The 144,179-nt window shown below is 42.1% G+C and overlaps 1 protein-coding gene across 2 annotated transcripts; it reads right to left on the bottom strand.

Annotated features, from left to right (window-relative positions):
• Positions 1-34,460: 34,460 nt before the first annotated feature.
• Tox3 (TOX high mobility group box family member 3) lies at positions 34,461-134,604 on the bottom strand. Of its 2 annotated transcripts, none has more exons than XM_021170666.2 (7): positions 134,103-134,604; positions 62,200-62,262; positions 57,810-58,064; positions 45,624-45,893; positions 42,364-42,591; positions 40,745-40,825; positions 34,461-37,025 (listed from the first exon to the last, which is right to left on the bottom strand). In XM_021170666.2, the coding sequence occupies exons 1-7, from the start codon at positions 134,187-134,189 to the stop codon at positions 36,282-36,284; spliced, it is 1,728 nt and encodes a 575-aa protein (XP_021026325.1). In that variant the 5' UTR covers positions 134,190-134,604; the 3' UTR covers positions 34,461-36,281. The 2 variants fall into 2 exon arrangements, with proteins under 2 accessions (XP_021026325.1, XP_021026326.2); XM_021170667.3 differs by having other exon boundaries at positions 57,810-58,061.
• Between the last annotated feature and the right edge of the window lie 9,575 nt (positions 134,605-144,179).

Here is a 144,179-nt window from a genome sequence, read left to right as displayed (position 1 = left end):
CCGGTGTTGGCACCTAATGAGGCAAGATTGCATGAAGTTGGTTGAGTCCACAGAGGCAGAACCCTAGAGAGAAAGGGTCAGTTATGTGATGTTTTCCGGAATAAGCAACTGAATGATGGGCAAGTCATCATTACCCAAGTCTTCATATTTAGTTATCTTAGTTACTTTCCTACTGATGTGAAGAGGCACCAGGACTCAGACGACTTATAGAAAAAAAACAATTGACTCTTTTGCGTAGTGGCTTCATGACAATCTTGGCCAAGAGTTTGGCAGCAGGCATGTAGGTACGGCACTAGAGTGGCAGCTGAAAGCTTAGATCCAATCGAGAGAGAGAGAGGGAGAGGGAGAGAGAGAGAGAGAGAGAGAGAGAGAGAGAGAGAGAGAGAGAGAGAGAGAGAGAGCTTAGCTGGGAATGATTTGGGCTTTGGATATATCAAAGCCCATCCCAGGGACACACCTCCTGTAACAAAGCAATGCCTTCTAATCCTTCCTAAACAGTTCCACCAACTGGGGACCAAGCATTCAAATATATGAGCCCATGGGGCCACTCTCATTCAAATCACCACCTAAGCTAAACATGGAGAGGTTTTGTTCTTGTCACTGTTGCTCAAATAATGAAGCATTTGCATTATATAAGGTATTCTAAGAAACCTAGAAATGATTTAAAGTATATGAGAATATGACCATAGGTCCTACACAAATAGTATACCATGTTACAGAAGATATTTGAGCATCTATGGATGTCAGGGTATCTATTGGGGAACCAAAGCCTCCAAGTACAGAGACTAACTATTCTCTGATTGGCCAGGTTTGGGTCATATGACCTTTCCTAGAGCTTGAGTAGAGTTAGTACCTCCAGATGCGTGTGGATTAAATTAGCGAGCAAACAAGGTGAGCAAAACAGTGTCCTTACCGGAAAGGGGTGTGCAAAGGCAGAACACAACAGATGGTTCTGTATGCAACAGCAGCTAGGTTTAACGTTTTCCAGGCTCTCATCAGGGCTGTGTTGGGAACAGAGAGATCTGAGAGCAGGAGCCAGACCATTGCATACCTGTGGGATTCAGCAGGCACACACAGGTACCAGGCAAACACAGGACAGCCTTGCTGTCCTCCAGCCAAGATCGCCCAGCCTGATAGAAGGATGATAAATCTGACGGCCTCTTAGTAATCCCCCAGCCCAATCGGAAGCCATCTGTATCCCTCATTCCATGAGAAAGCCCAAATTAAAGCAGCTTTTCATTCTCTCTTCCTTTTGCCTTTCTGCCCAGCACCCCTTGAGCCAATTTAGAAAGAAAAGCCAGGACCAATGAGCAATCTAGCTGAAGAGAAAGCTACCCTAAGTTCTCAGAGCTTAGATTCTTTTGGACAGCACTCAGTAGCTTCTCTACCCTAGTGGTGTAAGCCTTGTGGGCATTTGAACCACAAAGGGGACTGTTCCCATGGACAGAAATTCAAAACTAATATTAAGCACCGAGGACGATGGGAAGATGCACCTGAATGGGGGCTAACACACAGAATAAATAATAAGGATTTTTCCCTTTCCAATCCAATGCTTCTAATACATCCGACTCCACTTCCTTCCCTCTGTCAAACAACTCCACTTGCACTTGGAAGGTCCTCGCTGAAACAGTTTTAATAAATTATTTCTCTTCTGCACAGAGACTTCTCGACAGAGCCTTGTTTGGTTCATCTGTTATAACACATCACAGCCTCCCGTAATTACTCTTTTATTTAATTCCACACATTCTGATTAGCTGTGTCTGTTCCAGGAAAGCACTGGTAAGTGCCCTTCATTCAGAAAGAGTTCTTCAGCACAGCGCAGAGTGAAATTAAAGTAATTATTAAGTCATAGAGACTAAACGCAATTCCATGATAGGCCGAAGGGCTGGCATACAGCTAACATGCCCCAGACAGAGACTACTCAAAGCTGCTTCCGGAGTAATTCCTAGTGTCTGCCTTGGTAACGACGCACACACGACAGGAAAACCACTCTGAGGTGCAGAAGGCCTTTCCCAAACACATTCTTTTGGTGTGGAGATGAAAGGATGCATGGGATAAGATGTCTGAATGAGCCTGTCTTTCTTAGCAGTTCTCTTTAGCTCTCATGAATATTCTGTATGTGAGAAGCTTTTAGTAGAGCAGAGACAATTAGATTCAAGCTTTTCACCATTGTATCTCTTGCACCAGAGTGAGCGACAGGGCACAGGGCAATAGACTGAAATTAGATTGCAGCAGAACATGTGTACTGACCTTTCCCAGAGCACGTCTATTTACTTTCTAATGTAGTTCAGCTCGTAGAAACCGATGTACTCAGAGCAGGAGGTAAGGTTAAGAAGTATGTGCATCTTAATTCATCTGGACTGCAGCTCAGCTCTGATCTTCTGTTCACTGTATGTAAACTACAACGTGTATTGTCAGCCACGAAGCAAGAAGGCAGCGTCCTCTGGAATCAAGTTACACGTGCACACACTTCTGGGCTGTTCAGTGGGCTTGATCTTAGTGTGGGTTTGGCAGCTGTACCAGTATTATTACCTGGGATCCTGTAAGAAATGCAGATGTTGAAGTTCTTTGCCAAACTATGCTTCAACAAGCTCTTTTGGGACATGATCACATTTGGTGTGTGTGTGTGTGTGTGTGTGTGTGTGTCCTTGGATGCTTTTGGTATTGAGAAAGAATTGGCAGCCACTGATGTAGTTGGATAGCTCTTCGCTTCCTAAGATGTGAATGCAGCATGTACCACCAGTGTCATATGAATGTGAAGTGGTAGTTGGGTCACTTCGCACAGTCTTCAGAATGTGAGATTAAATGACACCACAATGTCATGCTAAATAATATTGACTCTATTAGCAAGAAAGGGACTCCTTCCCGACCTCGCTATTCAAGTAGAAAGAGGTTAGTGCTACCAGTTTCTCTAACATCTTTCTAGCACTTATGAATCTTCCTTTTCAAAAAGACGGCGCAAGCACTACCAGGTTGACAATCTGTAGTGCTCAATAGTATCAAGGGAGAATGGAGATTCATGTAATTAAACTTGCATTTGGGTTATGCTTATAGGGTGCTTTTATTTATGCCGAGCAGTACCAGTTTTCATTATATGATGGTGATATAAATTTTTCTTTTAATTAATTTTTTTCTCAGAGAAGAGTAAGCCAATTTAAAAAGAAATATTTAATAAATCACTCAAATAACAGATTACCGACGGCTCTGGGGAACTTAGTCAAGGCCAGGACTCGGTCAGTGTGCGTCAAGCCTTATTTCCAGCCCTCGCTCAGCTTTTCCTCTCCATGCCTTGACCTTCAGAAAGATGACCTACAGCCCGAGACATTTGCCATCAGTAAAGAAAAATTCCATTATGGTTACTACACAATTTACTAACACAGACGAGCGAGTCATGCATTTTGGAACAATTTCTCATCACAACATTTGAAATGAGAAAGGGTTCTGAATTACTCAGATAATTAAAATGTCAAAAATAGCCCATTCTTCAAAATTCAGGGTAATTGAATTTGGGTTGGTTTTTGAAAAGAGAACTTAGGTTTTTCTAACTTTTAGAAGAAAAGCAATCAGATTTTCCAATAAAACCTTTGGAACAAAACTAGAAAGAAGAAGAAAAATATCACACCATGCATAGTTCTGTCCTTCAAAAGAACTGTCTGGACTGTCAGGATTTCAGTCTACAGCTTTCCAAAGTTATTCTTCACCTGGCTATAACATGCATAACACATACACATGCATGCATGTACATACATGCATACATGCATGCATGTACATACATGCATACATGCATGTATATTCATACATGCATGCATATGCACATTGCATAGAATGACACACACACACACACACACACACACACACACATATATATATATATATATATATATATATATATATATACACACACACACACATACACACAACTGAACACACAAATACACAAACACACATGCACACACATTTGCACCTGCTTGCATCTGTGCCTTAGCTCCTAGAATATTTTTTATTTTGTTTTTCAGTTAAGATTTTTAGTGTGCAGATAACAGAAGAATAAATGAATTATTATAAAATAAGAGTTCGTATGTCTGTATTTTCAATACAGAGAGTATACCTTTCAATACCCAGATAATTAAAAGGTCAAAAATAGCCCATTCTTGAAAATTCAGGATGATTGAGTTTGGGTTGGTTTTGGAAAAGAGAATGGTAAGTTTTCTAACTTTTAAAATAACAAGGGTTAGTTTTGGCTTTAAACAACAGACAATTCAAATCTAATGAAAGTACTTTTAATTTTATATAACAGAAAGTTCAAACTAGAGCAGACCTCATAATCCACAAGGTGACAGGGCATATCAGTTTCTTAGATCTTCCTGATGTGAGTTTCTACCTCAGACTGTCAGTTAAAAAATTCAACAACTCTAGGTAGCAATGGCAGTTTTCCATAGAACAGTTCCCTTATGCAACCCTTTCTTGGAAAAGATGAATTTGGAAACATTTTCTCACTGATTTCTTCTTTCCTTGCATGACCTGCATTCAGTAGATTCTTCCTCTGATCCATCACAGGTCAGGGGGACAGGGCTGATCCTGTCCTGACTAAGGTCCTCAGAGGAAGGTGTGCCAGCCAACCCACTGACTTTCCCTCCGAAGTAGATTTGCAAGTATATTTGCAAGGCAGCTCGTGGGATGGCCCTGTTAACATATCTTTTGCATATGCATAAAATGAAACCAGCGATAGGGCCACAAGCCTCTTCCGGTCAGAAAAGCACCAGGGCAGCTGGGGCGCAGGGTCGGCTGACACTCGCCAGCTACCCACAACACCCACCACAGGATCTTAAGACTTCTGGTGAGTGGAGCACAGCTTCTGCTCCAATCCAATTGCGCGAGGGACCTGAGACTGCATTAGTTAGGGAAGCAGAAAACGGCCTGAGTAGGGCCACAGGCCTCATCCGGCCGGATCAGCGCCGGGCTAGCTGGAGCGCAGGGTTGCCTGACACCCGCCAGCTACCCACGACCCCCGCCGCAGGATTTTGGGACTGCTGGTGAGTGGAACACAGCTTCTGCTCCAGTCCAATCACGCGGGACCTGAGACTGCTCTGGTTGGGGAGAGAGAAACCCGGCCTACATAGGGCCACAAGCCTCTTCTGGTCAGAAAAGCACCAGGGCAGCTGGGGCGCAGGGTCGCCTGACACTTGCCAGCTACCCACAACACCCGCCACAGGATCTTAAGACTTCTGGAGAGTGGAACACAGCTTCTGCTCCAATCCAATTGCACGCGGGACCAGAGACTGCATTAGTTAGGGAAGCAGAAAACCGGCCTGAGTAGGACCACAGGCCTCTTCCGGCTGGACCAGCACCGGGGTACCGTCAGCTACCCACAACCCCCGCCTCAGGATTTAGAGACTGCTGGTGAGTGGAACACAGCTTCTGCTCCAATCTTTAAACAGTGACAACGATAACAACTAACCCCAGAGATTACCAGATGGCGAAAGGTAAACGTAATAATCTTACTAACAGAAACCAAGACCACTCACCATCATCAGAACCCAGCACCCCCACTTCGCCCAGTCCAGGGCACCCCAACACACCGGAAAAGCTAGACACGGATCTAAAAGCATATCTCCTGATGATGGTAGAGGACTTCAAGAAGGACTTTAATAACTCATCTCAGAGAAAAGGATAGACACTACCTCAGAATGAAAGGCTGGAAAACAATTTTCCAAGCAAATGGCATGAAGAAACAAGCTGGAGTAGCCATTCTAATATCTGATAAGATTGACTTCCAACCCAAAGTCATTAAAAAAGACAGGGAGGGACACTTCATACTCATCAAAGGTAAAATCCACCAAGAGGAACTATCAATCCTGAATATCTATGCTCCAAATACAAAGGCAGCCACATTCATTAAAGAAACTTTAGTAAATCTCAAAGCACACATTGCACCTCATACAATAATAGTGGGAGACTTCAACACACCACTTTCACCAATGGACAGATCATGGAAACAGAAACTAAACAGGGACACAGAGAAACTAAGAGAAATTATGAATCAAATGGATCTGGCAGATATCTACAGAACATTCTATCCTAAAACAAAAGGATATACCTTCTTCTCAGCACCTCATGGTACCTTCTCCAAAATTGACCACATAATTGGTCACAAAACAGGCCTCAACAGATACAAAAATATTGAAATTGTCCCATGCATCCTATCAGATCACCATGGACTAAGGCTGATCTTCAACAACAAAATAAATAATAGAAAGCCAACATTCACGTGGAAACTGAACAACACTCTTCTCAATGATACCTTGGTCAAGGAAGGAATAAAGAAAGAAATTAAGGACTTTTTAGAGTTCAATGAAAATGAAGCCACAACATACCCAAACTTATGGGACGCAATGAAAGCATTTCTAAGAGGAAAACTCATAGCTCTGAGTGCCTCCAAAAGGAAACTAGAGAGAGCACACATTAGCAGCTTGACAACACACCTAAAAGCACTAGAACAAAAGGAAGCAAATTCACCCAAGAGGAGTAGACGGCAGGAAATAATCAAACTCAGGGGTGAAATCAACCAAGTGGAAACAAGAAAAACTATTCAAAGAATCAACCAATCAAGGAGCTGGTTCTTTGAGAAAATCAACAAGATAGATAAACCCTTAGCCAGACTCACTAGAGGGCACAGGGAAAGCATCCTAATTAACAAAATCAGAAATGAAAAAGGAGACATAACAACAGATCCTGAAGACATCCAAAACACCATCAGATCCTTCTACCAAAGGCTATACTCAACAAAACTGGAGAACCTGGATGAAATGGAGAAGTTCCTAGACAGATACCAGGTACCAAAGTTGAATCAAGATCAGGTTAATGATCTAAACAGCCCTATATCCCCCAAAGAAATAGAAGCATTCATTAATAGTCTCCCAACCAAAAAAAGCCCAGGACCAGATGGGTTTAGTTCAGAGTTCTATCAGACCTTCAAAGAAGATCTAATCCCAGTTCTTCACAAACTATTCCACAAAATAGAAACAGAAGGTACTCTACCCAACTCATTCTATGAAGCCACAATTACTCTGATACCTAAACCACAAAAAGACCCAACAAAGATAGAAAACTTCAGACCAATATCCCTTATGAATATTGATGCAAAAATCCTCAATAAAGTTCTTGCTAACCGAATCCAAGAACACATCAAAACAATCATCCATCCTGACCAAGTAGGTTTCATCCCAGGGATGCAGGGATGGTTCAATATACGGAAATCCATCAACGTAATCCAGTATATAAACAAACTCAAAGACAAAAACCACATGGTCATCTCCTTAGATGCGGAAAAAGCATTTGACAAGATCCAACACCCATTCATGATAAAAGTCTTGGAAAGATCAGGAATTCAAGGCCCATACCTAAACATGATAAAAGCAATCTACAGCAAACCAGTAGCCAACATCAAAGTAAATGGTGAGAAGCTTGAAGCAATCCCTCTAAAATCAGGGACTAGACAGGGCTGTCCACTTTCTCCATACCTATTCAACATTGTGCTTGAAGTCCTAGCCAGAGCAATTCGACAACAAAAGGAGATCAAAGGGATACAAATTGGAAAAGATGAAGTCAAAATATCACTCTTTGCAGATGATATGATAGTATATATAAGTGACCCTAAAAATTCCACCAGAGAACTCCTAAGCCTGATAAACAGCTTCGGTGAAGTAGCTGGATATAAAATTAACTCAAACAAATCAATGGCCTTTCTCTACACAAAGAATAAACAGGCTGAGAAAGAAATTAGGGAAACAACACCCTTCTCAATAGTCACAAATAATATTAAATATCTTGGCGTGACTCTAACTAAGGAAGTGAAAGATCTGTATAATAAAAACTTCAAGTCTCTGAAGAAAGAAATTATAGAAGATCTCAGAAGATGGAAAGATCTCCCATGCTCATGGATTGGCAGGATCAACATTGTAAAAATGGCTATCTTGCCAAAAGCAATCTACAGATTCAATGCAATCCCCATCAAAATTCCAAATCAATTCTTCAACGAATTAGAAAGTGCAATCTGCAAATTCATCTGGAATAACAAAAAACCTAGGATAGCAAAAACTCTTCTCAAGGATAAAAGAACCTCTGGTGGAATCACCATGCCGGACCTAAAGCTCTACTACAGAGCAATTGTGATAAAAACTGCATGGTACTGGTATAGTCACAGACAAATAGACCAATGGAATAGAATTGAAGACCCAGAAATGAACCCACACACCTACGGTCACTTGATCTTCGACAAGGGAGCTAAAACCATCCAGTGGAAGAAAGACAGCATTTTCAACAAATGGTGCTGGCACAACTGGTTGTTATCATGTAGAAGAATGCGAATTGATCCATTCCTATCTCCTTGTACTAAGGTCAAGTCTAAGTGGATCAAGGAACTTCACGTAAAACCAGAGACACTGAAACTTATAGAGGAGAAAGTGGGGAAAAGCCTTGAAGATATGGGCACAGGGAAAAGATTCCTGAATAGAACAGTAATGTCTTGTGCTGTAAGATCGAGAATTGACAAGTGGGACCTCATGAAACTACAAAGCTTCTGCAAGGCTAAAGACACCATCAATAAGACAAAAAAACCACCAACAGATTGGGAAAGGATCTTCACCTATCCTAAATCAGATAAGGGACTAATATCCAATATATATAAAGAACTCAAGAAGGTGGACTCCAGAAAGTCAAATAACCCCATTAAAAAATGGGGCTCAGAACTGAACAAAGAATTCTTACCTGAGGAATACCGAATGGCAGAGAAGCACCTGAAAAAATGTTCAACATCCTTAATCATCAGGGAAATGCAAATCAAAACAACCCTGAGATTCCACCTCACACCAGTCAGAATGGCTAAGATCAAAAATTCAGGTGACAGCAGATGCTGGCGAGGATGTGGAGAAAGAGGAACACTCCTCCATTGTTGGTGGGATTGCAAGCTTGTACAACCACTCTGGAAATCAGTCTGGCGGTTCCTTAGAAAATTGGACATAGTACTACCAGAGGATCCAGCAATACCTCTCCTGGGCATATATCCAGAAGATGTCCCAACCGGTAAAAAGGACACATGCTCCACTATGTTCATAGCAGCCCTATTTATAATAGCCAGAAGCTGGAAAGAACCCAGATGTCCCTCAACAGAGGAATGGATACAGAAATTATGGTACATTTACACAATGGAGTACTACTCAGCTATTAAAAAGAATGAATTTATGAAATTCCTAGCCAAATGGATGGACCTGGAGGGCATCATCTTGAGTGAAGTAACACAATCACAAAAGAACTCACACAATATGTATTCATTGATAAGTGGATATTAGCCCAAAACTTAGGATACCCAAGATATAAGATACAATTTGATAAACGCATGAAACTCAAGAAGAATGAAGACCAAAGTGTGGACACTGTGCACCTTCTTAGAATTGGGAACAAAACACCCAGGGAAGGAGTTACAGAGACAAAGTTCGTAGCTGTGATGAAAGGATGGACCATTTAGAGACTGCTGTATCCAGGGATCCATCCCATAATCAGCTTCTAAACACTGACACCATTGCATACACTAGCAAGATTTTGCTGAAAGGACCCAAATATAGCTGTCTCTTGTGAGACGATGCCGGGGCCTAGCAAACACAGGAGTGGATGTTCACAGTCAGCTATTGGATGTATCACAGGGCTCCCAATGGAGAAGCTAGAGAAAGTACCTAAGGAGCTAAAGGGATCTGCAACCCTATTGTTGGAACAACATGATGTACTAACCAGAACCCTGGAGCTCTTGTCTCTAGCTGCATATGTATCGAAAGATGGCCTAGTCGGCCATCAATGGAAAGAGAGGCCCATTGGACTTGCAAACTTTATATGCCCCAATATAGGGGAATGCCAGGGCCAAAAGAATGGGAATGGGTGGGTAGGGAAGTGGGGGGCGCTATGGGGGACTTTTGGGATAGTATTGGAAATGTAATTGAGGAAAATATGTAATAAAAATATAAAATAAAAAAAAAAAGGAAAAAAAAATATTAAAAATCAAAAAAAAAAAAAAAAAAAGAAACCAGCATCAACCTAACTTCTAGCATCTTAGTGCTTTGGTTCACGTTATTATTCTAGTCTTAATTATTCACCACTCCAACTGTTCTGTTTGCCCCTGCTCCATGAACACAACATTTTCTGCCCTTAGGAAGGTTTCACTTCACTCTGTCCCCATATCGACCCCTAGATTCCCTATATTTAGGGAGTACCCTATAAACAACATCCCCCCTCTATGCTTGCATGTTAGATCTGTACATGTCTTACATTTGCCTACCCAACATCTATTTCCTATGGATCTTGCATATGCAACCCACAGTTCCATGGAAAAACATGAATGCAGTCAATCCAGGAACCAGTAATCTCAACAGAGCATCAGGACCAAACGGCTTCAATGGCTGCTTCAGGGGCGAACAAACAATCTAATCAAAGTCGATGAGGCAGAATTCTAAGACTTTTAGAATTACCAGGGAAAGAGAATTCCATTTCCAAATGTGTTGACCATTGAGATTTAAACCCCAAAATCTCAGCAGCTATTTAACCACAAAGATATGCCCAGCATGAGAAGAAGACATTAGCAAAGCAAACACAAACCAAAAGCAGGAGAATGTGAGACCTAGCTCTGAGGAAAGCCCTGATATCCCAGATCCTTTTATGCACAAAGCCAGTGCTACTTCTGGATATCTAAACATTCACCTGTAAGCCCAGGTATTTCCTTTCTCACTTGAGCCAGTCTGAACTAGATTCTATCTCTTACAACTAAGACAACCATGATTTGCATGGCTTCTTCATGATTCTAATTTCACACATGCTCAGTGGCTAGGTTCAGGTCCCATGTTCCTCACCAAGTCTTCTTCATCAGCCTCAATCCTCCCTCCCCTCTTCCCCTTTCTTTCTTCCTTCCTCCTCCCCATAACCCATCTCTTGCATATAATTTCATCAATTTATGGACTATTTAAATTTTAATATTTCAACCCTAAGAACAGTTTTTCTGTCTGAGATCATGTTATATGGGTGTTTTATATTCTTCTAAAGACCAAGTACTCCTTACCTTGTGCATCGTTTCTTAGGTCCAAGGAAATGGACTAATTTCTTTTCTTCAAGCATAACATCAGTTTTCTTACCTACCTGCTATGATCTGCCTTTTGGGGTTTATGAAATCCCGCAAATCCCCCAAAATACAGACCCTAAATCCCACTAATTTCTACATACACAGACTTAAGAAATAAGATGAAGGCTAAAATATTACTCATCAAAATAACAAAAGCCAAGATAGAAGATCCATTCGGATTATACTTAAGTGAACCCACAAGCACAACTTCAAACCAGGAAAACTTAACTGTCTAGTCTTGGCTAAGCTGTACCACAGAAGCTTCCCTCAAAGAGTAAAGGGCAAAAGGCACATAAATCATGCTCTTATGGATAGTACACGTCCAAGAAGAATGTAGACGGAACTACACTGAGTAAGCTTCCTTCACCTTTGGCCAAACATTGTTACTCTACTCTCCCAATCCATGGACAGAGACAGGAAGATTATAAGTAGCACCATTGAATAATTTCCTCTGCCTCAACAGAAACACTGAGGCTTTGGGAAGAAGCCTCAACACACATTCCAAGCCACTCACTTACTTCTTCAAGTCCTAGCAATATAAAAGGATTCCCAGAAGTCTCATGGAACTGGCCTAAGAGTCTGGGTGATTTCATTCAAAAGAAATGGACATGCTGCTGTGTCACAGGATACATTTCTGTCATTATATCAGCCCTAGCCTTTTCTCTTCCAAAGTTTTCCTTCCAAATCTTTCATTTTTTATATTTTGGGGACTATGCTGAAGTGGAATTTTATGCTTCAAGAAGAGAGAGTTGATGAATCATGGAAAGTGTAATTGACAAAGAATTGGCATGTTTTTCACTTTTCTTTTTTTTCTGCATCAACTGAATAAGATTAGTGTCTTACATGGATTATTTTTTCAATAAAAGAGAAGGCTGTGTTGGCAACAAAAATTGCAAAACAGCAACATCATAAGCTTACCTAACCATCCAGTGGAAGAGAATTTTCAAGTTGAAAAACTCTCTTGGTTCAGCAAACCAAAGACCCAAGTAACAATTACAACTGAAATCATTAAACACCCCCATTTTCTCCTATGAAGAAATTGGATCCTCTAGGGTTCTTAGAGGGAAAAGCAGAAGCATTAGAGGAGACCTTACATAATAACCTTTCTGTAAAGCTTGGATGGCACAAATGATTTTTTAAGACATTCAAGTCACATGCCATTAATCAGAAATGACAGTCTTTATTCACATATATTTGACTGAGCTGCATAATTTTAGACTCCACTAGGTCTAGATAAATGACCCTAAGTATTGTACTTTTTCAAATTGACAATGATTGATGATAGAGTAAAAAAACGAATGCTGAAAAGGGAGCCTGAGGTAAACACCAAAAAACAGTTTGCACAGTTTTAGGGGAGGGAGTTAGCAGACTTTCTTCTTTGATGCATCTTTGTGTTCATATCTCTGACTCCTGAATTCTCTGGTTTATCCATTAGCCATTTCTAAACTCTTTATATTATAATTCATATTTTGGTGAAGAACTAAGATATCTCTAGTTATGTTTGTTTTAAAAGTGAAAAGAAGAGCTATCTGTCAATCTAGATGGCCTTAGTTTAATCCCTGGGACATGACAGATATACCCATCCCCTCACATAAATACATGATGGATAGATAGATGAGAGAGAGGGGTGGTAATCACAGGAAGAAATGTGATAGAACCGTCTTATTTATGATGAGCACTTGACAGATATTTAATCTCTACACTATGACCAATTGTGAGTCTCTGTGTCAACTGTGTGCTGCAAAACGAAGCTTACCTGATGAAAGCTGAGAACTAATCTAGGGGTATAGAGTTACATGCTTAGAAGTCAATTGGACTACTAGCAAAAGTCAACCCTAAGAACAGTTTTTCTGTCTGAGATCATGTTATATGGGTGTTTTATATTCTTCTAATGACCAAGTACTCCTTAACTTGTACATCGTTTCTTAGGTCCAAGGAAATGGACTAATTTCTTTTCTTCAAGCATAACATCAGTTTTCTTATCTACCTGCTATGATCTGCCTTTTGGGGTCTATGAAATCCCGCAAATCCCCCAAAATACAGACCCACCAATTTCTACATTCACAGACTTAAGAAATAAGATGAAGGCTAAAATATTACTCATGTCCATCTAGCAAAATAGTAATGGCAGATTCTCATCTAGACCCCATGTGCTCTTCAACTATGGGTGTTGGCCAAATTTATAGTACTAGGCATCAGTTTCTTCCTAGCAAGCAAGCCTTAGATCCATTTTGAGAAAGAGGTTGGTTACATCTTTAACCTTGATGCCACTATTGTACTCATGGGTATATTTTGCCAGGCTGGTCATAATTGTAGCTAACAGGATACACAGTTAGGTAAGATTACTGATGATGTCCTTCCATAGTAGCCTCCTTAGAACTTCCTAGTCTGAAAGCTGGCCAGTAGATGGGAAATTTTCAAATCAGTGTCAGCTTAATTTTATCATGCCCTCTGATCAGAGTATACGGTGTCTTTATAGACAGGGTCTTAACAAAAAATTCTTATGAGCAACCACAAGCAATAGCAATAAGATGATTTGTTTTTGGGCTCTCTGGGACTCCTCGGACAAACAACTCAAAGGTATCTTATACCTGGCCCTGGGGTCTTGATTGACTTCATTTAAATTCTTTATATGTATTCGTATTTTCAGGAAGCTCCTAAAATAATAGGTCTCCATATACATTTTTAAAATATCCTTAGAGTGAGTAACCACTCCTGTGCCCTGCCATCCCACCCCCTCCTCATTGAAACCTTTTCCCATTATTCTCTCTTCTCCTTTTGCACCCACCTGTGTTCAAACATCCCCTTCCTGTAGTCTCGCCCCCAGCCAATGACCTTTTTAGTTTTCTGGCTTCTCTTAGTACTTCAAGTCAAACACAAATGAAAAAGGCTTTCATTGTAGGTGACTTTTAAATTTCTGTGAAGAGGCCATGAGCAAGTCAACTTACAAAGGGAAGGGTTTATTGGGCCTTACTTTCATGAGTTCATGACCACCATGGTAGAAAGCATTGCAGCAGGCAAGTAGGCATGGTACTTGAGCAATAGCTGAGAATTTGCATACCTGCCCACAAGTAATAGGCAGAGAGAGATGTCTGGTAAATGACATGGGTGTTTGAGATCTCAAAGCTCACCCTCAGTAACACCTGTCCTCCAACAAGTCCATATTTTCCTATTCCTTCCCAACATCTACCAATGAGGACTAAGAATCCAAATACATGAACCTATGTGGACCATTCCCATTCAAACCACTGTGAGGAGCGGGTGTGGCGGCAGTCCCAAAGGCGCCAGGGACTGCAGCTAAGTCGTATGACTTGCACCTGACTTCCTCATATAAACCACAAACATCTTGAGAGCTGCGCAGGTGTACCAGGATACCGGTAAATCCATTTTGATGGAGATATGCCCCTGCTGCCCTGATTAGCTGAAACTGCGTGCCTGGTGAGGTGGCATGGCCTGCTGTGCGTCGATGAGAACTGAGAGTAAGAGTGAGAGGCCCAGGGCTCGGGGGGGAGATATAAACAAGAAGAAACAGGACTGAATAAACTGCTGTTAGAAGGACTGGTGGTTGTGTCATTCTTGCTGGTCGAGAGCGGACGCGACAAACCATCATAATTTCTATCACATTTTTTTCTCTCCAAAGCTTAGGGAATGTCGTAGAAATAGTAGCTGAATGGTTTTCAGAGCCAGAGGTTGGGGCAGGTTGCTTCAATATAGTGTTGTCTGAGCATGACAGGATTGTGGTACTCATGAACTCACAGCAGCTGTGTTTGGCTGCAGAAGACCTCAGAAGAGCTGTCTAGGCAACATTCTAGCACAGATGCAGATACAGAGAAGAGGAGCTTCTGAGGTCCCAACCATAGCTGAGAAGGTACTGGAAATTGGTGCCTATGATAGGAAAACAGGCCACATCCAAGTAAGCAAATAAATAATTGAAAGAATATATATATATATATACATATATATATATATATATATATATATATATATATCATCTTAATAAAAATGATGGAAAGTTATTTCACTTGAGAAGTCAATGATGGCCCAAACCTGATAAGTAGTAAACTATTAGGAAGAGAGTGAGCTAACATCCCAGATTCTACATCAGAACGTTGATATTTGTCATTGACCCATGTGTGTGCTGTAGTGAAATAGGGAGATGATTACCTGAAAACTGTTAAATTTCCTGAATCTGAAAATTTTCAATTTTCAAAAAACTTGACAATTTACAATAATATTTTTAATCAGTTTTCTGCAAATATTTTTCCTGTTTCATCTGCTCTCCTGGAATGTTGCTGGCTCATACGCTGAGAGTCTGTTTACTTTAGTTTTCAGTATTCTACAGTCTGTATTTAGGTTTGGTCCTATTGGGCTGTCTTCAAGGCCACTGGATAATTTTCTTCCATCAGTTAACCATTAGTTTTTATTTCCAATTATATTAGTCACCTTTCTTGTTGCCATGATAACATAGTTAGCTCTACACCCTACTGAGTTGACAATATAAACCATCACACTGGTATTGTATTCTTTTCTCAAGAACTTTCATTTTTTATTTTTGATTTTTTTCTCATTGTATGCATGTTTTATTGTACGTCTTTGGCCATATTTAATAGCTGCTTTAAAATACTGTCTGTCAGTGCTGTCAATGCTGTCAATTTGAGGACTGTTTATGGTGACTGATTTCCCCTTTTTATAGGTCTCTTCTTCTTAAATCATGTCTGTCTCTTTAAAGTTAGATTTGTTTGGGTATCATAAATATTACAATTAGTGTCTAGATTTTTTTTAAAATGTATTTTGGATTAGCACACAGAGTATTGGTTTTCATCAAGTCAGCTTTGAACATATCAGCTCTTACACTTTCTTCTCCATTGCAGCCTTCCCCCCTCCCACTCCACCCCCCTAGAACTCTGCTGTCTCATCTCACCTCCTCCCATCCTGCTGGATCCCCTTTTGTACCCAGTTAATGGCCCTTTCCTCTTCCCTTTTAAATGCAATCCTCTGCATGGCTATGACTAAAATCCCTAATAAACAACTGGAAGAAGAAAAGGTTTCTTCTGTTGGCTCATCGCGTCAGTACATGATGATGCATATTAAGCTTCACTACAGTGAGTCTGCAAGATGGCAATCAGCTACACACAGCACCAGGAACTCGGGAGCTACACAACCTGGTCAGGGATCATGTATACCCTAGAATACAACCTCACTGACCTACGTTCTCATGTCTCAAAGTTCTAGAATCTCCTCCATCAACTGAGGGACTAACATATAAAATATGAGTTTGTAATGGGCATCACATATTCAAGCCATAAGAGACAGAATGTGCACTGTTAGGTAGCTACAGGAACCATAAGTCACTGTCCCGAAGAATTCTCCATTAAGTGAGGAAAGTTAGTAGCTTCACTTTGTAATTTGACATAAATAAAGTTGTCTCTAAGTTTTCAATGACGTCATCCACATACCACCAAGACAGTCAAGATATTGGCACACGCTCTCATGACAGCTCTGAAACAGGAAGCTACTGGGTTTCGACAACAGCAACAGAATTTTGAAATCCAGACTTAGGAATGAATCATAGGCAAGAAGTGAAATGGCTAGTTGGGCCAGTCCTATACAACTCATCGTAGAGTCAGCCATTTAAACTGGAATTTTCTGGGAGCCTTTGAGAGAATTTATTCAAAGAAGAAGATATGCACTATCAAAAAGTACACATAGGTCTAGGGGTGTGGCTTCATGGTAGAGTTTGTGCCTAGCATGTGTGTGGTCCATGCATCAAAAGGAATGGATAAAGTCAAATGATGTGGACAGTGTAAAATATACTGAGCCTCTTTGAAGCACTGTAGAACATAAAGGAAAAACAACATAGCTTCTGCTCCCCAAGGCTTAAAGACTTTGTTTTCTATATGTTTCTTTCAAGGTATTTGTTGGTTTGTTTTGTGTTTATGCCCTTGAGACAGAATCTCTCAGTACAGCCTAGGCTGGGCATGAGTTTTCTATCCTTCTTCCTCAGCCTCTCACAGGCTGAGATTATAGGCCCGAGTCACCACATCTGTCCATTTAAAGCATTTCAGGTGTGTCCCACTCACAGCTGGCTGCCTACATGCACCCTGGGATAGCTATGCATGTAGTCCAACTCAAAATTATGAGAATGATGACTCAATCATGCAACTCTTGAGCATGAGCTTTGTCGTTGAGGACAGTATGTCACACTGTCCAACGTTTAGACAGCTCTGCTGCTGCTTCATTACCAGGACTTGTAATGAAGGAAAGATGAAGACCTATGGGTCTTTAAAGCGAAATGTTGACTTCCTTTCCTCTGAGAAACAAGTTGAGTAGCACCTCTGGGCAGGTTCCAGGAAAGTTTTATCACCACATTAGCCGGTGGCTACCTATCAACCAATTTGGGCTTGGGTGGCTCTGATCATATCTCCCTCTCTAGTGGGTTAGAGCCCCATCCTCTACAAGGAAGTATTGAGGAGCCAAGTATATCCTCAATTACCATTATCCTTTGTTTCCAGTCCCCTGAAACCAGTTAATAATCTTTCTTCTATTTGTTCCTTTTTGGAACAGTGTTTCCTATAGTCCTTGTTGGCCTTGTATGTACTATGTATCCAAGGATGACCTTGAACTCCTGGTCCTTCTGACTCAGTTTCCCAAGCACTGAGATTATAGGGGTGTGCTGTCACACTCAGCTTAATGATTACTTTTAAATTAAAACTTCCCTTTTTAAGTTTCTAAATGACTTTGGACCCTCAACTGGCCCTGACTGATGCTCATATCATTTTACATCTCTGTTCTACCTGGAGCATCATGTAGTTTGTGCTGAATCAAGGCGCTAAGAATCGCCAGCTCAATGTTAATTAAGATTTCCCAAAGGATTCTTTGACTACAAGCCGTTTTTCATAGCTGAATGCATGTTATGAAAGTACATTGAAATTCTACTGTTCCACTTCGGAAACGCTGCTTTGGAGACACATGGGTAATTCCACCCTTCCTTCAGAAGGTGGAAGAGCTCATTGCCTCCAAAAACATCCAAACGTTTAAAAACGTGTATAGTGTCCAAGACACATATCTGCCAGGAAGCTTATGAATAGAAAGAAATGTGAGTGTAAAAACCGCAACAGAGATTTTAGGAAGAAGAATGGCATTGCCTGTTACTAGAGGAAGTTTGGGGAGATAGTTCTGGGAGCAGAGGCACAGGTCTTCACTCTTAGATGAGGAGATTTGATGGAAATGAGCAAAATGGAGTAGGACAGAAATGAAGGAAGGGAAAGAGGGAGGGAGGGAGGGACAGACGGACTGAGGGAGGGGAGGAGGGAGAAGGAGAATACACAGGTGCCAGTCAGAGCCCCTGTCTACAAGTGGTAAAAAAAAAAATCCAACCAAATAGCTTTAGTGAAATGTGTTTTGTTGACTTGAATAATTGAGAATTATAAGCCATTCTTTCCGGGACATACCCCGAGTCACCACACCCAGGCTCTCTCTTTCTACCTCTTGACTTCATTTTCTTCATTGAATGTTATTTCAACTCCCAAGATGTAAGGGGGGAAGTGGGGGAAGGGAGTAGGTATTCCTTTTTCAAAGAGAGGGACAAAAACCTCCAGAATTCACTCTTGTAGACTGACTGAGTCTTTCCCCATGTTCTGTATGATATATTAGTATTCTTGCTCACCTGCCTATCCACAGGCCAGAGCAGAGTCAGCAAGAAGCATCCCATGCCCAAGGTAAGGAAACAGCAGGATGAGTTACTAGATGAGCAATTGGATGTAATGTCTGCTACTCAAAGGCTGAGTCAAGGAGATCACAAGTTCAAGGTTGGCCTGGGCTATAGAGATAGCCCAAGTGCAACTTAGGTTACCTAGTGAGACCCTGTGTCAGGTTAAGAGAGGGCTGTAGCTCAGGGATAGAGTGCTTGACTGCCAAGCAGAGGCTCTGGGATTTATCCTCAGTATTCAAAACCGAATCTTAGGGCAGAAATGCTCTCTGGTGTTTTGTGGACAAGTTGATTTGACGACACTTTAAAAAAAGGAAAATACTCAAATACTCGGTACGAAGATGGCAAGGCTTCCTGACAGTAGCTTCACAAGGTTAGAGTTGAGATTGAGATTTAGTAGGGAAATGGCACTGAACTTGGCCCCACTGGAGGTCTTCCTCAACTCCACATTTACTTGGGAGAATTAGTATGATGCTGGTAAGCCCTGGTGAGGAAGTGCTAACAAGATGTGAGCGTGCCTAATAAAAAGGGCCCACCCTTGCTGATTTATAGCCAGCTAATTACCTGACAAATATCCAGGCTGCGTTCACCCTGCTGGGTAGCAGTATGTCAATATGAGGTGGGACAAAAGGCAGGTCCTGAATGAAGGATTAAAGAGAAAGGTCTGATACCTTCCAGTGGACACTGGTACTCTGATTCAGATCATTTTGAACTGCCTAGAATCAGACTGTCTGTCAGTCAAGCCCAAAGGGCTATTTGTAAGGAAATCTGAAGTGACTCAGAATCTCATTCACATTCCAAATGCTGGAAACTTGGGATCAGAGCAGAGAGAAGATGTATCAGAGATGCAGAAATCCAAGAATGAGACAACTCTTCGCCCAAGCCTCTACTCTGGGGGCTCAAAACCATCTTCTGTTAGTTAGGTTTCTTATCAGTTTGGAGACCAGCACGCTGTAAAGTTTTAGAGAGTCAACACCAAGGTTCCACTGAACAGTTCGAGGTGATACAGGACCATCCATGTGACAGGACTACTAGAGTCTTGCCCTTCACTAGAACATTTGTGTGTGTTTAGAAAACTTGCTTCTCTGAACTAGGCAGAACTACCAACTAGGGGCTAAGCATTAAGAGATTGAATAAAACCAGGTCAATTTTCTATGCTCAAGGAAAATAAAAAAAAATGTGTGACCTGTTGGATTTTCTTGGCCCAGTTGTCAATCAGGGGAGCATGGTGCTTCTTGAGTTTATACAATGTTGCCCTTACAAATCAGCCTTACAACCAAAGACTGACATTTTTGCACAAAAGGGATATTGAGCAAAACAGCCCAGGGTATCAGTTAATCCCAGAAAATAGAATGATAGAAGGCAAGGGACACAAGACATACAACAAGTCACAGAAACCTGCAAAATTAATGGCTCCTGTTGGTTAACTTTTGTGAAGAGTCAGAGCCTCACAGCAAAGACACTCTTCTCTCCCACACAAATGACTATAAGACTTCTTCCCAGCCAGCCAGTGGCTTCCATTCAGTTACCTCATCTAGGCCTCAGATATTCATAAAAGACTTCTCCTAGTCTCTGATTTCAATGAGTAAGACTTTAGCTAGAAACACAAAGATGTTTTTAAAGTTGGTCTTTTATTGGAAGCGACAGAAACAAACTCTAGTAAGTTTGCGGAAGCAACTTTTCCTTCTTGTCCAGTGGAATCTTGCTGATGCGCATCTGGCCTAAAGGCCCGCTGGTCTCCAAAGGGGTAAGCAATTTGACAAGCAGAGGCTTTCATAATGGGCGCTTTGTGCTCTTGTGCTTGTGCCTGTTTTAGAGTCCCAGAGTAAAGGGTATGGGCAAAGTAAGTAAGGGTGTTTTCTTTCAGTTATGAGAACTGAACTCAGGCCCTGGCAGATGCGAGGTAGGTGTTCTGTCAATGAGCCACAGTCCTAGCCAACTCCACTAAAATTTGAAGGGAATTCAGTAGGCTAAAGTAGAAGGAAGTCCACCATAAAGGACTTGAGAAGGAAGAACTAAACCTGCTACAAAGATGCCATAGTTTGAAATTCTCAGGCCATCTCTGATGAGAGTTCTCAGAAAATGAACGGGATGGCGGGGGTCACCTAGGGACACCTGTTAAAACACAACTGCCCTGACTCAATCCACACTCCATGAACCTGAGTTTTGGGAGAAAAAATCTGGAATTTGGATACTTAAATGGAAATATCAGAACCAATACAGTCAGTGATGACATTAATTTCATTCCACTGGCAGCCAGTCTCTGCTTCAATTGGCAAACGTCAGGGTGGGCCAAAGTGACTGGCTCTCTCAGAACAGGTACCTGTTTGGAGCCCATCAGTTTTAGTTGGGAGAGTTACATTGAAGAATGCAGTCCATGCATCAGGCACCAGTAGTAGAGACAGAAAAATCACCAAAAGCAGAAACCCACTGCTATGTCCTATTGCCTATTGGTAATAAAACAAGCCAAAAAGCTATATAGATTCCATTGTCCAGTCCTTAAAACTCATTTGAAGTTTGGAAGTAATGTATAAATGATCTTTAAAAATTAGGATACATGGCTTTTCTGAATCATTGGAGGAAGTTCTCCAGACACAGATCCAACCTGGCACTGAAGTTTGCATAGAGTAAGTGTAGAGCAGCCAATTGCCTCCCAGAGACACGCTGCATGCATTCCACAGCTGCCAAGAGTTACTCTTCCCCTCACCGCACCCCTGGCCACAGACTGAACCCTGACGTGTCCCAAGCTTGCAGTGTCTTCCCCTCTGCCTCCTGACTCTTCGGAAAGCACCAAGTCACAAGCCTGGGGAAGCCCCAGCATCCATCCCCTCCAGGCTGGCCTTTGGGGGTTACCTTCTATGTGCTCTGCTATCCCCCCAGGACGCCCCAGGAGAATTGATTTTTGCCAAACGTTGGCAATTTAACAGATAGTCTTCTTTGTCCACAAGGTCTTAGTCACAGCGAAAATTCAATAGATGGTTTTGCTGCAGGCATATTTTCAAATGCCAGGAACGCATCTGACAGTGTTGAATGTTTGCAGGGCTATTGTTAGGAAGATTAAACGCTGTCCCACGTTCATTCATTCATTGAACAGCCACACAGGGAAGCTAACGAGAGAAGGCAAGTGCAGCAGAGGCGTTTGGTGCGTTTTGTAGAGAAGAATTTATTTTCTTATTTTATGCATAAAACCAAAGACAGGAACCTGAATAACAGGCAGGTTGTATAGCCTCACTATGCTTGTGGACAGACTATGAGAGTTGCCTGCAGGCGCCATGAAAGGCAGGCTGAGAGTAAGGGAGACTGCATTGCCAAAGCCATAAAACTAATTATTTTGGCACACACCTAAAACAAGTTTCCCCCTTTCCCAGATTCCTATTGGTTGCTTTGTGTCAGCCATCAGTTCGAGAAGGATTTTTGTGGAAAATGGGTCACATGTATGGTTACTGCCAGGGGCATCTCCTTGCTCTCCTTCTGACAAAAATATTTTACTTTTCCCCAGAGAACAAGCTCCCATTAAGAACTTAGACCATGTTCCTCTGGTGGTCTTGAGTCAATCATCAATTCTAGGGATGAACAGGTGACTTGAGTCTTTGCAATCACATCAGTACCTTACACTTGCCAACAGACTAACTTAGGCTTGGCACAAGATCTCATCAAAATTTAAAGGATGGGTTTATTACTAAGATGGTGAAATGTAGACCGGTCTCTTTTATGCCAGGAGTGCTAGCAACAAGAACGTTGTGAGTTGGCCTTCTAGGAGGCATTGAATGGAACCCAAGGATGAAAATAACATTGTGGAAGTCAGAGCAAAGACAGAAATAGAGAATGAGTCCTGATGACTTGTTTGTGCTGTTGGCACAGCTGTGCTTGAAGCTTGTCCCGTCCCTGGACTTTTCAGTTATACAAGCAAATAAATTCCCTTATTTTCCCTAAGCCAATTTGATTTGGGTTTTTATCTCTGGCAATTGAGAGTCCTAATTAAAACAGGAATGGACAGAATAATGTGTTTTGCTAATTTTGTTTTCTTTAAAAAAAAAAAGACATCCATTGAGCACCTGCTGTGGGCTGCTAAAGAATTAGAAAACATTGTCCTTGCAAATCGCTGAAGACAGATGAGCAACAAGGTACAAAACCACTTTGACTCAGAGCAGAAACAGGCATCTTGATTCAAATAGTCACTCTAAAGGGGCTAAAATGACACACAGAGAAAGATAAGTGTGGGAGGAAGGGGTTGGGTATTCTTGGGGGTAAGTGCTAAGTTTCGCATTTCTTACCCCCTTAGCCAGATTGATTTGGGCCTAAGTATATACGTTCAAGGCATCCTTGAGAGTCTTGGCCAATATTGTGATCATTTCAGGGGCCATTGGGAAATGGGACCTCTAAGCCATTCAGCTCCCCCTTCTCATTCCCTTTTCATCCAGTTGGGTTTGACAGCTGACTGGATGCTTCTGAGTTTTGGTTAGACTAGTTACAGTCATGTTGTTTTCCCCTAAAATGCTATTAAGGAATGCTTCACTCTTGAGCTATTTGTTGTGTTACTGATGTCACATTAAAAAACAAATCCATAAATCTTAGAACATCTTAAAGCATCCATTGTGGACCCAGTGTAAGTTAAAGGGACACAGATCTGAGAACTGGACTTTTTTCAGTTCCCATGGATCTGTGTGTGCTACCCACTCTATCTATGACTAAGGAAATAAATTACATGGTCATCTACCTTGATGTTCATCTAATGGTGCTTATTTGTGAATCTATTGAAGTACAATGGTTGGCTCAAGAAGAGAGACAGATGATCAAAGTGTATAAATCCTGAAAGCTGTTTGCATCCTTAACATTGGGTCAGCCTGAGGTCTAATGGAGGATCAACCTACTGTAGAACTGTGATTAAATAGGATTTGCTGAAGAAAGTATCTAGGAATGATATTGGAAGGTACAGTTCAGGAGGATGGGGAAAGCTCTCTTTATAGTTGTAAGATTTGATCATCAGGGAGAAATGCTAGGACTCTCTTTGGAAATTATGGTGTGACTGGGTGGTCTAGATTTCCATAGTCTTCCAAATATTCACAAGGCACTGAAAGATGAGATGCTAAATTTCCGTGTATTAGACATAAGCAATTTTTCCTAACTTTCTTAGCCTTGCCTGTTCATCAGAACTCAGAAATCGGGACAGCAAGATGAATCAGCAGGCAAAAGCATTAGCTAAGTGTCTCTTTGTGACTTTCCTATTATTGGGATAAAATACCACAACTAAGGCAAATTACAAAAGAATGTGCTTAGATTTGCTCATGGTTTCACTTATGGTTTCTGAGAGTTAGAGTCCATAATAGGAAAGCAAAGGAACAATTGAGAGCTCATATCTTGATCTACTATTACGAAGCAGATAGAAAGAGAGAGAGAGAGAGAGAGAGAGAGAGAGAGAGAGAGAGAGAGAGAGAGAACACTGCGAATTGGATGAGTTTTTTGAACCCTCAAAGCCTATCTCCAGTGACATACCTCTTCCAACAAGGTCACACCTTCTAATTCTTCTGGAACTGTCTAAAGACAATGTATTCAATTATGTGAGTCTATGGGTACCATTCTCCTTCAAACAACCACACCTGATGACCTGAGTTTGATACACAGAACTCATGTTAGAAGGCAAGGACGACTCCTGAAAGTTATTCCCTGACTGTCACATATATGTGTGTACATGTGCACATCCACCCAAACCCATCACACACTGAAACCACAAAAACAAAAGAAAAACAAACAAATAAATAAACACACACACACACACACAAAAACCACTTTGGTCATTTTAAAAAAATCAGAAAGCAAAGGCTGGAGAAATGGCTAAGAGGTTAAGAGCATTGGTTGCTCTTCCAGAGGTCCTGAGTTGAATTTCTAGCAACCATATTGTGGCTCACAACCATCTATAATGAGATCTGGTGTCCTCTTCTGGCTGGCAGGCATAAATACAAGCAGAATGCTGTATACATAATAAATAAATCTTTTTTTTTAAAAAAATCAGAAATCAAAGCAAAGACTGTGTAACTAACTGTTCCACTCGTTGTGTTGAGTGACATGAAGATTTTAATGTGATTTTTCTCATGCTGTAGGAATTTTTTGGGCAATATCATATTGTCACTCAAAGACCTGCAACACCCGAGCATATTTTGGAATGTCCTTCTTTACATGGTCAGTGGTTCTGGGTGTGTATGGTCAGCCATTCTCTCTGCATTCAGTTCCTTTTGTAGTCTTCATCAGGCTGGCTTTTAAATTGCTTTTATCTGTCATTTGTTGATTTAGCTTTGGTTGTATATGGTCTTCTGTACACCCAGCATCCAAAATTATCTGTTTCAAGCCCAGGTTACAGGTCAGACCCTAGCATTCCAATGCTCACCCTTTCCCAATGGTACCATTCTCACTGGAGTACAATCTTATGTCCTAGCAGTGAGCTATCAGAGTCTGTACCAAAGGTTCTCACATGATCAGGACTTATAGGGGCTCATAACAAGTCATGCCTAAAATGCACTCAAAACCAATTATATCTGTCTTTGGTGCTGTTACATCTTTTTAAGGTTCCTGGTCATTTGTTGCTATGGCACATCATGGACAATTTTGAACATATACAAACAGGGAAAACATGTAATGTGGACACACAACCCTACATCTCTCAGTCACAGCCCACCCTCCTCTCCTCAAGGCCATCCTCACCGTGTTGTATCATTAGAGATCACGTTCCATATACAACCCCACTCCATCCATAAAGGTCTTAGGATGGAAAGTGTAAATTAAATAAAAAATGAATTAAAAACATAAAATAAACTTGAGAGAAATATGTAACACATAAGCACGCACATACACACACACACACACACACACACACAATTGAGGACTCCCAATTTAGCCACATTTTAATGAGAATATGCCTAAGTTGCTGGTGTTGTGAGCCCCTGTAAAGGTCTCCCCTCTTCAGCATCCCTTTCAGCCTCTCACTTGGATCCTGTACTTTCTCCACCACTCTTCTGCAGCCACCCTGGCTGCCTTGCAAAGACTCAAACACTGTGAAACAGGAAGCCCTAGCCATGATTCTCCTGGCCTGGGGTGTTCTATTCCCAGCAGAGAGGCTGCTTGTGTATTCTCCCATGCCACTTTTTGAGTGAACCCTTCACTGATTACCCTGTTCAAACTTGCTCTCATCTTGATACCCTGTATATCCCTGCTTATTTCTATTTGTAGCATTTCACTGAGGCCTCAAATATGGAATTACTGAAACGGCATGCCCTATCAGAATATAGCACTGTAAGACAGGGATCCATGCAAATATTTGCTGAGTAGATGTAAGAGTGATTGGCTCAATTGGGTAATATTATGCCTATGTGTGAGCCAATGAGATGCCAGGATAAAGGGGAAGAAGTTGGATAAATAATCTATTTCATAGAGCTTTCATGGAGGACACAATATTAAGAGGCATGAAAAGATGAGAATATTAATAGGTAATGCATTCAGAGTGGACTAATGGCGGAAGGTACAGCGTTTGAAAGAAATCCCTAAATACTAAGGTGACATCAGAGAGGACAACTGTTTCTTTTCTTAGCTGTCTCTTGGGCTGTTCATACTACAGAATGAAGTCAGGTTGGTGAAGCCGAAGGGACAGCACAGTCATAATCAAACAGTCACAATACGTAGGCCAAATGCAACAGTTCCTAGATACATATGCATATGTTTATGTGTGCTAGCAAGGGGGGAAAAAGAGTATCGGAGTGAAACCTAATTGGGCAAACCCACAAGCATCCCTGCTCACTAAGCCAGGGCTCCCTCCTCCTCAGGGGAAGCTGATTCCCGAGGTCTGTATGCGTCATCGCTGTTCTCCTTGAATCAGGAGCATTGTTGGCTCTTTTCCAAGCACAGGAAACTGGGAGACAGCTGAGAATCTCTGAAAGGCCGGAACTACAGAGTCAGGCATAAAGGTACTAAAGCCATCTGTCCCCGCCCTTCTCCTACTGAACCAGAAGGCCATGCGGAAGCACCCGCTAAAACAGGTTGTTTCCATCTCGGCTTGGAGCATTAAGCATTGGTCTCCAACATAAGAAGGGGACTTCCTCTTACCCTCTCACATCTAAGGCACAAGATTACTATCTGTTGAGGCCGGGCAGAGAAACATCCCAGGGTACTGTCATGAGGACACCCGGAGATGAACTGGAACTAGTCATGCTCTCCATGTTCTTTCATTCCTCTGCGTCAGACATCACAGAAACAAGAGCAATGTTCACACAGCTCATACACTTTGCACCCCCACAGTCCTAATAGTGAAAAATCAGAATGTTAGCCACATGTTTGCCTCCAGTTGTCAAAGCCTACCAGTCGTCCTAGGTCTCAAGCAAAGAGTTCAGCCGAAGAAGAGGGACCAAGAGGCAGCAAGGATTCTTGCGACCATCCATGTAATTTTAGAGAAAAGGGCTCAGCACTGGAGCAGTGGCTCAGTGATAAAGAAGATGCTTCTTGAGCAAACATGAAGACCCGAGTTTGGATGCCCAGCACCCATCGAGAAGGCTAAGTGTGGCTGACTGAATCAGGAGAGAGACTCTCCATGGGGAGGTGAAGATAGGAGAAGCCCTGGCTTTCAGAACAGCTAGGCCTGCCCAGTTTGTAAGCTCTAGGAGCAGAGACCTTGTCTCAAGTAGAAAAAGAAGTAAGTGAAGTGACTGAGAAAGACAATTGACGTGTACCTCTGACCCACACAAGCATAAACATCACGCTCACGTGCCTGCACGCATGCTCATACCACAAACAAATTTAAAGGGCTACCACTGAAGCCATTTGTCCCAACCCACTGCTGTCCCTTGCTTTGTTCAGGAACAAAGAGGTGTTTATAAACATAATTAAAAGGAACTTTTACTTAAAACTTAATGGGTGAGTTTTTTTCAGGGTTGTTTTGAAGCTTGCTGTGACTTGAGGAACACACCCTCACCACATTCCCCTATTAGAAGAAATAGTATCTAATAACCAAATCTTCTAAATTCATCATTTCTACCGAGAAAGATTAATGTAAGCACATGCTGATGTGACATTTGTCACAATTTGGGTCACTCTAAGTTTCCTTTGCTGGTGTGGAGGAACGGCACTCCCCAAAGAATGGCCTGCAATTTCTATGTCTTGTAAATGCTAAAATATTGCTATCCACATCTACCCATTCATGTGGGTGGCCTGATGATGCTGGCTTCTGAGCTCTCACAGGTGACTAGAAACAGAGCTTGCTACAGAACCTGAGGGGAACTGGTTTTTACCAGTTGAAGAAAGAGAGCTCAGACAAGGTTTGTAACTCTGCCAAACCTTAAGTAAGTTTGTAAACATCATCATAGAATATGCTACGATGTTTACATCGCATCTTTTATTATTAAGGACTACTGTGGAAGTATGAGCAGAGCCTACTTCTTAAAATATTTTTATATAATAGCTATGGCATTCAATTATACAATACTAATTGTGCTAACTGTACCAAACCCCAGTCTGTTTTACGACTGCTTCTCCCGCTGAGCTCGCAAACTCTACATAAACACCATCTGTATCAAACATAAAACTCTTAGCTACCCTAAGAACACAGGCTTACCAAATGTAGCTTATTAATTCTGCGGCCAGCCAGTTTCATGGCTGATGTTTGAGTTCCTACCAGCTACCTCACCCAGATGATCTTCCCATGCTGTGTGTACTCTTGTCTTCGACTTACGGGCAAGGTACCAGGGTAGCCAGGCTCATTGCAGGCACCATGACCCAGGTGCCCAGAATGTTGGCTCACATTTGCACAATTTGTTTTGCATGGAATGCATTTTGTTCTGCAGAGTTTGCTGATTTCCTGTGTTTGGGGAGAGAGGGAGGGAGGGAGGGAGGGAGGGAGGGAGGAAGGGAGGGAGGGAGGGAGGGAGAGAAGGAGAACTCAGGAAGATAAACTAGCTAACAGTTGAACTTCCTCAAAGTCCCTTTGTGGAGTGTTGGCAAGATTGCACCTCAAGACCTCAGATGAAGCTTGCTCCTTGCCATAAAAATTATTTAAAGGGGGGATGTAGCTGCTTAAAACAAAATTCTGAAAAGTTCTTGTCCAAGACAACTAGAAACTTTACTCAAGAAGCTGAACCAGAGAATAACAGCAAAATGCTTGCTTTTTTGTTGTTGTTGTTGTTTTTGTTTACTTGCTTTGTCCAACCAACGGCCAGCTGTTTTCCAGCAGTGTGGAAATGTAGACACACTCTACCAACGAACAGAAACATCTTAGCAGGAAGAAAGCCAGTTGAATCCACCAAAGACTGTTTGTACCCAGTTTCAAATGCATTGTGTTTGGATTGGGGCTTCTGACGATCTAAAAGCAAAAGTGATCATCAAACCTGAGCATATTTAAATCTTGTAATAGTTCACTGACAGAAGTCCTGGTCTTCCTGTCAATCAAGGTCTTAGGAGTTAAGCCACTTTGGGAGATGCGAAGGGTTGGAAAGACTATAGAGCGAAGGCATGGAATCGGGTTCTGCTTTGGAAATAACTGTGGTTGGACTCAGGTTCATTGGCCAGACAATGCTGATCATCATTAACAAGTTGCCAGCTAGGTGTGCCAGTGCTTGGGCACGGTTTATAAAAATGTTATTATGGAAAAAATAGTGTCTTTTCTTCCAGGTAACTGTCCCACCATTCAAAGACGGATGTCTTAATTTGGCATCCAAAAGCACACAAGAGGTCAGACTGTATGTAGGTAATTTCCTCAGATGCTGTTATTTGTCCCCAGGGGCTCCACGTGCTCAATACCAATTACAGAGGAGAGGATTAAGAACAGGCAGAAAGGGGTGAGGAGCAGCCCAGCAGGCCTGAGTAATTTGGACTAAGATCTTGTGTCAAATTTGCAAATTACCAATTAAGGCAGGTTTAGGACATGTCATCATTTCTGCTCATTGTGACAAAGGGAAAATTAAGACTCTCCCTGCATGTTAGAGGGATGTCAGCAGTGACATATAACAAGAAATGTTATCAAAATGCATCGTTCTTGGTTACAATATCCTTGGATGCAAGGCAAATGGATTGGAAAGAAAATGTAGGGCAGAAATCTGAAAATAAATCCAAGACCCAGATCTCAAAATAACTACTCTGGTATTGAGTCTAGATAAGTCACTCAAAGATCGAGCAAGTGAAAGCTCACAGAATGCTCATGGCTGGCCTTCCATGTAGGTATGTTTAGAATTCCAGTCTACTCAATCTTGGCAAGTGACCAGTTACAAGGTACTTTTAGTCCTTTATTTAAAATCAAGACAATAATAAAATTTGTTGACAAGAGTCATATATTGCATTTGACAAGTAGTTGGATCGAATTCCTCATACCCAGCAAAGGCATGTATTTCTCAGAGACGGAGTGAAAACTCCTAAAGGGTAATGCAGGATGCCTGCTGCCAGGGACACATACTCCTTCTACCCTTCCACATTAAGCAGATCAATTCCCTGGGCTCCCTAAATCATGCATAACAATGCACATCCACTTGAAGGTCACTCTATACCATCTTCCTTAAAACTTCCTCTTCCTTATATATGTGAAGCAATATAGAATCCACCTTGCCATTGGCTGGGCACCTAGTGTCCTGATACTTGAACACAAGTCAAAGCCACTTGCCAGAATACAAAATAATGACAGAAAGACAGGATGGTAGCGAAAACAATCAGACTGGAAAGTATTCACACCAAAATAAAGTGCCATGTGGCACTGTGCCCCGTTGAGAACATGGGTTAGGTGGCGCTTTGCTCTGGCTTGCTGCTTGCCTAGCCATGGGGAAAACATGGATTAATTACTCTGTTTAGTGTTGTGATGGATTTCTGTCACCCATCTACACCCACAAGCATCCATTACACATCCTACACACGAATACATAAACACACATACAAATGCCATGGATATTCAAGTACTTGAAATCGAGTAGAATTAACAGGACACTAGAGTGAATTTCCATTGTCATTTTGTGCCTCTGCCTCTTGGGAATAATTAGGGGAAGAAGCCTCAGTTCCTTTCCGTGCCTCAGTTTCTTCATCTATTACGTATTAACTCTAACCTCCCCCCCACCGCCATTCCTGGCTGAGATATGGAAGAAGTCATTCATGGTAAACTGCTTTGCAAAGTACAGCATGCTATACAAGTGCTAGGGATAATGAGGCATTTCACAAAAGAGCATCATCATTCGTTTGCTGTGAGGTGTGGGTCCACACGCCAGCCTGTCTGTAAAGGTTCTTCTTTGAAATTAAATTGAGACTATAACCAGCACCCCCTGCAAACCCCTGGTGCTGCCTGAGGTTTGACTCAGCAACAAAGCCAAGGCTTCTTTTCATCCTCTGTCCTGTTGGAGTTCAAGCTCTGAGAGGAACATTTTACCAGCAGTGAAAATAGCCTTTTATTTTATTTTATTTTATTTTATTTTTATTTTTACAGCAGACTTGAAAACTGATCTCTCTTGATGCTAACATAAGGATAAGGTTAGTCTACTGTGACCACCAAGAAAAAGGAAAAGGCCTTGATTTGGCTTCTTTTCATGGTGGGAACATGGAACAATGTGGAAACCCAAAAATTGGAGAACATTCTCAAATGGGGATTTCTTTTTCTTTCAGGTTTACATGTCAACAGGGTCATGCCCTTTTTGTACTCAGCCCTGCCTTTCTCACATGAACACCTTCAGAACTCAAGTTAAACAACTCCTCAGCAGATCATCTACAAACCCCCTTTCCTGGCCTTGCCCCTGCTCACCTCTGTGTGAACAATGCATGCCCACATCTGTTAGCTCCTCTACTGGTGCCACCCAGTGCCCATATTGCCAACCTGACTCTTTTCTCCAGCCCTCCCTTGGGCTGGAGATATCTCCTCTTCTAGGTCAAGACTTCCATGTTGGCTTCTGACAACCTCCCAACTCCTAAGGCCACTCCTAAACATCTGTAATTCCAGGCAGCTTTCTCTATTACCCCTAGCCAATTGCAATCTCTCCCTTTCCTAATGAGAATTTTCATTTGCTCAGATTAAAAAGGAAATCGCACACATTTGTTTTATGTCTCCTGTTGGCACACCTCATCATTCTGGGTGGTGGTACCTTCCCATCCCCAAGGGAAAAAAATGAAACTCCGGTGAAGGATGGCCTGTTATGATTTTTTAAAATCTTTATTAGGAAAAATTTCAAACATCTACCAAGTAAACAGAAGGTGCTATTTATCTCTGCCTTTCCTTTGGGACCCATCACAGGGTTCTGCATGCTGCAGAAGTAAATTTAAGTAATTAGGGCCTAAGGCAAAGGGAGCTGTCTGCCTGCATATCTGTTTCCACATCTCCCAGGTGGCTTAGCGTTTCCTCAATAACATACACAAGCAAACACCTGTAGGCTCTTGCAGTCTACACAGATGAAACTCGGCCACCAGCTTTAGCATTCAGGGGACATGTGTATCCTTGAGGGTAAGTTTGAAGGATATAGAGAAAAAATTATGGGGTTATGACTATTTTCTAAGAAAATTCAAGTCTGGTTGAGTAGTACTTGTGTAGTAGCCTTTGAGGGACAACCTATTCTGTCTCAGAAGTGTAGGGTTGTTCACTACATATTACCGATGACAAGAAGTCACTTTTCAGCTATATTTAGTAACTCCCGCAACCTCAGATTCTTATGTCTATTATTTTAGAATAATATTCTTTTAAACTTGAGCCTACTTACCCATTAACTTTAATGTTTTCATTCTCCCTACATGTGTGTGTGTGTGTGTGTGTGTGTGTGTGTGTGTGTAGCAATGAAATCCTTAAAGTGAACAAGAATTCCAGAGTGATGGGTTACACATCCATGCTGTGTCATACGCAATTAACTCAAATGGACTGTACAGTCCATTATTCTGTTAGTGCATGGAAGATCAATAAATATGGGGAAAAAATCCACCCTAGCTCTCTACTTTCCCATCCGTTTCTACTAGGGCTGAGCCGGATCATGCTACTGTGATGTGTATGCCACAGCTAAGGCAGGCAGGTGGTGCATAGACACCATTCAAACTTGGCCTATTCAGTCCCGGCTCCTCTAATGCTCCATTCATGCATAGCAAAACACCATCTGGTCCTATTTTGCCTCCAGCAATCACAGCTGACCAAAAACGATAATAACAGCTGTTGCAAAACAAAAGCCAAACAAAGAGGGTGGGTGAGGGGGAGGAAAGGTTAGATTGAAGTCCAGAGCTGAAAATGCTCTGTGAAGTGAGAGCGGGGAAGAGACCATTCAGACGTCTGGAGCCCGCTGAGTGGACAGCGGAGGACTCCTACTTAAACTTGAGATATTAATCCATCTGTCTTGAAAGCCTTCAGACTGCTGTCAGGTGGTAATATATTGCAGAAATTATGCTCATGAAGGCATTTAAGTTTCTGTTCTTTGAGTCAGGAACTAATGACCCCGTGTCAGCTGAAAATGAAAAAGTCCTTATGCTCTTTCATCAGACGGCTATACAGGTGAACACAGAAAGGTTAGCTGGAATAATAAAATAATGTCCCCACAGCAGGGGAGAGACTAGGTGTGTGTGATGGAGACGGGGTGTGAGGAGAGAAAGTGTCTCAATGTCTGTGGAACAATTTAAGGGTATACTCCATCAGTTACCGTGTTTCTCCCACAAGTTTTCTTTACCCAGACTTATATCTGACCTCCTAGAGAATGAGTACTGAAAACCTTACTTCAATTCAGAGATAGAAACCACTCACTCATATAAATGGTGAATCTTGATTAAAACAACTTGGTAACAAGAGTGGGGTACTCATTACAGAATTCAAATCTTTTATTGTTTTAAATATACGGCTTTGCCTGGTGATTAATTTTTCTAATTGTAGAAATTATCTTATTCTTCCCCTGGAATTGACCAGAAGTAGCTTTATATAATTTGATAAAATGTGATAAAAATCTAAGATTAAAAAAAGGAAACAGCCCTCCTGTAATGGCTACAGCAACAGCAGCCTGTAACTGCAAACAGTTGCAAACAGACTTCACTTGCAATTAAGTCTCATCACTAGTGACATTTTTTCCCCAGCAATACTTCATGGGTTTTCAAAATGACAATTACAGAACTAAGACACAATTACTGTCACATGTAGTTTAGCAATTAATGTTGAAGACATTTGTCTAAAGGTCCCACAACAGAATATCAAATGGTTCTTATTGCTATGTAATGCTGGTTTCTATTCACAAAGACCCTTTGAGCGCTGGCTTCGCTCCTGATGGGTCTGCTGCAGGCAGATCACTGCTTTGGGGAGCACAATTGGCCCCTTGTAGATGTGGTTAGGCATCTTTCTAAGACTGTTTGAACACTGATACCTGTCAACTAATACATCTTATGAAAAGCTTCAGTTTAGACATAAATTTCTCTACAGCAAGAAACCTATAAATTTATAATTAGAATCCCTCGCTGTTCAATATTTGTACATAATACAGAGTATGAGAGGATTATGAAATATTGAAAGCAAAATTCATTATTCATAACCCACAACATACAGTAAATATTCTTTGAAGTATGACAACTTTGAGGAATCCATATTCCATTATTTTTGGACGTCCTGCACACAGTAGCAATGGACGCTGCCATGCTCGCCGCCTTCTTTTCAGATTAGGATTCTGGTCAGGCTTGACGCTTGCTGTTTTTAATTTTCATTTTATCATAAGCAGTTTAAGACTGTTGCCAGTGGTAATTTGCAATTTTTATCAAGACCTCTTCATTACAGCTTCTGACAGGACAGATGCTGTAATTAATCATGCAAGACAACTGGGGATCATGGTCATGCAGCTCTCAAAGAGAAGCCACCACAGAGCAGACAAGAAGGGGGGGAAATGGGCACCGAAATTCTGATTTGGGCCTCAAAATCAGGGTTCACCATTTATTTTAATAGCTGAACAGAAAACAACTGCTTTTAGCTTTACATAAGTATATCTGTAGCTTATCTGTATTTTATTTGTAAATTATCTGTATCAAATTTATATCTTAACAAAAAGGTAATTACAAAAAAATTTTCCCATCTTTTTTTTTTTTTTCTGGGCCCAGGGATTTGGCTGTAGAATCCAAATTCTTGGTCATGAAAACTGTGCTTCCAGATGAAAATGGAGGACACTGCTCGGGCCAGGCAGGGCTGGTCAAGTGTCATGTTCCCCAACTTAACGTAGTCAAGGGACCAAAAATAAAATTTGACATTCCATTTTATTTGAAAAGTGAACAGTGTCCTTGCGGTTGCATCAAAATACAGTCCACAGATTTTACTGAAATGTGTTTATTCTATAGCAAGATAAAAGCATTTTTGTTTTAGTTAAGCAAAATACAAACAACGTAATTGCTGCTATCATAACTCATAAAAAAAGTATAAAACCGCGTAAAAACACAATAAGCAAGGTAGCAATGAATGGTTCATGTCACCAGTGTTTACGTTAAAGCCTCGTTTAGGAAAACTTTACAACACATGATATGAAAACTTACAACTTGGAAAGAAAATATTTACATTGACTATCAGATGTAGTGTGCCTTTTAAATATTCAATATTCTACCGGTATTACATCATAATAAAAACTCTTGCTTTTTCTTTTTTTTAAATCTTAACTTTTGTAATAACTGTTTTCATTTAAGTGCATTTCCCTTTTAAAAATACAGTGTTTTTATTTTCCCAAACTCGTCACTCAAAACACGTAATATAGTATTCACATTTCTTCTAATTGGAATAAACATAATGGGCTAACTGTGGCCATAGATATTGTCACAACATATACCGTGGTTTGATTCGGAGAAGTCATGGATACAAAGTAGAAGTAAGTAAATCAATAATTGAATCTAATCACTTGCAATTTTTTTTTTTCTGGAGAGATTTAGAAAAAAAATAAGAGCTTTGGCAAAAGTCTGTGATTTACATTATTTTTTTTTCATGACACAAAAATGCCATCAACTATTCACATCATACAAATGTTTGTATGAAACTGGATCTTCATATTTCAGGTAGTTACAACTGTGCTTTGTACTTAGTTATTTATTTTAGGGTTTCAGAAGTTCAAATAGCCTGGAAGTGTGGTTCACTCACTTCTGGAGAAATAAGGCCATCTTTTTTTTTTTTCTATGACTCGGAAAGGCCAGTTTACAGTCATCAGCATGTCCCAGGATTCATTAAAAGGGTTGATTCACATATTGTAGGTTTAGCCTGAATAAATAAAAAAGGCAGCACATGACAGAGCGCAGCTTCCTTGTTTCAAAACAAAGTGATGTATAGTCGGCTAAAAGATGCTTCCCAGCTACACTGCAGTTCTTATTGCCTATCTAATAGACACTTGAGAGGATCTCTTGATCTGTTACACATTCTTGCATAACCAGAGTCAACTTGCAAGTTCCAGTCCATGCGCCTTCCCTCCTACGCCTCACTCAGATCCGTGTGCCTCTTGCACCTTAGAAAATACTGACCTGCGGTAACACTTGAGTCTGAGTCTGCGACTGGATTTGAGGCTGGTGCTGCTGAGAGGCTGGCTGGGGGCTGCCAATGGCGGGGATGGGGGACGTGATCTGTGAGGTGACAGGCGAGTGCTGCCGGGGAGAAGGCTGAGACTGGTGCTGCATGTGCTGCAGTTGCTGCAGTTGGAGGTGCTGCTGCAGCTGCTGCTGCAGCTGCTGTTGGCTGAGCTGCTGCTGGAGATGCTGCTGTTGCTGCTGCTGCAGGTGCTGTTGCATGTGATGCTGAAAATGCTGCTGCTGCATCTGCTGCTGGATCTGCTGATGCATTTGGTGCTGCTGTAACTGCTGCTGCTGCATCTGCTGCATCTGCTGCTGCTGCTGCTGTTGCTGCTGCAGCTGCATCTGATGCTGCTGGGTTTGCACCGAAGGGCTCACCTGGGTGGAGGTTGCTGAACCAACCATGGTCGTCCCCATGGAACTTATCAGTGGAGCCCCAATGTTCGAGGGCATGTTGGCTGCAATGGTGACTGATGTGACGATCTGGCTCATGGGTAGTCTCATGGTTAAGGGTTTGGGGGCAATCGACCTAGGGAGTGACTGCGGAAGAGTCTGAGGTGAGGCTGGGACTGTCCCATGTTGAGACAGTGATGTGTTCAGGAGGAGGGAGGATGTCAGGTTGGTTGATGCCAGAGTCTGCTGGACAGAACGGATGGTCTGGGCTTCTGCAGATTCAGCAGCAGCCTGCACGTAGAGGGATAAAATTCCAGAATGTTACAGTCTATAAACTATAAAATGACTCAAAAACTATCCACCGACATTCATGCTTCCCCATCTCCAAGGCCTTTGCCATAGGACTGTCGAAACACTTCCTGAAGGTGGAGTCAAATCTGCTCTACTCCATTGGGGGTCTGGTGGGTGAGAAGCCTTTGCTTGGTCCTTGCGATGAGATGACAGTCAAGCTGTCCCAGCTCCATGCTGATGCCCTCTGGGATGGTATACCACCCTTCCACTCACTCTCACTATCTAGAGCCATCACAGAAAGATAGAGCCAGGGTCCTGCCTCACTTAGCAGCCAGCCCACTTACCACCCTTCCACTCACTCTTGCTATCTAGAGTCATCACAGAAAGATAGAGCCAGGGCCCTGCCTCACTCAGCAGCCAGCCCACTGTCCGAATCCCACTGCAATGTGGGACTCCTCAATCAGACAGTAGAGCAGGGCTCCATCTGAAGGGCCAGCCAGCGACCTGCCTCTCTGTGATCAAGCTTCTCTCTGTATGTCTCTGGAGTTTGTGATTGGTTGTTACACAGCATTAACTGGGATCAAACATCACTCACATACATTGTAAAACAACAATTCTTCACTCTAACCACTCCAACCTCCCTTGTGAAGCAACACATACTGAGAGACGGTGGTTTACAGCTCTATCTATGCACATCTCCAGATCTTTGAGCATGTCTATTCATTTATCTCTTCTCTTCTGTTACATGGCAGGATGTGGTACTGAGTTTGTAGAGAAGCTACGATATGAAGATTCATTCAGGCACTGTGCATTCAGATCTGTCTCTGGTTCTTGGGGAGTACTTTGGAATTAACAAGTGATGCCACCAGAAACCTGAACCACTAGAAAATGTCAAAACTTCATTTGCCTAACTACCTCAGTGACCACTCAAATAGAAGAAAACTAACTACATTCTTCAAAGACACCAAAATGGAAGCAACTCAGGACTTCAGAAGTCTCGGGTTTAACAACCATTTTCAAGGCCCCTAGACTTTATTAATGAAGTCACAGATGAAGAGAGAATTAAAACATCATACAATGCGATAACTCGTTAAACAGTATTGATAGATCTATTCCATTCTGTCCCCAAACACAAGTCTGCAAAATAATAATAATAATAATAATAATTTCTTTTACACATGCAAATGTGGTTGGAATGTTTCACCTTAATGAAACTTTCACCCTTTATTTTTCATAAAAGCATTTTTCCCACTTTGTTGACTTGACTGTTTTTGGTGGTGCTGGTAGAACCCAGGGTTCTCTGCATGCTAGACAAGCACAACTACCACTGAGCTATCTTCCCATCCTTCAGGGTTCTTTTTTGTCAGCAAAAAAGTAGGGGTCAGCAAAGAAGACCATAGCTCAATCAAGTATCTTGAGTTGAGACATCTTTAGTGATTTTAAATATTCACTTCTGCATTTTTGTGACTCGAATTTATACAATTCTGCTACTGAAGGGAACTTGAAAATGACCTCATATAGAGTCACCCAGTGTTGCTGGTGGCTCTGGTCACACACACCTTTGTTAAGCACCACTCTTGTAGGGCAGCACTCTCTTGTATAAAAATCCAATGTGTCTGGATGTTACTGTGGGGTCCTATTCTAAAGACTTATGGTAGACAATGCTATAAGTGTGCAAAATTATGCTTGGAAATTGTTAGAAGACTCATAAAATAGAATATAACTTCATGTACTCTTTTTAAAAAATTACCAGGTTAGTTTTAAGGAAGAAACTATAATGAAAACTGTTGGCACTGGCCAATAGTACCTGAGGGCTTTAAGGTGGCATTTCACAGGTAAATGAAGCTGGGTTGGTGACTGTAGAGGTACCTACCAGATTTACTCACTGAAAATCTAATTGTAAACCTCTGTTAACTTCTCTGGGGATTTAAATTCAGAGGACAGTAGAGTTACAGCTTTGGGTGGGAGTTCTGGGCTCTGCACACAGAGACACACATTATCTGAAGTATGATTCAAATCTATGGCTCTTCTCTTTCACTGTGGCCCTCACAGTTGAAGACTAAGATCTTCTGCCTCCAAAGTCCCATTGACCAGATTCTTCATTTACATGCCTCCTTATCATGAAGACAAGTTTAGGAATTTTCAATTGATCATCTTTTTAACTTGTGGACTACCATGCAGAGCCGTTATTCAGAAGAGTGGAAAGTAGCCACTCTGTACCATTGGATCCTGACTCCTGTGAATTCTGGGTCCTGGCTGAAATTCTTCTGAACTTGTGCCTCAACCATGACTGTAGTCTCTCCCAACTATCTACAAAGAAATCCAAGTGCATATTTGGAAATAGTTTGGGATCCTGACTCCAGTCACAATATTTTAAATTATCCATTCTAAGTCAAGCACAGACTGGAAGGTCTTAGTTGTGGCTGTTATTTCCCTTTGAGATAGTGGCACTTGGTTTAAATTCATATGTGGTCAACTGCTGACACCGTCACACACAGAGGTTACCTACATTTGCCTCTGGGAAAACCAAAGGCAAACTGGTCCACCTGAGAAGCATATACTGCAACTCTACCTACTGTTGCCAACCTATTAATCAACTACACGTCTAGGTGGTTTACCCATAGTCCACACAACCTGCTTTCCATCCACTGCCCAACTGAGTCCAGACTTGATGTATTTTCCAGTACGCATCTTCCAGAATTTCAGAAGAAAGGTTTTGCTATTGACCTGATAAATGTTATTTCTCTCTAATAAGGTGGGAAGTATTCTGACAACTGTCAAGGCCAGGCGGCCCTCTGTTGATCTGATGCAGTACAGCTGCCTGTGGTGTCTCATCGTACAAAGAAGAAACAACTCAGGTGCAAGAGAAGAAAGAGAGAAAGGCCTTTCAATGCGACTTTGAGGCCTTATGTACTTGAGATAATGACGATAAAATAGAATCGACTTCCCAGAAAAGATGAGTCTGGGACAAAAAGCTGCTTGACCAAGCCATTCACCCCAAAGCCAGTACAAATGCCAGAAAACAAAACTCCTCAGTAACTAAATGGTACAATAACAGTGTAAGACTGTATGTCTGGTGGTGGAACTCAGGGGTAGAGTATTGGCTTAGTATGTGTGAGGCTTTGGTTTAATCCCTAGGACTGCTGGTAGACAGTCAGTCAGTCAGACAGACAGACAGGGAGAGAGGGAACACATTTCTTTTGGATTGATGTTGTAATGATCTAGAGCAGTGCTACTAAGATATTAATGCCTTCTAGAACACATCACCACTGTACATTCTATGTATAATGCATATATACTTTGTGTCTTAGTACTTGGAACATGATTTCATTTTAAATAATCATGAGGCTTATTTATTTATATGATGAGGAACAACTGGACAAAAATGCACCACTGTCGATTACAATAATGTAACTACCAGAGAACTTATGGTATGTTCAAAAATTCCTGACCCGCACACCTCCAGTTTCAAACTGAGGACATTAACCCAGATCCAACTTCTCACCGAGGGACAGAACAACAGGCTACTTGAAATGTATCTATATGGCTATAAACACAGAGAGAACAGCAAGTTCGTTAGCAGTGATTCAGCCTCAGCAGCTGCCAGGAGCCCCTAGTGTTCACACTGTCAGGTAGGTAGTGTCTAACGGAAAGCTCTCGGAGAGACACACTAGAGCTTCCCATGCACAAGGACCGTGCCCACACTTCAGCAGGCTTACCTTGGAAACGAGGCTAGCCCGGTAGGCAGCCAGGGCCTTCAAGTATTCTTTCTTGGCAGCTTCTGTTTTCCTTTTATATACCTATTAAAATAAGACCACAATTAGCACCACCCTCGGGCTATAAATTCTTAGCTATAAACCTGCTGCACAAATTAGGTCACATAAACAGAGCTCACCTAAAAAGCTCATCTCCCAGCTTTGATTTTCAAGGGCTACACACACACACACACACACACACACACACACACACACACAAAGGGAGAATGATCTCAGGTTGTCACCGAAGGCCTCTTGCTAGACAGCCAGCAAGCACTGAGTACCAGCTGTCTGCAAATGGCTTAAATTCTAATAAGGACAAGGTTTCTCCATCAGTGTCAACTTTCCCTTACATGTCCTCCTACCCTACACCAAAGCAGAGCTCTGAAGTCAAACTACAGGGGCTGAAGAGATGATGGCTCAGCGGGTAAAGGTGTTGGCTACTGTTCCTGAGTACCAGAGCCCAATCTCTGGATCCCACAACAAACACATAATTTTTTTTTAAACTCGACAAAAGAGAAAAGATAGAAGCCTCTCAATCTCGGGCTTCTCTTGGAGGAAAAGGAGAAGCAGAAATCATAAATAATAAAAGACTGGAGAGTGCCATACTGAGATCAAGGGCTTACATAAGGACTGGTGCATTACATAGGATCTGGCCTCCATTTTTCTTAAAGAGTCTAATGGCTGGCTGTTAGAACAAAGTAAACCTCTCCCTCTTCAGAATCTGTTAAGTCTGTGGCAGTACTTTCCTAGCTCCTTAGAGTTCCATTTGGGAACAGAAGTCAGTGTCGGGTGTATGGTAATAAGCTTCGTGGAAAGCCAACAGGCACATTCAATAGTTGCACCATTCCATTGAACAAACCGAGGGACTGAGTTCATGATGTGCATTCTGCATGCCCCCCTTCTGAAGCCACCATTCTGTTTCATCATGGATAGGGGTCTGTTCTCCCATAGATATATAAAACTCCCGTTGAAGGTAATTGGAGTTTTATGCAAGCAGGGAGAACCAACCCCAAAGGACCCCCACTCTTCTCTTCATTTGTGCTGAGGAGTTGAAGAGGGAGCAGGCCCCTGAGGAAGTATCTCCCACCAGCATGGCGAATCTCTGAATACCTCTCACACTACCTAGCTTTCAAATGAACTTGGAATAAAATTTCAAATGCCCAGTGACAATAATGAGACACGCAGAGGCAGCTTCAAAGTTTGGAAACGCACCAGGATAGCGCAAGAGTTCAGAAAGATGATCAATGGAAAAGCAAGCAGGACGGACCTAATCCCTTTGTAGGGTCCTTTCTGAACAAAGGGTGAAAATTCCACATTATTTAAAATGAAAAGATTATCATCAAAAGTTTATGCTTGCAGGCTGCTGGCCGGATTTCTCCCAAGTCTCCTGTGAATGGATTCGGAACATGTACCCTTGAGTTGACTAAAAAATCGATACAAGTAGAGTTGTTTGGATTTACTCGTGTGTGTGCGTGTTAATTCCATAGCTTAGACGGGATTTCTTAAGAAGCAATCATAGTAGAGGTAAGGAATATTCTGGTAGCTTTTTAAATGACGCCCATGGCAGAGGCTTGTCCTACCTGCTTTTGCTCCTCCCCAAGGCTGTCCCACATCGACGCCACGATTTTCGAGACCTCTCCGAAGGTCGCGTTGGGGTTCTGACCCTTAATTGCAGCCTGTGTATCTCTGAAAAACAGGGCATATGCTGACACTGGCTTCTGAGGCTCGTTGGGATCTTTCTTTTTCTTTTTCTTTGGAGTCTTGGGCTTCTTGCCAGAATCCGGGGCTGTTCTTTTCTCTCCAATGGCCTGCAAAGCAGGAAGAAAATTCACTGCCTAGAATGAACTTGCAGAAAATGCAGCAAGACCTACCCCAAGCCACAGTTGCTCTTTGAAGGTTTTTGTTCAGCATCGTCAACAGATGAATTAGCAGCAAAAGCGGGGGAGGGGCTCGCTTGCTCAGAGTTAACTGGACAGCAGAGATTAGCATTTAGAACACTGATTAATGAGACCAGGAAGTAGCTTCAATATATTCGCAACATATGCTTTCCATGGCAATTATGAGTAATGAAAGCCTGAACACTCTGTACCAGGCCACGCTATCTATGCTACACACACACACACACACACACACACACACACACACACACACACACACTACACACACGAGAGCAAGACAGTTCACAGTGAGGTGGTTTAGGAGGAAAACCTAATAACATTTTGGATGTAGATCATATTAGCATATTTTAAACAAGGCCCCCTGCCATAGCTACATGCCATCTGTATGACTGGTCAGAATTGATTTTTGTGTGGCTGATTTTTTTTCCTCTTTTACAAGAAGGTTGCTGTGCTAATGAGCCTCTGGAAGTGCAAATAGAAATTAGCTGTAATCACTACACTTGCACAATAAAGGAAAGGTCATCTTTATTTTCTAAAATAATAACTTTCTAAAGGACACGATAACGAGAAATATAAAAATGTCAAAACCACTTTAACTAGAGATAGAAAAGAAATGAATACTCATCGTAACATTAATAGCCTGTAAAAGAACACAAGTTGCTACTTAAAACCACCAAGACTAACAGGAAAGCTAAGAGAAAGCTATTCATTATACAAGGTAAGTAACCCTGAATGCACAGCACTGCACAGAGACAGGTTCAAAGTGCAGACTCTCCAGTCATACATATGTAATAGGTAGAGATCCAAATCTATACACAGCCAAGCTTCCTATTCACGTGCTGCCGTTGCCTGCTATTTATTAACTGGTTTATTTTTATTTTATATGTATGCGTATTTTGCCTGCATGTATGTTTTTACACCACATGTATGCACTGCACATGGAACTCAGAAGAGTGCATTGGATCCTCTGGAACTGAAGTTACAGAAGATTATGAGCAGCCATGTGGGTGCTGGGAACCAAACCTCAGTCCTCTGCAAGACCAGCAAGTGCTCCTGACAGGTCTTCTCTATAGACTTCATCTCCTGAGCGTTACTGGCGATATCATAGAAATACCCATACAAGAGGGAAGGCAAATGACTCACCACCTCTGCATTCTCTGACCTAGGTTACAGTGCAAGTACATTGAAGATTTTTTTTCTGGTCTGTGGTTATCTTTATCAAGAATCCCCCAGTGTTTGAGAACATATCGCTTTAAAAGCCAGATTTGGACCTGATGAACAATTATTGATTCAAATTTGGATCAATTTGGATTTTTATGAACCTGAACCTTAATTCAAATATTACTGGAGTTTTAAAACTTTCTAAATGGGCAGAAATTCGAATTTAATTCAATTGCTAAAAATTCTTAGGGAGGAACACCCTTTCCTGGAGAACACTACATACTTCAATCTTTGACAAGCACTGGATGCCTTCGAGTTTGTACTGTTTGGAGTGGCAGCCACATCTACAAAGCATACAAATGGACTTCCCTTCCCTTCCTTCTCAAAGACCAGACTTTAGAACTCACATAGTTAATTTGGTAATTCTGTAGACCGCATAGCCTTCTGTTTTCCCCATTTTTCAGAGAAAGCATGACTTTTTAAATTCTACCCAATGCCTGGAACCTGGGTGGGGAAGCAGACCCCTCTCGGGAAGATACCTAACAGAAGCCAGGTTTTCTTTCTAAAGCTATAGTCATGTGTTCCCAAGTTCTGAGGCCTCTCTTGGCAAAAGGCAATTTGTCCCGATCAAAATTATTTTTTAAGACTTAACTAGAAATGAAGAGTCCCACAGTTTCAACAGATCAGAATACATTCTCTAAAACAAACAAAACAACTACAACATGTTTTCTAGCTGACTCCAAAGTGTTGAGAATTCGAGAAAAGTTCCTTTGCTGAAAGGAGGTATATAAAGATCATTTTAATCTTCCTTTATCAGATAATTGGCTCTAAAGGTAACAAATTGGTCTTCACATAAACTTAAACCCTCTGTTAAAATGGAATAACGCAGCGTGGGGTCATCTGGACAGTTTCTGTCTGACAGGGGACCTGAGTGCATGAAAGTTGAGGGAAGGATTGCAGCTGGATATAAAAAGGTATAGTTGGCTAAGCAGACACAGCCTGCACAATATTGTGCTTCTCTCTCTCTCTCTCTCTCTCTCTCTCTCTCTCTCTCTCTCTCTCTCTCTCTCTCTCTCTGTGCATTGCACGCAGAAGAAATGCTCCCTACCACTTAGCACCATGGCAGCTTCTTAAAAATGTTTGTACCAATAAAACCAAGAAAACTGACAAGCACAGAACAGGTCAAAACTGCACCATCAGTAGAAGCATAATGAGTAACTGTGCACCATCACAACATTCATTTTCATTAAGGTTGTCCATTTGGCCATTCAGGAAAGTCACATCTGCAATCTATGTTCATGCAAAAGTACATTCTGAATTTGCAAAAGCAAAGGCACATAATAATTCAAACCCACCAAGTGACCATCATTGCCATAGAGCCCTATTGAAGTGCGGTCACCCAACAAGACAGGTGAAACTTGCTCATATCAACAACAGAACAAGAGCCTTTAGAATTTCTCAAGCGTCTAGAATATTTGGAAACAGAGTATAGGCCCTTCCATTTGCAGAGTGGGACAGTTAAGTCAAAAAAGACTTAGTGGGTGTGCCTAAGGTCTTCCAGCTCATAGAAACCCAATCTCTCACCCTAGTCTTTTGTTCCATTACTCATTCACTAAAAATTGTGTTTGAACAAAAGAAATAAAAACTTAAATCATCATCAACTGAAAAGTCTCTCCCAATCCATGAAGAAAGGAAGGCGATCCTACAAATGCCAACTCTAGCGTGAGCAGGGACTGACCTAGCCATCAGCTCAGCTCTGTACTAAGCCATGGATAACTTACTCTGTTTGCATCATCAGCATCCTCTTCGTTGATAGAGCTGGAAGGGGAGGGAGTGGCTGATTTGCTTGCTGGAGGTGAAGGAGATGTGTGGGACACATTGGCTCCTCCCAAATTCAAGCCCAGCTGTGCACTGAGCTGAGACTGGTTGATGGTGGTCAGCTGGGCAGGAGGCATGATCCCAGATCGAGCACCATCCGTCATATGGACAATTGACCTCATGACCAAAGAGGGATCCTGGCGGTACTGTGACACTTGTGTGTGGCTCTGATCCTACAAAGACAAGAGTGAGAGAGAAAGGGATTTAGTTTCCCAAATGCCGACAAACTTGCAAGATCAGCAACCCTGTAGATGGGTCAGACCCATCTGCAGCTTTGCTGAGTCATTTAGATGCAAACCACAAAGATGGAAGACCAGGGTACAAAATGCAAAGATGCAAACCAGCTGTCTTGCTATAGGATAGTTCTTGGATGACTTCTGTACAAAGACAACTGGCCAAAAGAGACTACCCTTTAGGGGTTCTCCAATGAGTCTATGTCCTCCTCATACCCAGCACTGGTTCCGTGACCCACAGTGTGAGAGGAGGGTCCATCCTCTGTTGAACCCTTATGGAAAGGCACATTCCCAGCAGAGAGTGATCAAAGAGACACGGATCTGAGCTTTCCCAGAGAAGAATGTTTGCCATGTAGTCCAATGTTAAGCATGGTCATCGTAATTCTGAATATCCACCCCAAGGGCATCTGGAGGTCATTCAGTGTCTTGGCTCCCACACCAGTGCTTTCAATTAAACCCCTTTGTTTTCATTTTCTTTTGCTGAGCCCACCGTGATTTAATGTCATAATACTTCTAAAAATATTCCAGAATAGCAGGTGGGGATTTCCCCATCAGCATTATTTCTGTGAAAATTATTTCTCTGACTTCATAAGTAGCCTTCCCTCTTTGGGAGGCCTGTGAAGCTGTTAAGGCTATTGCTGCCTCTTTCTCTTTGCTTCCCTTTTAAAGACCAAAGAAGGCAAAGTAAAGGCATGCCTTTCCAGACACTTCTTGAGGCTTGTCCTTTGGATTAAGTGTGATTTTACTAAAATCTAATTCTTTTGACCCCCAATAACCTAGAATCTCATTTTCATACCAAGTTAAGGATACTTTACTGTTCTTCTCTGAAGTCTTTCTGGTAAGGCTTTTTTGTTTGCTTGTTTGTTTAAAAAACAAGCAGAAGGTTATAAAAAAACTACATTGAATATTTGGTTTCTCAATTACATATTTCCCCTGTTACTAAACAAGAAGCTATGTCGAAGAATAGTGGCTGCATAAACGATGACCTCAGCAGACTACAAAGCGTTGCCAAGCTTTTAAGATCAGCAAGTTAGATGGGTGTATACTGATCTATGGCTGGGTTTCTCAATCTTGACTCGACAGAAGGCTGGACCAGGTAACTGGAGGTGTGGACTGGGTCCTCTGGATGCTGTGGAAATACCACAGCATCCTCAGCTGCCACCCACTAGATCTGAGCAGCTTCCCTCCCCTCTAGAAATGGTTTCTGGGGACAAAAATCACTTCCACATGGGGACTACTAAGCCAGAGTGACATCCAAGATGGGAGAAGGTAAACTGTAGAACAAAGTCCATTTTTATCTTTTAAAAAGTGACTCCACCATCAGTGATCGTCACATCATAAGACATGGGATTAGAACAGTGAGAAGGTTCAAACTTCTTCAAAGAAGCATACACTAAATGAATAGCTATAAAATTAAACAGACAAACAGAACATGTGAGAACTAATTCTGGACTCAGAAATAAAAAAGAAGGTAACACAAAATGGTTAAATCAAAGTAACCTCTGGATTTAATTTGTTTGTTTGTTTGTTTGTTTGTTTGTTTAGTTTGAAACCAGGCCTCATGTAGCCCAGGCTGGCCTTACATTCACTACATAGCCAAGGCTGACCCTGGACTCTTGATTTTGTTTGAAAGCGAGTCTCATGCAGTCAAGGCTCACCTCAAAATCACTCTGTAGCCAACGCTAGTCTTTTTGACGTAAGTCTTCAAAGTGATGGGGTGACAGGACATCTCTCTCCCTCACAAGCCCCAAGCTACTGTCCAGTCTTTCCTGTTCTTCTGAGGTCCCAGCATCATCCACTTATGTGTACTTCTAATGATAGGGACCTCACACATACATCTTTTCTGGAACACTTCCGAAATCTTTTCAGACTTGCCTCTGGAAGTTTGAAAGTTGTTCTCAAGCAACTTTGGGAGTGCAGTTCAATACACTGGGTTCTGATTGAGCACTAATGTCTTAGTTAACTGGCATAGTCATGTGAACTCATAGTAACTAAGTCTGGCTTATGCTGCTTTATCCTCCACAGAGGAGACACTCGGTTCTCATTGTTCCAGTGCTGTGAAGATCAGCCCAGATAGATACTTATTGAGCAGCCCCCCAACACAGCATTTTTGATGGCTTATCAGCAAAGTGATGACTAAGAACCAAGCCCTCCTGGCAGAGGCCACCTGTCACTCACACCTTTATTGCAGAGCTGGCTGCTGGGGCTCACCTGTTGGGGGGCTGAAAAGGAACCTTCCCTAGGTATTTTCTGGGTACCAGGATCTGGGCTAAACTCAGCATATGTTTCCTAACTTCACCCTTAGGACTACTGGTTATTGGTACTATTATACTATCGACACTATTACTGTATCAATCCTTAGATAGACATGAGTGAGTCCCTGGGCCTCGAGTCACTAGCTGGTGACTCTTACTCAATAGCAAAATGGTTCTCTAATGAGCCATGGTGCCCAAAGGATACAGGGTAGCAGCAGAAAGAGAAGAATGGGCCCTGGGCTCTCCACCCCCACCGTCCATTTTAACAAAATCATCTTCATACCCATTTGTTTTCTAAACTGAGTTCTCTCATAATTCATTTAAAAGAGACAGTGTTCTTTTGAAATTGGGGAGTTATTGGTGGGGAAGCCAAGGCTTTGCCAAAATATTAATAACCCAAGAAGTTATTGGCCCGTTTTTTTTTATTTCCCATAGGACAAAATAACAAGAATGCCCTATAATATATTCAAGAAAATTTCAAATCACACTACCTACTCATCAGGATGTGTGAACATTCCTTATGGCCCACAGTCACCCTACCACAGCTTCCTACATTGGAGGACTGTGGTATAAGAAGGTTAGTGCTCAGAGTGCTATAGACTACACTCTACAGTCTATGCTATATATAAGCGCGCACACACACACTATAATGTGTATAGTATAGAGTGTACATACTATACAATCTATAGTATAGACTCTATAGAATAGAGGTTTAAGCTCCAGTAGGGCCACCAATTATTAACAGCTGCTCTGAAGAACTTGAGCATCAACAGCTCCAGTCACTTTCTATTTAAAAAGTAATCTTTAAGAGATGTCTAAGCTGGGATGTAGCTCAGTACAAGAGTGCTTGTCTACCACACGTGAGGTTCTGTTTCCAATCCCTAATACTGCAAAACAAATTTACCCTAGGGCTTCCTATTTTTTAAAAAAAAGTTCGTTCTTAGGCACTTAATTCTCAGTCTTTTAAGACTCAGTCTTTGGAAACTGGAAAATCTTTCAGATAGTGAACAGAAGTAAGGATGGCTCAGCACATTTACTGCAGCAAAGCACAGGGCAGAAGAATTTCTATGTACTCCTCCAAAACAGCTCATAGCTTTTCCCAATAGGAACGAGATAGTAAGGAAAGATATAACCCCAAACAGAGCCCAAAGAAATATAGTATGTTTTTATAAATCAACTCTTCCCTATAAAATTAGGTCTTGAAAGACTTGTCAGTGGTCAACTTATACAAGCAAAATAATTACCAAATTTTAAGAGACTGCTATGAGCAACAAGGTTTGAATGCCAGTAACCTTTGCAACACTTATTTGTTTATTTATTTGTCTGTTTCATTTTATCTTGTGGTTCTAACTTCAGACCTAGGAGCTCATTCACACTGGATAAGGGCCCCAGGAGCAAGCCATAGGTAGTCTTCATTCAGCACTTGAGAAAAACTCATGATCCAAGTCAAGGGAGTTGCATGTGCAAGTTGAAGAAGACAGCACAGAGCATGCTCACATGTGCTTAGGGCAGGGTTACAGAGAGAAACAGAACAGGGGTGGACAGATGGCAATGGCCCAGAGTGGACATGGTCAGGAGATGGCAGGACACTTCCCTGACAAAGCCCCCCCCCCCAGAGCTAAGGTACAAAAGGAGGCAGACATCAATAGCCAGGAAAAGGAGCAGCTCACACCCACCAGAGGTGACCTGTGGAGGTGCAGGGAACAGAGCAGGATACTGCACTACACAGCAGACTGGATGCTCCCAACAGAGGGCCAGGAGCAGCAGGGTCCCTAGGCTGCAGGACAGATAATGGCTAGAGAGTGATGGATCTGACAGACTGGTCCGGGACATCTGGATGGCAGCATACAAGGATGCTACTGGTTGTTCAATGGATGTTCAATAGAGTGTCTTCTACCTAGTGGGATTATTCATTCAGATAAATAAGAACTGGGCACTCCTCCTAGGCAGTCCACCTAAGTCAATTTGAGACATTCAGTATACATGACTAGGTGAATCCCTCAGTCTGTGTTTGAAGACAACTCAAGGATTAACATTCAGCTGTAGAAAGTCTCCTCATGATCTGCTATCATAGGAAAGTACTGTGAACTACTTTCTGGCCAGGAAATAACACAATATCTACACACCTCCCAACAACAGGTCACTGCTTTAGAGTAGCTTCTCCCTGTACCTGGTCAAAGGGCCTCTTCATTTTTTAAACAGGAATCCAGGCAATGACCATTTCTGACAGTAGTCCTGGGATTTCCTAAATTTCCTGAAACCCTGCCTATTTTTAAATAGTGTACAGTTTTTAAGACTTATTTTTACTATTTAAATTGCGTGTGTGTGCATATGTGTGTTTAGATATGCACACGTGAGTGCAGGTACCTGGGGAAAGCCAGAAGAGGGCACTGGGTCCCAGGGAGCTGGAGTTACAGGTTTTTTGTGAGTCATCCAGTATGAGTGTTGAGATGCAAATTCTAGTCCTTTACAAGAGTAGTAGACTGAGCCATCTCTCCTGACTCCAAATCAAACTGTTAAAATGTGGATAATTTATATTAGTAAAGAAATATCTCATCACTAAAATAAGGAAAGGCTAAGCAGACTGTCTGGTGCTGAGGCAAACACGGGATAACTACCAAAAGGAAGAAGTCACAATGTGTGTCTATGCACCCTGGGACCTGCCTAAATTAATAGCTCCGGTCTGCTTCCCTTATTACAGGCAAGGGTAAGGGTAACAGAAACATTACCCCCCCCCCCCCGACAAAAGGTTCCCCTTGATTTACCAACTCTGAAAGACAACTGAGAAAACCTCCCTGACTATGTAAGTCCCCACTACAGAACTGTAATTGCAAATCACATATAGGACTAGGGTGGTCTGGGGGGAGGGTCAGACAGGCACAGTGTGCTCTCATTTCCCGAGCAAGGAAAACTCAAATCACGTTCATATTTAAATCTTCTTCACACGTTCATTAAAGTATTGAGCCGCGACTTACAGTGGTATAGAAAGAAATATCTCCCCTAGTGTTTTTCCCAAGTGTAAGCTCTATGCTTCTGCATTTTGAAACTTAAAATATTACATATTATTTTTTTATTTTAAATCCATATACATCCAATAAATGGTGCTTCCTTCCATCTGGGTTGATCTCATCATAAAAGGCATTTTAAGTTTCATATGCAAATGCACTTATGTGCCTTTTATCTGCATTGTCAAGTCAATGCAGCATCAGGTTTTCACACTGGAGGACAGCATCCAATTAAGAAGCAAATAACCCGAATATGAGACAGTGTGACTAAATAGATTTCCACTGAACCAGTTCTTAATCAATATTTCCTCAGAACTGGAATAATTAAACAATTACTTGTAATAAACATTATATTGTATTAAAAAATACCAGGGTAACTACAAATATGGAATAAATATAGGACAGCAATTTTATGCTCAATTATTTAGTCATGTCCTATAGCAATGTTAAAATTTTATTTATAAATTAATAACAATCAAGCAAACCTTGATGCTTAGCCAGTAATATCTCTAACCTCACAGACCGTGACACCAATGCCAATAAGCAAGCCAATGAGAATTACACCCCTGTTCTATTACTTTTATTTTTAGGATTTTTTCCTATGTTGTATGTTTGTGTGTGGTGCAGAGCATAGGCACATGAGTGTAGGTGCCTATGGAGGCAGAGGCAGCCAATCCCCTGGAGTTGGAATTACAGGTGCTTGTGAGCCACCCAATGTGGGCATGGGGGGAAAGGAGGCAAACTTGAATCTTCCACAAGAGAAGCCTAAGATCTTGTCAGCTGCATCATCTTTCAAGCTGCCATCCCGCCAACTCACCTTCCAGAATATCTACACCGCTACGTTTCACTCTACCATTACGCTCAGCCTTACGACCTCACGCACTCACGACCTCACACACGCACAACTTCAAGTTTATGACTTGCCCACACCTAAGTTTTATACACCACAGTCTAGTTTTATTTGTTTCTTAGGAAAATATACATTTCAATTGTTTCTTATCCAATACCCCCGGGGAAGGTCACTCCCTCTCCTAACAGTGAAGATACTCTGTTTTAGCAGACTCAGCACCATGCTTAGTCCCTTTAATCCTATATGAAGTTTTTCAGGAGGAATTCCAGTTTCCCATCTGTTTATATACTAAGTTACCTTCCCTTCCATTAAGTGTAGTGGTCAAGAACGCCTTGTAGTGAATGAGTGCTCTTACACTGCCCATTCACTCATATACTGGACAGATGAAACAGCTCTAGCCCCAAGGCTGGCCCACAGATGCCAAGAAGCAGCAGCAGGTGAGGTCGCTGCCCTTCTGGAGATTCTACTCTGGAGGAAGTTAGGGTGGAGGTAGGGTACTGTTAATCCCACAAAGGCCACCTACAGCAAGAGGGCAGGTAACAGGAAGGATCTGGGGTAACCACACAAAGTGGCTTTTGCCTCTAGCACATACCATGTCATCCTGTCAGGTTGTATTCAGGAATCTGAGCGCTGTAAAATGGTGCCTCTGTAGTCCCCCATCACTGCTGGGGTCTGGAAAACTCAACTACCCATGATACCAGCTACCAAGAAGAGACGTGGGAATAAACTGACCATGTCACTGTTGAAGAATAGTGACCCCCTTAACACCGACAAATCAAGTGAGCTGCTGAGTACAGCTCTGCCTAACAGCTAATTGTGTTTATTAGTTCAGAGTGTATGCCTGCTTTTATAGATAACGCTGGCTCTAACCTTAAAGGCAGCGCCTCACCCATGTGATGAGGGTCAGAGATATTTACAGGCCGAGCAGAGAGAATATTTTAAACCCTGGATGGTTCGAGGCTCTCTGCTCCACTGCAAAAGGTGAGCAGTACAGCATCTGGGCCTGGCTTGGCGTGTCTGGCAGCCAGTCCAGCACAGAGTAGGACCTACATGAAAGGAATCTTCAGTGCTGGACAGCTTTAAGCCCTCAGACTGCAAGTGTTGATATTCCATGGAGGAGGCACTGGTTATCAAAAACAAAAACAAAACAACAATCACAAAACACCGTGTTCTAAGCAGTCTATGTTGGGTCTTGTAGCACTTAGTAGGTGCTCTGTAAGATTTTGCTAGCAGTTAATGGACTTCAATTTCATAATTCGGATTTTTTTTTGTATTGTTGTTGCATTGTCCACCAAAAGTGAGGGGTTTGCTCCTTTTTCATTGTTAACTAACAATGAAAATGGATTTTGACAGCAACTCAACTTAAAATACACTGGCATAGCAATCATTCAATCTGTATGAGAACTCGCCAGTCCCCAATGGCTGAGCGGTAACCATCCTACAGAATTCAGCTGCACAGCCTCTGTTGACAACGGCAATGAACATGTTCATAATAATAATAAGGGCTTGTTTTAATAGAACGTTCCACACATTAAACACATTAATGACCCATGAAATAACTGTTTTATCTGTAGCACATTAAGCGACATTACTAAAAACAATGTATTAATTGGTAGTGGGCTATTTCTTTGAATGTAAGGTTTTGGTTTTTTTTTAAGATAGCGAGAAAATCATTTCATAACTTAATCAAAATTAGAAATTAGAACCATGGCAATTGTGTGAAAAAGAAACGTGTAAAATACACTTGGTAATTTTAGACATGTCATTTTGATAAACTCTCACTTTTCTGATCGCAAATGATATCTACCAGCATTGCATGCTAAGCATGTTATTAGCATGTAAAAGACTCCTACTCTGCTGCCCGATTCCCTCCACAGCCTTTGCTCTCTCACCTGAGCAGATCCCAGATACTTCACACTCAAATGCGCTCCCGCCACCTCCTCCCTTTTCAATTTTCAACCACTCCCTTTGATGTGCTACAAGCATCCACCCGACATTTTCTACACACACAAGTTATCACAATTAAATCCAATGCAACATCAAACAGAGTGCGCAGGCCCTCTACACGGGAACATAATGTCGGCAGAAAATGTGTGTGAATTATCAGTGTGTTTTATAAATTCTCTTTGGGGGGGGAGCATACAAAATATCAAACTAGAGACAATTATTTCACTGTCTGTTTCTTTGATATCAAAGAGAATTTTGAAACTCATCAAAGCTAACCTCCTGTTATGTACAACAGGCTGAGCTAGGAAGAATGTTAACAAGTTCAATTTTCATTCAATCAGCAGCACTGCTCTCTGAAATGTTTCATTGCAGGAAAGAAATAAAAATAATCTATATGGTAATTATGAGAATGAATCCCCCAGTAACTTTCAGCTACATGAAAGGTCAGTTCTATTCAAGATATTTTATCAGTCCCCTGCACATACTCCTGTCCTGTCATTTTAAATCTGAACAGCATTTTATTTTCCCATTTACAGCTACCTGCAGAATTAAGTACTTAAGCCAAATAAGAAAAAAAAAGAGAAAGAAAGAAAGAAAGAAAAAAAAGAAAGAAATGTTGAATGCTGGCAAAGGCTATAATAGCATAGAGATAAATCGTTCATCTGCTTTCTCTCAAGCCTCTGGGGCTGCAGATTTTTCTTCTCCTGGTGCACTGTGGGTATTCAAAACTTGTTCAACATGATTTCATTTCATTTCAGGCACTGCCTGAGAAAACTAAATTACAGAATCAATCATACAGAAGGTCAGAGTGAGACTTCATTACAAGTATTGCATGCTTGCATGAATATCTTTCATTTATGACTGACCCAATATGTCACAATAGCTGTCTAGTAAAAATAATCCACTTTCTGAAATTGATGTACTACTGATGTCGGTGCTACTCAGCAGGCCGGGCAGATTATAGAGAGGTGTTAAAAAAAAAAAAAGAAACCTTTGGAGCTCACATTGTAGGTTTTCAGAATTGCAATCTTTTGTAGATTAAAATAATTTCTAGATGATCAGCTAAACTGACAATAATGCTTAGAGGTAACAAATTTTTAAGTAAAAATCTACTGTTGATTTCAACCTGCCAACCACATCTTGTTTTAAAACCTCCCCGCCCACCCCAAGCAAATCAAGGTTGCTCTTTGAAGCCACAAATGCACAGAGACCTTTGGTTTTTTTCAGCAACTCTCTTTTGAATACCAGAGGGGTATTTGCATTTTCTGAACTGTGAATGCGAATCATTGGGCTCTTTTTAATCTCTCCTCTTTTGCTTCTGCATTCTGTTTTTCAAATGTAACGGCATAAATTTAAGGAAGGTAAACAAGCTCTGCTTGTTGTATGTCATGATGCAGCTAATGAGTCCTCTGACAAACTGTCAGTCTTGCTAAAGCAACACCGACGGATGGAGCTCTAAGGAAAAGCTGGTCCGACATGACATAAACAAACGGGGCCTTTCTTCTTATATGATAGGCTTAATTCACCACAGCAATCCCTCACAGCCAGCCATATTCATTTGGATAATAAAACTTGTATAAGGTATGAAATAGTCCACGTGCCCTAGGACACTGTGTGCATGATGTACACGTATTATTTATTATTCCTGTGCTGACCTTCCTACAGGAAATCTCAGGGGAGGCTTCTGCTGAGTATTATGATGTAGCCAGCACCTCGGTACCCAGAGGGAGATAGAGAGGAACCTTGACATAACCCATTTTTAACCATGCCTCTGGCGATTCTGAATTCAAGTTTACAGGTGAACATGTCAGGAGTCCGCAGAACAAAGCCAACGACACATTGTATTCATCATAATTCTGTCCTGGTACATTTTATTTTTCTCCACATTTGTGATTTAAAACCCCATGACATTTTTCAAGGTGAAATTCGACTAGAATTTCCAACAAGATTGGTTTGCTTCCAGCCAAAATAAATAGCATTCGGGTTGAGCAGAACTTCAGACCTGTAGCCGTAACCATGATGCGGTCCCCGTAAACACAGAGCCTGCACTTAAAGTACATATACTTAAAAAAAAATCAATGGAATAATTGAACTGCTTTACTGATTAGCCATACATTAGAAAAGAAGCATTAAAAATTGAGTCCTCGCTTCCAACGCCAGCCCGGGAAAGCATTGTCTTTAAGTGTATGTGAATATCATAATTATTTTATGATTCCATCTTTAGTTCTTTCCAATATAGTAAATTCAATTGACCATGAAATGAAATTTCATAGTCAAAATGCCTCCTTTACACTTTTTTATAGCAGCAATAACAGTTTTATAGCTTTGAGGCAAGGTAATTCATCAGATGTTTAATTTAAAGGCAGATTCTTATATTACTAATAAATATTTACCAATTTAATAAAGTACACATTTTAGCATATATTATATGGTCTTTTAAGTATTTCTGCAACTTGAATGAGCCTGGCTGAGCATCTATAAATATGGCCAGCTCTAGAAAACTCCCTTGCTGACTAAATACCCTTTTTATCTTTATTATTTCCCAAGTATATTACAAGCTAGACTGTAGAGGAAGGCAGAACCCCCCTTTCCAGTGTCAAAGGAAGAAAACTGTCTGAAAGTCCACAGGAAACAATTATTTGTGATGTCAGGGAACATTTATGAATACTTAATGACTACTTCCTGCCTGCTCACTGCATTCTTCTCTGACCAAAAAAAAAAAAAAAGTAAAAATAAAAACCCTCACGTTCAGCTCAAACACAAAAGATCACAGGCAAAGAAAATTATGTTGCCGCAATCCTATTTGGGGAAGTAATCTTATATTTCAGAAAGCACACTGAATCTTTGCACTGTTAATCCACTACATATTTTGCAATCGTGCGTTGTTATCTGGGGAATTAAAAATAAAACCAATAAACATCACTGGCATGGTCCTAATGCGCAGAGAAATATGTAAACAAGCAATAGGATTTGTTTTTGTTATACCAACACATCTGTCTCATTTTATCAGGGTTTAAAAAGAGAGAGAGCCCTATAAACTATTAATCTCATTTTAAGATGCCTGGTTAGTGCTTCACCTCCACAGACACAAATACATTATATACTGTGCTAGAAAAAAAGACACAATCCCAGCAGAAGAGTTTAAAATACTTAAACAGATTTACTCTGCTGATTGCTGACTATAATTGCACACTAAGAAAAATAGAAATAAAATTATCGCATTAGCAATCTTTGCTCTCTAGAGTGCCTTATTTGAGGTTTGTAACAATAAATAACACAATTAGGTATATTTCACACAATAACACAGGCCATTTTTTCCCTGCTGGTTATAATCAGATCCACCCCTATTCTGCCGTATCATATCACAGTTTGATATTTGATTGGACATGAGAACAAACCATGTACCATGCACATTATGCTCTAATTCAACGAGTTCAAAAGACCTGGGCACCTAAGACGGGCTTCCATGTTCAAAGGCTTGCCTGAGTAAGTTCTCACTTCACGCACACCTCCACATTAAAACAAAGGCCAGGGAAGCCCTGCTGCCTTCAAAGTAGTAAGTAAGCTGCCTTCCTAAAGTTCATTTCATATTGGAAGACTCTTGTTGGTCATCCTCTGTGGCTGTCAATCACCCAACACCGGATATCAGTCTAGTATTACCTATGGTTAGAGGGCAATCAGTATTAACTCAGTGGCCACCAGCCCATCAGACAGGGACATTTCTGAACAGAGCCTCACAGATCCTTACCACGAAGACAAATGACAAATCGTAGTCACAGGTAATAAATGGAGAGCTTACCATGTGCAGCCCATTGCTATGAAGCACACCATCTTGCTCCACCAGATTTCTTGAGATTGTGATGGAAGGGAGATCCAGGCTTTGAGGGGGAAACTGGGGTGTGAACTCAGTTCCCTGGGAAGGCAATGGATCGCTGAGAGTCTGAAAGGGTAGCAGTACATCAGGCATGCCCAGGGTGGGGTCTGACTCTGGAGGAGGCGTGATCGGTGGAATTTCAAACTCTTCGTCCCCAAGGCTTGGCGTGTGGAATGTCTGCTGAAAGGGAACAAAATACAGACCCCCTCACAGTCAGTTCCTGGATTTTATCCCTCCTTAGAGGAAACAAGAAAGACTATGTATCTAGGCCAAATATTTATTTCTCAACATGAAAACATCTTAAACACAGATTTCCATATATAAAGTTTTGCTGATCATTCTGATTAAAGATTTAAGTCTCATTATCATATGGTTTTAATGGAGTATCAGTATTAACAGTGCTTTAATGCGTACTTAATTAGCAACATCTGTCTTTGTTGTTAGTTGGAGCATCGGCAACATTAAATTTGGCTATATAACAAATTGCCACTTTATTGATATGTTAGTGAAACAGCTCAAATCGCGTATGCGATCCACATGCTTCATAAAATGCTGACAATTTTGGGGCGAGCATGCACGCACACATAGACACACAGACACACAGACACACACACACCGTTAACCCAGAAGTGAACATTACAGGTGTTTACTTTCTGCCAAAACCTATAAAACAAGTAATATTAAATTTGTGGTTTGGTTTTTAAATGTTTCTTTATTGGCATATTCCCAAGTGTAATGAATGCTCCTATGGAAATTGTTACTGTGCCGTGCAACATTTTCTGTAAGGCTTATTGCAGTTCATATTAAAAGACTTTATTGAAACTATAAGGAAAATTGGTTGTTGTTTTTTTTTAACATGAACATTTCCATATGTATTTATCATTATCAGAACATCATCTAGCAGGCTTCTAAATACTATCCAGAGAGCACAAAGCCATACTGAAATAGCTATACCAAGAACATGGATGCCACCTAGACACCTCACTAGACAAATGTTACATCTTAAAACTTAAGTAAATCTTAGAGTACTGTTATCCATGAATGCTACTGATGTTCTTCAGGCTGTGTTTTAAAGTAGGGTCAGTGAAGACTATCAAGGCTGCCTTCCATTTCAGTTACATTAAACATATTTCTCTTACCACGTGGACTATGTGGGGAGAGAAGAGACACCAAGATCCAAGGTGATGAAGGAGAAGATGGTGATTATGTTATATACATATAGACACCTACGCTTTGGTAAGGCACAGGATGCAGGGGCCACCCAGATTTATTTTGTATTCCTAGCTAAGAGGGTCACAGATGTAGTTCATTTATTATTAATAGTATTTGAAAGAGTGAACTGGCACGGGGTAATTGGAGTCTGCTATTATTGATAAAGAGACCTAATTAAGAATTGAAAATCATCATTTTCTCAATTATGATGCTATATAATAATCACCTGAAAAGGGAAGAGAAACAAACTCTGTTGGGGTTGGGGGTGGTAGTTTCAACAAAAAGCACTCGTTGCCCACAGAACCTGACAACTGTTATGTGCAACTCACAAGAATGAGCAAGCTCACGAACTCGGGGAACCTACAGCAGCGCAAGTGGCCGCCTTGAGCACCTTGGTAGACTCAAAAAATATTTTTTAAAAATGAAACCTAACAGCGCACTTAAGAGCCAGAGTGAGGCATTTGATTTTTCTGATGTGGGCGTACTTGCAATGATACCCTCCGCCAATGTCAATTTCTCTTCTGTGGTACCCTGAGTTCCTAGCAACAAAGGGATGAATTGGCCACGAACGCGGGTTGGCTAATGAACGTAACCCTATGGCTGCGTTCGCTGTTATTTTGGCACTAATGTGGTCTAGTAACAGATGCAACTGCAATTTGTGACTCATTTGCTACCCCATTACTGCTTAATGAAATCTAACATATCACATTAACAATACGGATAAACACTCATTCTTGATATGTGGCATTTGGCTGTTTTCATTACCACTGTAATTAACACTTGAAATATTATTTCAATAAATATTTAAAGTACTTTAAAAATGGTCAGAGCAATCATGACGCAGATAGAAAACATAAAGCTAATGTGTGAACTCCAGACGTAAGAGTACCCTGGTCCCTGTAGCGATATCTGCAGGACACTGTCCATGGGAAGGGTTCAGGCACGATTTAGGCTCTACAGCATGCCAACCTAAAGTCTTCCTGAATTAGTTTGCACTCATTAAAAAGTTAAAAAAAAAAACAGATAAATTTACTTTTAATGCCGTGATTGGGAAATTAGATGAGAGCCATAATGTGGCACATTAGCATTTACTCTGGCTTTATTTTTGATCTTGGGAAGACGCACGGTGACGCCATTACATGAGATTTTAAACTCCAGTATAAAGCACACCTCAGGCCAGGCAGTCAAAATTAAAGAGGTTTTCAATTTTTATTTTTGTTAAGGAATATAGAGAGGCATGTTATATATAATATGTCCCCGTGGCATAATTTTTTAAAAGACACATTAATTTTAACTTAGAAGCAATATATGTCTGCACTGACCTAATAAAACAGCACAATGAAATAACATTGTAATATGTAACCAAGGAGATGCTAAAATCTTAACTACTTTTATGGAGAGGTAAAATATCACATGTGAGGCCTTCCACGGAGAAAAGAGAATGGTAAAGTATCATATATAACATTAAGTACCTCTGATCCAAAACATTGTTCTCTGAAAGGATAAAAACACCACAAATTCTATCAACAATGAAGGGCACAGACTTTGGATCAGATTAATCATTTGGAGTTTATGTGATCAATTTTTACAGATATTGACTTTTCAGTGTTTACCTTGAACATGTTAAAGTAGTGGGTGCATAGTTAAATACCATCTGTAGTGAAATGTTCAAAACATTTGTTCCTTTTGATAAGAATGCAAATCTGGAGAGTACTGTTGTATCAACATATAACAGCCGACGTCTGACACGGTGAATTATCACAGCTGGAATTAAATTGTTTCTGAACAGCTGCTGCCAGCACAGCTTTCATCAATGTTTGATTCAAATGTAGAGGAAAAAAAAAATCCCCCCGAATGAAACATCATGTTGTCCTTACAGATGGGGTTTGCACTCATTATCCCAAACACCCAGCAGCCAGTGCCAAACAGTATTCCTGCATCTAAGCTGTCTTCCGGTTGGAGGCATGATGCTCACTGGAAAATGATTAATCTACAAAGACCCTTACTTCTCGAGTCTGCACTTAGGCTAATAATTTTGAGACATTAATTTCTTTCATATCACTTGCTCGTCTGTACCAAGATCATTTGCAAAGCCATTATTATTTTCAATCTCTGGGGTCAAGCTAGTTCACTCTCCTATATCTGAATGTATTTGGAAAAATGAAGACTTTTTATTGCCCGAGCCACAGAGGAACTGCTCCATTTGGACTGATTTCATACTTCTGTTTGTTCTTGTTTGAAAATTTTAAATCTCACACAATCTACCCTTTTAGGAAAACCTTTGATTGAGCTAATCAAGGATCTTGGGTGTTTTTCGGGAGGCATGCCAATGAGATCAGACAAAGGTGGGAAGTCATATGTAAGAAATACAGTAGAAACAGCAAAAAGACAATGCTTATCCCACGTATACTTGCACACCATCACAAAGCAGGAGTTAATATGGCACTGGACACAGAGCCCATAACCCAGAATTCCTTGCTACAATCATATCATGTACCAAGTCTATTCACTGAGTCAGACACTCAATAATTTCTTATTGGATCTCTACTATCATGGGCATTGCGCTAGGGGGTGGGGTTCTAACAACAAAGCACTCACTGTAGGCTATTCTAGAAGCCATAACACTGTTGGTCATAGTTCCCTAAGCTGTGATGATCAAGGAAGTTAACCTTAGAGAGCTAGGAAGCAAAACACTTTCTAGTAAGGTTTCCAAAATACCCAGCTATCTGCTTAGACATCCAGCACAGAGAGACAGAGGGGGGGTGGGGATGGGGGAGATAGAGAGAGAGAGAGAGAGAGAGAGAGAGAGAGAGCACTAACTTTCTATTACACATTTATAATTGCTTGCGTATGGACTTTTTTTTCCATCAAGAGATTCACTTATAAGCTTTGAAATGTTAACAACAGCCTGTGGACAGTGATAAAGTCTTGTCAGGTTAGTTTCTTTTCCAATAGGCTTTTCCTGTTTTCCTCCAAAGTTGTTACCTTGTGCCACAGGAGAGAAAGAGAGAGAAATTCAATATCTTGCTTTTCCCTTCAAGCCTATTACATTATCTATACAACACAAAAAAACAGGAACAGACGCAAGAAGACAGACACCCACCTCACTGGCAGCAAAGAAGGCGTTGTTTGCCTCGGCCATGTTCATGTAGTTATTATTTCCCAACTGGAAGAAAGAAACATTGATTTATGTTAATGGAAGGCAGAGTAAAACCTGGAGTTGTTTAGTTAATACTCAGGAGTGATTGGGAAAGAAGGCAAAGATAATAGGGTGCAAGGGCTAACCTGGGAATGAGAAACTATAACACTAGGCAGCCCCATCTGCAGCTACAGCATGGAGTTACACCGTCAATAATTCTAGAACATAGTTCTGTTTCTCCCCAGGACTGGTAGTGAAAGGAAACAGTTACAACCATTTGGCTGTCTGGTCACTAGTGTGATGTTTATTCAACTGGCCTTTGTCAGAGGCTGGAAGAAAAGGAGTTCCCAAGAAAACTCTCTGGAAATGTTTTAAAGCATGCTGGGATTTCATAGTCTACTTCTCAAGAACAGGTGTCACAAGTGTGAGTGGGTTAAAAATGTGAATTAAAGAGAAGACAATTTAATTTCCAAGGCTCAGATTCTATTTTCTGGTGAATGGGGTGTGGCATGAATATAAATAAATAAGACTAAAGTATATTTCTAAGATCTCCAAGCAGAGCTTAGTGCCATATCTGCTCCATCAGAGCTGCTGAAAGCTGTGCTATTTAATCTCTCCATGTAACATTAAGTGCAAAGAGGGTTAGAAAATAAGCAGGATCCCATGAACACAGCAATTTTGATTTCATTCCCTAACACAATGGCCCATTCATATCATCACAAATAAGACTGTATCAGCATTTCAGATGTAAGCTCTTTACTTCTAGGGACCTGTTATCAAAATGTAAAACTTGGATTTGGGCAGAAATGTATTTTCAGGTTCAAATGGTCTGGGTCGGCACATTTCGTTGCTTTCAGCATTCTGCTATCAGACTGGCAATGTGGGAAGGCTCTGTGGGCATAATTATCTGGGGCTGTGTTATTTTCATGATGGTTAAATGGTAAGAGAATGTCCTTCTGTAGAGCGTTTCTATTCGTTTCCTCTCGCGCATCAAAAGAAGCACAGGTGTGGTCTCCAAGGGGTGAAATGTATATAGGTACTTTCTAATGTATATTAAAGCTAGCAATTACATTAAAGTAAAAGGTGTCATTTTTCCAAGAGATAAATCGGTAGATCAATGACTGGTTGGATGAATGGGTGGTTGGGTGGGTGAACAGATGGACAGTATTAGAAATAGGTACACAGATACCCAGATACAAATATAGACTGATATAGCCAATAAGGAGAAAGGAAATACAGATCTATGCAAACCCTAAATAACCCTCCTCTCCATAGCATTGATTTCTGGGGGCAGGGTGTCTTGATCCAACTCTCACCCTGTAGGAGGCAGGATTGACATGTTGACATGCTCCACTTTATCATGCCAGGGATCCAAGAGCTACGCAAGAGTTACAGGAAAAAAAAACTCTAATGGCTCCAGAGTGCCATTAAGGTCTATAGAGGCAACATCAACCCCCACATGGCACCTCAACAAACAAACAAACACATACACACACACACACACACACACACACACATAATCAGACACGCTCTCTCCCATCACTCTTATTCATTTGGGTGAATATCTCCCTAAGAATTCCTGGAAGGTGTACTCACTAGCCCTTAAAGACCTTTATCTGGCTTGTTTGAGGCATGTAGTTTCAAAAACATGCACAGGGCCATAAGTGCAGATACACACATACACTTAGACGCATTTCTCCATTCTTCTACAGTGTTAAAAGTATGTCAGAACAGAGCCCCATAGGCTTCTGTATTGCTTTTTTTTTCCCCATGTAACGTTCAGGCCTATAATCAAATATGACCTATATTTGAATCTATATATCCCATGCTCCAATCCACCCCCACCCCCACACACACACAGCTGCCTGACAGCCAGTATCACAACTTTAACATTATTTAAATGTCGGCTTTGTTGGGGAATTAGAAATCCATTTAAGGCAAAGAGCTCATTATCAGAGAGTATTTTTTTTTTAAGATTAAACTCACTTATTATCTAATAGCACCTAGAACAACAAAGGAAAATAAAATGGCCATTAAACCAAAGGCCTAAACAATTCAAAAAAAAAAAAATTAAGCTCAGAGTGAAGTAAGAACTGGGTTAGAAATCCTCTTCAGAACAGTTAGTATGCGAATGTAATTACTGAAGAAACTACAGCTAATCAGCTGTGAATTGTATCCATTAATTAGTATTTGCCCTGGAGAAATGAGAAAAATCAGTAACAACGCTGGCACCGCCACAGTGCTGATGAGCTGCAAGCGGGCCGAGCTGCGTTTAGTCAAGCAGGTGGCTCCAGCGGTCCACGTAATTTGAAAAGCTCTCACCTGGAGGGGGAGCTGGAGCAGGCAGAACATTCTGTGCATATCTCTTGTATCTGCGTAAGGCCTTAATTAATGGCTTTTAATTTGGAAGCACTTGGTGATCGGGAGGGAGCAGTTATAAATCATTTCAAGTAGAAGCAAGGGTTTCCCCTGTCTACCTGAGGTGGAAGATGCCCTGTTAAAAGGAGCCTTCAGGTATTGGCGGCTGAGTGGCAGGAGGTTGTTTGGCTTCTGCACACAAGGACATAGTTATACCACCAACAAAACCAATTCTTCCTCAGAAACCCACATTTCATTGGGCGCTGTGTATCCCTTACCTGCTAAACCCAGCCAATCTCGTAGCCAGATGGAAAGGCGTGCCATTTTGTCTTTGGTTACTTTTTCTCCCCCAATGCTCGCTTAATTTTCTTTCTTGTACATTTGGGTTTTCTTAGTTTGAGACACGGTGTGGCTGTGGAGCCCAGGCTCCCCTCAGAACACGTTCCTAAGCCTCCTAAGTCAGCCTCTTGAGTGCTCAGCCTCCCAGAGTGTGCTGCCATGTTTATTCCATGTTAAAACTTAGCCTATGAGCTCTGCTTCACTTGTGGGATGCTTACAAAATGAAAGACAGGATTCTGAGAGGGAAAGTTCTCCTCTGGGCTAGACTGTTAATAGAAGGACCAAAGAACATTTAACTTTGAGTTGTGTACAATTCAATTTAGTTTATGGTATAGGAGGTAGCAGCATTGGTGAAAGCATCCTTATTATACACACCCTCCAAGTCCAGGAGGGAGGGGCCTGAGCTGGGCTCCCCACTGCCATTCACTGAACTAACCATGCCTGGCATTTGTTGAAAGGAATGCAAGGTGATCCCACTCAAACTCAGGTGACCCAGAATCACCCCTGCTACCCAAGGTCATCTGTCAAATATTTGAATGATGATTAATAAATGAGTGCAGCTCAGGGAAGTCTTCTGTAAATACCTCTTCATTTCATCCCCCAAAGTGGGACTAAATGCAAGCCATTTTTCTCAACAGACAACAGTAAAGAATTATTATCATAGGCATTTGTTCTGGTCAGCAGACTGAGGGGTCCAGGCACCATGCTGCCCACCCTGGAGGATTTGAGCACACATAGCTGGCATCCCCCAGTCTCATGCTGCCTCTCTCACATGCCAGGACCCACATACACTCTACTTGTTCACTTGGTAATGGGTTCAGGTTTTAACCTTTATTGTTAACTCTGTTATTCCAAGCTGGAGGCTAACTGGGAAAGGCTTTCTGGATGACCCTCAACGCCTTCTATGAATCTACGGGCTCTGTGATCTCTCAGTCTGTTTCATCTACAAATAACTATATCTCACCTGTTTAAGGCACTGTGCTAGGTCTGGAGACACAACAAAAATCAGGATACCATGAACTCTTTTTTTTTAATGGAGGCTATGGATACATTCCCTACCTTCCAGCCCACACCAATGAAAAGAGAGAGAGCGAGAAAAGCCTGTGGATCTTCCTGCTGTTTCTGTTTACCTCACAATAACTAAACTCTTTGGGAAGCCTTATTGGAAGAAAACACTGGCTCCTCCTCCCCCTCTTCTTCCTCCTCCTTCTCCTTTGCCTCTTTTCCTCCTCTTCTTCCTTCTTCTTTTCCTGGATCATTCATATAAAAGCTAATCATAATCTTGCTCTGTAGCAAAAGCTACACATTTTTTAAAATCAGCTGATTTCTTTCTCATTTTTCCACTGATAAGCTCCAGTGACGTTCCTCCAAAGCAAGACCCCTCTCAGTCACGTCTTTAGGCATTCTCATTCTCAAGACTCAAAGCAAGACATGCTGAACAGACAAGATGCCCGAGGGAAGGCACGCCCATTACTCTCTGTTACTGGGAGAGACTCATGGAAACATCATCCAAGAAAACGTCTCATTCACAAAGGCTCAAGGAGCTCACACGTGGGGCTTCTAACCCCACTTCCACGAGGAGCATAGTGATAACAGGAGTTTATCCACGGTGACAAACTCCAACAGATGCCATTCCCAAAGATACCACTGTAAAGGAGAACCATATCACTCTGCACGTGGATCCTTAGTGGGCCACAAAAGAACATCTCTACTGTATCAGAGTCAAAGCTGCTCTTGCGGCATGGTGAGCAATTATGGCTTCAGCAAACATAATTTAAGAAGGACATCAATTAAAAAGGAGCAGCAGTGGGACTTCATAGAAGTGCATCAAAGAACATCATTTCCATGGTTCATGTGACCGTGTGAAGTGCCACAGTAAATTAATGCAGATTGGAAAGTCTGGCTCAGCTAGCAACGGGCTTGGGACAAAGTAGAACAGCAAAGACAAAACCCTGTCTGTAAGCACAAGGCAGTTACTTGGTCTTGGCCAGTCCACAGCATCATCTCCACTCAAACTATTGTAACACCCATGTGAAGAATTGTATAGCCTTCTTACAAAGCAGCATTAATAATAGGATCTCAAACAGCTAAACAGTACAAGTGTATAAATGGTACAAATTCTTCTCTTTCCCCATTAAATTTGTTAGCAGACACTAGCCAATTTGATGCCTCGCCCAGATATTTGTCAAGTTGCTTACATAATGCCATTCTAAACAACATGTACCAAGCCTGGTCATGTGATAAAGAAGGTAGCAGGTAAAGTGGACTCGCCCTTGATGGCTATTAAGTAAACCCTTGGCCATGATAGGGAGGTATCAAGCCACAATTTCACTGAACATCAGAAGCCCACAGGGAAACAAGACTGACATGACAAACAGTGGGAGCACCCTACTAAGAAACAAAGGTTGGCGGGAGCACAGAGATCGTCTATGCTGTCACCAAAGCATAGGGGACCCAACAGGACTCTGGAAGGAAAGCTACAGGAATGGAATCCATCGTGATTTGACTTGACCACAGTGTAAAAGTGGTGTGCAATGTATAGACACTCCATACCCCTAGGGTTTTAAATTCTGATCGCAGGCACGTGATAGGCAATAGGATCTACTCCTGCAGAGCTGGACAGGACAGTAGCAGCAGGCTACTCTTCCTTGTCAGCAGCAGTCTTGTTCCCTGTCAGCCATGTGAGCAGGATGAAAGGTAAATGAAACTCCATGGCGTGCTTCACTTCCAGTGCATTTTTGAATACTATCTATATTTTCTTCTCACTGGGTCTACAAAGTGCCTATATAGGCACGCACATCAATACTCCATTATCACGTGGGCTTTCTGTGGCTGACTAGCCCCAACTGTCAATAAGGTAGATCCGTAAGCATCCTTGCCCGTGACTAAAGTACCTGACAGAATAACTTGAGGGAGGAGAGATCTATTTTGGCTCCTGGTTTCAGATCACGAAGATTGACATGGAGGAGCTGATCAGATCAGCTTATCGTGGCCCAGAAACACAGCCAAGGGAGACTCAGGAAGCAGCCATGGACAGGGGCCTCCCCCTAGGGTCCTGCTTCCTCCTGCTAGCCCCCACCTCCTAAAAGTACCCAGGCCCTTCAAGGTAAACAGCCTACAGTGGGAACCAAGCATGTAAAATATGAGCATATTATAATTATATCGATTTACATATATTTAAATTATATTTATTAAATATATATAATTATATATATTTGTTATATATAATTATAATACATCCTATTCAAAGCATAAAAGCATTTGTAATATGCTGGCTAATCTGGGATGTTTGGTAGGCTTGGTGTCTTAATTGCATTTTCAATTTAGGATATTTTCAATATAGGATATTCAAATTGTGATTTATTTTTAAACTATGTTATTTTCAACACACGGTTTATCAGCCAAGAGGATCTAAATACATGTGTGTGTATATATGAATGTTGTGTGTATACATATACACACATATGATGCTGCTAATTAAGCATATACAAGTATATGTACATATATGCAGAGAATTACACACATATGCATTATTACACACACACACACACACACACACACACACACATGTCCCTTTTGACAAGCTAAAATTGCCCCGATGTTTTCTTCTGAACACCCAAAAGCATGAGAACTCACACTCAACACTCAAACTTGGATGTTAGCAGACATTTCAACATACATTCAATGCTGAACCCCGTTTGCTCCCCTAAGCCTGCCCTATGCAGTCTTTCCCATTACCTTCAATGGGGACCTGCCTTAGGACAAGTCATTCTTGAATCTGTGTTTTTCCTCCTTTCTCACATTAAATTATCCAAAGGAGATCCTGTTGGCTCATCCTTCTAGTTAACCTCAAGCAGATCACCTGTGTCAGGTCCTATGCCCACCTCCCCAGGACCCAGCCCTGCCTAAGCCTTTTGGCTGCAGGAGCCTCCTAGCAGGTTACCACCACTCTACCAAACTTTTACCAGACTATCCATAACACTGCCATAGAGGCCTTTGTCACCAACTTTCCAGTGGCTTCCCACTGACTCAGGAAAGGGGACATCTGCTTGCAATGGTCCTTCCTTCCTTCCTGGCATCATGGCAACATTCCCATTGCTCAGATTACTACATCCTGATGGTGTACTTGCTGTCCCAACAACACCCAAGACCCATGCTTACCTCAGGGCCTTTGCACTGGCTTGGTTCTTCCATCGGAATTGTTGTTCTTCCAAATGCCCCCTTGGCTTATACATCCCCTCCTTCTGCGTCTTCCCTGGATGCCACATGTCTAGTGACAATCACATTTCTCTACTGCCCCATCTCCAACACTCTCTGTCCTTCTCTTTCTATTCTACCTTTTCCATTCACACTTTCAATATCACATAATTCAGTCATTATTTTCATCCTGTTACTAGAATATAAATTCAGTGAGGGGAACATTGTGTCTACTTGCTACACAGAAGCCCTGCTGGGACAAAGAGACTGGGAAATGGTAGATGCTCAAAAGCTCTGTTCTGAATGAACCAATGAACCGGAAGTGAAATGCCAAATCATTCTTCAAGCCCCTTGGACAACAGTATCAGCTCCTGAAATCCAAAGGACAAGAAAAAGGACCCACTGCCACTCTTGTCCCCACACAACATCTACAGCATAAAAAAGAAGAAAGAGGGAAACAAAACAATCATTCCAAGAAGGAGCCCTCTACACTCCAGAGACACTTATGTGGACAAACACTGTTCCTGGAAAGGCACTACAGAATGATCTGCAGCCCAGGACTGTCGCCATGCTTAGCAACAACCCGGTGTATCTCCAAGCAATTAACAGGGAGGATTTAGAGCATTCCCAGTGCAAAGCACTGCTGCACACCTGTTGGCACAGAGGTGAGATCAGGGTTATCCTTGACCTGACCATTACAAGGTGTCCCACTGTGCCCCAGTGTATGGATAGTTACCATGGCCACTATAAACAAAAGATCCATATGAGAGATGCAGAGGTCTAGAAAGGTAGGGTGGGCTGCTGGGGATGGAACTATTGGTGGCAAAATACGGACTGGTGTGACTAGATGCACTGGTGGGCAGAATGCTGGCAGAAGACAACCAATCAGGTGGTGTCAAAGGGGAAAGGCTTCACGTATTCAGTGTAACCGCTGATTTTTTTTCCAATTTGAAATATTTTAGTTTAAAGAAGTGATCTTTAGTCTGAACCAGAGCTATTCAAAGTGTATGGCCAAGGACTAAAGACTCATTCAATGCTTGTTCAAGCATGCACATAACCTGACCCTACCATGTCTGACTGCATCAGATTGTAAGGTTGTGGGGCTCTAGTTTAATGTTCTAGGTTTTTCTCAGGGACTGTACAGCATGTCAGTATCCATCCAGTTCATTTTAGACTAACATCTTGAGTATTTAAAAAAAGAACCCCCTTTCTCTCCCTCTACACATTTTGGGTTTTGTTTTAACATGGGATACCAATATGTAGTAGAGGCTGGCCCCAATTTGGCTATCCTCCTGCCTTAAAAGATTCCTGAAGTGGGCACAGAGGCATGCCTCGCCGTGCTGGGTTTGAATGAGTTTTCCAAGCCTCTAGAATGAACTAAAGTAAACACTGGGATCCCATATTGTTTCATGGTTGGCAACAATGCAGGCATCTCAGAGGTTTGTTATCTCTCCCTCACACCTGCAGGGAAAGGGCAGTCTGTGAAGAGGCTACCTACCCAACTCTCTCACTCTCACCACCAGGATGACCAGACACATCCTCAGCTCTATCAAGAAAGGGATGCACGCTTCAGTATCTCAGAGTGTTAGCAAGTGGTGTGGCCACACAAGCAACAACAAAACTTAAAGACATGGGCACTCTTCAAACACAGAGGCCTTTGGACTCTCGTGATCTGAATGTGTTTGAGTTTGTGAGTCATCTGGACAAGTTACTAGTGACGGGGAAAAAGGACACTCCTTTAATACAAAACTTGTGTACACACACACACACACACAAACACATGAGTAAAAAGATGAAGGTTTCAGCATCATGGAAGTTTTGAGCCCAAGTGGAGTAATCATTGGCCTGGCCAACACACACTCACCAGTATTTCCAGAACAGAAGAATGGGAGACTAGTGTCTTTAAGCACACTACAATGAAAATGTCAACAGTAATACAACACTGTGTGAGCTTCCCATAGCCCATCTATGTGCTTCCCACACTGCTGAGTTAGTAGGAATGGATGCCAGTTAGTAGGACTTATTTGGGGGAATGTCTTACCTCTTTGTAGAGGATGAGAAAGAGGTGGGACTGTTGCTCTCACAGGGATAAACAGTGTGGTTGAGATGATGGGCAAGAAAAAAAGCCTCAATGTAAGGACCAAGTCAGGTGACAGTCAACAAAGAGAGGAAAGAAAGTCACAAAGACATAGCCACTTCAGAAAACAAGTCCTGAACTTGGGAGGGGGACAGGTAGTACAATGAAGGGATGAGTAGGGTTGGCAAAGCTGTGGACCTCACCCTGCACAGGGCTTCTTTAAAGATCAAAATAGTGACGTGAGCAAGGAGCAGGCAGGGGCCATGAAGGCCAACCTTGGTGTCCTTAGATGTATTCAAATGGGAGGTCTCAGAAAGATTCTGTGGGGGCGAGGATGCTACCTCCCTGCAAATGCATATACATACATATACATATACATATCAGATCGTTGACGATCTGATATATATATATATATATATATATATATATATATATATATATATATATCAGCGATCTGAGGCACACAAAAGTAATCTGAAAGATACTGCGCACACACTGGGGACATGGCTCAACGGGATGCATCTTTCTACTGAAACCAAAGGCCTAGATTCCATTCCTATCACTCCAAGGCAAAACAAAAGCACAACAGGAGATCTCCAAGGATGGCCTGAGGGTCCACACATGTCAACAGTGGACACAGACGCGTGGCAGTGTCAGGGAGAGTGAAAGCGAAGACACTTTCCCACAAGACTGTGGGACACCTAACTCGCCAGCAAGAAAGACACCACAATAGGATCCTTCTGCACACGTTTATTGGGCTGCGCATTGACTGTGTAGGCGAAAAAAACTCCGAGCCCTGGGCCTCACACTCTTATATACTATCAGTTCCCATCCACTCACAGCAGGCCACATCACCTCACCAGGTACGCAGCTTCAGCTAATCAGGGCAGCAGGGGCATACCTCCACCAAAATGGCTTCGCCAGTAACCTGGTACACCAGTGCAGCTCTCACGATGTTTGTGGCTTATATGAGGAAGTCAGGTGCAAGTCATACGACTTAGCTGCAGTCCCTGGCGCCTTTGGGACTGCCGCCACACCCGCTCCCCACACAAGACTGTCTGGATCCTGGTTGGGCCCACTGAACTAGCTAAGGGATGAAGTCCCAGATCCTGTCGAACTCCAGGCAACTGGCTACATATGCCTTCCATGTACTCCAGTCTTCTTATAACATTGAGATAAGAGGCCACTCTGCCCTGTGAGGCATCGAGAATTAAAAAGGGCTACTGCACAAAATGTCATCTTTCGTAACCACTTTCTTTTCCACTCAGCCAGTGGAAAAGCCAAAAGATGGATCAAGACTGATTCCTGTGGTCCCTCTGACGGCACAGGAGAATTGACTACTTAAAAACTCCAGTGGTAAGCTGGGGAGATGGCTTCTCAGGAAAGTTCTTGGCACTTGAGCTCAGGCAGAAGGATCTCAGTTCTGATATCTGGGTGGGAAGCATGGAAGAGTGAGGCAGGCAAGGCAAGCCACCCGATCCCCAGAGCAAGCGAACTGGCCAGGCTAGCGAGAAGAGTCCCAGCTTCAGCAAGAAACTCTGCTCCACTATAACCTGGGGAAGAAATCCAACATCAACTCCAAGTCTCCACATATGCCCTACCGAGTACACACACACACATGCACCTAGAGACATACATCTCACACACACACACACACACCAAACAGACAAACAAACAAATGAACGAACAAAAACACAATTAAACATGGTTTTCTGTGATATGCAGATCAAAATGCAAGTTCCTTTCCAGAGTAACAAGTTGCTACTGCCTGAGCGCCCCCTGAACAACTCCTTAGAAGGGTATTCTTGCAACCAGGCTATGGGCACATTCATATATTCAGTCTCTCTCTCTCTCTCTCTCTCTCTCTCTCTCTCTCTCTCTCTCTCTCTCTCTCTCTCTCTCTCTCTCTCTCTCTCTCCCTGTGTATGTCTGTGTCTGTGTCCAAGTCCCTTCCCTGAACCATTGCACCAGTTGCTCCTGGCCCTGATGACTCTTCCCTTTACTTGATGTTAAGTCTCTGTCCTCTGTTCAATCCTTAGAGAGACCTCCTCGGATCAAATACTGAAGTCACATCCACCCTGCACATCCACCTTCCTACCCTTTCCGTGGCTCTGCCTTCTCTTTTGTCATGGTCAAACCACTCATCACAAACTGATTTTCTTACACTAACGTTTGTTACTGTCCCACCCTCTCATACCACTGGAGAGTCTGTGTTGACAAGGGAATCCTCTGGCTCTGTGATGTTTCTTTTCACCAAAGGATGATGTCTGGTCCACAACATGTGCTCCACATACGTGTAGAGTAGATGAACAAATTGGCAACCTAGATCTCAGTTCAAATCTCAATTGTGCCATTTCAAGCTAGGCCTGTTTCCTTTCTGATCTTCTCATTTCTGGAGAAGAAATGACAGAAGTCTGTGGAAAGGGTCAGTGTAAGGCAAAGCAGGCCAATGCCAAGCCACCAACCAAGGATCCCAGGCAGACAGAGCCATCAAGGGGGAGAAACCTGAGAACCAAGGAACACAATAACCTGGGTAAAAATGAGGTCTCATTGATGTATTTTACATAATATTAGCTGCCCATTATATAAGAAGAAGCAACAGGCACTGTGTTAAAAATATGTTCTGATTTCTGCCCAAGACTCCACTAATGGGAAAACCAGATACAGCTCTGGTGGGAACAACACTGGATATGTATGAAAGAACTCTCACTAGCATGCCAGGGGGGTTCTGAGAAGAATCACTTGAATGAAGTCTTGAGCGGCTTGTAGAAACTTTCCGGGGATGGAAGAGCATGCTGGGAAAGAAAGCTATTGAGCAAAGGCCCGGTGTCATGGTAGGCGGGGTAGGTCAAGAAATGTGAACACAGCATTCCTGATGGAAGAAGCCCTGGTACAGGAGCCTGCATACATGCACTATTGTGGAAGGCTTAGCCTCAACATGGATATTAGGAGACATGCACATGTCTGTAGGTGGAAAAAGCCTGAACATAGAAAGATTTGCCCACGACAGAAAAGGAAACATAGACTGCTATTTCTAGATGATAGAAATATTGTGTCAGATGTAGCCTCAACATTCGGGAGGCTAAGGCTGGAGGGCTTGCTAGTTCAAACCTAGCCTGGGCTATGTAGCAAGATCCTATCTCAAATGACAAGGACAGAATTCATAATGCTTAGCCTGTGCATCTTCCATGTCATTTGGCAAATGAAAAGCCATCACATGGTGACAGCAGAAAACAGAAGAAACATGTGTGATCAGATTTGGGGTTTGTTAGGACCACTGAAATTACAGCAAACACACCATTAGTCCTGAAGGGAAAGGGGGCTACTTGGTCTCATGTTGCTTCAAGAACCAGGACGATTCCCCCACCGGTTTGTTCAAGAGATGTGAAGTTTACACCCAAGCTTCTAATAACAGCAGAACCCTTGGATTGAGAAAGGACTATGACCTATGATAAACATGGCATCACTTTGAGGAAAAAAACAAAAACAAAAACAAAAAACAAAACCTTAGCTGCCATCTACCATGGGCACTTTACTATAAATTAGTTTTCAATAAATAGTCCACTGATGGTGATTGCATTGTCACTGAGGATGCTCAAAAAACAAGTCCTATCATGATACCCTCCCACTCCTGACTGGACTGACTCCTCCTTCAAGCTCCAAGGCAACCTGTGCTTCACTCTGCACCATGTTAAAGCAATCTATTGAAATGATAGTCTATCTGTTGGAATCTGTTCAGGCGGAGGCCAAGCCCACTGGAACCTGGCTCACAGGAAGTCCTCAACTGATAATACCCCAGCCGTGGAGGGGTTAGGGATGTGCTATTAAACCACTTACTATTTTTCCTTTTCATCAAATGATGAGTATGAGTCGGTCCACATGAGTCGGTCAAAGTCAGATGAACCACCACTATTATGACTTAACAAAGACTTAAAACAAGGTAGAAATGACAAGTCGCGGAAGATAAAAACCCAAGTTACTTCCCTTGTACTGTCAGAACTTGTAGTTTTTCCTGAGTCAATGATTAAGGACCCCATAGAATTTCTAAAAAGAAACAGAAGTCTCTAAAGGCATATTTACACCAAGGACTCTTAGCAAGTATCTGAGGCATTACTTCCTGTAGGATATGAAGTTTCTCATTATAAAAAGAAATAACAAACTCAGTCAAAGGAACCCCTGTATTTTTAAATAAACAGCTTTTGGCTGGTTACAAAATGTCTTCAGTTCAGTAACTCAACTCTCCTAACCAATGGGAAAAACATCTGTTCTGTAATCTCAATCAATCTTTCTAATTATGATTTAGTATGAGTGCCAGGAAATCATCCATGGCTTCCTATATGGTCTCCTGTCTTTGAGCTCTAAAGTTTACATATGATGGTTCTGTAACCATCATAGGTTCAGGCTCCTGAACAATCACCACATAGATGTATAGACAAATTATGCATGCAAGTATACATTAGTGACTCTCCACCAGAAGAGTGATTATGTCTGGTGTTTTTACCTCGGTGAGGAACCTCAGTAGAACCATCATGTCCAGATCGAGAATGACTGAGAAACACAGACCCAGAGCCACCCAGACAGCAAGCATAAACAAAAGATTAAAAGTAAAGTATCACAAAGATAAATGCTACAGAACGATTACATCTACGCCATCTGAACACCAGTGTTCTTTTCAGAGTGGGTATCCGGCTGACTCTGAATATCTCTATTCATAAGATTATTGACCACCATCAAGGTAACTGTGTTTCAAATATGTTGCAATAAGTGGATTGTCAGCTATGGGCTTTCGGCTTATAAATATCCACCTGCTCTTATTTCCTTTCTGATGAGAATAAGTCAAGAAATGTTTTAAAGAGAGAGAAAGAAATAGAAATAGTTAACATGTTCTTCTAAGGCTAACATTTCCCAAGACGATCAATAAGGTCATAAATCCTTCATGTAACATTTTAAGTGACTCAATGTGTTTATTCTCCAGCCTTAATCACATCTGACAAACCAAAGACCTGAGACTTCCTTAACTGGGAAAACATCAATAACAAGCCCATAAGCATAGATAATATGGAATTATATGTAACCACTGACTCTCAGCAGGATTACACCAGGTCCAGAAATGTCTGTAATTCACAGCCATGACTTCTGAAAGCCAGGCTTACATACTCACTGAGAAATTTTCAGATGCTGAGAAAGTGCAGGTACCACTCCCGACAGAGAGAGAACAGACCAGGGTTTCACCGAATACATGAAAGGCCCCTTTGCACACACAGCAAGAAGGCCTCAGACCCAGACATTGTCCTATGGTTTTATGGTGACTCAAATCCTGGAAGGACAACTTTGGACCAGATGGCTGATGGGATAGCCCATCTTATCACTTCTCTCTATTTGATCAGTGATGTGTGTTTGTCTAAAACCTTCTAGAGGAGAGGGCTCACGTGAGACAATAAATCTATTTCTGATGTGGTCTTAGGGCAGATGAGGGCAATCACATTCCCCTCAACCAATCAGTCTCAAATCTTATATTTATTTTTTTTAAAGGTGGGCTTTTTGAAAAGTACTTTTGAGTATGAAGATAATCATTCCTTAAACATAACTAGAAAAATAAAATCTCTTCAAAGCAGGGCCACTGGCTTTCATCTTGAAGACAAATAATGAAATTCAGCCAAGCTGACCAATGTTAATCTGGTACACAGCTCAAATTTATTTCAGCATTTTGTATAAACAACCATGAAATTAAGTCTGACATAAAAGGCATTTTCTTCTTAGGGTCATAGGCACCACAGACTAATACATTCAAGATTACCTTCACATTTCCTTACAGGAACCCAAAAGTTGTGACTGCCCAAGAGTTTGGGAAGAGTTCTTTCTACGTCGCCTACCTGATTTACTCACTTCAGCAAAAACTCAACCCTATTGAGGTGACTTGGGTGGACAGGGGCAACTTGAAGAAGTGAGTCATGAGTGCCAACATGACCAAAAGGAAAAAAAAGCAGACGAGAAATGAGAAAACCAACTATAGATAGCTACAGGGAATGCTGCACCTGAGCTCAAGACTATGAAGACCACCTCAGAATAGTATCGATTATGGTGGCTACTCTGAAACACACTCAGGAGAAAATTCCTGCTTAGAAGTCAAAAGCAGCTCCTTGGCTCTTAAATAAAAGGCTAGTTCTTGCTTACAGCGACTCCTCTCTAAAGTACATAGGTAACACGTATTCCAAACAAAAAGCTATTTGTTTTATTGTGACTAGTGGAGATAGATAGACAGATAGGTATCGCACATAAGAAAAATTATTGCACATTCCATGGTGCTGGTTAATAAAGTCACCTATAAAATCACACTATAGAGGTCTTTGACCATAATAAAAACAAGTTAGAGGCATGATATTTTTAAGAACAGCAGCTGCCTTCCTATCAAGATTAATATTGAAAGTAAACCCCATCTAATGGGGCCCCTGGGATTGCTAACAGATTCCATGAGGGGTGTCCATCTGGCCCTGGCCATAAGCTGCTTCTACCACACACTCCGCTGCAAAAATACACCCTTGCTGATAACCATGTCCTGGGGCGATGCTGACTGTCCACAGCACTCCACTTGTATGTGTTAATGACTGTGCCAAGATTGAGGCTGAGGATCAAAGCACACAACTGAAAAGCTGGGTCAAACAGGTGTGCAACAGAGAGGCTCTCAACAAATGGCATCAGGGTTCTCCGTGGGCGACGACCCCTCTCGAGGTAAGAGGGCCGACATAAGAAGTCAAAGTTCTTCTTCAGCAGGCTGTGGGGAAAGCAGCGAGAGTTGAGCTTGCCCTCCTCCAGCTCGACTGTCACCTCCATACAGGTGTTTTTGGAAACTAGTGCTAATGAAACCTTCATGGTTCCATGAACTCACTTTTAGGTAAGATGTTAGCTGGTGTTAAAAGTCAAGCACAGCTGGGGTTTGTTTTGTCTGAAGAGTTCTTTTTATTTGTATGCACTTGCATGTAAGCTGTGTGTGTGCACACCCGTGTGCACACGGGCCTGCAAAGGCTAGGGAAGGCATTGGATCCAGTGGAGATAAAATGGCAGGAGGCAGTGAGCTGCTTCAGTGGGTGCTGGGAATCAAACTTTGGTCCTCTGGAAGCACAGCAGGGGCCTTGACTGCTGAGCCATTTCTCTAGCCTATGGACTTCTTTTTTTTTAATACAAACTGTTTTTGTTTCATCAAAGAAATGGGATTTAGTTCTTAGTCCAGGAACCTAAAGCTAGTCTTTTACATGGTCACATGGAACTATACACAGTGTGGCCCTGTGACGAAAATCAAGCAAGAAATCCTCAAACTAGCCTCAAGAAAGAAGATGGGAAGACCCAGTAATAACCTGGAGTTTCAGAAAGCAGCCACAGTTATCGAAGCAGAAAACTGCTTTTGACACTAAACCAAATGTAATGTATTTTCAAATAAAGCCCCAGGTTCATCAAGCTCTGCCGACTCCAGTCCCATACGAAGTCTCTCTTAGATGAGCTCTTTCCCACGAGTTCTCTTCCACTCAGAGTTAAGCAAGCACTCGTAAATATCTGCAGTATGCTAATATTATTTTGAATCATTCTGAAAGGGTTTGAATTACAGAAGTAAATGGTCACGATGTAAGAGCCAAGATTCAAAGCCATAGCCATAAACGATAACACATTTCATCCCTATTTTGCTTTTTTTGTTCTACGCCTTCTAAAATTAACACACCTACTGGCTCTATCACAAGAAAAAATATGTGTCTGCAGTGGATGTTCCCAGAAAGGATATCCTTAATCTCCACTGGCAGGAAGCATGCACATAAACACCAGTTCTGGAGACAAAAGCCAACAAGCAGATTTTACTGTCCCTCCATTTCCGCATTCTTACAATGCATAGGTTCTAAGGAGCTTGCTCCAGTGACAATACAATGGGAGCCAAGGAGGATAGCTGCTGACTTCCAAGAGTTGCAACCCAGTCAATAAAGAGAATTCAGGCAGGAATGAGTGAGTAACTTCACCTGTGAAGAGCGCCATGAAGTTAGGGTGGAGAGTGAAACAGAATGGCCAAGAACAAGGCAACAGAAGACTACATGATGGAGCCTGAGGTTGAGGGGCAGGTAATGGGGTACAGGGTGAAATGAGGGAAGATCAGAGTCTTCTTAGAGGATCACCTTTGCTTGGGACCTAACTAGGACTTGAGAGCAGGGGAGGGGAAGGGACTGAAAGTGAGACTTCTAGGTTTGGGGCTCCAAAAATTGCATGTCAAAGCCATTCAACCAGACAGGAAACTGAACTGAGTCACCCTTTGGGGAGTGGGCAAAAAGGCAGGCGTACTTTAAACTGGTTAGAACTGTGGTGCTGAGAGATGTTTGCTCCTCATGGGAAAGTTTTAGATTCACTTTTCACATGAGAGTTTTCGCACGACCCATGGAGATAGGGGATCAATGACGCCTCAGACATAAATGGGGTTGAGTACTGGGATTTCCCAGGAGATCCTTTGTGAAGTCCAGTCAGTTGATAGCCTCATTGCTGAGGAGCTGAGGGAAGAATGACTAGGGAGGTGGAACAAAGCCTAAGCAGGTGGTATTTCTGCGACCAAGAGACACCAGAGAGACACAGGGAATGAACAGCCATGCTAAGTGCTGCTCTGAAGAACATGGAGACTGACATACACCTGCCAGACACCAGGATGTGAGGACACTACACAAGTGTGACTCTCAGGCGCCAAGGAGCAGAAACATTGGGGAAGCAGCTCTGACCACTGACTTCCAGACAGACACTGTGAGCACAGAACATATCCACACAAAACCAGACACACAGGAACTACGCAAATACTCAACTCTCGTTCTGATGGGACAGCAAGAGGGTCCCTTGTAGCAAAAGAAGTTAAGGAAAATATGAACTTCTACCACACAGCCCTGAGTCAGATAAGGAAAAAGACTATGAACGTTATATCCTTAGCCTATAAATTATGCCCCAGTAGGTGAAAACAAGCCAAAATTTTACAAAGGAAAATCACTAAGAGCAAATGGGCAAAGTAACTATTTTATGCTACAGTAGTTCTATCATCTGGAATCAATGAGTGGGATTGCTCACCAATGAGACAGGGTGTGACATGTAATGACATGATAACCTTGGTTTCTGGGAGCCAAACATACAGTGTGACTCCAAGTGTGTTCTGATGTATCAAAATATTCCTACCCCATTCAACCTTAAGTTACAGAAAATATGCAGCACAGTGGCTCACATCTGTAATCTCAGTACTCAGGAGGCTGAGGCAAGAGGATTCCCATGAGTTCAAGTCCAGCTTAGGCTTCACAGCAAATTTCAAACCAGCCTGGGTTAGTGTAAGATCCAGTCTCAAAACGAAAGAAAGATGTGGGAAATAAAATTGGCTGAGTCTCTTTCTCTGATTCATCTTGCAACCCTCTTCCACCAGCCATCTCTACAATGGGACTTTCCTTCCTACCTCATGGTCCTCTTCCCTATATTTCTCTATGCAATGATGTATTATCAGTGAGTTCCCCATGAGCTGCTCCTTAGAAATCCTATGGACACCTTCCCCTTGTATCTCTGTATCAAATAATGACCATTCTTCCTCTGACCCTTCCAATTATCTATGTTGTGAATAAATGTTTCCATCTGGAAGTAGTCACTCAGTGTTTCTGAAAAGCTCCCCACGCTCCCTTTCTTGACACGTATGCTGCTAACACATATGCTGTGCTTCATCTGCCAGCCACACTTGGCCAGTCTAAGTAACGTTCAATACACCAGGCTGCAAACCTTGGACACCTTATATCCACTAGACCCATACAGAGCTTGTTTATTTCAGGTTTTCTTTCTTTCTTTTTTTTTTTTTTTTTTTTTTGGCATGCTCCTCTCAAGCAACCCATTATTATCTTTTAGTTAACTCATCCAAACCACAGTGAACTGCTCTCTGTCATCCTACACATAAAGTCATTCCATTTTGCCAATGACACAAATACACTCTAGTCCTAGGGTTGGCTGGTGTTTGTTGGTTAGTTAGTTTGGTTCATTGAGACAGGTTTTCACTGTATAACCTAGGCTGCCCTTGAATTCCTAATTCTCTTGCTCCTGCATCCTGGGGGCTGAGATTATAAGCGTGTGCCACACCCATGGGTCTTCCATTCCTCTCTAAAGAACGTGACAATCCTACTTCACCTTCAGATTCTAGTTTCCCTTTTCCTGATCCACTGTAAGTGGAGCAATCTTTCCAGTTATCAATGAAATAACGTTTTATATGCCCTAAGAAATGGATACTACTGAAAAGCTCAAGAGAACATAAAACACTTGTATCCCAAATGTAACCACTCAATATTTTAACATTAACCTTCCCATCTGTGTGCCTCCCCAACCTCGCCTCCCCCCCCCACCCCCATCCCCCCTTCTTTTAACCTGCCCCCTCTCTACAATGTGGACAGTCTTAAAGATGCTTATAATCTCAAAGTCTTAAAATGTTTATACTCTCAGAGCAAACCTGGAATGGAAGTATAAACCCAGTATAAAGTTTTTCAGAACTCTTCTCCTCAGCACAGCCTTCTAGATGGCTATGGAACAACTGACTTAGTCTGCCTTCTGTAGCGTTAGCCTTTGTGGTCCTTCAAATATGCTTGGCCCAGGGAGTGGCACAATATTTAGGAGGTGTTGCCTTGTTGGAGGAAGTGTACCACTGTGGAAGTGGCTTTGAGACCCTCTTCCTAGAACTCTGCAAGAGTCTTCTCCTAGCTGCCTTTGGATCAAGATGTAAAACTTGCAGCTCCTTCTCCAGTACCATGTCTGCCTAGACCTCTGAACCTGTAAGCCAGCCCCAATTAAATGTTATCCTCTATAAGAGTTGACTTGGTCATGGTGTCTCTTCACAGCAATACAAACCCTAACTAAGACAACCTACCAAACTGGAGATCTGACCGTTCCCACCCCTGCACAGCCTATGGATCACAACTCCCTTCCTCACTGGGATGAATGTCTATTCACAGAGGACACAATGAGAGCTTCCTCTCCCCAATTCCTCTCATTTATTATCAACCTTGTTACCTTTGCTCCAGGGCCTGCCTGCCTGCCTTCCTGCCTGCCTGCCTGCCTTCCTTCCTTCCTTCCTTCCTTCCTTCCTTCCTTCCTTCCTTCCTTCCTTCCTTCCTTCCTTCTGACTGTGTAATACTCGGCTCTCTTTCCCACATCTCAGGTTCTCCTCCAGCGATTGGCTTTTTTTTTTTTTTTTAAATCTCTGCTAGGTGGCCTGAGTGGCTCTCTGAGCAGTTAAACTCATGACATGCTCTCAATTTTGTGTTAAAAAGAGAGAGATTTTTTTTTTTACATTTAGATATGCAGTCAGAAAAGAACTTGATATGTGCTCTTTCTAACAAGTATTCACATTTATGAAGAGCTGATTGTCAGTGAATATGATCTTGCTTACGTTTTCCAGGGTTGTGACTTTGTATGTATTTGTGGAATTTTAGCCTGATCTGTTTGCCCCACCCACTGATAATAAAAGATGAATGTCTCTATGAAGTTGTACCTCTTTGTGTTGTCTTGTGATTTCACTATGACACACTGTGCACAAGGTATGGAGGTGCTAAGTACATCATGCACAATAGAAAGCTGACCCTGTGAGTGACTAGCAGTGTTACGCTCTTCCTTGGGAAAGAGAAGCAGAACATAAATACTTGGATTGGGTTTCACAGAGACCACACCCTGACAGGTTTCGATATCCCACTATAATTTTTCTGAAAGTTTTCTCACTTGTCCGGAAAGAAAGAGTCCCAGACCATGCAGCAAGCAGTGTTACGAGCTATGTACCATGCAACTACGAGCAGAGGCAAGATGCTGCCCCGTGAGGACTCCAATCAGAACGGCTGGTCCTTGCAGCCTGACTCAGTCAGTTGTTCCTGACCTAAGAAATCATATCTCTCAAAACGAATGAGCATGATGAATTTCAGTGTCAAATTATGGCATAGAGTTTGAGGGGATTCTTGATGGTGCTGTTATTGTGACTCTTGGAACTAGAGATAAATGTATTCCTCAAATTTCACTTTCATATAGAACCTACATTTTCATATCAATTCTGGAGCCTATGGACCAGCAGACAATCAAAAGGAAGCTATCCACCACCCACCCCTGCCCCTTCCTAGTTCAATCATTTGGCTCCACCTAGGCAGATATCAAAAGGCCTTATCTTGGTTTTTTTGATTCGGGAGTTGAGGAAAGCATCTTTAATTTTTGCCCCTGAACACAAAATCCTCTCAATCTCCAATGTCTTTTCGTGAGTCGTAAGATAGACTTAGGGGAGGGAAGAACAACAAAAAAAGACCATCCGGCTTATTTTCTGTGAACAGTCAGATCAAAAGAATATTTCTGAAGGCAAAACGGGTGGGTTTCCTTCTTGATAGTCACAGGTCGAGTTCCCCCTTTACATTCACCAGTGGAGCCAGTAGAACACCCAGAGAGGAGACGGACCCCAGCAACCCTCACACACGTGACCCGCTCCAGTAGGTATCTGAAGCCAATGACTTAAAACTGGGACAAAGATACCTGGGAACAGAAACTTCAGAAAACCTTGTATACAATCCTGGTGGCTAGAAGATTGTGAGTTCTAAGCCAGCCTGAACCACACAGTGAGATCCTGTCTCAAAGCAACCAAACAGTTGATGAAGAATACAGTGCAAGGGAGAAATAGATGGGAGACTGTCTAGCAATGCACTTGTGCCCCCCCCCCCCGTGCACATGCATGCAGAGCCACACCCCATGATGTACTTCTACCAAGGATGACTTCCACACTCACCCCCACCACCTTCCTTTCCAAAATGTCACTCTACTGGGGAAGGGCTTCAATTTTTACTCAAATTCCGCACGTGTATACACTCAACTATAAAATGAAAGTAGTCCCGGTGAGTTCCCAGGAGAGGTTAAAAAGAAATAAGTAAATGGGTAAATAAATAAACTGCTGATGAGAAGCAACCGAGCACATTTTAAACCAAGTATTACCGGAGGAGAATTACTACTGGCAAGAATAAAGAGAGACAATTGGTTATAAATATTTGACAAGCTTAAACACTTTTGTCTGTCCTCCTGAAACCTTCGTCTCACAAGAAAAGGTCACATTTTCCCCAAACCCGTAGTATCTTAGAGAACAGGCCTTCTCAGCCAGGCAGCCTTTGTCTCCTCTTGAAATCAAACCTTTCCTACAAAGTCTCCTTATTTCTCTGGAAGAAGAGAAGGGATGATCTCCCCCCCAGACAGTTTAAGCACACAATTAGTCAGGTGACTTCTCAGTCCATGCCACACCCTTGATGTTTAGCACCAATACAAGAGACACTTTCTCGATTTTTTTAATTCTCCCTGTGAACATCTGCTGGTTAAACAGTCAATCTCACCAAAACTCAACGGTTCAAGTTTCATATATTAGAAGAACGGGAGTTTTTCTGACTAATAATCCTATTCCAACTGAAATCCATTAATGTAAGAATAATCCAGAACTGTAAGAATAATTTTGACTTTGCTTCTTCCATTTCCCCAAAGAAATCTTGAATTCTGACAAAGCGACGTGCTTGTTCATTGCCGCAGGTACAGCTTGATATTTTCTGGAGGGTCAATCCTCTTTCTATGGTACAGGGTCTGTTCCTGATGCCACCATTTTTGGGGTTTTGTTGTTGTTTTGTTTTTTGTTTTTGGCTTTGTTTGTTTGCTTTTGGGCCAGACAAGCCATGCAATTAGTTCTTGCAGAATGCAAAGTGAATGAAACACAAATCTCACTTTGGGGCCTGTGGTGGTTTGAATAAGTTTGCCCCCATAGACTCATGTGTTTGAATGTTTGACCCACCAGGAATGGCAGTATTAGGAGGTTTGGCTTTGTTGGTGTAGGGCTGGCCTTGTCAGAGGAACTTTGTCACTGTGGGGGTGGACTTTGAGGTCTCATATGCTAGTTCTCCCAGTGGGCGAACTAGAACCTCCTCCTGCCTGCTTGTGGAAGACAGTCTCCTTCTGGCTGCCTTCAGTTCAAGATGTAGAACTCTCAGCTCCTCCAGCACCATGTCTGCCTTCATGATGCCATGCTTCCTGCCATGATGATAAAGGACTAGACCTCTGAAACTGTAAGCCAGCCTCAATGAAATGTTTTCTTTTATCAGAGTTGCCTTGGTCATGGTATGTCTTCACAGCAATGGAAACCTAAGACAGGACCCAAGAAGCTGAGAAGCAGGTGTGATCTCTCTGACTTCCATTTCACCTTCATCTCAAGCTGGGTATAGACACCTAACAAATGATTACAGATTTAAGGCCACCACTCAGGAGGCAGGAGGCAAGGATAGGCAGATCCCTATAAGTTTGAGGCTAGCCGGATCCACATAGTGAGATCTAGAGCCATATAGTTCAAACCTGTCTCCAAGTGTAATGCTTCATTGAGGAAATCTCTTTGCAACAGATGAGGGCCAGTAAAGAAAATTAGGAGCCATCAAGATGCAGAACTGTAGAGCCCAACCCAACTGATACATCTACAGTAGAGCTCCTGCTCATAAGACTTGGGGATCATTGTGGAAGAGAGGTTGGGAAATTTGAAGAGCCAGAAGAACAGGGAGTTTACCATGAGATACTGTCTCCTAGAAATATCAGAAGCAATACCTTGAAATCTCACTGATATGACTACTTAACTGATAAGACTTTAACATGGGTGATGTAATAGACAAGCTAGCATGGTGTGGGGATATCAGAAAAAGTCTTCCCTAGGAAAGAGGGCAGCAATTGGTTAACCAATATGCAATGGCCAACCATGAAAACATTTACATATAAATGACATTAGATAAACTGAGCAGACTATATACAAACAAACACACACACAGAGAAAGAGAGAAAGAGAAAGAGAGAGCAATAAAAGAAAAAAAGAGGAAATGAATTTGAAAGACAGCACAAGTTGGGGGACAAGTGAGGGGTTGGAAGGAGGAATAGGAAGAAGAAACATAATTATAATGTGATTGTACTGTAATCTAAAAAGAAATTAAATTAAGAATGTAGAGTAACTATTAGTCTGGGTGCCCACTGACAGATAGCCAGAGCAACATCCATGGCTCTAAGCAGACAAAGACTACACTTGTATTACATTTCATTGCTTACACACTGTAGGTCTACTCCTTACCAGTGGCTAATCTGAACCATCTCAATGTGCTCCTCTCAGCCCTTGCATAGCCCACAAAAGGCTGTGCTCACTTGCATCTGGTGACATCACTTGCTCTGTCTCCACCAATCAATATTTACTCAGGGCAGTTACTTCACCAGCCTGAACAGGAGATTGCGATGGACAGTGGTTTTCAAGTGGCATCTTATCTCTTGGCAAGCCATCCCCGCCTCAGACCTGTGCTAGTGGGGAGAGGTAAACTAGCTTCGTAGATTCAGTCCCTCATCTCTTACCCTGTCCTCAGCACTCTCCTGGGAGGGGAACTAACAGGTCTTCTGTGAAGAAATTGTTCTCATAAGTGAACAAGAGATAGACCTCTATTACATTTCTACTGCCCCCTGCATTCAAATCAAGGATAAGGGTTCAAATCCCACCTAGCAGCTTCTTTTTCCCTCAAGGCCCAATTCCTTTTTTTTTTTTTTTAATTCTTCTTCAAATTCCTTTCCTTCAAGGGTTAAGAACAGCAATGTGATTTCCTGACAAGGACCACCTAGCAGTTTAGCAGTGAAAAAAAGAAAAAAGAAAAAGGCAGTAAAGAAATGTCTCTAGACCCCTGTTCCAGGTCTCCATGGCCCTAGAGCTGGATAGGCACACCACAGCAACTGCAGCACATGCTGACCATGCAGTTCATCTCACATTAATGGGGACACTGGAGGGAAAGCATTGCCTTCCCCGCCGTGTACCGGTGCAGATTTTAAGAGAGGCTGAGCTCCATCTTGTTCAAAACTCACCTAGTACATGACCCTGTGGTAGGTCGTGGATTTGAAGCCAGTGTGCCTGGTACCAGATGGTGAGCTCATAACGTCCCACAGCATGTTGTGCACCCACACCCTTCCAGAGGACAGCTAACACACAGACACTCTCCAAAGTCTTGCAGCAGGGTACTTGATCCTAAACCAAAATTCATCTAGACATTATCCAATTTAAGTCATGGGGGAGCAGGCAGAAGACTGCCTTCAACCTCCATCCAGCACACTGAAACTAGGATACAGTGTTTTCTTTCATTTATTCATTAACGTTTTAGTAGAAGGGATTCTGAGCATGCTGCCACCCCTCATCAATGTTCAAACAACAGCACCCTGGAGAAGAGCCCCTATCCAGTTCCACTGAATGATGCTCAGGTGGATCGGATTCTACCTATCGATTTCGCTCATTCCTTTTCTGACTAAAGACTTCTTTAAAAGCCTACATAAAATAGTAACTGGGAGCTTTAAAAACATGTAAAATACCATATAATCAAGATTGTTTAAATGTATAAAACTGTCAAGCAGATTATCCTTCATGCAATTCAAATGAGCCTTTGGGAGACAGAATTAACTGAGGGCAAACAAGAGCTTAACTCTAAAAGACAAAGAGTTGGCTTCTATCAAGTTGACACTTCCAGATAAGACACTGCATTACAGCAGGTTACACTAGTAATAATAATTTTTGATTGGCATATCATTTGCCACTAACTACTGCCTGGCTCCCACCGAGCACAGGCAGTATACTATAAACTGTTATGAAAGATGTCTTTGTATTGTTCAATATTTACAGAATATGGTATTTTATAAATGCTCCAGTTGGCAGAGGTAAAAAAAAAAGAAAGAAATCCCCCCCGAAAGCCAAAACAACAACGACAACAAAAGCATTAAAATATTTCAGATTATAATGATCCTTTGCCTTAAAAAAGAAGTGCTTTCATAAGACAGGTGACAATTCTGTTCAGAACATTTCACACCCAGACTCAGTAAACGCTCAGTGGTAAAAACAGAATGGCTTTGTTCAGCTGCACACAGAGATTTCTACATCGCTCTGTTTGTGTATCCCTGAATACACTCTTTCAGACCCCCACTCTCACGGAACGCAAAATCAATTTTCTTTTGGACCCAAAAGAAGGAAAAAAAAGTGAGATCTGGTCTAATGATTTTAATCTTTTAAATAAACATGAACTGAACTTGGAACACAAGCTCTTCTCTAAAGAAAAGATCTTTGTTCAGAAAGGTCTCTTTCAGCATGTGAACAGCTAAGGCCAGGGACACGGCCCAACCTGGAAAACATGGTTAAATACACATCTACACGGATATTCCTTTAAAAGAAACAGCTAATGTTTAAACACTCACGGGCACACATGCAAAACCACAACCAAATGGTCTTGCCCCAAAAGCAGACTGATGTTTAGTTTAATTTTTGAAGCAAATTAGGTTCCCCCAATTCAATTTTAAACAAATAGAAAATGAGAAACAGAAAACTATAACATAAAACTTTTATGGCTGCTTTGCTTTTTAGAAAATAAATAAATAAAAGCAGCACACTCATGTTTATGAAGTAGAAGTCTCTTAGCCTCAAAAGGAGAATCATTCTAAAAATCACAACCCTTTAGGATCCTCTCAAACACCTCCCCAGCATGGCCCTTGCAGGCGGTTTCAGTTCTCCTAATAGTTATTGTTTGTAGCACTGTAACTAAGTACATTACCAACCAGTTGTTCAATCTATATAAATTTAAGCAACACACATTGCCAAGGAGTGACTCATACATCAGTCTATTATATGGTACAGGGCTGACTGTATTAAACAAATCACTCTGCCTACAGCTGAAGAATGGGAGCTATATACAGAGCAGAGGTTATTGTCTAATTTAAATCTTGGCTCGCTTCCCAGTGCTGTACAAGATTCCAATTTGTGGAAATGTTGCTCCTTGCTACTGCCAGAAAGGCTGCAGAAAAACGGCACTGGGAGCCTTCCAGAAATATGTCTGCAAAATGCCAATCAACAAGTCGCTGAAGATTAACAGTATGACTGTACCAAATTAATTTAAATTATAGAAACATATGGCTAAGATGTTTGCGTTGCGCTTAAGACAACACCTACCTCACAAAGAGCTAGGTTTGTTCCAGGGTAGAAAATAATACTCCAACATTCAGATTACTGCAAAATGTGAGCATCGGCTGATAAATGGGGAGCTAGCTGCTCTCACAGAGGCCATCGTTTTCAATACTTAGGGTCTTACCTTTCATATATCCTAAACATATGGGAAAACGTTTTTTGTAACAAGGTATTCCTTCCCACAAAGATACAAAGAAAATAATCAACATGATTCCACTACTGAAAACAAATTGTTCTCTCTCTAGAAAATTTTAGCTTTCTTGAGATTCACCATAGAACCCAAAGGATGAAGCAATCCACTACGCATTACTCCCATTCTAAAATACGATATTAGACCAAGAATTGAATATACAGCCAAGAAAAACTCGCCAATTACATGACCAAATCGTGAAATTCAAAAGACAACACAATTTATACGCCGCCAGCTGCTCTCAATGGGTATTATATTCATGCTGCTCCCTTTATTTCCATGGGACTCTTTAATATATACAATCACGTCATCAGCCGAAGAGGGGCGGGAATCCAGGGCACTTCGGGCCATAGTTACACACTAGTGTGTGCTGTATTTCAACTAAATAGGAAGGGAACTGTTTCCTGTCTCTCTCCACTGCTTTTCTATTATTGCCTAGCTAATGGAAATACATCAAACAAATGTTCTACATGAGCAATAAATATTAAAGTTGACCTATCCATCTGGGAGAGATGAGAACAATACCGCTCACTTTTAGCCCAAATATGACACTGATAAATGAAGCGATGAGATTCCATCACACTTCCAACAACCTGAGCTGGGAGCCCCAGCATGATCCTGGTCCCTGCAATTTTCTTCATTCATCTTCATTAGGCAGTCGCTTGACCTGCCTCCCAACATCCCTGTCAACTCAGACCTGCGGGGATGGAGGAAGTCTCTAATGATGTAGCCTAAATATGCTCTTCATGATTTTAAACAGAGGCAGGGGGAGGAACCCACCAACAACAAAACAAAGTAGATGAAGGCCTTGATGAGCAAGGTAGAGGGCATAATTCCTCCGCAAGCAAAGAGACATCAAATGTTCCTTGTGATTAAAAGAGAAACCACAGCACAAAAACCGGTCCACACAGCAACCCTGTTGCCAGCTCATTGGCCACCATGGCAGGGAATGTCCTCCAGGTGTGCCTGTGAGTACCCAGAGCCATCAAAAGACAATTACGTATTCAAACGAAGGATGTTCGCAGGGCCTTATCACAGATGTAGAAATGCCTTCCATTTCCTTCCTCAATCACAGTTTCAAGTGAGCTGGAACAAGAAAGGAGGACATTCTTCCCCTAACACAATGCGCGAGCTCCATCACATTAGCAGTTCTACATTACAGCCCCATTATTTTCTATTTCGACGGCAGAATAAGAGAGGTGCTGATTTGATTATTCCATAATAGTGAAAATGAATACCAATGCAATATAAAATTGCTATTATAACACAGAGCTACTAATAGGATTCACAAGACCCTTTGGAAATTAGGTTTTACAACTATGATCACAGGGGTAAAATTAGAAAGCCAGTAAGCAACAGAAGGGAATTAGGTGTTCCACACCAGAGTCCCGGCGATTCACACAGCTGCTCGCACGAAGCCAGGCAGCATTTACTTTTAAATGACCTGCAAGACGCAGACCTTGGGTATTCCTGGAGAGACATCCCTTCAGGACAAGTTTCCAGGTACACACAATGTTAAGGAAAGCTTTGTGGAAGTGTAGCAAAAACACAAGGTTTACTGATTTCAAAACAAAACCATAAGTGAGCTAACAGTAGAAAGAGTATGAAGAATTCAATTTGGAAGGACCAGACAGGTTCAAAAGATCAACAGCAAACAAAATGTAAAATAAACGTGCCTCAGGGTTTTGAGGGAAAGAGTCTCACTTCATATTCCTCAACTCAAATAACAGGGATGCGAAGTCTCCATGGTGATTACTTGTGACCCCTATCCCCACTCCCAGTAGTACGCAGAACCCATGACCCACTGCAGGATATCCTCACTTGACAGAACAGTGCATACCTGGACTCTGTGCTTCTATTGATATATGAAAACATGCCTCCCCCATGATTTCCACAGGATTTCCATGTCCTAACAGGTAAAGGGTGAGTGGAGATGTTGCTAAGCCCACTGCCACCTCAAGCACTGGCAAAGACACGCTGCCTTTTCCAAAGTCTCTTTCCAAGACTAGCCTCCATCAGGGTCTAAGAGTGACCAACCTGAGATAAGCAAGACACCCTGACAAGCAGCCATCTCTAGCCTTGAACACTTGAGCCACTGGCACAAAGTGATGGCTGAGCATGCTTGTCTTTTCCATACAAATATGATTATGCCAAATTGTACATAGTTCAAAAATAAACGTATTAGTGTTTACTTGGCAAAATAAGTCAGACAATGTCATATTTTACCTTACGTATATCCATTTCACTTTTGTGCGTATGCATTTTCATTATTGGAAGACATGAAACTGTATGCCAAACAGAAATGGCAGGTGTGGCCTGTATATATTGCCTCCTCGGCACAGATGTTGACTCCTGGCACAGACTTATAATAACCAGTGCTCTGCTGACTGACAGTTACTGGAACCACATCACCAGTGCTCCATCATTTAAACCAATAGCACAACACGGTGATGCTTCACAGAGATGTCTGCAGTGCTCCAAAATGCTTCCCTGCCTCCCAAACTGAATACCACAGAGGTTCTTCTAAGAGCCAAGAACAATGAAATCTGAAATTGTAGTTCTGTCATGGCTGGTCTTCAAAACCCTCCAACCACTGCTGTGTTTTGCCTTCTCCCTTCTCTTTCAGAACAATGGAAAACCCAATATAATAAATAATAATAATAAAATGTTAAATTAATATTTATTAAGCAGTTTCTAGGTGGTAGGTATTGTACATTTTCCATTAATCACCCCTTTTATCCTTGAGAAGAATCTTATGAGGTCGAAACTATGGTATTTCATAAAACCTATGACCCTGTGGATTATAAGATTGAATTCAACTGCAGACATGTTAAAATATGGAAAACCATGTGCCTCAGTAAGTGGCAGATAATATAGTTTACCAGTCCCATCTCTACCTATGGGTTCAGTATCCAGCCTGATTAACTATCGAACTGCTCTACAGTTACAAACAAGAATATCTGCACTCTGATTAAGAACTAGGCAATTCTGAAGTCTTAAACTTAATAAACTAGTACTCAGTAATCTTCACACATCTCATCTGAGGATTTTCCTATCTGCAAGTGACGATTAACATCTGCATATATCCATGCGGCAGCAGAGTTCAAAGAGCTTTCTGTATTCACTTATGGCCTCACAAAAACCACTATACCCATTCTACAGAGAGAGAAAGAAAAGACTTTGGCCAAGGCCACTTGATGATGCATATCAACTGGCTTTTCAGTCCACTCTGAGCTACTGCATTGTCTTTCTTGAACTAGGAGTCTCCAGCTCTCTCATACAACAGCGTTGTTTACTGATAGATGACATACACAATCTATACAGCTTTGTTATACCTATGTCAAAACATACCAAAAACATTAATAGAAAAAGAATTACAGAAACATCAAATCATTAGCATACTCTCTGCTCCAATCCTGATGGAAACTTCTTAAGCTGTGTGGATCAAACTGGGGAAAGTATTGTCTCTTACTGCCTCAACCTACCGAGTTGAACGGGCTTCTTTTAACAACCTGCCGTAGCTAAGATGGTCTTTGCAGGACAACTCGATAACCAACTAAAGCTGCCAGCGACACCCTTCCTAAGGAAGCCTATGTGACACTTACTACTGGTCACTACCTGAGATAAAAGGACAAGAGAGAAGATTAAGAGGCCATCAAAGCCTCCAGCAAACTGGACTTACGTCAATTCAGAGGAAGAACCCACATGTCGCCGAGTGGCTTGGCGACACACTGCTTCTTGTACAACGCAAGTCTGTTCCTTACTAAAACACCCCTCCAAGCCCACCAGACCCATAAGCACCTCCTGAGCACCCTAGTATTGACCTGTAACACAAAAAAGAAAACCGAAGCCATCCAGGAACAGGATTTCAACATAAATCAGTGTTCGGGTTACTTGTTTGCCAACTTGACAAAAACTGGGGTCATCTGAGAGAAAAAGAACATCAATTAAGAAAAGGCCTCCATTAGACTGGCTGGTGCTGCCTCTGGGCAGGTGGTCATGGCTTGCACATCAAAGCTGGCTGAGCAAGCCATGGCGAGCCAGCTGGTAAGCAGCACTCCTATATGGTCTCTGCTTCAATTCCTGCCTCCAGGTTCCTGCCTTAAGTTCCTGCCCTGATTTCCGCCAGTGATGGACTGTGAACTGTACTCCAAAATAAACATGCTCACAGCATTTGTTCATGGGGTTTATCACGGCAACAGAACCCTAACTAGAGTCCATGCATCAAGCTTCCCCTCCATTTTTAAAGGGCCTTTTCCTTTCATGTGGCCAGAAATTCAGCTTCCACAAGACAACCAGCAACATGAACAATACGGATTGCACCTCCTCCAAAAGAGGGTCTTCAAGAAAATAACAAATTCCTGTCAAGATACAAAAGCCTATTTTCACCAGATGCACATATTGAAAAAAAGCATCTCAAGAGCAAAAGAAAATTGCCCATTGGTTGACCGGGCACAATATATAATAAGAAGCTGAAAAGTTTTTTCAGAAAATCTTTACATTGATTTTCCACCATATTAATTTGTCAGAATAAAAAGAAATCCAGAAATTTCCCTCAAATACAACTTCTAGCAAAACTAAATGTAGAGTGTTTTTAAATGTTATAAGTTCTTTTTTACAACAAACATCAATTTGATGCTATGCTGATGAAGACTGAACCTCAGAACTCAACACCTGGAAGCTGGTTTTGGTGGTCCAGACTTGTAATCTCAGCACTCATGAAGTCGAGGCAGGGGAATGACCATGAGTTTAAGGCCAGTTTAGTAAATAGCAGAGAACCTGGAGTGAATCCCTGTCTCAGGACAATGAAAAGACCACCAGTGTCTGGGAAACTTTTAAACACACTATCAAAATAATATCACTTCTTGTAATAAATATAATTTTGGCTTACTGATACAATGTTTCAAGTAGCCCAGGCTGGCCTCAAACTCTTGATCTTCCTGTCTCAGCCCCAGAATGTTGGGATTATAGTCATGTCCCATCATGCCTGGCTCTCAAGTACTACTTTAAATCAGAGTTTAATAAACTTTGTCTTAAAGGACCAAAGAATGCAGGTTCCATGGACCATCTGGTCTCTGTTGCAACTACTGAGCCCTTATGTGAAAGCAACACAGAAGACAGACAATGAATCACTGAGTGGAGCTGCGTTCTAATAAAATTGTATTTATAAAATCAAGGAACCCTCCCTGAGCTGGATTTTCTAGTGTTGATTTAAAATAGTTATTTTTCTAAAGATGTTATTGATTATGGTCTATAATGACAATTACCTTTGTTCATTAAAGAACACTGGCAAGCATGAAAAAAAAATGCATAATGAAGAAAGAAAGGCCATGAAGCTGAGCAGAGCTGGGTATCAGAACAGTGTGTGATCTTCCGGTGTCAGTTTCTCTGCTGGTAAAACTAAGATGTGATGGTGCTGACCCCTAGCATCTCAAAGGTCAGGGCTGCACTCATGAATATGCATAGACTCGTTAACATAGTCACATGTAACCCCACCTACCACACACTCCCACTCCAAGTTCTACTATTAACTTCTGGCTTACAACCAGCGATATCACACAACACCCAGCACAACATCAGCCTGAGCTGAGCTGAGCCCCACTTTGAGTCAATGAGTGAGGGAGATGGCAAAATGTCACCTTAGTTTCCAATTCAAGAACAATGCCTTATAAAAATGAAGGACAACAGGAAGACATAATTAGTATTTAAACAGTTCTCTCAGGTTTTCTAGAGAAAAGCCTATACAGCCTCCACCGCACAACTCCCAAGGAATAAGAAACGAGAAGTGAATAAAAAGAGCAGCTATTTGTGAGGGATGAGAGCTACTCTGATCTGTGGTCTAAGGGTAAGTATTGAGAATGTAGATAGAGACCGACCATTAAAGAGCCCGCGCTGGTCAGAACTCGGAGAGCGACCAATCATGGGGTGTCCATCCCCAGTGGATACACATGAACCACAGGTCCTGCACCAAAGTCTCAGGGACATCATGGAAGAGGGCAGAGAGACTGGGAGAGCCACAGGACCGAGCGGCCTGCATACGATTGGCTCTCGGAGAACTGACCGAGAAGCTATGCCCATGCTACTTTAACAATTTAGTGGCCTAATTGGCTGTCTAAACAAGACCTGAACCAGGACAACATGGATTAATATGCTGATGCGGAAGGGGACATCCTCACAGGGCCCCCAGCCTTAGACAGACAACCACAGGCAACTAAAGACAGCTGAAAGGGAGACAATTAGCCATCCACAGGAATGAGCTCTTTATTAGTTATCCAATACCAAGTTATCTTTCCTGAAATCATGCGCATAAATACAGCACTAAATGGACTCAATGGGCTCTGTGTGTGTGTGTGTGTGTGAGTGTGTGTGTGTGTAAAGCAATAATAAATAAATATAAAGAGGCTGTGAATTTGAGCAAGGGAGAGAAGTTATGGGCGGCATGGGAAGGACGAAAGGGGAGAAGAAACGATATAATTGTATTTTCATTTAAAAACTTTAGAAAGGTTAAAAAGAGCTATTAACATTTGAACGAATCAAAAAGAAAAAGGCTATAGCAACACACACTATAAATAAATTAGCCAGCTCTGATATTGTAATGCAATACTCGGAGAACAAGCATGTCATTGAATTCAAATAAGCCCACCATGGCAGGTAATAACAGATACATCACAGAATATAGCCATCACTCTGGGGTCTGCTTTTCTGTTGTTGTTCAAATCAAGGAGTCCTCTTCTGGCGTCTGCTCCCCCACAGACGCATCACCGCCACACTCACTACCGTATGAGATATTTAATAAGTTATGGGTCTCGACAATCCAAAGATCGGGAAGCATCTTTTAGGGAAATTGAACATGAGGGCAACATATGTCAGCTATTCCCGGTCGTGCAACACAGTTTGCTGCACGGAGAAAGTGAGGACGCTTCCGTTTGTTCCTCTTAGAAGCTCACGCTTGGAAATGAGGAGAAGCGGGAAGTGGTCATGCACACATGAATCCACACACCACCAGCTGAGCACAAGGCCATCTCTATACTCTCCCGGTCAGAGTGAGATGTCAGAGCCAAGATGAGGTCTGAAGACTGCAACAAACCTTTGTTTCTTCACATCGGCAATGACTGTGGTTTCAGGAGGCTCTTAGAGGCCAATGGGATGGACCAGGCAAAGATCAGTGAGGGATGGATGGGCAGGGCAAATGAATGAACCCAGAGAAGTGACCTGAAGTGATTCCAACAGATGTATGCCTAAAATGCAATCAAAAGCCAACAGCTTTTAAAGAAGCAAGGCAAGACCAATTAAAGGAAAGTCAAGTGGGTAAGGCAGACATCACCTAGGATCCCTCCTGCTCTCCCTTCCCCTGTCACCCTCAGTGGCAATACAGCTAAGATGTGAATCAACCCAATGGAATGAAGCACCAAGTGACTGATTTTTCCCAGCCACACTGCCATTGAAAATGTCCACTGGGCATGGTGGCGCACGCCTTTAATCCCAGCACTCGGGAGGCAAAGGCAGGCAGATCTCTGAGTTCGAGGCCAGCCTGGTCTACAAAGTGAGTTCCAGAACAGCCAGGGCTATACAGAGAAACCCTGTCTCAACAAAACAAAACAAAACAAAACAAAACAAAACAAAACAAAACAAAACAAAAAGAAAAAGAAAATGCCCCTGCTGACGCTGTCCTGAAAGGGGTCCACTTGTTTACTTGCTTGCTTCTTTCTTCAGCTACAATAACCTCTGGATGCCAGACTGCAAACAAGCATTAAACAAATCTTAGAGTATAAAAGTAATTCAGATTATCGTAGACCACATAGTTAGCAGATTGGATTTTCATATATCTGATGGCCAGGCTTGGCCACAAAAATAAAAAAAGCTACCTGTTTGGTTTCTATCCGGTGAACTCAAGTGTACTGTGGAGATCACAGAACAGCCAAAATTGCATCAAATCAGCTAATAATTTTATATACAGTGGAGAACTCCAGACCCCTAGGATTACCCCAACCTTTCTCTTAGCCGATCTGTAAGCTGGGTGATGAGTTTTAACTTAAACTTGATGTTCCAAAATTCCAATCACTGCCAGTGAAGGACCTCCATCCATGTTAAACTCTGAAGCTTTTATATATAACCAAAAATCTGGGGAGAAGCGATTAAAACTGTTCTGTTTTTCCAAATTGAGCAATGTTCAAAGCCCCTCTCGGGATCAAGTCTCAATTGTATTTTGCCTGAGACACAGTAGTCCTTATCGGTTGCCCGGGCATAGAAATACCCAGCTGTCTGTGAGTGGTAATCTGACTGCCAATTTGATTAGAATAAAGGCTGCATGGGAGATGAGTGATCAAACCTCTGGGTGTATCTCTGATATTTCCAGGAACAATTAGATCATCAAAGTTACAATAAACAGTATATTAAGCCCTCGAAGGGCTCATAACATGATGGCATTGGTGGGTGGTGGTGTTAAGGCGGGAGGTGGGGCCTGGAGGAAGTAGGTCGATGGGGAAATATCCTTGGGGTTACATCGCTTTCTCATTCCTATATGGACTTTCTTTCTGCTTCCTCTCTAGCAACAGGGAGATCTTTTCACCCAGCACACATTCCTGCACTACAACGCCTTGTTCAAAAAGCCCTGTCCTGAACCCTCTGATTTTCAGGTAAATGAAAATAAACTCTCCATCCTTTAAGTTGATTCTGTCAGATACCACGTAATGGAAGCAAGCAAAATTAACTAATACTATGCTAAACGATAAAAATAAGCAGAGCGGAGAAGTCTAGTCCCAAGTAGGAGGACAGTTCCAAAGTGAAGAAAGAGAAAAGAGTAAAAAGGTAAGCGCCCACCAGGTATAGAGGCTTCTACAGGTTATAGGAGAAGGATCATCTCAAGCCCATGGCCAGCCTGGGGTACAGCCTGGGGTACAGCCTGGGGTACACTATAAGACACTGTCTCAAAAGTCCAAAACTCAACCAGACTCACAGATGAGACACAGAACACATATGCAACCATGCATATGATGGCATGTAGCCTACCAGAGTCTTCATCTCCACCCACCCTGGCAAGTGATGGGGTGGGGTGGACTGCAGCTGGTTTGGAGGCATTTTAAAGGGCTAGCAAAGGCCTCAGAGATAAAGGGCAATTCTTTTAATAAATCTCAAGTTTCTGAACAGTGACGTATTCACAGACCCAGGGGATTCTTCGCCACATGTATATTAGTATGTGTATAGTTCAAACTCCCAAAAGGCACAGGTGAGAAGATTCTCACACTGGGCTGGGATATTAGTGAAATTACTAGAGAATATCCCCCAAACAGCCTGTTACTCATCATCATCCCAGAGATTAAAAGAGACATTAAACAAACATTAGTGGTCTCTTTAGAACTCCCACTTCCTTAACCATTCTGTCTAAGAAGTTCTGGTCTTTAGAAGACAATACCATTGGTAACCCCACAGAGGAAGTGGATGGGTCAAAGTAGATGGAAACCTTGGTAAGAGACTCTGAGACATATGAGTTCTAATCCAAGAGCCCAACCTTCCAACAAAGAAGCTATCAACTCACAGACTGAAACCCAGTTCACATTTAATTAACATTAAAATGTATGATATTCCCTTATTTGAAACTGAGGTATACATATACATGTCTTATATGAAAAAAGTTTTTTTATAAAAATCTTTCAAAAATTATAGAATGAACTTGATAGCTTTCTTGCTTATGCATTCACTCGGAAAAATAAAAGGAAAGAGAGGAGAAGGGAGGGGAGAGGAGGGGAGGGGAGGGGAGGGGAGGGGAGGGGAGGGGAGGGGAGACCTGCCCTGGCTTTCACAACAAACACGGAGTTGTGGACATCCCCCATTCATCAATGCACTTAATTGCACATTTTTTTTTGTTTTTTTTTTGTTTGTTTTTTTGTTTTTGTTTGTTTTTGTTTTTTGTTTTTTTTGAGACAGGGTTTCTCTGTATAGCCTTGGCTGTCCTGGAACTCACTTTGTAGATCAGGCTGGCCTCGAACTCAGAAATCCGCCTGCCTCTGCCTCCCGAGTGCTGGGATTAAAGGTGTGCGCCACCACGCCCAGCTCATTGCACATTTTAATAAACAAAATAAGTCACCCAATGGATGTGACTTACAAATCCTGATTTGAGGAAAATAAATATATGCAGTATTCATTTGTCAGTGGAATGAGAGACTAGAAGGTCTGGTCAGTGCAAGGGTCACACACTGAGAATAAAGGGTGTCATAAATTCGTACATATGTCCATGATCTTAACTCCACTTTACTAAGACTAATACTTTTGTATTTTTCATTTTTGCTACTTCTAGTTTATATTGTTTGAAAGCAAATGTCTTCAAATTTTGTTCAATGGCAAAAAGAGGCCCAGGAAGAAATGAAAGTAAGTCTGTTGGCTGAACCACCTTACAGGTAAACTGTGACATAGGAATGGACTTAAAGTTTATCAATGGCCTGCTTAGTACTTGCTCAAGACTATTGAGAATGGGTACTTCTGACTAAGCACTGTAATCACAGGATCCCTGTAAGATTCCATTGTATGTTCTGGTGGCTTATTTTGAGTTGATTAATTATACAAATATCTGAAGATATTAACATGAAACCCAACTTGGAGAGAATGTGTAACACAGAAAGATTCAATGCAGAACTACAGATTAGTATAACCACTCCAGAAACCAGTTTAATATTCCTGAATGAACTACTTCCTCCAACCCTCACAGGTCCACCCCCAAGTAAAGAGAAAAGAGAAAACTCCTAACAAGGACATTTGCAAGGCAAACCAGCACTGAATTAAACCAATCATCCAGGGACAAAAGTGGTCAAGATAATGTAACCCAGTTGGGTGTGGTGGCGCACTCCTTTGATCCCAATGCTTCAGAGGCAAAAGCAGGTAGATCTCTGTGAATTCCAGGCCAGCCCGGACTACACTGTCACAAAAAAACAGCAACAGGAGCTGAGGTGGTGGTGAGAATGTATTACCAAGTAACAAAAACAAGAGGCGTAGGCATGAGGTGGGGCTTAGGCAGAAATAATGTCCTAGCAAGAAACAAAAGAAAAGGAAATAGAAACTCCGTTGGGGAATGAACACATACAAGTCACATGATAAACACATACAAGTCACATGATAAACACATACAAGTCACATGATAAAACCAAGAGAACGATGACTCTGCAAGTCAAGAAAGTGACCCATTCTAGGGGAGGGAAGACTTGAGGTACAAGTGAAAAGGGCACAGACAGAGACTCCCAACTACTGATGACCTTAACTGAAACCATGTGGTGGCCCAATGGGCAATCACTTTAAACAGACTCACTAACCTCAAAGTTGTATCCAAGTTTTATAGTTTACACATTACCATGGTTGGGATCCTTAATGTCACTCCAAGGTTCATGTGCTAAAAGGCTTGGACTCCAGTCTGTGGCACTACTGGGCGGTGATGAAATCTTATTAAGGAGGGAGGGCCAATAGGGAGGAAGTTCGGTCACAGGGAGAGGGCAGACTCCCTCACTCACATCCTTCATCAAAGCAACAGGCCAAATCAGCTGTGAACTGAACTCTCTGAAATGGTGAGCTGAGACTTCCCTTACTAAGTCTTCACGTAGGCATGCAGGGACGCATGCGTACACGCATGCACGCACGCACACACACACGCACGCACAGGGCTAGAGTTCAGAAAATAGTATGAGGATGCATAAGCCAAATGCATCACACACACACACACACACACACACACACACACAAGACATCAATCAGGTATTTCAAAAAGGAATATTGGAGTATTTCCAAAACATCTTGATAGCTGTGATTTTCTTTCAACCCAGGGTAAACTTTCAGAAGGTGGTCTCTGTGTGTGTTTCGTCTAAGCTTCAGATATGCATAATGTTTCTGTGAACTGTCTCCGTGGCTATGCTGGAAGGGGAGGCTACAAGTCAAGCTATTTATACACCTTCATCACTAGTGTGAACACTCATCGCAGCGGCTTCATTACAAAGAACAGCTAAAAGACTCTTTTTCAAGCTAAGAAAAAACAGGGCTATAATAAGGGATCTACCATTCGTGGGTAAAAATACTCCTTCTAGAGAACATAATATAATTAGTTTCTATTCCAAGTCTGTCAGTGTGCACTGTTAACCTCTGACAACCATACACGAACCTTCTAATTAGCATGTTATCTTTGGTGCAATTAATAACTTGTACCTCACACTATAGGCAAATTAAAGTTTTCCCACTAAAACTAAATTCTTCAGCGTAGTTCTTAAGTGTTTTGCCATTTAAATGAAATTTTAACATTCAGACCTCTTGTTCCAGTGTTTCCAAGGCTAGACAGCTTTTCGCTATCAACGTTCTTTCAAATATTTTACCTAAGACAGAAAAATCTCATACTAAATTCAATTTCACACTTGCCAATCACACACGCCCACACACAGTTCCTCCAGATGATGTAGCCTAATGTGGATGCATATGTATGTGTGAGTGTGCGCACACAATGCTTAAATACATATAATCACATTAGCTGCAGGGCAATGGTTAAAAACAAACTTTCAGCACACCAACTTAAATATATTAAACCTAAAGACTAATAATTGCAGACTTACTCATGCAATTAACTGTGAATCTAAGATCCACAGCAATGTCCCCAAGACAGTACAGTAATGGCCAGCACCTTGGTCCTCAAGAGGTGACTCTAGAAAGCCCTTGGTACTAACCCTCCCACAAAGCAGACATATTTCTCCATGTCACAGCGAGAATAGATTTGTAAATAGAAGATCTCCATATTCTTTCCTGGGAGACTTGACCCTCCCCATGATCCTCAAAAAATATGGCCGCATTACCAAGGAAAGATGAAAGTTATGCTAAGCTTTTGCATAAATGGTACTACTCAGATTATAAAAAGTCAGTGTTTTATTTGTTTTTCTTCTTCCTCCTACAACAAGAACAGATAACCTCAAAATATTTACATCAATGAAGTTATTACAGTAAAGTAATGGACAAGACAGAGATGGATAATGTAGAGGTTTAAAAAGAGGAGACAACATAATGTTTATGGTCTAAAGAAGTCAGAGTTCATGAAGAAATGTATTATCACAAAATAAACACAGATTTGGGGTTGCTGGACTTAAATGTGAAATAGCTATTTGAATTCATGACCTGGCATCTAGATATGCCTAATGGTACATACATACATTCCTTTTCTAATTCTTCACCTGAAATGGCTTCACAGAAAGTCATTTCTTTCATCCAGAAGTCTTTGAAATAGGACTCCTAGCAGTCAATTGTTTTGTTCTGTTTGACTTCAATTCTGTTCTCTAGCAAAAGGAATTGGAACGCCAAAGGAATTGGAGAATTGCTGATTCTGTGTGTAGAGAAGGGGAAGAAAAGAAGAACAAAAAAACAGGACCTACAGGAATAGATGTGGGTCTCAGCAAACAAACAGACTGTAAGGAATGGCTGGAAAGAGACCCTGAGAACACTTAAGTAAGTGACCCAGGACCTACACACACTGGATGTACTGGGACCATCTGAGTGTCCCGAGAAGATCATCATGACAATACACAGGAACAAGGCCGAGGGCCCAGTGCAAAGACAGAAGCCACACAGCATGCTTTCTACAAAGGCATCCACGATACAAAGAGGGAGTGTAAAGGAAAACACTCAAAGGCACACACACACACACACACACACACACACACACACACACACACGTCAGGAGAACTAAGGTGTAGACTTGGGGATTCCTGCTCTCTAATGCTTCTTTATGAAGAATGGCCTTGCCTTTTTGTTATAGGAAGAATAAACACAGGGATCTCTAACCCAAATAGGTCCAGTGAAGTAACAGGACATGAAGTATGACCCTTAAGGCTTTGGGAAGTTTGGTGATTCTAAACATTTAAAGTCAGATGTGTGTTTAAAAACAAACTATGTGTGTGTTAAAGCATTTCTGCCCTAATACTTTTTAGAGAATTATGAATTCACACCAGAAGAACTGATAGATGACAGGGTAGACTAGGAATTCCTGAGATGGTGGGTCCACTGTGGAAAAAGAAACTTGTAATCAGATGTACTGGGTTCTAGTACCATTCGGCCTAGTCCCTGGTCTTAAAAAACAAATACCGCCAGTCACCTCGCCACCCCAGGGTAGGGTGAGCAATGGTCTGTGGTTTGCATTTGTTTGGCTGGGCTTGCCAATTCATCTTTGACCTCTGAAAGTGTAATCTGACCACAGAAAGAGCAAGATACTTCTTACAACCACACTCTAGAAATGATGGAACATTCTAAGACACACAAATGACTCGGGTTGATTTCGTTCCATCAAATAAATAAAAAAAATCGCTCCAGAAACAGTTGCAAAACTGCCAGGAGGTTTCTATATGGAAGAGTAGGAGATGGAACCCTGGGTGATCATGCACCAGGCTTACAAGGGTGGCAAACCCAAATGCAGAACTTCACAGATGCCCACCAACCTGAGCATCTGTCTTCCACATACCACATGCATCCTTGGTGCACAACACATTCATTCACAACACAAATACCAACTGTATAACTGCATCCCAGGTCCTACTGCATGTGTCCAAATGTACCCAGACAACTTCAACCCATGCCTTGATAAGTGAAGACAGTTGTAGGTAGAACCTCAGACTTCAGGTAAACAAAGTAAGAATGTGAATAAAGGTGACTTGGTGGACAAGCCACTCTTGACAAGACTTGCCAGGGGAAGTTGTTCTTTTGAACTGAGACATAGAAAATAGAATGTTAGCCTTACAAAGAAGAGGCTAGGAAGAACATTCCTGACAGATAGACAGACAGAAAGAAAGAAAGAAAGAAAGAAAGAAAGAAAGAAAGAAAGAAAGAAAGAAAGAAAAGACAGCACTGAGTCAGAACCAGAACTGTGACTTGGTTAAAAAAAAAATGTGTGGGGGTGAGGAGTTAGGTAGAGGGAGGGACAGGAAGAAGGATATAAACAAGCAAGCTAAGATGGCTTCTCCAAGGTGAATACCAAATACCAGAGATGTTTAAGAAGTTTGCTAAAGGGTGGAAGGGACTGAAGAATAAGGTATGGACAAGGTAAACCCCCTTCACTCTTGTCATTGGCCAACCATTGCTAAGAATAGCGCCATCCTCCAAGCACTGGCTGATGATAAACTAGTGATTAATAATGACACTGGGAGCTGTGTGGTTCATCACAGTGTCTGGGTGACTATTTTGTACATTCAATTTATAGGCATCCCTAGGGCCTGTCCCACACTTCCCAAACATTCAAACAACTAATTATTTTTGCAAAGGCAGTGGCATGAGTTAATAGGTACAAAAATGCAGATGAAACAGGAGCCGAAATGTGCATGCAGACCTACACTCAATGTGAGATAAGGCACCCGACCCAAAACATGTCTGCCCTCCAGGCAAGTTAGGTCGTGCAGGAAACATCAAATGGCATTTGGGAACTGTTCCGAAACTACCATTTCCCTCTATCCATGGACGACAGGTTAGATGACGGAATGTCCGATCCACAGTGGAAGCATCCAGAACGCAGACTTTTCAGATGTGAGGAGGGTCGTGACTCAGCTTTTCTGACTCCTTACAAAAATTTGGCAATTATGATAACACTTAAAGCTGTACATTCCTAGGTTGTAGTTTTGTGTGTTGGTCCTCAGCAAGGAATTTAAAATATGACAGGAAGCCCACTTTAGAGCATTTGCCCACACATTTCTTGAAAGAAATCTTCTGACGATGGTGTCTGAGCACACTGAGAGCCAGACAACCTGAGCATCTGATGGAAGAAAAATAAGCCTGGCTTGGTAGACATAATTTACCACTGCAGAGGGTGGGAGAAAAGAATTTATATGTATTTTCAAATGTTCTCCATCCATTAACTTTCCCATAGACCTCAGGTTGGTATTGCTACCTCCTTATTCCTGAGGACATCATGTTCAGAGACATTAAGTTATATAAGCAATGGACAAAGCTAATAAAGTGGTAATTTAGGATAATCTGGGGTTGTCTGTATATCTGGGGAAATTGCATTTTCTTGACCTCCTTAACTCACAGTTTTTAACAAATTCTAAATTCCTGGGGTCTGAGTGAGCACCTTCTCAACCCAACACCACACATCTTCTCCTGCATCTTAGGTACAGTTTCAACCACAGACACAGCCAGTGTGTATATATTTAACCCACAGGACTGATTTTAGGGAGACCCCAACAAATACTCAACCCACTACTTCAGTTGCACAGCACACCTCCTGTATAACTGGTGAAGCTGATTATGCATCGAGGTAGAACCAGAAGAGACAGCTAGCTGTTCCAAAGGTTCCGAGAGGATACACCGAAGCGTACATATAATCTGCTCCATTTTGTACGATTAACTATTTGATAGTTAGTGTGACTGGATGAATGAAACAGGCACACCCAGCTGCAAAGTACATCTGGGCAGGGTACATCTAAGCGAGGTAAATCTGCCGTGCCTTGTCCTTGGTCCTGAAGAGTTGAATTTGGTTAGCTATGTATGACTCCGAAGGTACACATTCTGCGGACTTTTCCTGATTTGAGTTTTCCATCCTTACTCGTTGCTTTGAGTTTCTCTTATGGTTTTGTTGACATGGAGCAGAGCATCCTGGAAATTGTTTTCCGAGGGTAGGTAGTGAACTCCATGGACTTTTCAATGGCTTCTTTTAGTCATGCTTGGCACAAATATTATTCACTCTCTCTCCAGGAATTACGCATTTGGTGTTCCTTTCTCTCCATGATGATACATTTCAGTTTGAAGATAACAGTCGTTAATACTGAATGATTCAGTGGCCGAGATGCAGATGAAGGAAGAGATTCTGACAACACAATGACATCTATGATGTTATGGGACCCTGCTCCTTAGTCTGATACAGGAAGGCCAGAAGAATCTAAGACAGGTTCTCCCCATCTCCTTTCTGAGTTCCTCTCTGCTGGTGCTGAGGGTACCTATAGCAATGTATACTGACTTTTGTTTGCTGTTTCGCTTGGTATGGAGCAACATCAATACTGTTTATAAATTATCCATTTATTTCTTAAAGCTGCAGTCAAACTTCTCGACCATGGTTGACTTCTAATAGCAGGGTCACTTGGGGTGAGGGGTATCCTTTTCCCCACTGTTTAAAATCTGCATCAATAAACTCGCATGTTCATTTATGTACACACACCCACATTGCACTTAATTCAAATTCACAAATTTAAAATAAAGGACTTTCAGTTCTGAAAAGATAAGTTTGTCTGAAGTATTGCTCTTTCAGCAAGCCTCAAAGGTCAGATTATTCGAATTTCACAAGGATGAAAGTCAGCCAGTCAAAGATTAACATTAAGACACTTAAGATTTTAAAAACTGTCTTAGTTAATATTTTTAATCGAGTTACATGTGATTAAAACCTGTATTCTAGGTTTGTATACTACTATAGCTCTAACTAGCTGGATATGGAGGCAAGGCCTTGTCATTATAGAAGCAGCCAGCTATGTGGAAGGCAAACTGTAGGCTTTCCTTCAGCCTCAGTCAGACACAAATGAAAGCCTTTAGTTAACAACAAGTGAAAGAAAGTGGATTCATGAATTCACTATACCTAGAAAGACCTAGCTCTTGTGGTGAGAACCATGAAGTAGAAAAACTGCCAACAGCTACAGATTGCAACAAATCGCTTCTCGCCACAAATAATATAAGTCTCGTTCAACCCCATATCCCTGACACCTCCTTCTCTTGCCAGTAACAGTACCAAAATACAGTAAAATATTTGAAAGCAAACCATATATGCTCTCCACTAAAGGCTTAAGAGTGCACATAAGCACTTGCACAGAAGCATGGATACAGTGATAATTAAGTCAGGTTGACTTATGAGAGAGATGTCTTAGGTGTGGAGGACTGACAGCAGAGGGAAAGAAGGAAACAATAATGATAGACATGACTTACCAAACTGTGCACCTGAAACTGGAAGACTGTCCTGTAGGTAAATGATAACTAACATAGTAGGTCCCTCCTCCCACCATGTAATTCTGTGCACTGACTCCATCACGGGGCTGGAGAGATGGCTCAGCACTTAAGAGCACTGGCTGCTCTAGCAGAGGTCCTGGCTCTGCTCCCTGCTCTTGCATGGTAGCTAACAACTCTCTGCAACCGCAGCTCCAGGGGACTGGATAGCCTCTGCTGCCCTCTGCAGGCAAAGGTAACGTGGTACACATACATACAATACCCATACACATACATTAAATATGAACTCTTTAAAATACCCACATACCACCAAGTGTTAGGGTGTAAGTAAGTACAATATTTCAGTCTGGAGCTGGAAAGATAGCTCAGCAGTTAAAAGCACTGAATGTTCTTCCAGTGGACCTGGATTCTATGCCCAGCACCCACATGATAACTCAAAACCATCTATAACTACAGTTACAGGGAATCCAATGCCTTCCTCAGGACTTCTTGGGCACCAGGCATACATGTGGTTCACAGACATACACTCAGGCACAAGACCCGTACACACAGTAGTAACTTTAAAAAGAATTCAGTCTGGCATCATCCATACAAAACAGAAAACAGATTATCCATCCCACCGCAATGTCACTTGCCAATTCTCAGTGTGACTCATACTGGTCCTGGGGGACTTCCAGGACTATCTTAACTCACCTCCTCCAGCTACCACCACCCAAACATACCCTTGGTTCCCCAGATACCTCAGGGTGGCACATGCACGCGCTTGTGTGTGTCTGTGTGTGTGTTAAAGAACAAAGAAATGAGAATGGCTGCCCACCTATGCCTCTATGTCTACAGCAGAAATGGGCAGTCAGAGAGGCCAGTTGCTGAAGAGGAGTGTACTGTAGAGCAGGATGTATTTTATCAGAATATCTTCCTCCTGCCATAACCTCTTCTTCACGGTGGCCAGCCTACACCCAATCTATAAATGGAGCAAGGAAAATGGCTCATACGAGCTCCTGTCAGAAGAAGTTTTAAATCATGAAAGAGGAACTGTCAATGCCATACACACTCCAAAGGGTTAGATGGAATGTCTCTTTTCATATTTTTATCATTTGTGTATGTATATGTATATATATATATGTATACAAATATATATAAAATATATTTTATTTATATATGTTTATTTGTATGTATAATATATACAATATATTATTTATATATGTTTATTTGTGCATTTATGTCTGTATATATACAAATAATAAAGATTATATATGTGTGTATATATATATATACATGTATATATATATATATATATATATATATATATATATATATGAGGCTCCAATGAGTATATGCATGCCAGGAGTATACAGGATTGACTTTCCCTTATGTTTGAATCCAGTATTAAATCCTAACTGTTCTCTGATGTATCATCCCATCAAATCATATAATAAATTGAAACTACTGTGACCCGATCACACTCAGTACACCAAGGCCACTGGGAAAAGATGGAGAGAAACTCAAGAGTAAGAACAAAATAGTAGCCGGGAGTGGTGGCGCACACCTGTAATCCCAGCACTCGGGAGGCAGAGGCAGGTGGATTTCTGAGTTCGAGGCCTGCCTGGTCTACAAAGTGAGTTCCAGGACAGCCAGGGCTATACAGAGAAACCCTGTCTCGAAAAACCAAAAAAAAAAAAAAAAAAAAAAAAAGAACAAAATAGTATTTTTAAAACATGAACGTGTTTAAGAGTATCAAAAACATTCTTATTTAGGCCATCTATAACCCTTCTTTCAAACCACTAACCAAAACAGACATGGATTTCTGGAAAAAAAAAAAGAAAATAAGAAAAAGCTCTTCCACATAGAAGAATACATGTGCTTTCAATTTGGTTTAATAAAAAGTAGGGCAAAGTAGAGACACAGGTGCCTGTGCAGATGGAGCACGCTAAACACATGTAACACTTCGGATAATGCTGAGCCACCCCCTTTTTGGAATTTAAAACATCCCTTAAAACCTGCATTTCCAAACACTGCTAAATATTTGGAGTCTAAAAAGATGACATTTATTATTTTTCACAGTAACACATCTTCAAACATTCCAGGCTAGTTTTTGAAGAACTGCAATTGATATCTTTTCCATATATACTTAACCTCCTACAGATTTATTTGATTCTCAATAATTACTGCTCTCTGGTAAAAAGGCATATGTTATTACAGTACGCTGCGCTCCCACAAGCTGTCCATTCAGTGTATTTTAATAAATCTCTGCCAGAGCTGTATAAATTTGATCCTGTTTAAATTTAATAAGGATCAGAATATATCAAAGCGCAAATACCCATGGGAGAAATAGATATTTTGCATAGTTATTGAATGGCCTATTCAGGGTTACAATATGTAAGACCCAGACCATCAACCTTGAATTAAAGAGAGATTAATGTGTTCAAAGCCAGCTACTTGTTAAATAACATATGAAATTAGTATTTAATAAAACATTTTCTCTATATTGCTGCTAATGGCATCTGTCCTAACAAAGCCACAATATCAGCATTCTCATACAGAATTCCAGTGTTTACTCCAACTGTCAGCAACATATCTCAACTGTCTGCATTAACTCTCAGAACATGCAGTACTACACGGAGGAAAGACGAAAAACCCCTCGGAGTAATTGTGAAGTGTGTGTGGGGGGGTGCAGTTAATATCTGTTTAAACAACGCAAATATCAAGACTAAACAATCACTTTGCTTGATCCATGTGCCCCACAACAATGAGCTGCTCCCTCCAAACATTCTCTTCTCTGACAAGATGACATGTCTGATTTGAATGTGAAATCAATGACCATTAGTGGTCTACAGTTGGGTAAACCCTCTCTATTTTTTCCCCTAAAATTTACACTTAAGTGTGAACACAAAGGACAGTGACTAATTAGCCTGGATTTAGAAGCTGGAGGAAGGGCATGATGTCAGTGACCAGGAAGTCCTTCCTCATAGTGAGGATGAATTATGGGGCAGCTATCACACCAGGAAGATCAAAGGGGCTTGTCTCAGCCAAAGCATGCAAAAACAACCATCTTAAGTCCTAACCGTCCTCAGCAGATAGATGGACGAAACTGTCTCCTCTTATCTGCAAATATTTGGAGACTTTGAGTTATCCAAAGCCTGACAGACCTACATTAGTCTGTGGTGTCACATTCAAATCTACAGCTAGTTTCTCCTAACCACTTTCATCTTCTTTAAACCAGAGGCACAATGGCTAGTCCATTCATCAAACTGATAAAAGACACTGTCAGGTGGCCCACCCAGATGCACTAACCAGCTTACCGGAGGATTAAGCCCTACCATCAGATAGGGGGCTATCTGGTGATGAGGACTCTCACCAGTGCGCTTGACTCCCTGAGTCAGGCAGGCCCCAATCACACCTCACTGGGTCTTCTACACATATCTGCGTCTTTTCTGTCTCTTCTCTCCCTCTGCTGGATGGAGTTGAGTGAAAGAAGTAAATTCTAGCTACACAGAAGATGAAAGCGATGGGATGGTTGGGCAACCATCCGTTTCTCACCACGTTGAGAAGATAGGCTTAAAAACAGACCACGGCTCTCAGAGGAGAAGTGGCAGAAATGCACAGAAGCAAAGTGCTCAGAACCAAAGGAGTCTACAGCACAGTATACTCAACGTGCCCTGTTCTATGAAAGATTGGCAGGCAAAACCCTGATGAGCAAAACCCAAACACAGAATGCAGAACCAGGAGAAGGATTAGTACAACCAACGTTCTGGATATGATCTAGAAAGATACTTTTAGCCAACTAGCTCTTGACCGAATTCCTTTGATTTTGTCAGTGAAATAGTGAGCTTCATTATGCTGTCACTGTTCTTGGAAACGTTTTAAAGATGGCCAGCGGCAGCAGGGTTGCACCTTATCTCCTGCCAGGTGCAGATGTTGCCTCTTAAACAGTGAAGTACCCACTAGCAGCTGTTTACACTGAGCAAGAGCAGAGAATCGCTGCTTCGAGTCATGTCTCCTCTGTTCACATTAATATGCAGCTCTTCAGCCAGATCAGCGCCTGCCGGTTTTAGTGATTGATAGACTGCCTGCAAGGATTTGATCACTGAAAGCAGGTCCACACGCCTTTTTATACAGAAACTTGGGGCCATGTATGTTTTGCCCTTGAGAGATTCTAAGATTTGGAGATGGGATAGCCGACTAGGAACCAATCTTACATAATCCCTCTAGTCAATGCTTTTGAAGCAAAATGTCTAAATGCTCACCCACAAAAGAGAGAAAAAAAAAACAAAACAACAAAAAATAACATCACAGGCTGGCACAGATGGCTCAGTGGGTAAAGTTTGACACTCAAGCTTGAGGACTTGAGTTAGATTCCCGGGGGGCACATAAAGGCGCACAGAGAACAGACTTCACAAAGTTGTCCTCTGACCTCTACACGAACACCACGAGATGTGCATGCGCGTTCCATCCACCCACATGTCTTATACATACTTGGTAATAAAAGGCAATTGAATTTATTTTTTAATCTCATGTCAATGAAGGCCAGATTTTACTGCAAACATGATGTTACAAACTTTTTCCTTCAAAGCGTTTATAATGTTAGGATTACAGATAAATTTGTGAGGGCCTTAACTTCTCTTGAATCCATCCTCGTGAATAAATATAAATGTGTATTTTTATTCAGAAAAAGGAAAGTTCACATTGTAAATGGAAAACTGATACAGCAAAGGCAAAGTCATCCACTTATTTCTAACACAGCACCAGCTGCAGCCGTGACTGTAGCTGAGACCTGCCTGTGCTCTTCACCCTCTCCCTGTGGCACAACTGCTCTGCTAAAGAGCAAGATTAGCAAGTGGTAGGTGTTAAAGACACGTTAGCACCAAACAGATCTTCTCGCTGGTGTAGTAAGAGGCTGAACGGAAAATGAAGTCTGTGTGACTCAGTGTATTTAACAACACATTGTGTTTAAAAACCAAGCCAGGTCCTACTGGTAGAAACTCTGTGCTGCCTCTTGTCCCCTAGTTCTACACTGCTTATCACACACAGTCCCACCTTCTCAGTTAGATGTTTGGAAGCACACAGATGCCATCACTGTTCAGGTAGGGAGCAAAAGTATCAGTGGTATAAGAGGACAAGGCTTCAGGACATGTAGGCTGTCGCAGGGTATGGCTGTGGTTAGTCCCCTCTGAACTAACATTAGGATTGTCAGAGTAAAGGAGTTGGTAGGAAAGGTCATCGAAAAGTGATTAGGTCATAGGGGCTCTAAGCCCTTGACTGGTTTGATGTTCTTCCCAGACTGGATTCCTTCTGGCAGAAGTCATTAGTTCGTCCAAGAGAGAGTTTTTACACAGCAAGCCATCTCCTCTCCTAGTCACACATACTTAGTACTTCACACATCCATGTCCCCTCCATCTCCTGATGTCAGCTGAAACAACACGTAGTGTTCACCGGGATCCTGCTCAACCTTTGCTCAATCTAGTTACTGACAACGTGAGCCAAAACCAAGCATTTTCCCATCTAAGTTCCATGGTCTTAGATGCTCTAATGGAACAACAGAAAACCAACTAAGGCAGCCTGTGAATTTGTTGCCCTGTGTATGGCGACATATGCTGATATCACCATTATTGATGGAGTATGTGAGTATAGAGGTTAACTATCTACACAGTCTCGGTGGGTGCAATAGTCTTCTCAGGGGACCTTGGTCCTTTCAGATGTCTTGGGTTCTTCAGGACTTGAACTGAGATACAGGTTGGCAGCATCTGTATCACTTGGGAACTTGTCAGAAATGTCAACTCTTAGATCCCACCCAGACCTACAGAATTAGAAACTCTATGTGACCCAGGTTCTGCCATAACCCCAGTGAGCCTCAGGGAAGTACTAATGAAAACCTGATGGCTCTTAAGCCCTGACCTATCCCTACCTAGTATATGGTCTGTGTGTGCTCATATAACCACAGTCAGGTCTCTATTCCTCATCTGTTAATTGGGACAGCTATAGCTGTTGAAGATAAGTTTACTAATATATACAAACTGTTCATGAGTTGCTAGAGACATTCTAACTAAAGCCTTTACCTTCTACATTTATTAACATGAGCCTCATAGGCCTTGTTTCCTAATGAGTTAGAACCCTGGGTCTACTTCAGCAAGTGTAGGCAAATGAGCCAATTAGAATTAACAACTGTTTAAATATTATCTGGGCATAGTAGTATTCTCTGTAATCCAGGTATATGGTGAGATGGAAGGAGGAGGATCAGGAATTAGAACCAGAATCTACTGGCCACAATCTTCTACACAGTGAGTTCAAAGCCAGCCGGAGCTACATGAGACCTTGTCTCAAAACCAGAAAGGAAAATTAAAATTAAATATGAGAAACACATTAGAAATCAAATTGAGAAGCTCATTATCTCAGGAAGTAAACAAATTAAAGGCTTCAGGAAGTCCCTGAAACTGACCAAATTCGCCAGGCCTCTCATTCTCCAAATGTACATAAGCTATAAGAACTTTTGAGAGACACTCTAAGGCAAGCTGAGCTGCCTAGAAGTGGTTCAGACCAGGCTATGCCACCTACAAAAAGCAAAGATCTGCTGAGTTCTCTAGAAGACACTTAAGCAGACTGAGCCACCTGGTATGGAGAATCCAGACTGTCAAGTTGCCTATAAATTGTACAGTGCACTTGAGATTTCCAGCTTTCATTAATCACCATCCATGGTGAGGTGGGCTTTGAGTTATTGTTTCCCTATAAGTGACCCTTCACCCATATTCCTGTAAGTATCCCCAATAAAACTCCTTGGTTTACCCTATGGACCAAAGGAGACAAGATTCTCTCCTTGAGGTTACTTTCCGCCTTGTAAAGTCAAACAAAAATAAACAAATAAATCAATATGTTACTGCGGAGAAAAGTGAAGCAGAAAAATGATTGAATTTCACCAAGTAAAAGGGAAAGGACTCTATCTGAGACAGGCTGGGCCTTGGGAAAATAACACTGAAGGAAGGATCTAAAGATCTGGAAAAACGGTGCTAGGGTCAGAAGAAGACATGCCAAAGGCCTGGGGATGGGGGTGCAACATTGCCAGGTGACAGGAAGAAAACTAGTATGTGTCCAAAGTCAGAAAAGGCCCAGGTTGCAGGCACCAAAGGCAGACGCTAAATTAAGGCCACATAGGACGTTCAGGGAGCCTCCAAAGAGCCGTGAGTAAGAGCGCATGCACCTGGTTCTTGTATGTCTACAGATGGAATGCCTACACCAAGTTGTCTCACTTCTGTTCAAGTAGGTAAATGCAAGGCAACCAGAGTCCCCTCCTCCATAATACCAGCCCATTGCTAACCACCGTGGCCAGCTAAGACAGACACCGAATCAAACCATGAAAAGAAAGACTTACCTCAGTCTGTCTACAGGAATTTATGTACTTCGAGCTAATATTCTATTTCACTAGAATATTTGTGTTTACAAAGACATCGTAATGAATGATACTTTTTTTTTAGTTCATGAAATTTTCAACATAAAAGATCTCTGAATTCCTATTTTGAAACCCATTGTGCCATTTTTATTCTGCCTGTATTTTAATATAGCATCAATATTTAACTACTCATTAAATGAAGTGTGACTTTTATAGTGAAAATGTCAGTCTTTGCAGTTCATTAAATTCATTTAAAGTATAGCTGCTTGATTTTTTTTCCTGGAAGAATAAAAAGACTATGCTCTGAAGGCATAAACTTTAAATTTAAGCATGTGTTTTCTTTAAAATTAACATTCAGGATCTGTGACATGATTCATAAGACTGAGGGACTGTTTGCATTTTCCTGCACTTACTTAGTGACTGTCGTCTTTTATAGAGTACAGAGCTGTTTATCACAGTTGGATATGACCAGTGGAATGTCACTGTGGACATTAAGATGTCATAAGCGATTATGAATCTCTGGAATTCTGCATGTAGTATTAAAAAAACATTATCTTGAACTATGGGCATCAGAAAAAAATAAACCCTAGAAGATATGAAATTTAATAACTCGCAGAATCCAATAGGGCCTAAAAATGGTCTATTTCAGTTTTAAAAAAATAATTCTGATAAGACATTCGACTGCCTGAAAGAAATGGATATATTAAAATGGCATTTGAGAAATGCATTCAAATGAAGTTTTTAGATCGTTGCAATTCTTTCTTCCTAAAATTACTATGATTTACATGGGTGAAGCAGTAAATGCAAATAATTTCCAATCACCACGAGTACGTGTGCACAGTGATGCAGTCTCTTAATGAGGATGGAGAAGGTTCTGGCACTCACTAAACAAGACTACAGGCAATACACACTTGCATGCCCTTTTTCCCTATGGAAAGCAAAAAAGGGACATGGCCATACCTCTCCCTTAAACTAGCAGTCTCTCACACCAACCCCAGCTACCTTTCTAAACAGAAATCTGAGCAGAATCACAAGGTGTTCTATCTTGTTTTAAAAGATAAAGCCTTACCCTGGCCACATGCCTGTAATCCAGCTATAAGAGGGGCAGAGGCAGGAGAGCTGGTTTTCCAAGGGAATCAAAACAAAAACAAAAACAAAATAAACATACAAAAACCTGAAAGAAGAGGAGGAGAAGGGGGAGGAGGAGGAGGAAGGGGAGGACAGAAGGAAGGAAGAGGAAAAGGGAGATGGCTGACCTCCTTACCAAGACACAACCTTTCAACATCTCAGCCATCTTGTCTAGTTCTCCTGAGTCCCCACTTTCAGCTTTTTGACTGGAGCATGATACTGTGGTCTCTCCTTGGCATACTCACCCAATTTTACTCTCATGCTATGTTAAAAAAAATTCTTCCAGGAAATCTCCAGAGCTGGAATAATAATCACAAAAGGAAAAAAAAATCCCACCTTGTTCAACTCTTGTTTCAAAGTCTTAAAAAGCAAAACAAAGCAAGGTAAATGTATACATATTGTGTCTGCCACACTGCAATACCCAGTGCACTGAATTCAATTAGATATAGTAGAGTGTATGAACCAAGGACCTTTCTAATGGACATAAAAGCTGCTTTGGAGGGTGGCCGTCCACATTTGCTCTTAGAGTAAAGACACGCTTAACTGGGGGCGGGGAGAGGGGCTGTTTTCCTCTTTCGTTTTTCCCCTTTTCTCTGAAATCTTTCTACTGTCGAGGAAATAGAAAATGTATCCGGAGCGCAAAGCACCTACCAAAACGACTGAGGTCAAAGAGCACAGACAAAATAATATCACATTCTACTCCAGGCTCCTGAACACTTGCTGAAAGAATGTTTAGACTTCAGTAACTCCACCAAGTACACACAAAGAGAAAGAATAATTTCTATTGACAGCTACCATCAAGGATTTATGAATTGATCTCTCAGCTATCAGAGATGGTGGGGGCATGCACTATCAAGGCAACACGTAAAGGGAAGGCTATTCTCATGGCTGTGCTGCTCAGTAGACCTGGACGTACACACGTGTCCTATGTATCCAATGTAAATATTCATGTTCTCTCAACATGTTCCAATATTTCACATTCTTGCTTCAATCTCCGTATCTTACAATTCTTCAGGACTATTTATACCGTCCTAAAGTGGTTACATTTTAATAAGAATTTCCCACTGCTTGGAGGTCATTCTGCAACATTCTCACCAGCTTAAGTGGTCTCATATTTGTCTACCTAAGCCTGTAGTTTCCCAAGTTTAATTACCCCAGAACAATCTGGTTCACAACAACCAACTAAAAGAGGAGGACACTCCCCTCCCCATAAATCTATTCATCAAGACTCCACCAAGCCCGGAATGTCTAGGGAAAGCTTCAATAATCAGGAGGAAAATGAGCTGCAGAAACTCAAAGAGAATGCAATAGCCAGGGCAGATTAGAAAGCCAGGAGATGAGGGCACACTGAATTAAACATTCTTAAGCAGACTTACATACATAATGAATTGGTCAATTCTGTCCAATGTTTCTGAGAGAGATTACCCTTCCAACAAGCCAAATGAGTGTTCCAGGATGGTAGCTCCAATGGATTCCTGAACAAAATAAGTGTTAATCACTTTATCTACCCCAATCTTCTTCCTTTTTTTTTTTTTTTTTTTTTTTTTTTGGAAGAAGAGCAACTTTTCATTTCCATAAAGCCTTGAAATCATCCTCTGGCGGGGGGCTGGGATTTGGGGCTGAGGGCTGGTTAGAGGATGCTGACAAAGAAGTCTCTGAAAGGGGGGATTTCCTGACAATAAACCCAGATCAGAGCCAGAGAAGGGACATTGTTGTCTTCTGCACTCCCCTTTCCTCTGCGAATTCCAGGCATAGAAGAGCAGGGAGGGTCACAGAGAAAGGGAGGGCTTGGAAAGGATCTAGCAGGTATACTAGGCAACTAACTTCTTGGAAGATGCCGGACCACTACAATACTTCTTAGAACTTGTTCTTTTAGATGCATTGCTTTCAGGCTTGCTTAAGATACCCTGTCAACCGTCCACAAGGGTGTACAAGTAGCTAATAAAAACGGAAGTAAAGAACCCTAAATTAGTAGTGTGAAACTTTATACCTAGCTATGTACTGAGATTGTCCTGTGTGCGGGCACAGTGCTCCAAGCAGAAAACAAAGTATATGTGTCCATTGCTCCTGAAAATTCACAGGTGAAAGGGGCTGCACTGCCTACCAAATTTCAGTGCACTCCATACTAAACACAGGGATCATTCCATGAGTTTCTGAGATATATTCACAGATTATCCCTCCAAAATAGCTTTGTGACTTAGTTTAACCACCTAAAGATATAGGTGGGCCCTAACTGAGCCAATTCCCTGTCGGTCAGTAGCCAAATTACAGTTCCTTGAGTGAACACAGGCTTTCTCTTTCTTGGTCCACTCAATTTGCACAGCTTTGTAAACCCAAGAGATATTTTCATTAACCCAGATCGATTCTCAGAGAGAAGGAAGAAGAAAAAAAGAAGCATTTGGTAAATGGCAAGAGAAATGCAGATTATTTTAACTGATCCAGTAGCTTCCTTCCCTGGCAACCATCTCTGTCAAAATGAGCTGTGGCCTTCGAGCTACTCTGAGGAACATACAGTGATAGAGCCTCCTTTTCTCCTTTAGACCCTAAAAAGATACCTGCCCTTTGTGTTAATCAATTCCCTTTGTAACAAAAGTTACACATCCAGGTTAGGGGTTTTAAATGACAATATCAGAAAGTCCCCCCACCCCACCCCCAAATTTTAAAACCAAAGCAGAACAAAGCAGTAGTTCCCATCTAGAAATTATATGACAGTGTCTAGAAACATTCTTTATTTGTCACAACAGAGGAAAAGAGGCCTGGCCTTCAGTGGGTGGAGGCCAGAGATGCTACTAAACACTCTACAGAATACTCAAAGAACCATCTGCCCCAAATACTGATAAGAAATCTTGTCCAAGTGAAACATTAAACAAGACCACCGGGGTCCTATGCCAGAACTCATGATGAAAATCCTCCAAACAGTTCTAAAGAAATCTTGGGATAGCATGAGGCCATGGATCTACACCAGTCTGTGTTAGCTTCGATCCCCATGTGAAGACATGGAACTGATGTTAGCATGAGGTTAACGTCTTGGAATAATAATGACAGTAGTTAACATCAACGGAGTGCTCCTTAAGAGTTACAATCGCTATTCCAATGATACTAGGTTGTCAATACAACATGTCGTCTCTAGATGGGACAGGGATTATCACAAAGTAATCCTTGTTCCTAAGACGTTAAGTACTGTGGGGCAGGATGCAATCTGTTTTGCTCACCACTGTTGGTCTAGATGCACAAAGTCAAATCTTAGAGAGGATCAGGAACACGTTAGAATCATCAGCAGATAGTTGAACCCTGGTTCCAGCTGGCAACTTGTCTGGCTCTCCAGCCAGCCTCATGCCCTGACAGCATCCCATGCTGTCTATCTGGAGTCACGAAAACCCATTAGAGTTCTCAGGTCTCACCTCTGATAAGCAGAACCAACAACAACTGAACAAGGGAGTCCAGCAGATTTCCAAAGTTATCAAGGTCAAGTTTTCCAATTTCTCAGAAAGCTGATTAAACAAAACAGTAACAGCCCCACCACCCCCAAACAATGGTTAAGTACATTTGCATTATCATGAGTCACTTAAAAAACAATCTAAGAGGGTGACAGGTTGCAGAGTAGGTTAGCTCTTTCTCTTCAATTAACACCTGGCACCAGGCTGGATACCTGAAGCCTAGGTCAGCCCTTTCTCAAAAGGAAACTCTTTCTCTGGACCCTTGAGAGCCAATTGTTGGATCATGGGATGGATGCCTGTGTAGATCTGTCAACACTTGGTAAGAGAACCTCAATGCAGGGCCTATCTTAGTACTGTCCTTAGGTAGAATTCAAATAAGTACCAATTATGCAGTGAGGTCTACTCTCAGGGATTAATACCTCCTGGGTGATGTGGAGGTTCAGACGTTAAAGACTCAGTGAAGGCACACAAATTTCTGCATTTTATTGTGCCAGGAGAAGCTAGAATTCTGAAGGCAAATGCCAATAAGAAACTTACAGAAAATATATACACACTGAGGATTGTATCATATTCATAAAGACATCAAAAGAGGAACAAATGGAGTGTGCTTTTGTTGTTGTTTTTGTTCTTTGCTTTTTGTTTTATTTTGTTTTGTTTTACAACACTGAAACAGGAGACTTAAGTTCCATTTCCGATGGGGAAATCTGACTTTAGAAGGATATAAGTATCCCTGACATTAAAGAATCACATATCCACTGCATTTGTCAGCACTTCAACTAGTTTACCTGATTGTTTGATTTTTGAAAGAGGAGTGGTACTTCTAAGAATCAAAGCAAAGTAAATTAGGAATCTAATATAAAGTGCTGGAGAGATGGTTTTGGTGGCAAGGACTCTTGTTCTTGCAGAGAATCAGAGTTTGGTTCCCAGCACACACATGGCGACTTACAACCATCCCTAACTCCAGGACCAGAAAGTGCCATCTTCTGGCCCCTGATGGCGCCAGACACATACATGGTACACATATATGACATTTGGGCAAAACACTCGTATACACAGAAAAAAAATTAAATTTAAAAAACAAAACTGGTAAAGGCTAGACAGCCGACCTGTAGAAAGATGTTTTCTAGCATCCTGAATAGCTACTACATAGGTTTCCTGTCTGACTCCAACCGCTTGGCAGTCAGTATAAAGCCAGAAAATGAAAACGACCAGGACAATGTACCCACAAGATAAAACATAGAGGGGTTTTCTCCAGACCCTCCCGGGAAAGTCTTCGAAGAGTCGGCTGTGTTGAGTAAGACTCACTGAGATTCGGGGAGCCACAGTCAAAACCAAACAGTGAAGGCTGTTCAAGAGCCCAGTACACACAAGTTCCCTCAAGGCTGAAGTGAGCCCTAACCCGTGTGCACAATGAGAAAGGATGCTGGTGCACAAATCAACACTGGAGTCTGTCAGTTCTCGAGTCTGGCGGAAGCTCCTCACAGGGATTAGTTCTCTGGACAAAGTGGATACGATGCACCTTCTTCACACGACCACTACTTCTCAAAACAAGATTTTAAAAAATATGGTCTGATGACTCAGGGTAAGAGCATTGACTGCTCTTCCAGAGCTCCTAAGTTCAAGTCCCAGCAGCCACATGGTGGCTCACAACCATCTGTAATGGGATCTGATGCCCTCTTCTGGTGTGTCTGAAGATAGCTACAGTGTAGCCATATACATTCAATAAATAAATAAATAAATCTTAAAAAAAATATGGCCTGAGCCAGAGGAGATGTCAAGATGACCACTTCAGATAAGAAGCTGAAGGACACAGATTCTGTGGCAATAATTAAATGACAGCAAAATTTTTCAGCATAATCAAAGGTTCTCAAAACATTGAATGCTAGTGGATTGGAAATTCTGACTGGTGGCTGTAATCAACCATTGAAATCTTATTTGTCATCAAATGTACTTAGCAATGCTGCACTAATCTCATTTTAATAGATAAGGCCTTCCAAGTTTCCTCCCAACACCTAGATGTCACTCTTTGTCATTACTGTCTATCTCTTCCTTTGTTTTCTCATTAGCCCATCAAGTCTCTTTCCTCTTCACTTGAAGTCACTATGTTTGGTTCCTTCCTTGGACTTCCCCAAGCTCCACCCTCACAACCTGCAGGCTCCAGCACAGGTAGCATGGGGAGTGCTGATTGCTGTCTTGCCTTTCCTGGAAGCTCTAGCATTTTCAGAAGATCAGAAGGAGGGAAGCCAGATGTCCAAAGCCGTGTTGTCATGGCCACAGTGCTGTCTACAAATCCATGGTTGATAAGCCGCTCCGGGTATGTGATTTGTCCCCACTGACGATCGGAAACTTAAAGCCAAGAATGGAGAAGGCCTTCTGGAAAGTCATTAATGCAGACAGAGCAAGGATATGTACCACCGAAAAGGTTACTTTCTGTAAACAGCTGGGCTTGCAGGCATTAAGAAAATAGCAATTTTAAATTAATATCTTCAAAAATAATTAGCATGTCTGAGCAAGGTAGAAAAATAGAAGGATGGGTAATCCTTGTTTGTGGTGCTAAAATTGCATCAACTGTGACTAGGACTCAGACAAGTAAGAAAGTTGACCAGCTACTTGCTAAGGAACTGGAGGCTGGTTGACTGTAATAGGATTGGTATAAAGCATGAACCATCTTCAATGTCAAGTTGAAGGCACAACAGTTTACTCTCTGTTGGCCAATGTGTTCTCTGTAGCTGTTATGGATACTGGATTAACAAAAGCAATACTTAAGTGCTTAAAAACATGGGCGTTATAAATGTGCTAAATAACGGGCACACAGCACAGTAATGTAGGGTTGCCATATGCAACAAGGTGAAAGGTTAATCAACGTGGGAAGATGTTGACTGAATAAACAATACCACTGATAGGTGGATCCAGAGTTTTAAGTTCAAGAAAGCATTACTATGAACAACTGCAGCATGAGAAGTGTTTCTAGAACAATGATCACCTAGACTATCCTTGTGATGGTAGAAGAGAGGTGGAACAGTTTTCGTTGGAGGGAGGGAGGCTAGAGAGACAGAGAGGAATGTGAGGCTCCATCAGAGATCTGGAGTTGAGGCCTGAGGTAGCCTGCAGAAGGGTGATTGTTCTCTGCACATCTCTGTAGCCATGACCTTGCATCGGATACTTTTGCTTCTCTCTCAATCATAAACAGAATCTATTTTCTCTTCTCTGGAATCTGGGCTAGCCCAGTGACTCACTCTGGCTCATAAAATATGATAGAAGGTGTTACATGACATTTCTCAGCCAAGGCCCCATCCTTCTTATATATTCCATGTCCTCTCATGAAGCTGCCATGAACCCAAACCATCACATTACAGTATGGGATAGCATGCTGGAGAAACAAGGTCTCCAAGCTGACAACCAGATGCTAGAAGCGAAGTGTCCCAGCAGTTCTATAATGACTATATGAGAGAAAGCCCTGAGGAAACGAAAACCTGTCCTGCTGAGATCGCTGACCTGCAGAACCGTAAGCCAGAGTATGCTTAGAAATGGTTTGTTACACAGCCATAGTAACTGATATAAACATCCGAATGTAGCCAACCAAAGGCACTGTGATGGTTTCTATATGCTTAGGTGTGGCCTTGTTGCAGTAGGTGTGTTACTGTGGACATGGGTTATAAGACCCTTATCCAAGCTAATACAAGTTGGTCTTCTCCTAGCTGCCTTCAGATGAAGACACAAAACTCTTACTACAAGAGCCCGGATAGCTCAGTCGGTAGAGCATCAGACTTGGGGCTGGTGAGATGACTCAGCGGGTACAAACACCCGACTGCTCTTCTGAAGGTTCTGAGTTCAAATCCCAGCAACCACATGGTGTAAGGAGATTTGACTTTCTCTTCTGGAGTGTCTGAAGATAGCTACAGTGCAGTTACATATAATAAATAAATAAATCTAAAAAAAAAAAAACTCTCACTATTCCTGCCTGCCTGGATGCTGCCATGCTCCTGCCTTGATGTTAATGGACTGAATCTCTGAACCTGTAAGCCAGTCCTAATTAAATGTTGTCTTTATAAGAGTTGCCTTGGTCATGGCATCTGTTCACAGCATTAAAACCCTAAGATCTATGAAGTAAGATCCCTACAAAAAGTTTAAAAACAGAGAGACAAACAAAGAAACAAACACAATGAAACAAAGCCAAGCTTGAGAGGAACTGTCACAGTCTTGTGAAAGATGAGGAAAATCAGTAGTCACGTGACAGAGAAGCAGCCATCAGGAGCACCCAGATATACAAAAGCAGGATCTAGGAATGTGGGAAGAAAGGGAGGCACAGAAGGACATGGGTAAGACACAGGAGGGTCCAAGTTGCCATAAAGTAGAACTCTGGGCTTAGAATAGTATGTTCCCTGAAAGCATTGTTCCATATTCTTTCCAAGAAGTTTGACATGGCATTCAGAGCTCACTGAAGCCTCTGTAACTTAGCAGAGGAAGAGAAGTGGCAGAACAGGGGTAGGGGTGGGAGATGGGGGGGGCTATGGAGGCTCTGGTGGGACCCTGGGTAAAAATTACTTGTTTGAACAATTATTCAGAGAAAACACAGTCAAAAGGGAGCCAGCAGAGATGGCTAGAGAGAAGCCAGGCTACAATAAATCCTGAAGTCAAGGTTGAAGAGTCAAGGGGAAAGGAAAGGACCAGCGGATTAAGAGAGGCACAGGGACATTCAGGCCTATGGGTTTCTGAAGAAAGGGGTGTTTGGTAGATATGCAAATACAGGAGTCATCTGCAAACTGGGTTTGATCAAAATTTTTCCAGGAATTTTGATGGAGCTTCACAACCGTTGAGTGGAGAAGGATTAGAGCTCAAAGCTTCGTCACCTATGCTGGGACTTGAGAAACAGCACTATAAAAACTTGAAGATAGATTCTAAAAAGAAAAGAAACATGGGCCTGAAATATATGTAATCAATTAAAATGAGGGCATAATGATTTGCAGTTTCTGCAAAGAAAAACATAAATCACTGGGTATTTTAAGCAGGTCCAAAATAAAACACCCAAAGTGAAGAAAGCATTCAAGAGCCATCCGCCCTGGCACCGTGCATCTCTCACTGAAGGCTTTCCAGGAAGCAAATGACAACAAGGATGTGTAGAAAACCAGACCACTGAACACAATCTCAATGTAGACAGGTCCAAGAAGTGGGTTTAGGACCTCACCAGGAACTCACTCTCGCATACCTGCCAATCCCATGCCTTCTCTTCCACTTACTCCTCCCACAGTGATGGTGTGTTTAGCTTGATCACATGTCCATCAGCAGTAAAGACTGCCCGTCCTAGGAATCTATTCAACACAGGAGACATCTGACTCAGTCTAGCCAATGAGCTATAAGCAAAGCAGCTACTGGAGACTTCCTTTACCTTTGGCCTCATCCCTTCTGTTGGCCTGACCACTGGTAACTCAACCTTGAACTAGGAATACAAGACTCATGTTAGGTAGGGCACCCTGGTTCCCACGTGTGCATGAAGCCTCAGTGCATCCCAAGGCTGCTTCCTTCGAGAGTTGATGAGGGGGAAGAGAAGTAAATGTTTAGTTCACTTAGTCCATCACTATACACGTTTTACTCTTGTTCTTCAGGGTTTCTGTAACATATAAGTTCAATCCTGACTATATTCCCCACTGGGTCTGCACTGAGGATGCCCGCTCCTTGGTCACTTCTGAGCCAACCTGGATTAACATCATTTCCTCCTATCCCTGTTCTTCTTTGGCTGCTACCCCAAGCCACCTTTGTACCCATTGTTCTGCTCCTACCATGAACACATAAAATACTGACATGGAAAATTAGAAGTAAGATTTGAATTTAAAAGCTTTGAAGAAAACCATTACAAATGTAGGCCATCTTCTTAAAAACAAGACAGGTGGGTCCTCTCATCTATAGTTCCATTGCCTGAAAGTATCTAGGATGTTGTGGTCCCAGGATATGTATAGTCAAAGATTAAATAAACTACAACCAGATCTGTTCAACCGTATCTTTACCCACATCTTCTTCGTGCCTTATCACCTTTTCTTTAGCTTGCTAAAGCACTGTTCAAAGACCCCGACCTTAAGAGGTTCAAATTCCAGCAGGAAGAAGTAAACAAGAATAAGCAATAATATAAGCAATTAGGTTACACATCAGGAATAAAATTATACAGAATCATTAGGGTCATAACTGAAGGGATAAGGACAAAGTATTTTTAGACACTGGGGTGTTTTCAGGTGTTAGGCCATACTGGAAGGTGATATTCGGGCATCAAGAGGTCAGTGAAGTGAGGATCTGTGGGGAAGTGGTTCCAGACACAGTAAGATGGGATGGATGGTGTTGTGGTAGGAACACACAGAACAAGCTGGAGAGTGAAGGGAAGAAGTGAAGCCATCAGGCAAGGACAGATGCTGGGCTTGCCAATCAGTGCTCACACCGCATCAACATTCATTCCTCTGACTGTCCTCGGATATCTCTTCCTCCTCCCCTATCATTTATTCTACTCAAATATCTGTACATGTATGTTATATAAATCTGGCCATCGGCCTTTTCTTCTCAACACTTAGCAGGCCTTCATGTGAGGCTGAGCTCCCTTTGGGCCTTTTCCCCGCTAACCCACTGCCCAACACTGAACACCACTTTTCAGGCTCTCACTTCCTCCCATCTTGCCTCAGACCTCCTCAGATGCTGCCTTGACATCTTCTCATTAGTGTCCCCTTCAAGTATCATCCTCTGCCTACACGCTTGTCTGTAAGCACATGTACATAGACATACATGAACATTCTCGAACACATACATACATACCTACTTCGCTCTATCAGTACCTGCTAAATGAAAGCTTGGAGCTTTCACCAGGCATCCTAATGCCTCCATAACCTGCTCTTAACAAACTATCTCTCCAATGTCAGGAAGATGGGAATTCGTCTCCATATTCATCCTGTGGGGACAATCTGTGCAACCTGTGTGTGTGTGTGTGTGTGCATGTATAGTATAGATAAGATATATGGATATATACATACATGTGTGAATGTGTATATGAAATAAGCACCAGGTTCATTCTGGTTTCCAGAAAGATAAATCATCAGCTCGGTAATGCAAATCCTCAGAAGTCCTCAGCTGCGTCAAGCACCACGTGAGCTGGCATCTACACCCATGTTTATTGCCACCCTATACCAGATTCTAGTCTTGTGATACCAGCGCTTTGCTTTTTCTCACAGGAATCAAGAAGGCTCCCCAGTCTTCAACCCTGTGGGTTACCGTATGGTCTCAAGGGCAATGGCAATATGTGAATCCCCTCCTGAGATGGCACATGACTTGGGGTCTGGGGCAAGAGTTTATCCAAGGAGAATTGATCTTATCAGGAGTCACTGATGGATAACATCACAGTAGCTGCAATCAGACTAACATTTTAAAAAGCCAATGCGGTGAAGGCAGAGGTGATAAGAAAGTCCTTTGATATCCTTTGAGAGTCTAGATCTAGCCATGCCTGAATCCTTGCTGACAACCCAACTATCTTGACTCAGTTGGCCAACATTTTCTCACTTGCAATCCAAAGCATTTTTAAAGAATAAAATTCTTTTACTGATGTCTCCAGCAAACATTTTCACTAGATATTTTTTCTTTTTAAATGAGCCTAACAAAAAACTGCAAGTCCTTCATTAAAAGAGCAGCCAGGAAGGGGAGCTAGCAAAGATCCGCTGGGCATATTCCTTAGTGGGTCAATATTTCCAAATTGATTCCCATCCTCTTCCTTCAGGAAAACGACTTCTAACAAAGCACACAGGTACTGTAAAGGTTCAAGAGGCAGGTCAGCATTTGGACGACTGTTATTACTTCCTACAGGAGTTTTAAAGAAACTGTAGAACCTTTACCATTCTAGAGCAAATCCTTTGCCCACCACAAACCAGCTGCAGGAATCAGCAAGGGATTCTCACATTCTAATGTAGTTCCTTACTCTAAATCAATTTTAAATCAGTTTGAGAAATCACCTCCATCATCATCTTTAGTACAACCCTTCTATACAAACAATTGAGTTCAGAAAGATGAGGCCACATTAAAATGACCGACCACGTTTAGAATAGAAGGGCCCTGTTTAAGATCTAGTACCTCTCAAAGCATAAAGCCACATTATTCAAGTATAGGAAATCTCAATGGGTCTTGATATTGCCCTATCTGTTTCATTTCTGGATTATCAGAACATTCAAATCAGTCTTTAATAAGCAAAGCAAAATTAAATTAAGATTAAGGAACACTTTCCAATAGCTGGTATGTCTTGCATAATCATGGAATGCACTTTAAGAGACCATGGCCTCCCTGAGGAAGAGATTAAAGACACAAACCTAGGAAACAAAGAAAACAAAACAGTCTACTTACTCCCCCGCCCCCAGGAGAAGATCAGAAAATATCAGACGCTCAGGGACACCTTGAATAAAAGCCTCTACTGTTGATTTTTAAACATAATTTTTGTTCCTTTCCTAAGTGATCCTAATATACCTCCAAACCATATTTGAATTTATAAGTACTTAGCAAAACTTCTGTCTTTCTTTAATTACCACTTTGAAAGAGATTCTACAACACTTAAAAATGCCATTACACCTCATAGATCCAATATAAACGTACACCAATATAAAAGTACTCATAAGAAAATGAAATGTTTTCATTCTTAAATAGCTGGTAGTATCACTGAAAACGTTATATAATTTCTAATTAATAATAATTACTTAAAAGCGTTTTCTTCCAGATAACTATGAAGAATATAAGGATGTGTCATCATGCTGACAAGAAACTATAACTACCCTATTTTCTCCACAACTATTATAATAAAGAATTGGCTCAGAATTGTCACAAAAGCATGATGACCTAGACTCCTTACTTGAGATTCAGGTGGTTGAGGGAGAGAGTCAACTCCCACAAGTTCTCCTCTGAACTTCCATGTGCATACCATGAACACACACACACACACGCTCATACACACCGTTTTTAAATAATGAAGTTGGTAGGATTTCCAAATGAATATACATACATACGGCACTTTCTAAATGGCAGCCTCACTAGCTGAATGGGGTGTGTTTAAAATTAAAAAATTTACCACCCCTGGCTAAGACCCATCTTCTACTGTTTCACTCTGGAAGAAATCAAATCCATTTCCTTCTCTTTTAGCCTAAATAGAAAGACTCCAATTCTGGTTCCTCACTCTGAACTCTTTCTTGAATCCCAGTACATGTGTTGGTGGGAATATTCCAACAGAATAAACAATGTCAGCTTTATCTTTCCTTCAAAACTAAAACCTATGAATCAAGTCTCTAGAAGTCAAGTCCAAAAGTTTGTATCCTAACAAACTCCCCTGGTGCTCTTGTGTGTGGAAAGATTGAGGGATACTTTTTTTACTCCATAAAACGGTCAGCCACCCGCCCTACAAACCCCTTCTACCTTCTCCTTTGCCACCTGAGAAACCAAGCCATATACTTGGTCTGTTATTTCTCCAGTGACAGTAACCTTATTTCCTTTGGTTTCTACATGATGCCTTGCTTGCTTAATAAGATCTCCTTGTAAAGAAACCCTTAAACTCCAAGCTCCAACCAAGCTGGAAAGGAGGTAGAGAATCTTGCAACTGTGGTTGACACATGTGCCCCTCAGAAGTACTTCTGGAAGATGGCCTGGCCACAAAATTAGTGTTACCAAATCTGTAACTATTAAAAAAGAAGAAGATGGAGAAGGAGGAGAAGGAGGAAGAGGAGGAAGAGGAGAAGGAGGAGGAGGAGGAGGAGGAGGAGGAGGAGGAGGAGGAGGAGGAGGAGAAGAAGAAGAAGAAGAAGAAGAAGAAGAAGAAGAAGAAGAAGAAGAAGAAGAAGAAGAAGAAGAAGAAGAAGAAGAAGAAACTGGAAGCTGTATTTCTATGCAAACAGTCAACTAATTGAGGCCATGTTATTTATTTTTTAAAATACTGTGGTGATTAAATAAAGTAACTCCTCAAGTGGCTTCAGCTTCCAGCTGAGTTTGTGCCCTGAAGGAGGATGGCAGAGAAATGCTTTGAACACCGTGACCATATAAATCCATAGGCTTAATCTAAAATCCTTCAGATTAATTTTCTTTGCTTAACAATGTGCTTGTCTCTACTGAGCACGGGGGTCAGTTGGGACTATTTGGGTTGCTGAATGGAGAATGTGTAGGCCTCTAGTTTGTGACCACTGGGCAACTCCTTAGTCACTATGGGCCAGACAGCTTGGGTGGTCTGGCCTATTTTCTCAATGGCTTATAATAATGTTTAAAGTTGTGCGGTGTGTGTGTGTGTGTGTAAGGGGGAGAGCAAACAATAAAATCAAAACTAACTACTACATAATTAAATGTCTACAAAATATATACACACATCAACTGATCAACATCCACCCAGCTACACTGTCATATGGCATGAAATTTAGGGCATGGCTAGTGTTAACATCTGATATGGTATAGAAGGTCCCCCAGACCATGAATGTACAAACTAACTTTCATTCTTCCCAAAGTCTAGTTAACTTTACAGCTATCACAATACCCAGATCTTTACCTATGTCCACTCTAGTACTACACTGACCACACTGTTGGACAGAGGATTAAAATTTCCTGTATAATTGAACATTATGCCTACAACAAATGATTCCCCTGCCCTCCAAAAGCCTTTGAGTCCTATTGCACTTATAAACCAAAAACCAAAGTGGCAAAGCAACACAAAAGTAGATTGTAAGGGTCCCATGCAATTATTTTAATTATTCACTGTCTGCTTTTAAGGCTATAGATATTTCACAAAAAAATCCAGATTATCATTCTCTTGAGAAGAGAAGTGAAATATCTGAATGTACAGGGTCCAAATGTTGTCATGGTGATAGTACTCTCACTAATACTGAGCAAATCTATGCCTTTAAATGGGTGATGTTTTCTGCTTGGTCACAAACCCTGTCCTCATGTGGATTCACTGCCTGTCCCTATAGATACCTGAGTTCATGGCCCCTGCTAGGAACTCTTTAGAAAACCTATTTCCCTCCCATAATGTGGCTTCACTATCTCATTTTAAGACCTGACATGGTCTTAAGTATGGAAGTATCTCAATGTGGTTTCAAAATTCAACAGCCTTATCCTAGAAATGGCGTAACTAAGCCCCTGCCCAGGTAAGATGCTGATCTAGGAAAAGACCATCAGACCCCAGTTCCATATCTCTTCAACTTTGAAAACGTGGGCCGAGAGAGAGAGAGAGAGAGAGAGAGAGAGAGAGAGAGAGAGAGAGAGAGAGAGGGAGAGAGAGAGAGAGAGAGAGAGAGAGAGAGAGAGAGAGAGAAAGAGAGAGAGAGATTCAAGGAACAAACCAGTCTCCCAGGCTCTTGAATCCTTCAAACTAGCCAAGGGAGAGGCCCAGTAGGATGGACATCAAAGGACAAACAACAGTATGCCTTAATACAATAAGAGTGATCAATAAAAACACACATAAATCATGCATATGAGTGAGAGAGTAAGGCTTATGACCAGGGCCTTAATCTGCACAAGTTATAAAATGTTCATAGCCATAGTGTGAAAAGGAAACACAAAGTTAAAAGCATAAAGCAAGTCAACCTCTGTGGGATTCACATCCATGTTAAATGCATGGTCTTATTTTGGAACACCAGACTCACAACAACTTTATTTTAATTGATATTTGATGCATTATTTTCTTGCTGGTAAAATAAAATTAACTGAACCCAAGGGAACCTCCAGATTAGTCAGTGAGTCACAAACTCACTTGAATAACATAATGACTTCCCCCCCCCTTTTTTTAAATATAGATTTTAGTTCCATTTTCCAGTCACATCAAAAAAAAAGAAAAAAGAAAAGAAAAGCAAGAAATTTTCAAACAGTGGATTGAAATTAAAATGGAAATTAGCCCTTGGAAAATAGACATGGCTTTAAGTTTATACATCAACGACTGATTCATGAATTATTAACTGATTTTAATGATCCTGGTCATATTTTATTTGAAGTTATTCTCTGACATGCAATGACTTCTGAACCCTTGAAACTCTTTCATCCATTTTCCATAGGCAGCATACTTTCATGAGTGCTGACATTTAGCAAAGAACCCATATACTCGCAGAATGTAAAGATAATACACTCACATGTAATTTATACAAAGGACGCCGGTCATTTGTTAAAAAGGAAAATGAATGGAACCCTATTATTCACGGTTTGTAAATAAATGTAAAGATAAGCGGCAGCATTTCACTTGGGAAGCCCTGGCAGCAGAGTTCTATGACTTCTGAAGTTTCCCAGATGGTCATTAAAACAAGAAAAGGCAGAAACACACTTTTTTGTAATCCATCATTTCTCATTCAAAGAGATAATACAAGTCTTCGAAAGTCAAGCCTTAAGAAAGATGAATAAGTCCAGGTACTTTCAGATGAAACAAACGCGTGTCTTTGTATGCTGGTTTACGTCTTCAATAAATCTACCCTGAACAGCAACAAGCACCACTCGAGGTGCAAGTTAGCTGGGAAGCCAATGCTGTAAACCTTTAATTAGCTCTTGCTGTTCTGAACTCATCAAGTTAATACTTTCCTCTTCTGTTACATTCTCTGTACAAAGATAAATTACGGGGGAATAAAACTGTTCTCTTTTTTTCACTCCAGAAATTAAGAATATACAAATACTATATTTGTGCTGTGGCTCCGTCTAAAGGTACTTCAATTTTTAGCTGTAAACAAGCAAAGGCAAACATACCTTACAATGAGGACAATTTGACCCCTCCCAGTGCTAAGTGCTGGTTCCAAGTTTTACAAGTTGGGTTCCTCACAGACCTTCCTACCTACCATCAGACTGCTGAATTATTAAAGCAAGTTATTTCAGGGCCATCACAGGATTCAGAAGGGGACTCCAAATGATCTTGCTTCTCCTCACTGCTAAAGTTGATGGGGCATCTAGACAAACACTGTCTGGTTTCAAGCTTTATAGACCTTCCCTGAAATAAGTTTCTGAGTTTAAATTGACTCAAAAATAAACCTTCTCAGAAAATGAAAGGTGATACACACACACACACACACACACACACACACACACACACACACATACACTCCACTCACAATTTCCTCAGTCCCTTGGGATCCCAGTGAACAGAGATTTGCCATGCATGGCAGAGGCTGGCTTAATACAATAGGTTTCTATTTGGATGCCATTCGAGTGTTGCGGATCTTAAATCAGAGAAAGAAGTAGTTACATTAGACAAGGTAATGGTTTCCAAAAATAAGAGCATGCCCAGTTTACAGAAGGGCTGCATACACAGGCTCAGCTCTGAGGAGATAAGTAATACCCCACTGGAACAATTAGGCCGATTCTCAGAAACACTACATACTTAATTAGGCTGCCTAAGTCCCTGACTGAGCATACATGGGGGACTTTTTAAAGCATTTAATAACCTGAGTAAATCCAAAATCAGACGACAGAAACCGATCCTTTACTCGGGCTACATACAGCCTTCGGCCTGTGCTAGCCTTTCTTTCGATGCTTAAGGCATTCCTCCCAGCTTTGGAAGGGTGTGAATGGTCACTATCACCACTGAACTAAAACACCCCTCCATCCTAGAATTACTGTAAGGGTTCTGGGTGCCTGGCCCAGGGCTGTCCACCACGACAAGGAAGTGAGACAGGGAGACTTTCAGTGGTCTTTGCAAACTTTAGCACTGGAGTTGGGAAAGGAGAATAAACAATAAAGAACAGACCTCCATCAGCCAGGGGCACAGTCAACTATCCCGGCGCTAGATACAATCCCTCCTCTTCCTGTTATTTATTCATTAGTTTTGTATTGCACCTTTCTTTTGGCTGCCTCTGTATTTCCTCCTCCGTTATCCAAGCAATCATAAACAAACTAGGATTTGAAAGAAAAGTCGGAGAGGAGGGAGGAGCAGGGGGGAAGGGGAAAGGAAAAAAAAACACATTCAAAAGGCTCAGGACTCTCTCTGAATCTCGCCCTCGGGGTTATGTCGCAAAGCTCTGTGGTGGGAGCAGTAGGCAAGGTAGACAACCCGGTCCGGGAAGCCCACTGACTGCGTCCGAGGTCCACCTATGACCACCTGAATTGCTTGCTCCTGTAAGTTTGTGCAGCAAGAGGTGAGGAAGATGGGGTGACCCTGAGGCATGATGTGGAGCTGCAACTCTGATCTTCATGAAAGAAAAAAAACTTAACCCGCCCTCCTCCGCAAAATAAAATAAAATAGGAAAGCTCACTGCGTTAACTGGAAGAAGCGAGCACCTTGGTCTGGTAGACCAAAGCGCCCTAGAGCGGGGGAAGTAAGAGGCACCTGCTGGGATCCTGCAACTTCAGGCTTCCCAGACCCAGACCCCAGACCCAGCCACACTCTATAAAGTTTGTTCATCTTCTCCAAGCTCCCGGGACCAGCTCCTGACTGGGTGGGTGAGGTGAGATGGGCTGCGAAGGTATGGGATCTCGGCCCACGAGATCGGGGACCCCCTACGTAGCGTGTCCCCTCACCCCCATGCACACATAGTAGGGGTGTTGCAATCGTGTTTACTAATAACATCAACAAAGAATCACACTCCAGTCTCAGCTCAGTCCCAGGACTGCGCTTCACACAGCTTTTGGGGGGAGCGGGGGAGGGGACCAGGAGGGCAGAGGGAGCGCCAGCAGAGGGACAAAAAGGTGGGTAGAAAGGGGACGTAAAGAGAAGACGAAGAGAGTTGGTCAGAGACTAAGGCGCACCGAGAAACCAGTGGGTGGGAAGGAAAGATCGGAAAGAAAGTGCAGCAGGCTAGGCGGGACGAGGGACGCGCCCGGGATGAAGAGGTGGCCCCCGCCCCCGGCCCGGTCACCTTGCTGTAGCCGTAGTACCCCAGGCACTGCGCGAAGTCCAGGCCGGCTGGGTCCCCGGCCGCCGCGGGGTAGAACCTCACATCCATGCCGGGACCGGGGGCTGGGGGCCGGGGCTGGAGCTCGCCGGGGCCGCTACCCGCCTCCTCGCGGCCGTACGATCCACCGTCGAGGACGCCCGGCCGGGGGCGCCCGGGGACAGCGCACGGGCCGTGGGACTGGAGGGGCGTCGCGCGGGGGCCGCCGACGAGCCCGGGAGCTGCGGCTGCAGCACACAAAGGCGCGGCCACGCGAGCCGCGGGAGAGCGGGAGGCGGCCCGAGGGACGCGCCCCACCGGGACACCGAAGCTGGTTGCGCGCGGGCCGGGCGCCCGGGGCGCGGGGCGCAGCGCGTGGGCCCGGGGCGGCCGGCGAGCTCAGGTGCGCGGCGAAGCTGGGACGGCGGCGGCTGGCCCCGCTCCTCCTCCCCGGGCGGACTGAGCCGAGGAGCCGCGGAGACAAGGGGCCCGGCCCCTCCCCTGCCGCTCCCCCTCCTGCCGCCGCCGGTCCCCTCCCCGCGCCGCTGCCGCTCCGCCCCTCCCACCGCGGGCAGCTGGCGCGCCGCCCGCCCCGCCGGTGCGCTCCGCCGCCGACCGCCTCCGGGCTCGCGCCCCGCCCCGCGCCCCGAGCAGCCCCGGCCACCGCGCGCTCCTCTCCCGGCCTCTCTCCGTCCCACCCCTTCCCTCCCCGGTCCTCTTTGTCCCCGCGGCCTCACCGCTCTCCCCGCTCCCGGGCCTCCCTCGGCCTCCCCGCTGCTGCCAGCACCGTCCCTCCTCGAGTCCCACTCTTCTCCCGTGCGACCCTCGCTTTCCTTGGCCCCAGCATCCCAAAACCGTCCACTTCTCACCCAGTCCTCTCTTCTGCCCCTACCACCTCGTCCCAGTTCTTGCTGGTGAGGACCCGTTTCCCAATCCCTCTACCCTACCTACCCTTCTGCTTGGATATCCTCTGTGTAGACTCAGCCCAGAAACTAACCTGTGCAAGTGGCTCCTGGTAGCCAGGTCCCGGAACCCCATGTACACCTGTGGTCTTTTCCAGAGGGGTGTTAGGGCCTGACCTTTCACAAGTAAGCAGACTTGAAGCTTCCCAGGTTAAGCCTCAAGTCCGGTCTCTTTGTATTTTCTTTACTCTTGTTTGTTTTCGAAAGGCATTTGAGTAACTGGATCTAGGCGGATCACTCGCTGCTCTCCGAGAGAAAATGTCCCTCTTTTCCTAAAAGGTTCTGGGTGATTAACTTCCCCACGCTGCACCCACCCACCCTCTTATTTCTTTCTCTTTCTTTTAATCTACATTTCTCTCCACACCCCCCTCCACCCCCATACCCCCACCATCACCACCACCCTTGGCTTTATTGCTCTGAGTTAATTTGAAAGTTTGGCCTTCAGCCTTGGCGCTAGAAAGTGTTGGCTGAGCTGTGAGATCTCCCTTTCTCGGTTCAGTTATCTGCGAACTACTTTGAACTAGAAGGGAAAGATGTTAAACTATTTCAACTGACAGTCTCTAAAGGTGTGGGCCCAGGATCACTTCACTGGCCTGGGACCTGAACTTTTCCAGACATACACGGGTTTCTAAGTGTTCTCTGGCTTGCAACACCTGAGTGTGTGCCTTCACTCAATACTATACTTCAGGAACCAAGCAAGAAAAATAAACTTCAATTAGGTGGAAGAGTGTGTGTGTGTGTGCGCGCGCGTGTGTGTGTGTGTGTGTGTGTGTGTGTGTGTGTGTTCTTAGCAGAAACTTGTCAGGGGACTGCCTGAGAGAGCCCTGTGTATTCAGAGAAGGAACAACTCCCCACATTGTCACTGGGTTGACTCTTAATTCCCCCCTCCTGAAAAGGCTTTGGTCCCCTCTCCTGAGTCTCCATTTAATGTTGACAACCCAGCGGCGCTCCCTAATGGCCCAGCGGGTTGCACAAATTGGCAGTGTGCTGAGATGTTATCAGGACAACACCCCATTGAGTAAGTTCTTGAAACGGTGAAGTGGAGGCCCTTTCTCTGGGCCACTGGGCGCCTGTGGCCTTTCCACCAATCAGAACTAGAGGTTGCAGTGGCCACCTGTTGTCCCGAAAGAGAACATCTTTTAAGTTTCACTATGAGTATCGAACAATGGTGGCAAAGTGCAGGGTCTGACCAAGGGAGAGAAGCAACTGCTGACCCAGGGTACCAGAAAAGAATATTCCTACCGGGTAACCCTTAAAGGGAGCAAGCATCAAAGGCCGGGAAGATGAGCTTTCCTCTCTGCACACTCCTATCTCTCCCTCACCTTACAGTCTATCTGCCTTGCATCTGGAGCAATCTGAGCTTGATTACAGAGGATGAAGTAAAGTATAAACAAAGTTGCTGAGAGAGAACCTGAAGTTGTAATCAGACCTCCTGAATCTGGCACATAAATACTCTGCAGCAGAAATCCCACTAGCTGCAGAAGCTGGAATTACAGGAGCTGGTGGGTTGCACTCACAGAAACTGTGAGAGCCTTGCCCCTAGAGTCTCTGGGTTTAGGAATGCCTGCTCACACCCCATACCACTCTTGGCCACTATTTTAGATTTTTTGCTTTTCCCTATAAAGCCTCTGCCTGTCACGCAGACGCCTTTGAGAGGAGACGACACTCACAAGTCTGCGCTTTAGTTTAGGGTGCGATGTAAGCAAACGTGTGAGTATTGGAGGAGGGGTGAATGGGACTGTGTGAGACCAGAGATGTGCTTGGGGCATCAGAGTGAGAAGTCACAGGTCATTTGGGATGTCTGTGCAAGTGATCTTTCCACTCTGTCGCCACACATTCAACAGTTGTCTTTGAGCACCCAGTATATGCCAGCCACTGTTTATACACTTGTGCATAAGAAAGGAAACACCAACATGACTCATGAAGGTTTTTAGAAGGGACTATGTGTTGTACTGCAGAAATGTACACACACACAGAGGGGAGGAGAGAGGGATAGGGAGAGAGGGAGAGAGGGAGAGAGGGAGAGAGAGAGAGAGAGAGAGAGAGAGAGAGAGAGAGAGATCCTGTCTCATCCAACCATCTGAATGGAGGTCCTGGCATGTTACAGCTATTGCAATTTTTGAGTTGCAGAATATTTTGAAGGAAACTCAAGGGATGGGGTGGTTTGGTGCACCTAGCAAGATGCTTGGTATCTCAAGAGCAGCAGACCTTGCTTGGTTCATCCTTTGCAGTGGATAAGAGGAAGTTCAGAAGGAAACTGGGAAAGATGGGGGAGGGAAAGAAGATTAAATGCTTTCACATAGGAATATTCCTGGCAAGCAGCATGGCTGGGGGTGTGGGGGAACTTAAGGCTACACAGGACCTTTGACTGGAATAATCTCCCTGGAGGGGACTGTACCTTAGGCATCTTTTGTGTCTTTGGAATTTTGTGGGGGTGAGTACCAAAGCTATACTGTTTCATTTAGAACTGATTAGATTTAAACTCTCTATTGTGTTGGTAGTGGCACCTCATTTTAGAAGTTCCAGAGGACATAAGTAAGGCCCATGCACAAACAGCTTTAGAGTGGATTCTGAAGTATTGAGGACAATTGTGACGTGAGGTCATCCAGTCTGTCGGAACTTTCCTTTCTGAATCCCATACCGAAGGCTTCCTATCACTAGGCAAGCCTTAAACCTGAAGAAGTTTCTTCAAAAAAACATTATGTTAAATGTGATTTAAATGTATGCTGAATAGTGCTAATGCTTATTAAGAAGTGCAGCAGAGGGCCGGAGTGGGAGTGGTTCTGTGGGCAAAGCACTTACCTGGCAAGCAGGAGGACCTGAGTTCAATCCCCAGAGCCCACATGAAAAGTTGGGCAAGCCTGTAACCGCAGAGCTGGGGAGGTAGAGACAAGGTCTTGAGGCTTACTAGCCAGTTGGTCTAACCTAATTACTAAGCCTCAGTCCAATGAGAGACCCTGCCAGAGAGAAGGCAGATGGCCCTCCTGTGACACCCAAGGTTTACCTTCCACACAGATGGACCTTGCACCTCACATGCAAACACACATGAAAATACCCATCTATGAACAAACACACATACTTTTCAAAAAGTGACCATAGAAGTCTTTGGGAAGCCAAAACATAAATTCTGAGCATAAAGAAACTCCTGGAGTCATGACTATTAGTTGTATCAGATTGGTGTCTCTACTCATCCATGAATATTTTTAATGAGAAAAAAATAAGTAAATGTTACAAACTATGAAAGCTACTTTAAATCTTAACAGAGCTCTCCATTTTTTTTTCTTACTTTCCGTGGCCTCAGATTAAGTAAGGACCAGAGAGGAGTGTATTAAACCGAACCCTGCTGGATGTTGTGACCAGAAATCTTACTTTTAGGAATTTCTGAAAGTCATGTAAGCCAAATGAGACAGATACTATTAAATATTATATATGGCTTAGTTCTCTTGCGTTCGGGTGATGAAAAGTCCTATCCAAATATTATGATCCTTGTTTGCAGTATGTAATGTAGCCAAATTAACAGCAGCTCCAAATGGAAATTAACAAGGCCAGAGCTTCTCAAGTTTCCCCTCTATTCCCATAGTAACAGCCAATGTATTATAAGGGCAAGTGGTTGGTGGTTGGTTTTGTATCTGAACTTGGCTTCCAGTCATAAAGAAGTGTCTAAATTCTTCGTACACTGCCACAAAGTTTAAATTTCCTGTCAGAGAGTCAGCATTTCACATTCAAAGTTGGAGTCACATGCAAGTAAAATCGGACTGACCAACGTTCTCACAGTGGCTAACATGGGGTGCGGTGAGGGGACATCCAAGTGACAAGTCACTAGCACAACACCCAAGTAAAACTTGTCTAAGGGCAAGAGTTCCACCAGGAAATACAGGGCAATACGGCCTGAAAGAAACCTCTAGACCAGGCAACTTTTAGTTTCAGTTTTTACTAAATCAAAACTTCTAGTCTAGAAATGCAAATTATTTTGATATTTTTACTCCAGTTAGAGATATAGAAACATGAGCAGACGGAACAAAGTAAGCCTTCCCTTTGTAATAATCGTATGTGTTCAGTTGTGTCCATGAGATTATTTCTTGCATTACTAAGACAGATTTTGTTCATGTTGGTCTCTGTACAGGGGATGCAGGAAGAGAACATCAAAACTAACCACCACTTCTCCAATTCACTGTTACCTTTACCAAGAATCCAGTCACTGGAAGGCTCTGACAGACTGTAATTGTGGATCAACAACCCCAAAAACCTAGGAGCAAAAAGAACTAAACTGAGAATTAATTCCTAGAAATAAGAGCAGAACTGCATCACGTCTTTGCTTGTGGTCTGAGTCGTTCCTCAATGAAGCTATTTTAGAAGCCAATACCCTTAATGCAATCAGGAGGTGTGCAATTTTCAGTGTAGCTACCCTAAAAAAAAAGTCCATTCACAGAAATCCTAAGCTGCTGTCCTGCCTGTTTGCTGAAACATATTCTATTTTTTTTTTCTGAAGTGAAAGAATGACCTCTTTTGCAGGAACAATTTTCAGAGGCAGCGTGTTTATCAAATGGTTTCTCTGTTTTCATAAAAACAATTTATTTCTCACTGAACTCTTGGAGATAAGCATCAAAGCCAGGAAGAACACACAATGAAGTTTATAATTACACTCCAGAAACAAATCCTAGGTAGTTTTTATTTTGTTCAAGTGAAAAAGGTTTTTTTTTTCCCCCTCAAAAAGACAAAGGCAGTGATGGTTGGTGAGGAGGCTTCCACAGGAGTGGAAGTGAGGAAACCCAGCCAGTTTACAGCAGGAGGCCCCCGACAGGGCTGCCCACAAAGCCCAGCTAAACAATGAAGGCTGAAGACCCAGTATTTTCTCTCAAAATGGGTGGGAGGGGGGGTCAATCCAGATTTTATTTTTCACTAAGGAATGGGAGTGAAGGAGAGAAAATCCTTAAACCGATATACATGAAGCCTTCTCATGACAGATCCAATGAGCGCTACATGCAAACACATCTCCATGACACCCTCTCTTGGAAAAGACCCCAGCATTCCTTGTCTCCATTTACATGCAATGGTTCTCTTTAAGAAGCAGTGCCCGATAAACTTGTAAGAAAATAATAATGAATAAATAACCGAGCGAAGAACCCAAGTCTAATAAAGAGTGTGTGTCTTGAGAAAGGAGAAACAATTGCGTTTGATCAGAGAGCAGCCGAGGAGGACTAGCTGCAAAATCATCCCCCTTAATTTACATAGATCTGTGCATGCCAAACAGATGAATGTTTGCGCTTCCAGGAACAGTGCAGGTGCGTCTCCTGCAGGGTCTGAATCTCTACCTCATCAAACTGTTTCGCCAGAGTGGGACATGCCCTCTTTCCTGGAATGGCTTCAAGTTTTCTCCCCAGCGTTCCAGCCACCTGTTTGTGGAGTTCATCCCGTGGCGTCCGCGCATGCAATTAGAAACAAGAGAATGAAAATAAATGACCTTGTTTGTTATTTATAACAAAGAAACTCAGCAAAATTAATGCTGTGGAGCTTGACCTCGTGACCCGAGAGAAAAGGCCACCTCGTGGCTTTGTGGCCAACACACAATAGCCAGGCAGCTCCCATTGTCCAGCCAGTGTGACTTTTGGATGGTCATTAAAACCCTATATCCAAAATATTAAATGTTTTACAAGTTAGATTAGAGGATTTGCACTCTTAATTTTTTTTTTCTTTTTTAAGAAAAAAACCAGCATGTGTAAAGAGGTGAGTCTGGTTAGCACAAGAGCTTTCCCCTTTAAACTCAGCAAGTAAAATCACTCTGCTTTATCTACTTATTCTGTCCTGTGTCAACACGTTGAAGAAAAGGGAAATATTAAAAAATTTCAAATGAGCACCCTGGGAATTCGAGAGAGTTGAGTATATAAGAGAAATCAAACAGCAGAAGGATCTTTGCAAGTGGTCCAGGGAAAACATTTGGTTTCCTTCCTGTTGAGGCCACTGCTGGGCAAGGAAGACCCAGCTTCCTTCAACATAAACACATTGTGGATGCTGCCCCTGGAGTTGTGTGGGGAAATCGCATCGCCTCTTTCTCTCTACTGCAATCTCCACACAGTCCACAAGTTGGAGACAGGAAGAAAACAGCAAGCACAAGGAAGTGCCTAAAGGTCATCCAATATTGATCTTAAGATGTGGCGGTTCAGAATAAGAAGCAACTCCGGGTGATGAGTCGCAGGTTTATCTGCATTCCTACCTGTTGCCTTCCTGATCTCCTTTTTAGTCCCTTCTTCCCTAGTTAACATCAAAAAGTGTTGAAGTTGCAGCATCAAATATTCAGTCTAGATCTATTTTTTTTTACATAAAAAAATCCATTAGGTTTGCTTTTATGAGAAAATTCTGTGGCCAGCAAATTATCGTGAAATATCTTTTTTAAAAATAATTTATCATAAGCAAATGTTTGGTTTTTATGTCTATTAAATAGACCTATATACCCAGGTCAAATAAAAATGTCTTGGGTATAAAAGAATTCCAATGTGGGAAAATCTAGGAAAAGCTGGCAGGGCACACAGGTCTTCAGAGACGCCGTGGTCATATATCAGCATCTAGAGCAAGAAGAAGTGGTAAATTACCAAGGAAAGATCCAACTCCCTGATGAACCTTTTTGGGATTAGCCAGTTCACAAATACCAAGAAGGGAAGTATGGGGAGATTTTTAATTTAACTGGTCTGAAGAAACCCACGGGGCAGACGGAGACAATATACCAATTACAGTTTGTCAGAAAGTCTGAGCTGTTTTTTATTTATTCTTTCATAACTTCGTTCATACATACACATTTAACTTTTTACATAAAAATAAATAATGCAAGCCCAACTCATTAGGTTTGGCTTTTTATCTGTAGTAAAGGAAAAAATTATGTGAATGGCAAGCTATTTTAAAATATTACATCTACCCTGCGTCCAACTACTCTAGGATTCCACCCATCCCCCAATTCCTTCCCAACTTAGTGTATCCTCTTTCTTTCTTTCTTTCTTTCTTTCTTTCTTTCTTTCTTTCTTTCTTTCTTTCTTTCTTTCTTTCCTTCTTTCTCTCTTTCTTTCTTTCCTTCTTTCTTTCATTCTTTCTTCCTTTCGTTCTTTTGTTCTTTTGTTCTTTCTTGCTTGCTTGTTTTTAAAGCCACTGCTGGCCCATATGTACATGGATGTAGAGCTGACCCCGGCCATGGGCAACCTACCATGGACAGTACTCCTAAAGGAGATGGACTCCCACTCCCCAGAAGCAATCAACTGGCTTTAGTTCATCAGCTAGGAATGGGGTCTCGTGAGCTCCTCCCCATCCATGTTGGCATGCTGACGAGTCTTGTGTGGACAAACACAGTGATCTCACTGAGGCAACTGCCAATTCATATCTAGATGAAATTATTTCATACCTGTCTTCCCTGATCTCTGGTTCTTACAGTCTTCCTCTCCCAGATATTATAACATTCATTGAGCAGTAAGGGGAGGTAGTGTGATACTAATGTTCCAGGTATGGCTGAGCATGCCACAGGTTCTTGATCTTTGCACTCTGACCAGTCATGTATTAATCACTTTCTACTGAAAAACAGGCTCCTCTGAGGAGAACGGAGAGCTGCATTCTTCTAAGGTATATTCACATAGGAAGGAAGTCCTTTGATACTATGTACTTTTAGTAAAATAAGGGTGTTAGGTTCTCCTATAGGTCCTATGAACTCTCTATCCATGGGTTCTTGGCTATAAAGCATGTTTTTTTTTTCTCCTGTGGTGTAAGCCCAAATCTAATCAGAAAGCCATGGGTTACCATCATAATATTCATGTGACTATTGTACCCATAGACATGTCTTTCTAGGCCAATTGTTATTGTGGCTCAGTTTCACAGCAGGGTAAGACTGTTGATGACTCTTCTCCCTGAATCAGTTACTGTTTGGTTAGTGTGGTAAAACACCACGTTCAAGGCAACTCACAGAAGAATGCTTCTTTTGGCTGTTGCATCAGGATGCAGGCATGGTGGCAGAAGCAGGAAACTGAAAGCTCACATCTTGAACCACAAAGATGAAGCAGTGTAAGCAAACTGAAAATGATTTGAAGACTTAAAACTCTCAAGACCCAACCCCAGTGATACATTTCCATCAGCAGAAGCATATCTCCTAAAGGTCCCTAAACAGCACCATCATTGAGGACCAAGTGTGTGTGTGTGGGGGGGGGGGAGTTAATTTTTAAAGTACCGCACACACAAAAACCTGAGCAGTGCCTTCTAGTACTATGAAAGCTAGCCAGCAGGGAAAATGCTTCCAGGTTTGAACTCTCTTGGCTTCTCCAAGTCTTGAGACCAAGGCATGTTCTATCTGTATCAATATGGTCTTACACCAAGTACCAGTGAGCAATAGAGAAATGACAATAGCTTGTATTGTTTTGGGCAAATCTCTGACACCCCTAACAACTACTAGCCAACAACTTAAACATAGGTATCTTAGCTTAGACAGTAGGATATTTTTGTTTGGTAATCAATATTCTTTGGAAGGAATATTATCTTCCATGTTAATCAATTCCATCTAAACATCCCCCTCCCTCATATTTAGGGGGCAGAGATCATTCATAAAAAACTTACAAAACACTAGATTTCCACATGGCTTTTCAAACATAGTTCAGCTATCCCTCCCTGTATCTCCTTCTTCCTTCAAATCACCATGTTCTTAGCACCCATCCCTTAATGGATTTCTTACCCCACCTCCTAACTAAACCCTCTTAATCTGAAAGCACCACCAAGTTCTCACTGTGTGCTCTAAATACCAAGGTCTTTCAGTAGCTGTGTTACAGAGTCAGCAATAGGACAGAGTGGTGAGCAGTTCATTTCTCCCAGAACCAGAAGCCATGCCAATGAGTTTTTATATACACATTTTCACTGTGCCTTTCCAGGTAAAGCTACAGAAGAGGAAAACACACATCCCCTGTCTATACTACCTATGACATGGGAGAGTATTGTAAGGCTGAAATGATATAATCACCATCACGGAACAACCCAGTCTTGCCAAAAAAGTCAAGAAACATGTTGCAGAAACTGCTACAGATACTATGTTGAGGCTGTTTAGAAAAAGGAGCAGTCATCTCAGATCCCAGAATGAAAAGAG

The sequence above is a fragment of the Mus caroli genome, unplaced genomic scaffold (assembly GCF_978045245.1).
Source record: "Mus caroli unplaced genomic scaffold, Mus_caroli_1 scaffold_10, whole genome shotgun sequence".
Classification (NCBI taxonomy): Eukaryota; Metazoa; Chordata; class Mammalia; order Rodentia; family Muridae; genus Mus; species Mus caroli.
Note: the sequence above shows the minus strand (reverse complement) of the source record. Positions and strands in the feature narration are given on the sequence as shown.

What these genes read in the sequence shown, in the direction of transcription:
- Tox3 (XM_021170666.2), bottom strand. Translation starts at nt 134,189, where the DNA reads ATGGATGTGAGGTTCTACCCCGCGGCGGCCGGGGACCCAGCCGGCCTG. An exon ending in ATAGCAATGGGCTGCACATG is followed by an intron (nt 45,894 to 57,809) that starts GTAAGCTCTCCA and finishes TTGTCTTTGTAG; the next exon opens with GATCAGAGCCACACACAAGT. An exon ending in ATGCTGATGATGCAAACAGA is followed by an intron (nt 42,592 to 45,623) that starts GTAAGTTATCCA and finishes CCTGCTTTGCAG; the next exon opens with GCCATTGGAGAGAAAAGAAC.